The following is a 144179-nucleotide window of genomic DNA, read 5'->3' on the forward strand; positions in this document are numbered from 1 at the left end:
CCTGGCGCAATCCTTAGTAAAAATAACCATCTTTACTGGGGTGTCTTTTAAAACGCTCTAAAGTCTTTGTCTTAACGCGTTAGCGCGTTAATTAATGTCTAAAAACGTTAGCTAATTAATTTGTGTTAATTAGCCAGTTTGACTTATCCCAAAATATATCTTCACTTGCTTCCTAGGACTGTAAAGAATACTGCTTATGTTCGACACGCGTATGGAGTGAACGATCTTTTTAAGCCTGGGACAGGCTTGTTGAAACACCCTGTGTTTAAAGAATTAAGCTAAGATCCATGGTCCATTTTCATCTTATCTGCTGTCTCGCACTGGACGCACTGATCTGTCGCGCTGTGCTGTCTCACGCAACTGCTGTATCGCGCGACAGAAACAGTAAAATAATATACATTTCCCACGATGATTCCAAAAAAAAAATCCTTCGCAAGAGGCATGGACTAAATCAAGAGTGGCCAGTGTGACATGGGGTTGGAGCCGCAGACGAAATTAAAAAAAAGTTCAGAGAGCCGCAGAAAAGAAATTACAAAGAGGGGCCACTTTTAATAAGAAACGATACCGAAGAAACTGCCATTTCACAATGGGAAAAGTATGATTCTCGACTACAACAAATAACACAGAGGGTCAGAACGTTTCTTCAACCGGTAAGCAAAAATGAGTGCATGGTTCGCATGTCAGCCACTGCCCCTGATGCCAGTTATGCGTATGCAGTTCGAAATTATTTATAGAGAAATATAGGAAACACGGTCACAGGGGACACATCTCTGTGTCAAAAAGCAGTCTACCATGTGTATGTCGGATAGTGTAAAGCTGCGAACACTGAGCTTTTTTTTTAAATTTTAGAACTGTCGTCTTGGGGACACAGGAGGGGAAGGTGGCCCCATTTACCAGGGAGCCGGGAGTCGCACTTGGACCTGCGACGAGGCGCATGCGGCTCGCGAAGCGCCGTTTGTCAGCCCCTGGACTAGATTAAGGATGGCATTGAGTAGCCCAACTAAAATTCATAAAATGTATGCCATGGGGTGACATGTTGAAGAGAATGAAGCAAATATAGCAAGATTATGAAGGTTCTTATTCAACTGAACGCGAAATGGCGCCGAATTAAAGGGTGACACAAAACTATCAACTGACTGCCTCCGGTCTTCCATAAAAGTTTTGCGAACTCCTGCATTCAAGCCAGCCATCAGCAGGTTATGATGTCACGTAAGCTCGTAAAAAAAAAAAATTGCCGCGGCAAAATACAGTTTGCATTAACCTAAAAGTAAGGTACGAATCTGATCTAGTGTCTTTTTGAACCCCTTCTCTATAAAAGTACTAACAGAGTGCCTACACGTGATACCAATCCTTGAGGGATGCCGATACCCATCGCAGGTGAATTGTTCGTGTTTCGATTAATTAAAGTGTCAGGAAAAGAATCTAAATTATTTTTAAATGGCTGACGTGTCCAGAGTAAGTACCTAATGGAAGTATCTTCTTTCGCAGTTTATATCGGGCATTGTTGAAAATAGATGTTAATTGGGCCATATTCGTCGAATCGTGCTAGTATTCCTAATGTAAACCTAAAAGCTCACATAGCACAAGTCACTGAGCGCTTCCACATCCCCCCCCCCCCCCCCTGAAGTTCGTTCCCACAAAATTATGCTTAAAATGCCGAATCTAAGATACGATAGTATAAAACCATTTAGCAGACATTAAACCATAGTTTAGAGGAGTGAAGAACCTTTGTTTTTATTAATATACCAAGTACTTTCGAGGGGGCGCATTGGGCGTTTAGGTCACGTGGTGTCAATTTCCCCGCTAAATTTAACGGAAAAAGCAAATTGGTGTGAAGGCCATGCGGCGTCAATTATTTTGCTAAATTTAGTAGGAAAATTGTATTGGTGTGTCAAGAATGGTCAGGTCACTTGATGTGAATTTTCTTGCTAGATTTAGCGGGGAATCTATAGGTGTTGAGTTTAAATGACATTAATTTCCAAGCCAAATTTAGAGGGGAAACTGAATTGGTTTATAGGTCACGGGACGCCAGGTCGGCATCAATTGTCCCCTAAATTTAGCGGGGAAAGAGAATTGGTGTATACGTCACGTGACATCAATATCCCCGCGGACATTGGCGGGGAAACTTAATTGGTGTACAGATCACGTCACATCTGATCACGTGACATGAGGTCAGGTTACGTCAATTGACGTTGCGGGTCTTAAACACCAATTTAGTTTCCCCACTAAATTTAGCGAGAAATTCCCTGATGGACGGATTGACGAAATAAAATTTGGGATTGGGGGTTCCGTTAAGCGTTTCATGCTTTAACCGTTAAGGGTTTCATGCTCAATTCTCGTCTCTGCTTATTCAGTGCTCTTTGATCCACATTATATTGCTCTCACGAATAATAAGGGAACCAATCTTTCAAGCAATTCGGTTATCCATACAAACACGGCTAGCTAATTTTCAGGAACTTAAGAGCTTAACCGGATATTTGTTTATCTCAAACTAAATTCAATTCTGTCCATAATCACCTCTAGGAGGACGGCTTTTTTCCAGATATTATAATATCGTTGTGTTGACAACGTTTGTAGATTTCGAGTTTTGATTAAAAAAAGAGTCCGATCGGTCACATATTTTGTTTGAAAGAAAAATCTTGGGAGGAAAAATCATCCAGGTTAGATCCTGCTCTTGGGAATTTAGGTCCTTGATTTTCCACCGTCAGTTTTTGGGTTTCGGTATTGAAGAATGGGCGGAGGCACACAGGAACGAACCACGTTTAGGACGTTCAAAAACGGCTACCACGCAAGGAATTGTAAACAAAATTCATAACATGGTTTTGGAACTCGCCGAATATAAGTGCGTAAAAGTATGGAACCTGGGAGGGAGCGTTTATGAACGAGTAGTTTTCACTTACTCTTTCGTGTTTTCGACGTACAGCGATTAATACCTATATTTACCCCCGAGGCGGATTTCTCCGAATCGATGAAAACCAAAAAATGCCAATGTTTGAGGTATCCTTGAAGGGAAAGAAAAGCCAGCTTTTCGGGAAGAAACGTTCTACCTTACTTTTTTCATTGTTTTTCTTCTCATTGACCCGGAACAAAGCCGCACTGAACTATTATTATGTATAATTTATATTAACGTTATGTAATTTATCATATATGATATAATTTACACTAACGTATAAATTATACGTTTTTTCTCTAATACTTATACAGTCGCTATACAACACAACCCCGATAAACACCGATTTCTCTCCGGCATTGAAATTGGGCACCAAAAAACACCGATTCAAAGGAAAGATACTGTAGCGATACGTTCCCGATAGGACCGCCGGCGGTTTTTACCAGACGTGTTCATCTGAACTTTATGAATACCAGATAAACCTAAACGCCATTGGTTGAAGGCAGACAAATGAAGGAGGAACGAGAAAAACGAGGTGCCCGAGCAGACAAGGAACAACCGTATCCACGAGCTAGGAAGCTAATCAGCACCGGTTCCAGGTTCAGACTCTTCCGATTAAGTAAAATGTTTGAGTTACGTTTCTCGGCTGTTTTGTACGGTACTTGACCCGTACGTGGGGTGAACAGTGAGGAACGTTATAATATAAACACCGATAAATAACCTCCGAATTTCAAGAAAATTAAATACCGAACACACGGAACCCTATTTATAGTTTAGATATTAAGATAGAAGTTGCCCTTATGCAATGTGAGTGTCGCATCTCCTCAATCGGAGCAAATTAGCTAGATTTAGCAATTTCACTGGATGAGCAAGGATTAATAGAACTGTCGTTCAAAATTCTTCCGTATCCACCATACTCGCTTGAATTGGCTTCCTCGCACTTCCACCTGGACCCGAGACTTATAACATTTCTGACTGGTGGAAAATTTGGGCCGAATGAAAGAGGCCATCGAGGCTGTCAAGTATTTTTTATGAACCTAGAAGAAAATCACTTTTCAAAGATAACAGAGAAACTGGATGAACATTGGCCCAAATATGTTGTGCTTCGAGGGATATGCTATGAAGAATAAAGCATAAATTAATTAAGATTTAGTTTGTTTCCATACAAATTTGGGACACTTCTGAATATCCGCTTGAATTGTTTCTATGTATTTTTCGTTATTTGGATTTATGCTGCTGTATGTGGTTTTCTGCGTATTATGTACTCATTACACTGCAATGCGCATTACACGATCGAGTCGCGAGGAAAACAAAGGCAAAAGAATGCCGCCTCCCTTAGAAGTGTAAACCTCAATATTTGTTTTACCAATCTCAAATATTTGTTTTTTCAGTTATAATTACATTTACCACATTGTTGGTGCAGTGGCCGACGCGTTTTCTATTATAGTAAACCATTTTGAGAACCCACTCATTTGAATTTTTAAAGCCACTTACGAAGGCACACCGTCTTGAAAAAGTGGCGGCTGAAGTATTCCAGCAGGGAAGGCTGAAATATAGGAGGTATGTTTGACCTAAGCATTCAGCAAGAACAACCACTGATGCACTAAGTAAAGAGTGTTCGTTAAAATTCTCACAAATGCTAAAGTAAGAACATTTTTGGAAATAAAAAGTGCAAATGATCTGTCGTAAATTTAGGAGATGAATTCAAAAGGATCTGTAACGAATTTAGAAGGCAGTGATTAAAGGTATTCAGAAAGTTCATGCAATTTCTACATGCATTATGAGGTGTCTAGAACTCTCCGCTATGAATGTCATTTTTTCTCATTTCAGTTTTGTTTTATAGGAAAAGTTTCCGTTCCGGTTCAACTCAGGAACGAAGAAATAATGGTCAGTAATGGTTTCTAATGGTTGGTGTTCACGTCAAAAAAATCATAATCAAATTAAAAAAAGAAAATCGTTTGTTTTTATATAACGTAGGTCGCCAGGAAGCTTCGGAAAGTGCTCAGATATTACAAAATATTAAATTGAAGAGTGTGGGGAAGAAGACCTCTAAGAAAAATGACTCAAGGAGCTGTGGATGATCTCAAAAGGAGCACGTCATTAAGTTTACTCGGTGAAATGAAATACCTTCGTTCAAATCAAGCAAATTGCTACGCCGAGAACGCCTGCTCCACACTGGCCTATGTAGCTGGTACTCAACGGCCACACGTGGTCACGTTTACAGTTCCGGTTGGCGTTTCATTCGTCTTTCCCTAGATGTCAATACATTCGTGCTTCTTGGAAGGCGTCGCACCGTATCCAGCGCTCCCACCAAGCATGTCATGTCCAGTCAGCCTACCTCGCTTGTCGAATAAAGCTGAGTGTCAGCCTCAGTTTTTCTTTTTTCTTTTTGAAAAACGCTTTGAGAGAATTTTTTGATTCCTCTGACATCTGCCGCCTACCGACGGTTGTCACCTTCCTCTTTGTGTGGAGCGAATACTAAAGTAGCTGACCATTTTCCTTAAACCAAATAAAAAACAGATAAGGTTTTGGTATGACTCCGGAACAACATCTTAAATAACGTTTCGATCACGTTTTATTTCCATCCAAAAATATTGTTTTTTGGTTCTTTGTTTTTCGTTTTGACACATTGTTATTAATATAAAAATACGAATAAGAAAATTTAGAACATAATTTATAGCCGACTTTTATTTAAAAAAGTAAGAAGCAAAAGTAAAATGAACATTTAAAAGTTAAAAGTAAACGACTTATAAATAATGGTTGAGCGCAAAAATTGCATTTAACATTTGAAAGGATAGCGGTAGTCTACAGTGTTGCAAATTATTGTTGGAGTGAATAATAACCAAATTACACTTTCCGTGTAGTGAGCAAAATAAAACAGAGTATATATGCATTACACATTACAGAGTCAAAGTTAATTGCTTTTAAGAACGGATAGTGTTTAACGGAACTACAATCTCTCAGGCATCAATTGCGAAGAAAAAATCCCCCCTTTGTTTTTGAAAAAGATTTCCGGCGGAAGAACAGCCTTTCGGGGCTTCGCTTACTCTTTGTCCTCAGTCACAAGTGAACATATAACCTATGTGGGCACATTGGATAAGCAAAAAGTTAAGAACCCCTATGTTACCCATAGTTTAAAAATAAAGTTTATCAAATCATTTAAGTGTAAAGTATATAACTACTGAAACATTGAAAACTCATTAATCTAAGAAACGTTTATTGGCAGTTCAAACAAAACGATTCCCGGAATCTCCTGGTGTCAAACACCAAGAACCAGTAATTTGCTTTGCAGTTCCAGTCTAGTCATTTAATAGTCATTTGCAACTAGTCATTTAATATTGCATCCATAGTAAATTAAAAAAAAAACAGGTCAATGTTACGGGCACAAGCTGAGCAAGTTTGTCTATTGCTAGAAAATGGGCCCTGCTGAACATGAAAAACACGCAGAAAAATACTATAACATTCGAACCGCTGGACTAGCAACATTTAATAACGCCTCTTTTTCCTTTTTTTTTTCTAATCATTGATTCAGTTTTTTTTTTCTTTATATTAACTGAGATTTTTTTTTAATTTTTTACAGTTTATTTAGGTTTTCGTTTTCTTAACACTTAATACGGCATTTTTTTTCCTGCAGCGGATTCACCTTTCTGCTGTCGGAATGTTCTCATTCCTTCTCTTTTGTCTTCTTTAAGCAATCTTCCTCCTCAACCTTTGCCTGGAACTCATGTCACTCCGCAGGAAAATCTTGTCTGAGTTGTGTAGTGCAACGGAAGGGACACTAATACAGTCCTCGCCTTTTTCTTCGATGGCTCGGGCATCCAGCAGTTCACGGGCGAGTTGATTTTTATTGAGCATAGTTGTAACCCGAGACTGGGGATACGGACAAGGGACAAAACACAGAACGACAGGGACGAAGTCTCAAATTGAGACTTCGTCCCTGTCGTTCTGTGTTTTGTCCCTTGTCCGTATCCCCAGTCTCGGGTTACAACTATGCTCAATTTACACCAGCTAGCCTGCACCCTCACCATTGCTTCATTATTTGATTTTTATGTCGCCCCGCGATGTTGACGTTGCACAGCACTGCCTCGCGTTAGCATGCGCGACAATGGGCTCCTGGGTGTCCTGCTGCTGTAAAGTTTCGTAGAGATGTGGCATGCTCCCTGGCTCTATCATTAATACAGCACCCTGTCTGCCCAGTATAACTCCTCCCACATGATAATGGAATGTTATCATCATCATCATTTATTATTCCTTGAACGCCCAGGGGGCATTATACAAAGGAGTGAACACTTCAAAAAACAAAGAATTAACACAACTTTTTTATAAACAAAAACACGCTCTAATCCAGTTTTGGGTTAGAAAAAATAAACTAATGGCTGCCTAAAATTTCTTAGTGTCAGTTATGGAAACAATTACGTCAGGAAGTGACTTTTAGTCGTCAATGGCCAATGGTGAAACTAGACACTTGGTGAGTGACGGTCGACGATGAAATCGGGCGGAGTTTACAAGAATGGTCGAGACGAGGGAAAATACGGTAAGGAGGCGATAGCAAACTTTGTCTGGGATGACTGTTGTAATAAAAGATCCGATGAAAAAGCGAAAGACGAGACACCCTGCAGCGGTGAGAAAGAGTGTCAAGGTTAGCTCATTGGCAAAACCCTGATATGCTTGCGTAAGCGGAATAGACGGAATAAATAAAACGGAGGGCTCTGTTTTGAACGAATTCCAGGTTGTTAGTTAGGTATTCCTGCCACCGTGAGCATCTGGGAGAAGCGAGTTTTAGTTTAGTTCTGACCAAGGTAGTATAAGCTAGTTGTTTTACTCGGGTTGTAGCTTGCCTTAGGTTACGGCGAAGAAATTCGATATTGCGGTTAGCATTGGTGATGACAGATGTTATGTGAGTAGTCCATGACAGGTCAGATGTCTGATGATTTCCTAGATATTTATCCGATGAAGAAGCAGTTACTGGGATGCTAGCAAGGTGGTAAGAGGATGATAGAACATGGGAACAGCAGGAAACGATATCGATTTACATTTATTATAGATTCAAGCCATTTGCCATTTATGACACCACTGAATTATAAGTTGGGGATCGTTTTGCAAGATTAGTCAATCGTGGCGTGAATGAATCGGTCTATAGATGACACAGTCACGGGCGAAGGAACGTACTTTAGGAGTGATGCCATGGTGGAGATCACTAATGCAAATTAAAAAAAAAAGAAGGGGTCCAAGAACGGTTCCCTGAGGAACGCCAGACATTGGTGTGCTTGTGGTAGATTTTACATTGTTAATAGAAGTGTACTGAGTGCGATTAGTGAAGAATTCAGAAATCCAATTGACTACAGAGGGGTGAAGATTAATATCTCTCAGTTTCATTAAAAGACGCTGATCATGCACCTCGTCGAATGCTTGGAGAAGTCAATGAAGATGGCGCCAGTTTGAGTACTGGAATCGAAATTTGAGTAAACGTCAGTCGAGAATGCTGTTAGTTGATTTTCGCATGAGTATGAGTTGCAAAATCCGTGCTGGTGCTTGAAAAGGAGATGATGAGAGTCTAGAAAGTTTTTTTAATGTTAGAATAGAGAATATGTTCCAAGAGTTTGCATGAAATGCTGGTGAGCGAGATGGGACGATAGTTGCTGATTAGTTGGTCATTGCCTGTTTTATGAACGGGTATGACGTTAGAAACTTTCCAATCAGATGGAACTTCAGAGAGTTCAAGAGATTGAGAGAATATGTTGCAGAGGAAATTGGAAGAAATGTGTTTAGTGTTTAATAATACCTTAGAGTTAATTTGGTTTTCTCCGGAGCTGGAAGACACCTTCAGTTGATCTATAAAAATTAAGTACTCCACTGCGGTCAATTAAGATAGGATTCATTAGAGGGTGAGTAGATTCGCACGAGTCGGAAATATTTAGCAAGTCCTCGTTAGTAAAGATGGAGCAGAAGAAATTGTTAATAGCAATAGCACCGTGCTTATCTGAAAGCGAAAGTCCGTCGTCATCTACAAATTGCAAAGGAAGTGATAGTGCCGGATTGATTATTTTCCAAAACTTCTTTCATTTGGTGGCTAGTATGTTGGGGAGGTTGATGCTATAGGTTTTTGGTCTTGGCATAATTATTGACAGTTTTGTAAGCCGTAGCGGATTCGTGGTAGGCGTTCCAAGAGCCCGTAGTGTTGACAGCCTTAGTACGCTTATGGAGCCTTTTTTCCCATTCAATTTACTACGAATTCTTTTATTGTACAAAGGGATAGTGCCATCAGATATAATACAGGTCAGTGGACTAGAACGTTCGATTAGGTAGATAATTTTATTCTTGAAGGGTGTCCAGTTTTCATTAACCGTTCTTTCCCAGAACGTAACTGAAAATTATGATCAAAATCTTTGAGTCTCGAGTTGATAAATGCGTAATCAGCTCTCGCGTAAATGCGAATAAATTCGCAGTAATGTGATCTACGAGGAGCAGAGAGAGAAAAAGAGAGAGTTAAATCGAGGACGAGATTGTCACTAATGCCAGGTTAGTATGTGATGTTACTGAGGAGTGAGGGGTCTTGGCTTAAGCAGGAGTCGAGTATATTTCTACAGTGATTAGTAATTCTAGTAGGCTGAGTAATAACATTTGAAAAGTTCAAATCTATACAAACCTCTATAAATTCTTGAGAAAACGCACAACTAGAAGAGAGGGCAGACCAGTCAATGTTCGGGTAATTGACATCGCCAAAGAAAGTAACAAAGGCGTTAGGGTATTTAGTTGTGATTTCAGAAAGACACTTCTATAGCTTGGTAACAAATTCTTCATCACTATCTGGCGGTCTATAGCACTCACCCACTATTACGGGGGGCGTTGTAGCGAAGTACACCCAAACAACTTCCAAGTCGGTAAAGATCGGTATAACCCGAGACGGAATTTGATTTCTTTTTATAGCTAGAAGCACACCTCTCCCCCTCCGAGCAGATCTACCACAACTATACATATGCAAGTTTAGATACAAAGGAAAAAGTTCAGAATCACATATATCAGGGCTTAGCCACGTCTCGGTACGAACAAGGAAATCTGCGTTGCCTGCTTCTAGCAAGGAAATCACATTGTCTCTTTCTGGTACCAAGCTTCTAATGTTAGTAAATGAAATAGAATGGTAAGAATGTTTACTACAGATATCATGGCGTTTTCCAGGTTGATTGGGTGACGAAAAACGAAATTAACGCTGGCATTGCTATGCACTTTTTTCCTTCACGGCACCAAGAGCGCCGTCAAATACTTAACACTTATTATCTATAAACAGCGTATCGTGACGCAGCTTGTAAGTCGTGCCTTTAGGGTTGACGAATCAAGAAGGCGATGGCGCGCAAGTCGGTCAGAAATTCGAAAACCTTCACACCTGTACCCTTGAGCTTAAATGCCGACGAAAGAATGCCCCCTTTATCCGTAAATGATGAAAACTTCACAATTATAGGGCGACATTTTAGTGGACTGAGCGCTCCCAAGCGGTGCGCTCTTTCAATTTTACTTGAGTCGACATTCACGCCTAGGCTTCTGGAACGCAGGCGAGCTACCAAGCCAAGTATAAATGATTTTTTTTTTACATTGGCCGCACCTTGTTTTGTGTGCGACGTTACATGCTGCTTGGTGCCTACGTTGGTTTTCGTTTACCCTGCCGCACATTGAATACCCCTTGTTCGGCGCGGAGGTTGTCACTTGGACCCCCGCCCGGCTTGCGATCTTTTTTAGCCGGTGAGTGATGCTATGAAGGTATCGTGCTACAACAACGGGATTTCCAGTCTCTTTCTTTGTTGTTCGCTTGATGCCTTCCTGTCCGCGCTTCAAATTCTGTGAGATTTTGTTTTCACATATTGATGCCAGGAGTGTTTCCGCATACCCAGAATCAAGTAGCCTAGATATCTGAGTGTCAAAACGCTTCTGAATCTGGTGCTCACGTGACTTTTTTCAGGCAGTTGTTAGAGCAGTGGTGGCGACCCCACGTTTCACGTTCTTTGAGTGTCCTGATTCGAATGGAAGAAGCCCTTTGCAGGACCGAGATTGGTTTCTCCAGCAGACGTGGCCATTTTTAAAGTCAAAGGCAAGATCAAAGAATCTGATAGATTTGTTTTCGGGTTGTTTATGAGTGAACTCAAGTCCTTAGCAGCTCTCTTGAAAGCATCTTATGACATAATCGCGGCAACCTTTGTCTTGTTCTTCCACCTCCGTGTTACAAAGTATTAAACAATCATCAATATAGCGGAAAATGACTTCAATCCGGAGATCTTTTATGCTTCGTTGGATAGCAAGTCCGCATGTTGCGAGAAACACATCACTGAGGTAAGGAGCCACTCGAGACGCGATGCATACACTCCTTTTCTGCACGTACTGCTGATCTTGATAGGACACCACCGTCGCCTTTAGGTAAACTATTAGCAATTCCAAAAAAAAGCTGTCGAAGGACATACCAATGCGAGGCAGTGTTGTGCAACGTCAATATCGTGGGGCGACATAAAAATCAACTCGCCCGTGAACTGCTGGAAGCCCTATCCATAGAAGAAAAAGGCGAGGACTGTGTTAGTGCCCCTTCCGTTGCACTACACAACACAGAGAAGATTTTCCTGCGGAGTGACTTGAGTTCCAGGCAAAGGTACAATACGAGGAAGATTGCTTAATGAAGATAGAAGAGAAGGAATGAGAACATTCTGAGAGCAGAAAAGTCAATGCGTTGCAGGAAAATGGATTCCGAATTAAGTGTAAAGAAAACGAAAACCTAAATCAAGTGTAAAGAATTAAAAAATCTAAGTTAGTGTAAAGAAAAAGAAAACCGGAATCAAGGATTAGCAGAAAAGGAAAAACGAGGCATTATTAAATGTTGGTAGTCCAGTGGTGCGAATGTTATATTTTCTCTTTGTGCTTTTTTTTCATATTCAGCTTGCCCCATTCACAAGCAATGAAATAAAATTCCTCAGCTTATGCTCAGCAAGGTACCTTTCTAGCTCTCTGAGCACGCCTTTTTTCTTTTAACCTCCTTGATCCGCATGACCTCTGTCTCTTAATCGCAACACAAGTCTGCCGAGGAAGAATGTTCTTACGTAGTATCAAAAACAGAATAATCCTGGTTGACGCGCAGATTTTCTTTGGCGTATGTGAGCCGTCTAAGGGAGATTTGCAGCGGGTTTCAAAAAGTCTTCAATCCGAAACCTGGCGCCAAGACCGCTTAGTCACAGATTTCTTGAGTAAAATGCCTCAGCCACAACTTCTTTCTAGATAAGCTGAAAATGACGAGGACCACAACCGAATGGATGTGAACGCAGCATTTCCTCCAAGCATGGAAACACCACCTAGCAGGAAGAACTACTGCAAATACCGAAATGTCTTCGCTTCGCGTCATCGGTGACGTCGATCTTACAGAAAAAGCCAAGAGGGTACTAGGGCAGGGGCTAAAGTTTGCAGTACCGCCAACGCTTAAGGTCGTTGACAAGGTTGCACTAGTAAGACATATCGGGGCCAAAGGTCCAGAAGAAAAAAACATCGCGGATCATAAATGAAGGGTTTCTTGCCTTGCAATCCTAAGGAACCCTCAACATCAGCAAATGAGTCTTGACTCTACAATGCAACAATTGCGGACCAAAGATCTAAAACTATGCGTATCAGACAGAAGAGAAGGATTGAGAACATTCCGATAGCAAAAAGTACAATGGGTTGCAGGAAAAGAAATTCCGAATTTGGTATGTCGTCCTCGATGAAGGAAAGTACAAAGAAAGAACCGATCAAGTCATCGCAAAAAATTTCATTCCAGTGGATCAAAAAAGAACTGAATCAACAAAAAAAGTCATCCTGAAGATGCTAGAAAATATCCAGCTAGGCAGTCTTGTCACAAAAATCAAAGCATCGAAGATTAACCTAGTGTTCTCCTTTTTCTCTGGAAAGACACATAGAGAGGGAGTTCCGCTCCGGGCAATTTTAGCAGAAAGAAATACTTGGCAAGCACAAGTGACAACATTTCTGACCAAACAACTGTCCCAAGTGCAGGTACAAGACCCCTTCAAGATTCCAAACTCAGAAAGTGCGATCTCCTTTCTCCAGGGAAATGATTCTAACATTGCCTCTGGATTTTCCCTTGGCATAAAATATACGTACTACTTCATCTCCCTTGCAGGCCTCCTAAACATACTTCGAGAAACAATTGAACAGCAAGGTCTCACGTCATTCCAAAGTGCGGCTGGCATGTCCCTCGACAGCTTTTTTTGGAATTGCTGAGTGTTTACCTGAAGGGGGGGGGGGGGCGATGGTGCTGTCTTATCAAGAGCAGCAGTATGTGCAGAAAAGGGGTGTATTCATCGGGTCTCGAGTGGCTCCTCAACTCAGCGATCTGTTTCTGGCAACATGCTGACTTCCTATCCAACGAAGCCTGAAAGATCACCGCATTGAAGTCATCTTCCGCTACGTTGATGATTTCATAATACTTTGTAACACGGAGGTAGAAGAACAAAACAACGGTTGCCGCGAGTATGTCATGAGATGCTTTCAACAGAGCTGCTAAGGACTTGCGTTCATTCTTGAACTACCCGAAAACAAATCTATCAGTTTCCTTGATCTTGTCTTAAACTTTAAAGATGGCCACGTCTGCAGGAGATACCAGCAGAGCTGGTATCTCCAGCAGACCGAGCCGAGCTGGAGAAACCAGCTCGGTTCTGCAAAGGGTATCTTCCATTCGAATTAGGACACTAAAAGAACGTGAAACGTGGGGTCACCATCACTGCTCTAACATCTGCCGTAAAGTCATGTTAACACCAGATCCAGAAGAGTTTTGACACTCAGATATCTAGGCTACTTGGTGCTGGGTATCCGGAAACATTCCTGTCATCAATATGTGAAAAAAATCTCCCAGAAGTTGAAGCGCGGACAGGAAGGCATCGAGCGAACAACAAAGAAAGAGGCTGGAAATCCCGTAGTGGTAGCACCATACCTTCATAGCATCACTCACCGGCTAAAAAAGATTGCAGGCCGGCAAGAGGTCCAAGTGATAACCTCCGCGCCGAACAAAGGGGTATTGTATGTGCGGCAGGGAAACAAAAACCAACGTAGGAACCAAGAAGCATGTAACATCACACACAAAACAAGGTACGTCCAATGTCAAAAAAGCAGTCATTTATAACATTCCATTAACATATGCAAGGTGTTATATTGGGCAGAGAGGGCGCTGTAGTAATGATAAAACCAGAGAACATGCCACATCTCTGCGAAACTTGACAACAGCAGGACACCTTGCAGCCCATTGTGGCGCATGCCAATGCGAGGCAGTGTTGTGCAACGTCAACCATCGTGGGGCGACATAAACATTAGCTCGCCCGTGGACCGCTGAAAGCCTTAGAAATCGAAGAAAAAGGCGAGGACTGTGTTAGTGTTCCTTCCGTTGCACTACACACCTCAGAAAAGATTTTCTTGCGGAGTGACATGAGTTCCAGACAAAGGTAGAAGTGGAAGATCGCTTAAAGAAGGCGAAAGAGAAAGAATGAGAACATTCCGACAGTAGAAAGGTCAATGCGTTGCAGGAAAGAAAATGGCTTATTAAGTGTAAAAAAAGACACGAAAACCTAAATGAAGTGTAAGGAAATAAAAAATAGGTTAGTGTAAAGAAAAGAAAACCATCATCAAGGATTAGCGGAGAAGAAAACGAGGCATTATTAAATGTCGCTAGTACAGTGTTGCCATTGTTATATTATTTTCGCTGCGTCTTTTTCATGTTCAGCTGGCCCCATTCACAAGTCGATCTCATCTCCATATATTTTTATAAGGCGTTCGATAGGGTACCGAACAAAAAACTATCAAAATTAAATTGCCTTGGACTACAACAGATTAGTATTAACTGGGTTCAATCTTACTATTCTAAACCAGGGGATATATTTACAAGTATGCACCAACAAATGGTCAACTCTTAAAGGGGTACTCCGCCGATTTTTGAGCTACCACAACTAACTATATTTTCTGACTCCCCGGCCTTTACCCTTTCTGGTATGCTATTTAGCATCGTGAAATTCATAATAGTTATTGCGAAATCGGCAAATGAAAATGATGCAAAAACAAACATTCAAATATACCCGCCCCTTTCAGGGCCGTGACGTCAGTGGAAGGTTAAGCTTGCCAGTCGGGCGAGCAGTCTAAAAATAGAATATGCCAATCATTTGTTCCGTGCTGGAGCGCGGGGACTGGAGCGAACTTCGAAAGTATTCAATTGACACCGTGAAACTGCTTCGAATCAGTTGGGAACATATTCTACAGTCCAAAGAGTGAACCCCAGCACTTCCACTGACGTCACTTTTTCATTGTTGCCAGTACAGACTTTCAGTTTGAAAAACACGGTGGGCACCAAAATTGTAAATTCAATAACTTCGTGAAAAAAAATTATTTCGACCTAATATTTGGGATACTATTTTGGCGATGTTGTTTGGCGAGTTTAGCAAAATGTCAAGACAATCGGGGACCACGAAGAAATCGGCGGAGTACCCCTTTACCCGTTAAACCAGGGGTCTTCACACTTTTTGACTAAGGGGCCGGGTTAGGCACCTTCAAAAGTCTTGAGGACGGGGAAGAAAAAGTGTGATCATAAACGAAGAAAAACTAAATTAATAAACACAACTAAGAATTTAAACACAAAAGTGAATGCTAACGCAAGTACAGAAAATAAAAACCCAAGTTAGATGAGTACATTTATTTTAATTTTAAATTTAATATTTAGTTAATTATGAAGCTGCACAACAATTATGACCACGAAAACTCGCCGATCATAAACCAAAACGCGTGGAAACTTCGGCAAAATTGCGCAGTGCAAAAGACTAATGAGATAAATAAAACTAATGCTGACACGATGTACAGTCAGAGGCAATTTGACCTGAGACAACGAAGCGAGCGGCCACGGTGAACAATTGCCGTATGCAGCGCTGCGTTCGCTTTTTCGCGCTGGGGAAGAGGCTACGGGAGCAGTCCACGTTTCGCTGCCGGGGGAGGTCGAGTCAAAACAAATGCCCCTCGCGCTAGAATGGCCTTCTATCATATCTATCTATCTGTCAGCTCTTTTTTACAAAATATTTTTCCTGCGTTTTATCTTTCGTCTTCTCTTTGTAAATTTGGACTGTAGTACCTCAAGGGTCGAACGCTCTGCTGTTTCTTTTTGATCATAGAAATTAAGTTAAAAATGACTCAGAGTTCATTTATAGGCGTGCCCTCAATATATTATAGCCATGGAAGTTTTCCTAATAATACTGTGAACGGCCAAGGTAAAAACGGCTGCATAAGGATAGTTTTTTCTGTGTGCTTGCGCTCGGGAATTTTGCGACTGCAAGAACACAAACATTGTTTTCAGAGTAGTCTTTATTTCCTCATACCACGAAAAGTAATTGATTCGTCTTAGAATCTAATGAAAAAATTCGATTCCTAATCACATCTAGCCAGAAGTTATTTCCAGTAAGCTAAAAAAAAAAAAAAGAACGTGGGCATCTGACGCTACTAACCGCGTACTCCTGCTCCCTCAGTGCTTATCACCTCTCGAAGGCGCCTGAGTATGGACTCATAGAGGTTGCTGGTGAGGCTCGGGATGGGCTGGAGTAGTGCCACTAAATAAGCTACGCTTCAGAGTAACGACACTTGGCCATATTGTTTCTTAAAATCATGGTTGCCAGTTATCTGAAGCTTTATCTGAAATCACGGGAAACGCTCTGCCGCCCTCCACAAACGTTTAAACAGTTCGCGACAGAGGAAAGCAATATTACATGAGCTTCCTAACACAGAATCTAATGCTGAGGAAGTCACACTTTTGAATCATGACCATCGGCAGTTGCGTCTGCTCTGCATACGAGCCAAAATGGCGGCGCCCACAACAATGCCGAGGAACGGAGTGCCGATACTCTAAGCGCAGCTCATTTAGTGGCTCTAGACTGGAGGTTGGTCCATTCTTGTTCGATTGCTTCCCAAAGGACTTCTGAAGAAGCCTGATGAAGGTCCCGCGTCAAGAGATTCCGTTTCAATAGTGGCGCATCAGAAGCTAAGATGCTTTTGCGCCATAAAACCCCAACCAACCAACGTTTCAATAGTCTCCATATGTTCTCGATGACATTTAGATCCGTCGACCTTACTGGCCATGTCAACCGCCTTACACCTAAGCCGTCGAGCAGGCTCTGCACCCGGCCAGCCGTTTGAATCGGACTGTTATCTTGTTGCAAGATAAAGCAGCCGTCGGAGAACTTCCTTTTCATGTGTTTGCAAAATTTTTTTACATTTCTGAAACAAACCAATTAACATGTGGGCTGTAAATGTGGCATAACATTTTTACCTATATGTGAGAAAAGGTATACATTTACTTTTAGTTATATATTTGTTAGACTGAACCGCAAACCGTAAACGGAGATTAAGTTGGAACCATTACGTGCGAAAGAACTGATAGTAATGCCCAACAGCTTTACAAACTCATGCCAAGATATGAGCGCCAGAACGGAAGCAAACCGAGATAGCCTTGCCAAGTGAACAATAAAAATACTTAAAAAATATAAGTCGGCGTATTTTGCTAACCGCTTCGAAATGCCGCGCCGCGTAGCCGGCCCTTCGTCATGTCTCCCCCCCCCCCCCTTTCCAGCCCCCCCCCCCCCCCCCCCCCCCGCTTCTACAGAGTGGACCAGTTCGCCGAGTCTCGTTCCCAGAACGCCGTGGCGACCGCTGCGCCCCATGCGGCATTTTGCCTGCTCCGCCAGCATTCACGTTGTCGCAGGTCAAATTGCCTCTGACTGTACATAAGAACGCCACAGAATTTTTACATATTTACAAAGTTAAAATATGAGGCCAGAGACTAAGCTTGGTGATACTGGTGCTGGCAATTTTCAGTCATGGCGAAAGAACCCCGTTGAGATCCTGTTACTTTCATGTCAGACGTTGTCAGGACGATTGTACTACCTGTTCAACAGTAAGCTCGCCGTAACAACTAACATGACTAAATATATATCTTGACTGTATAGAGGAATCGTGTTACACGTTAAATATAAAATACATTTTGAAAAGTTTGTATATGCCCATATTATTAAGAAGCGGAGCTTCCTTTTGTTAAGTGTAAGACATAAAGTGTCTCGGGGTTACCTTCCCAAAAGATTTGAAGCGAAGTAAACGCGTTGATACCGCCTGCTTAAGGACATAAGGGAATCTCTTTGCTAATAAAAAATTAAACCTCGCAACCAGATGAGTTAAAACTGGCTCTATAGAACATACATAAACCCCCCCTTAGAAGATAGTTGTGATATATGATATACGTATACCATAATATTGATTAATTGCAAAAAAGGGGCAAAGGCAAGCTTCTGGCTTTATTCACTCCAACTACACGAGGACGACACCTTCAACGGAAACGCTCCAATCGAGCAATCTAAAACCATTTCAGACAAGGCGAGAAATCCAACGCTTAAAAGGTCGTTTTTAAAATTATTAACAGCTAGTTTAATTTTACCCCAAAATACATATATTTGCCCAGCAGGTAACAAGGGTCAGGCAGATTACACCAGTTGAAAGCAATCCAAACGTCTTACAATGGTGCCGATCTTTTCAAGCAATAGGGCCATTCTATGTCAAACGTCCCAGATGTTGCCGCTCGACCCCTCCCGATTTCTAAAAAAAAAAAAAATGCATGTCCATTTGTTACAATGTCCGTAGCCATGCCCTGGAATATGTTTAGCGAAAACATATTTTTGATGACGAGAGCACGGTTTTAACTTGTAAAAACGTCGTAAAACTAGGCATCACTCAATAATTGATAAAAAAAATCAACTTTCTAGTGAAACACCCAACAATATTTTTTCTTAAATTTGGACTGCTTTCGACTTACAATGTGGTGGGGCTCGTAAAGTTTTTAGTTTAAATATTAAAAAAAAAACTGAACATTTTAGCATTTATGTTATTTTATCAAAAATTATCTAATTGCTCTCGTGATTTAATCGAACTTTTCACCGGCTGCCCTGCAGATGTATAATCTATAAAAAAAATTTAATACCGCAAGATTAAATATCTCGCAGTAAACAAAAATGCTGAAGTTGCGAAAAAGTGCGTTTTGCCGCATAAACAGCAGTTTATTTCACCCAAAGGTGGTCCAAGTAAAAATACAGAATTAGTGGGTTTGGAAGAACATTCGATAATCTTTTGATACGGAGAGTTTAATCAAAGTAATTTTCTTCAAAGCGAGAAGACATTTATTGAATTTGAACTCTCGCATCACAATCTGGCGTCGCTTCTTAACTCCTCTTTGCCGCACAGCACGCCACCTGCGAAGATAGCTGATACGATTAGGTTCAAAGAAAGAACAGTTTTCTGCCACTTCCTCTTGGCCGTCTCTCCGGCTGCAAAGGAATAAACGGCGGGTATAGTGTAACAATCGGAGGCGCCGCCAGCGCGTAGCAATTGCATGCCCGTATTGCCTTTTGTGCTCTAGGGCGGCTTGAGACGCGATGCCTAATACGGGTGGCATTACTTGACGTGGATTTCTCCCAAAAGGGAAACGCGATAATATCGCCGTGAAATCTAGCCTGCACACATACTGCAGTAAAAAGGGGAACTATTCAGCGACGCAAGAATATGCAGTTTCAATGCCGATTTAAACACAAACGAGGCGCGAGCCTCCAACTGCGCGCATTAGTTAACACCACATCGCCTCGTCGCTTGAGATTTCCCGTTCACGGGGCTTTTGTGTTGCTGTCTACATCTGTCCAGACGTCGAGAAGGGAGAGTGATTGTGGTATGTACGTAAGAAACAACTAGCTTACTAGTGGATGCTCTTACCTGGTAGCGCTAAGCATTTGCAGATATCAAGACAGTGGAAGTCCACAGGAGGACACAGCCGCGCAATAAGGTCAAAATAGTAAAAGCCATAAAGCAACAAGTGTAGAAAAAAAGCCTATTGCCACCAAGATGTACCCAACAACTCGAGATCCTACCTACCTGCGTGCACACACTGTGACACCGCGCACGCTCTGCCGGGCTCGACGGTGGCGTGCTCTGCAGAGAAGAGGCGCAAGGAACGACGCCAGGTTTGCGCGCGAAAGCTCAACTTCAAAATACTTTTTTTCCTCTTTAGAATGAAATTACTTTAATTAAACTTTCAAAAACAGAAGGAAATAAACTTTTTGGTAGATGTCCCCATGTTACCTATTTTTCTTTGCGCCACCTCAAGGCAAAATTGACGGCTCTTTAAACGGAAAAACGCAATTTTGTACAAATTTAGTTTTTTTTTTGTGCAAGATATTTAGTTGTACGGTATGATACCTTTTTGTGTACAATATACCTACAAGGCTATCGATAAGAGTATTCACAGTCGCACGCAGCAAAGCCCGTAGTTCGTTACAAAATAAAAAAAATGCTAAAATGCTCATATATCCCTTATTTTTTAAAACTGCTTCAAGCATACCAAATTCCATGACTATGATCCTTATTACATAGCAATCGAAACACCGTAGGGTTTTTTAGTCAAAAATATTCGAGTGTTCCATAAAAAAAATCTTACTTTCCATCAATTACGGAATGACTCGTGGTTGCACCCTCCCCCCTTTTACTAGTTTAAACCGCCATCACCCCATGAAATCTGTTTTTCGTATATATATATATATATATATATATATATATATATATATATATATATATATATATATATATATATGTTAGAGAGGCGCCGCAAACGTTACGGTGATGAGCCATCAAATTTATTTTAGGAATCGGAGGTGGCTGTGGGGCCCTTGACGTGGCATGGAGAAGTCCTGATCACTTGGCGCCGACTGTCGCTTAGGCATAGCGTTTCGAGCCGCCCTCGCGTACAAAGGGCACAGCGGGCTAGCTATTGCTACGCGCTGGCGGCACCTCCGATTATTACGCGATACCCGCCGTTTCTTCCCTTGCAGCCGGAAAGACGGGCGAGGGGAAGCGGCAGAAAACTCCGTTGTTTCTTTGGACCTAATCGCTGCGGCTGTCGTCGCAGGAGGCGTGCTGTGCGGCGAAGAGGCGTTAAGAAAGGACGCCGGGTTGGGGTGCGACAGTTCAACTTCGAAAATTGATTTCTCGCTTTAAACGAAAATTACTTTAATTAAACTTTCAGAATCAAAAGATTATCGATCGTTCTTCCAAACCCATTATATTTTCCATTTTTACTTTGACCACCTCAGGATGAAATAAACGGCTGTTTATCCGTCGAAACACACTTTTTGCAACTTCAGGATTTTTGTTCACTGCGAGATATCTAATTGAGCGGTTTTAAACATTTTTATAGGCCATATACCGGCAGGGAATTCGGTAAAAAGTTATGTTAACTTCCGGGAGCAATTAGATATTTTGAACTAAAATAACAAAAATGTTAAAATTTCGAAAAAAAATTATTTAAAAAAAACATTTAAATTAACAAAACTTCAGAAATCCAGCCACACTGTAAGTCGAAAGCCGTGCACATTAAAAAAAATATTGTTAGGTATTTAACTAACTTGAAGAAGGAAAGTCTCTTTCCGAAATGTCGTGTATTAAAGCCTCTACTGCTGTTCAAACATTTTTCTACGTTTACGACTTTCTTGGTGAAGACTTGTTCATTAATACAGTTAATCATTTACTGAGTGAGGCCTAGTTCCACGCTGTTTCTAAAATTTAAAACCGCGTTCACGTCATCAAAAATTTTTTTTCGCCAAAAATATTTTAGGGCATGGCTACGGACATTGCGGCAAAAGGACATGAATTTTTCTTTAAAAATCGGAAGGGGTCGAGCGCAACGTCTGGGACGTTTGATATGGAGTGACCCAATACTAATTTGTTTTTTTCTTATAAGAACGATTAAAGCCAGGAGCCGATTGCCGAACGAAATCCTGTATGTAGAAACGGCACCCCAGCCTTTAAACATTAATTTCTCTGCTGTTAACCTGTTAGAGTCACAAAGTTGTACTGCGTACGTGTTAATATGTGTGAATTGTCAACCGCTCCCCGCATTGATGTGCGTATATTTGCAACGGATACCCTCTGTGTAATGTCCCTCAAGAGAGTGTTGATAGTGTTTTTAAATAAATAAATAAAAACAAAATATCAAGCTACTCTAAGCTGCTCCTGCATATTTTCAGTCTCGTTTCGATCGGTTTACGAGGAAAATCGACAACGCAATAAAATATTCATGTGAGAGATGCCTTAACAACGTGAACTCGTGTATAGTGGTGACTGTTTTGAGCCTAAGGAAGGAAAAGGGGAAATCCAAAATGGATCTTTACTGCTCTGGAATTTATTTATTGTTTTGGATACTTACTGATGTCGTTATCCAGCACACCGTAAAATGCATTTATCACTGCCGCACCTGTGACCCACCTGAACAGTTTGATAAAAGAATTGTAACTCTACACAAGAGTGTTATCTATATCAAACAAACAAATCCGAGAAAACAGGCATTGATAATACTCACTCATCTTCTCTCTTATATGGTTTTCGTAATCTGAGAAGTTCTTGAAGGTGGTGATTGAAATTCAGGCCGCGCCGAACATTCACAAATGAAGTTCAAAAAAATTGCAGGCACCTATGTAGAAAAGAACACACACACACACACACGCGCACACACACAGACACACACACACACGCACGCACGCACACACACACACACACACACACATGTTTATAATTTGCATGTCTCGTGCTTTTTTCCCCATAAAACAAACCATATTTTAGGACTATGGATAACACACTACAGCTTATTAATGTAAATGTTACGCGGTGCGGACCATCATACAGGTACAGACTAGGCGAGAATTTGTTTCTCCTTGATCATGCTTTATGACGATACATGACGGATTTTGTAAATGGAAGAATAGTTTAATGATGATGGTAGATCCTTCTCGAGCTTATAAAGGAGGCATTTTTGAAATGTATACTATGTATGAAATTATGTTTTCTCGGTCACTTGGCATCAGGTGTGAACTGTGAACCGGGTGTGCATCATGCAGCAGGTGCATTCAATTCAAGGAAAACCTTTTTTTTTTTTTAACCAGAATTTTTCTCTAGCGCACTATGCACTGACAGCCTACTAAATTTTGAAAATAGGGTATTCACATATAGCATATCTAAAAATAATTACGTTGAAAACTGTGCCTTCGAGTCAAGCGTGTATTTATTTCAACTGTACTTTTTCTTAAATATTTAGAGTTGTCGATGAACACCCTCTATATCCGGCCAGTCGCATGAATCGGGTGCTTGGTTTTGAACTCGAACATATTTTATAAAAAGGGTGTGAGGTTTAGGCGAGTGCCGTCTTCACCCTCTTTTTATGTAGGAGAACACAAACTAGATCAGGGAATAATCGTCATGATAAGTTGGCTCATTAACTAAATTTTTTAATTAATTTTAAATATTGGTTTTAGGAAATATATTTTAATTGCACTACTCACGTATATTATTATTACAGGACAGAACGATGAGCAAGTGCAGCAATACTGCATAAGTCTTCAGGTGTTAATTTATCAACTTACACGTTTTTATTCCAATTCGAAAATTGCCCGCAAAACGAGTGTCGAAGCTCTGCCCGCACTGTCGCTTGGAAGAGTGGCGTAGTCGTTTCAATTATGTCTTCACTATCTGGGCAGTGTGTTCTTGGTCGGTGCGCCCAAGACATGTGTCGACGTGGCTGAAACGACCACGTCATTCTACTAAGCCTGAATGTGGGCAGGGCTAACGCCCATTTTTATACTGCAACTTCACCTTTTTATTGGTCTTTCCATTGACAGCAATTGCCGTCATTCCGATATATACGTAAAGCCCCTCGATGTTTTTGCGTTTATCTTGCAAGTAGCGTCAAACGCGCCAGTGCACAAGGCTCGTTTCTCGAGCCGCCCTTGGAAGCGAATGACGGCGCAGCTCTGAATTGAGCGGCCCTTGGAGGTGAATGGCGGGGGAGCACCCGCTCGTGGAACGTGTCTTGCGCGTTTCCACGACAGTTGTTGGCGGTCCTGGTAAAAACGACTTTATCAATGGGCTTTAAATATACGAAATGTGCCGAGCCATCTAGTAGGCGCGAGAAGAATTAGATCCGCCATCTTGGTCAGGTTCAGAAAAGCGGCTGGACGGGCTGGTTCGCGCTGGTGTATGCTCCGCGATTTTCTATTTCTCCCGGCTAGATCCATGAAATTGCTCTGTCCCACTCTGCGAGCAAGGTAGAGCTAACGACAGCAATGGGAACAAGGTATGTGTCACGAATGTATCGTTTATTCGTTTATTATTCCTATTCGAGCCCTAGAGCAGCTAGCACGAGCAAACAATCGTCGGTTGTTCCTCTTTTATTTTGACAATTGGAATCCTATAGCTAAAAACTACGTATGTTTTTAGAATAACTCCTTGGTGGAACAAAAATGGGTGGTGCAACTTTCAGTTTTTTTAATTTGATCTTCAAAAATAACGCAAAAAGCGCCGGTGTAATGTTCGCACTAACAGTCTCGCGATGTGTACACTTAGCGTGAACAAAAGGATGCAATCTGTCGCGAATGTAATGTACTGTAGGGAAGAGCACGGCTGTTTTCGACGTACAGGATTTATGTATATCGGGGACTGCAACCTTGCAGGATATAACTGCGATGGCGCAAACCTGTTGACTTCCTTCTCTACCGCGATGCATTCGCGACGAGTGCTTTAAATCGCGGCGAATTTCTGATAGTGAATCACTCTATTGCTTGTAAGCTTCTTTTTTACCCTTTGGTGGCTATAAGCGCTAATAACCCACGCCGCGAAGGTACTGCTCTAATCTACATAAAGCCTTACTCACAGCAAGGTGGGAGCTCCGTTGGAAGCACACGTTTTCTAATGATTTTACCGTTTCGCGTCTTTGCGACTTGTCAGTTCACTAAAGTGCCACTAGGACGTCCTAAGTGCAAATAAACTACGATGGCGTGTTCAGTGCCGCCTCTGCAGCGAGCGCGACGCTTTTGAAAGCGTCCTCTCTTCGCGAATTTTTATGGTCACAACGAATTCTGCGAAGCCAAGTTCTGAACCTCGTCCTTTTGAGTGCGCAGAACACAATTTGTGAGAGGGATGTTCAGTGAAAAGGTGTCGGCGTGCCTCGGAAGTAAATGTGGTGACTCTAATCTGAAGTAGAATGCTCCCGATTTCAAATACCGATTTTAAATAGGCACGCATAGAAGCGATCTGTCCGTAGATCGTGGGTTCTTTCTAAAACACACTTTCAGCAAGTGGAACTTCCTTGGTCCACGCTCATATGCAAAAGTACTTACATACCTTGAATCGCAGACCTGTGTCGGCATTGGTGAGGGCCGCGCGTACGCTCCGAAGGCCAAACCCGTACGACTTGCTCTGCTGGTGAGACGACGTCGCTGTGGACGCGCACACGATGCGAGCGTGTCTTGAGAAAGGGCATGTAAAGCTTTTAAATTGTTTCGCCGCAGGCTATGGTTTGAGCTCGTAAAATTCCATCGTTGCATCATTCCTCCGGCGGGCTACACGGTCGATGAATACGCTGAAACGGCTCTCCGGCTCTCCGAGTTCGACTTAACAAAGATGGCCGATATGATGTATGTGCTGAATGTTGCGAGTCATCCTAGCAATTTCTCACATCTCGTCTACTACCGTTGCAACATGACCCTAAAAAGTACTCACTAAAAAGTTCATGAACCGATTTTAGTTTAAATAGCTTGCTTACCATGACGACTATCCCCTCAACTAATGTCATCCAAGCTTCGTAAACACATTGTAAAGAGGGCACTTGTCTAACTCTCACCCAGTTTAAAGAGACAGTTGGAATGAAAATTAAACACCCAGTATATAAAATACAAAAAAATACAACCTATTGGTTGTATTGGCATATTTATGCAACCTCGGAATATATCAAGACTAGAACGCCAGAAAATATCTTGAACACAGAGACAAATCTTACCACAATATGGAATAATATTATTCTGTAATCGGCATAATATTACTTACGTATTTGTAAAGGTCATTAAGATACGTCTCGTTCAGTATCCAAGAAGGGTAACCAATTTTTGCTGCCATTTTTTGAAGCTGAAATCAATGACCTAATTAGTACATGGTCACAATACGAATAAGGGTCAGTACCTTCTGCATTGCCTCCTCGCGTGTAGAGTTATCCATCCATGTATTATTTTCAAGCATCTCTCCAAAAGTACTGTTAAGCACACCCACCAATTCGTCAATCTGATAGAAAAAAAAATCATCTTAAAATAAATTTCAATATTTTACCGCAGGAATATTTACCTGTATGTTTCATATTTTCGACCCTTATTTTGTGAAATATCCCAAGATACGAAATACAAGTAATGTACTGTTTTTGCCCCAAAACAATTGGTCACTTACGCGAAACGCCAGATCCACGCATTTTTTTCTCCCCTGTACTATATTTGGCATAACCGGGGCACTGCTCCCATGCAGTTCAGCATATAGCAAAATGAACAACGCAGCGAGATTCTAGAGCATTGTAAGCAGCTTACAAAACTATACATTCCAACGTTGATAAGATTGCACAAGTTGAGGGGACCGCTAAGACGATCGTCGTCGTCGTCGGTGCAGCTAGAGCTGATGGATTGAACTCGAGCACATTCAATCTGCGAGGTGATTATCTAGAATCAACGCGATGTTACTTCGCCCTGTCATACTGTAATAAACCGTTAAATAGTAACCGACTCATCGAGTTACTACACTGACGAAGAGGGTCAACACAAGAGCGGACTGAATAGGATAGATCACATTCATGCAACCAGGATGGTGGAAAATTCTACACGCCGCCTTTATGGTCGCGAGACATTCCACCCGACAAGGAGCAATGGCGACTATCATATAAGGTTCCAAGCTTGTCTTGATGTCGATAAAGTTATGGTGGACGCGGCCGAGAATTTAAATATTGCTTCAGTTCGTGCCGAGACATTCAAGATGCTGAATAGCTTCTCGAATGAAGCGTATCAGGAGCTAGTAAAGGAACTAAAAAAACACATACACCTCAAAAATTGAAAGAATTCGAGCGGGCAAAACTGTTTTCGATTCGTCAGGAAACAAACATAAAATCTTGCTTGCAGAGCTCTCACATTTTGTTAGCACCTGTTCACGTGTCTTGATATTTCTGACCTTTAAATTTGCCTTAAATGGCCTTGCATTGAATGACCTTGAATTTGCCTTTTTCTATTTCTACAATGCTATTGCGCAGAAAGTGTTTTTGTATTATTTATATCCTTCACATTTTATCTACATCAATCAATATAGTTTGTCCACTGACCCTAGTACAAACTTGTGTATAAATCATGTGTTTGAGACTAACGGGCTATACCGTGAAAATATTTATAATTCTTATGTTTTAGTTTTTCTCTGCTATTAAATATTGATCATTTGGTTGTTTTTGATTTGATTAGTTTGGCTATTGAATGTATTTTAAATTTTTGTATAATGTCTTTTTTCCGTCTTAATGGTTATGTGGCCCGTTGCACACCCAGAAAGGGCTAGTCCTTGTCAGGCACTTACGCATCTTGCCTTAGGACCTTCTGCAGAAGAATACGCAGACACAGATAAAGAATAAAAAATAATGAAAATAAATCGGTCAAATAATTTATACCAGTGCTTCGAGCAATCATCACCGACTGCGAGTATGCACCTGAAGCCGATGCCCAATGTTGCATGCTTTTGAAAGCATTCATCGTCACTCTCCGTGACACAGGCGTACGTGCACGCCTGGTAGTCGATATTCCAGAAGGACCTCACTCTTGACGGCGCCCTCCGCTTGGCCGAGTCCTACCCAAAAGCCGCAGCGGAGTCATAAAGCCTAGACGGAGGGCACCACTCTGCGCTGCTCGTCAAATAGGTGAAGCTGTTTACTTATGCACGGTGTTGGGTAAAGTACATCTAAAAGGTATTTCAAGTAAAGTATAAAGTAAATGAGACGTGGTGTAGTTCAAGTAAAGTACTAAGTACACTGGATGTGATGTACTTGAAGTAAACTACTATAAATACAATGTACTTTCGAAGTACAGTAAACCTATTTGAACACAATATTTCATGATTCCCTTTCATTCCCCTATACAGTGATTTTTTAACTGGTATGCATCGCTCAGGGGTAATCAGGGGTGCATGACCTGTTTTCAAAAACAGCGGCGAATATTTGATAAAATCAAGTGACCAGAGAGCAAATTTTTTTAAGGAACTTAGCCAAATTGAGAAATTCTTCGGCTGAATTTGACGCCGTTTGCGCTGGATTGTTGCGCCCAAGGTGGCTGGATTGTTGCACCCGAGGTGGTTACACTAGGAGAGAGCATAACGTCCGGCCACTAGCTTCCGCAAGCAATTTTCTCATAGAGGAGTGTCCTCGCAAGCCTCAGCTTGGAGTGCGAAAAAATTAAGGAACTTTCAAGTTGAAGGAGAAGGCAAAAGAGAATGTATCAAAATATTGTGGCGTTCTCCTCTGTTGTCTTTTACTTCGACTTCAAAGTTTACTTTTTCGCACCACAGTTTCAGGCGCTACACTGTGATTAATTTTTCTCTCCTGATATTTTACACCTCCTTGCTTGCGCTGACCGTCCGAGAACTAGCGAGTTAAAAAAGCTACGGGAAAGCCGCCCTAGAACAAACAGAGCATGCGTAGTCTGCTCACGTTTCTGGTGAGAGTAGAATATCCCTCCCAGTATTTCATCTGAGTTGACAAAACATCATCTCGTGATACAAATTTAACAAAACTATATTTAGAGAATATACTTTGAAGTCTGGAATCATAGTTTCTTCAGAAAGCACTAGAAACAATTACTTTAAGTAAAGTACAAGTGCATACTCAGAGAATGTACTTCAAGTAAAGTACAAGTTTCCTAAACCTACTTGAAGTAGTACTTTAAGTACAATGTACTTGAAGTACTTCCCAACACTGCTTCTGCACCACTCAAGTCACCACTCAAGTGTTTCCGAAACCGCAACACCAACCACTCAGAATGGGCCTGACGCTTCCGAGATGAGTTATGCCTGAGATCATGATGGTTCAACCCTAAGACAGGCAAGGGAACGTGAAGACAAATTAAAAGAAACAGGAGAAAGGTGAGGCAAGCATCTGAAACTAAGCTGATAAAATTTATTTCCTACAACGTTTTATATCCTTCTCCAAAGTCGGCCAGAGCGGAGAAGAAAAAAAAAAAACAGAACGCACCATTTTGTTTTCAATGTCACTGAATTTTAAGTCAGCTTTTACGTTGTAGACGACCTTGGGAGAAGGTTATAAAAGCGCTGTTTTAAATAAATATTGTTAGATGAGTTTAAGACGTTTGTCTACCACCTTTCTTCGGCTTATTCTAAGTTATCTTCAACTTTCTTCTCAGTCTCACGGTTTAAAAATAATGATTAATACGCACGAGCTCGCTTGCACGTTGACCGTATTTTATTCATATGAGTAATGCAATGCCTGTGTTAAAGGTTAACTGCAAAGGACAAAAAAACGTTTTTTTAAACAGCCTCAACGGGACAAGCATGTGACAAAACCTATTTTCCACGAATAATTTTTTTAGCAGTATTTACGTTACAGGACGTAATTTAGTCGGAGTCAGAACCTCTCCACATTTGAAACTCGCGCTTTTTCGGCCCGGGCAAAGAAGTACGCCCCTCCCCTCACTCTAGGACTTCCTCTTGGATTCACTTGGCTGCGGAAGTGAACAACGTACGCAGCGGGTCAACTTCCGGTGCGCCTTGTCAAAGGTACGACGCGGATCAAGGGGGAGGGGGGGGGGGGGGATGGAGGGAGGTGCCGTTGAGTTACGTTGGAAGCTAGAGCCGGTTTGCGTTCGTAGTTTTTCTTTGATCGGAGAATATCTGGCAACAACGTACGTAGCGCCGGTATTCTTTTGGTTTCGCGGAACTCGAGAAGCTCTGCGGTTTGGGATCACATGTAGCGAAGACGTGACCATATAAGTTCCCCTGTGATGTTTCCGAATGACGGAAGTATCATTCGTAATTGTCGTGTGTGATTTGAAACCAAAGGGCGTCACAGGGTCCACGAGTGCGCAACTACAAGCCGACGTTCACGTCAGCGCTACTTTGACTTCGGGGATCTCGTTGTGTTTGGTGCAACACCTCGATGCGACAAGGAACTGAAACGTTTGTGGTGTGTGGTGCGGGGCTTGGAAGTAGAAACTCACACCAACACGGAGCGCAAATTGGTTGTTGTGGGGTTGAGGTTGAACGTGTTCAGACTCGGTTCAGTCCCGTCGTCGTCAACTGATCCGGTCCAGCTGGTCCGGGAGGAGCCAGCGAGTGTCTTTAAAAGGGAATCTTCCTATATTCCGTTTCAAAATGTCGAATATTCTCGACGCATACCGTGAGTAAAAAGCTGCGGGCGTTGTCAACAAAAATTACGTCATTTTAAATTAACAATGGACTCCGGATTGTTGTCCTAAATCTGCCTTTTTTATGCTTTGTGTTGTTGGACTGCGTTTGAACAGCGACGTGTTTGCACAGCGACACACACCGCTGGAGTGGATGATTCGGTCCTGCAAACGACCGGTTATACAAAATTTCAGGGAATCATAAGTCACCACCGATATTTTCCTGGAAATCTCTTGCGAGTTTTTTGCCAACATAATGCGGAGTGAATAAATTTGGGCAAGATTTCCTACCTACCGACAGATGCATGAACTGAGGCCAGTTTTTACGTAGTGAACTTAGTGCTTCTTTAAATTGGGTGAAGGTTTTGGCGAATGTATTTTGGCACAATCACTTTAGAGTTCAGAAACACCCGTGAAATTGCAGGTTGACAGAGGTGCAAAGCTGAAACTTCTTGAAACGGAGTCACAGCAAAAGATTGGACGTCCCACCCTAAAATATTCTGTTCCTAATGGCGTCTGCTTCAATCGGGAAAAGATCACACTCAAGGGGCGTGTTCGCTCAAAGTTACGCATCGGCAACACACTGAGGAGCTCGAAGCATTGGTAACTGATATGCGACAGATCACCCCGCTTGGAAATACTTGGACGGACAAGCTGAAGCTGGTCCTCAACGAAGTGTTTGTCTGATCTGTGAAACTGGAAGATGAAACCTTGCTCCTGAAAATGCTGGCAAGGTTTCCGAGCTTGTTCACTGGTGCCTTGGGTTGTTGCACTTAAGTCAAAGTTGACCTTGGTTCAAGCCTGACGGAAACGCAAGGTTGTTCAACCCTCGCCTAATGACGTTAGCTACGCAAGAAGCGGTTAAAAGATACTTGTACCAGCAAAACAAGATCGTAACGTTCCTTCACCCGTGAAATTCTCCCAGTGGGAAACTCCGATTCTTGTTATTCCAAAGTTGGATGGACCAGTTTATGTGTGCGGTGAGTTCAGTGTTACCGTGTACTCGCAGCTCGACATTGCCCAGCGCCCACTGCTACATCGAAAAGAACTCTTCGCTAAGCTCAGCCGAGGCAATAAATTAAAGAAAAAACTCGATTTGTGAGAGCTGTACTTTCAGTTGGAGCTTGACTGGGACGTAAGGACAGCACTATTAATAAAAACTCACAAAGGCCTATTAAAATTTTACAGGATGCCTTTTGGGGTCGCATCCGCCCCAGCAGTTTTCTAGCGCATAATTTCCCAGGTAACTATTGCACTGGACGGTGTCGCTTGCTGCGTCGGGGACATCATTAGACCGAAACGAACACTGCTCAGCATTTCCAGAACCTAAAACGGGTACTCCAGCATCTCCTACATTACGGCTTCATTATCAAGAAAGAAAATTGCGCCTTACTCCAACAAAAGTTCGAATACGTCTGTCAAGTCGCATCTCAACAGGCTTTACACCTTCAAGGAAAACGATGTCGTCAATGCTACATATGCCCGAGCTCAAGAGCATCAGCAAGCTAAGATCTCTGCTCGGCAAGGTGCAGTAGACCGTGAGCGAAAATAACACGCCCAGACGTGTAAACCGGTGTCTCATAGCGGACATGACAAAACGTGTTCGTTTTACGCGCAGCCATGTGTGTCATTCGTCTACACATGAGGTGCCGTATCGACTTTGACAGATACACAGTGTATGCCTTCCGCAAATCACGGCGGAGCGTGTTTTTTTTATAAATCATGGCGGCCAGCAGCCGAGAACAGGCGAGAGACAAGCCAAGCGAGCCGCGCGCCTTTCCGACGAATTGAGAGCACACAGGACGCGTTTGTTCTCGTTCGATGTTTTTTATACGCAGTAAACAATCTCCAAGCGACGGACGTAGTTACGTGCAAAGCTATGTACGTACGTACGTACGCACGTACGTGCGTACGTGCGTCGTCGGCGGTCGTCGGCGTCGGTAGCTACGACAGAACCGCTAGACAGAAAAACGAATGCCGTACTTACATGGATAACTAACTCAAGCAAACTATTGGTAATCGGGCGGTAAATTGCGCGACCTAGCGAGATTTCTAGCAGCCTTTAGAAGCGAGCCTTTTCATACGCTGCGAACGATCACGAGCAGACAGCAGCCCAACATACACCGCAGACAACACGAGTACCACGTATCACGCTGCACCGACATATACACAAACACAACAACCGACACTGCGCCCACCACTTTTTACTCAACATGCTTTTCTCCCCGCAGCTTATATAAGCTTGACATGTGCGGGTGAGCTCTTTGGTCGCTGACAGTTGCAGATTTATAGAAGACGAAAAACACGGCGCAATTGAGAGCCGTATGTAAGACCTGTTTGCATTTAAAAAGTAGGTAGGCAAAATCTATAACGCTAGTCCGTTGCGAAAAATAACGATGTATTAAAAAAAAATCTTAAACCCGGTCATGAAAAAGTTGTGTGTGTGTGGGGGGGGGGGGGGGTGGTTGGGGGGGAGTAAAGATAGAAAGAAATAGCCTGTGACGGTTGTCACAGGCATCCGAGCTTTACAATTGCGGCAATATGCGTGAGTGTATATGCGTACGTATATATCTGCGGGTGCGTGTGTGCGTGTGCGTGCGTGTGCGTGCGTGTACGTGCGTGTGTGTTCGTGCGTCATTATTTCGTTTCCCCATGCAGAATAACGAAGAAGACGCTGCAACCCAGAGTGGAATTAACTGCACCTGAGCACTTTGTGGTTCGTACATGGCTACCGTCGCTGATAAAAGTTTAGGAGATTGTGCTCAGTACAAAATAAAAGATGAACCCCTGAGAGGGAACCAGCGTATTTTCGTGCAGGCGGCAGGTGCGCCCCACTGAATGCAAACAAGATAACTAAATCAAGTTAAAAATAAATATCGTTTTAGATGATACTCAAGCTTGAAGGCTCGAACCGTCTATATTTACTGTAATTAGGGTGACCACCCGTCCCGCGACTCGCGGGACTGTCCTCCATTGAGGGATCGTGTCCTGCGTCCCGCAAGAAATTCCCAAATATTCAAAATGCCGCACATTTCATACTGTCCTAAAATTCATACTGCAACTCAAGGTGCTGCCGAACAACGCGACATGGGGAAGCGCGGATGTCGCTGGTGATCATAAAAACCGCAATGGTACGGCATTTTCATGGATAAAGAAAGAATAAAAACAATTAAAACAGGGACAACACAACCACATCTTTCACATCTTAAACCAACACGCTCTTCTACCAAACATACGGCATTTTCTCTCCAAGAATTGCGGGAAGCGACCGTTGTTCTTGCAGGAGCATTAACCAACGCGCATGCGCCGTTGTGCCTATCCCCTTGGCGGAAATATATTGTAAGGAAAACTGCTCGCCAAAAGTTTAAATATAAAATATTGGAAGTATTTACTAATCGCTACGTCAATGCTAAAACGTTGCTGTAGGTTTTTTTTTTCTTTTTTCTTGGGGGGAGGGGGGAAAGAGACAATTACACGACGCAAAAAGCCTGCAACTCACAACTGTCCAAAAAGAACATGACGTTAAAAATTTGGGTAGGACCATGTTGATAAAAGTAAGCGTTGACGGTAAACAATAGACCGAAAAAGATTTGTTCTTTCTTAATTTCATTTGATGCATTGAGTTCTGCAGCAGTTGATTTTTATGCTTTCAACATCGGCACATCTAGTATCATATAAAACGAGTTTCTAATAAAAATATATCACTAGGAGTGAAAATTATTTTAGTTTAATTGCTGTAATACAACTTGCAAGTGTATAATCAGCACAGGATATTAAATGTGTTAACAGAGCCTAAGTTCATGTGTGCCAGCTTGTTCATAAATCCCCTACCCTACCCTCCATCCACCCCGGCGTGTCCCGCATTTCGCTAGCAGGAATGTGGTCACCCTAACTGTAATCATTTTTATTTTATGGCATTTTTCAGGTAGAATAAATGCTGTAAACGCCTTAATTATTGCAAGGTCTTAATTTTCGCGAAGTTCGCGAATCCCATACAGTTCGCGAAAAATATGTCCCGCGAGCAATTCCGGTAAAGTGTAAACACATTGGAATCTATATTGAGATACCACCGCGTCGCGAAAATTAGAACCCGCGAATTACTAAACAATTTCAGCGTCGACCTAAGTCGCGAAATAATGAGCCCGCGAAGAATAGGTCGTTTACAGTAGCCTAATTTGGAGCTTAGAATGTCATCAAACATATATTTGATATACTTTGTGTTTGATGTACCCATGGGAGTGCAGGATATAGAAATACAATGTAGGCAAGGTAATACCTTTTTTTTTAAAAATTTGGAAAGGAAGCCGAACTTGAGTAAAATCTGAGGCAGTTAAACCGATGGACAATGCTTGACTGTGCTTCATGAAACAATGTGTATAACAGGCGGTGGTCGAGAATATTAAAAACAAAACTTGTTAAGCTTGCCATTAGCAACTTTGCAACCACTATGAAAAACATGCTTCTGTAATCAGATGTCTGGTTAACATGTTATTTGATTAATGTTTTAATTAGTAAAAATAGGCATAAAATAATTTCATATAGAAACTTCCTCGGCATAATCGAAAACAACTAAGTCAAACTTCTAAATATTGCGAGCGCGAGCATCGTAAAAATACGTCCGTCTGCGATGTTTCTCCCGATACTTAACATCTGCATTTTCGCTCCGCCTGCCCCGCGCTTGTATCACAAGTGGTAACTTCTGCATATCACTACGCTTCATATGGGATTTAAATCATTCTACAGTTGACTGACTTAATATTGCCCAGTAAATTTCACATTGGAACTATATATAGGCTAATTTTACAAGTTAATAAGTTAATTTAAACATGCTTCTTAATTCACCCCTTAATCGCACAGGAAATATTGCATCTTGATAGTTTAGCTTGCCTCCGAGCCGTGCAAACTAACGGCTGTATAAAAAGGTCACTAACGCGGTGGCTGATCCTTTGAACTGCTGGCCAGCATCACGTTCTCAAATATGCAAACACTTCAACTTTGTCAGCCCTTGTTAATGAGAGGCTTTAAACATCTACATATGCAAGCCAGAAGGAAGTTAGAAGTTATGTTTCTTCTTTAATTACACTCAGTTTATTAACAAGTCGATTCTCGTTTTACACTCGTTTCCCGACATCCACTGCAGTCGATGATGTTATTCCGGAGAAGTGACATAATGTTGTAACGCCCGCGTTGAGCGGCGAGCCCCAACAAAGACAAAAAAAGAAATGTGACCGCCGCATATGCGTCCACCCTGGGGTAATAAATCGAAAAGAAAGAAAATGAGAAGCCATTGGGAGCTAGCCGGCCCATTTTTAGCCATCCCATCTATAACGGGCCGCCTAAAGGGCCGGCTATGGGCGGCCCTGCGTTCATCCGTGACAGGAAAAAGCAAAAGGGGCACCTGCAGCCGCGACAAAGTCCACGGCTAGTCCGGTGGGCCGGCTATTTTTGCGACGTTCGCCCTCGAACCTTGAACGGGCGTCTTAAGCCATGACGTTCGGTGGCCCCAGATTAATGGCGCGTTCACACTGGAAGCGAATCCTCAAACGCGAAGCGGATCCGCGCGATCTCAACCGCAATGCGGCTAGGATACGGTTGGAGCGCGCTTTTGCCAAACACTTCGGGACCGATTTCTCCCAACCGCTTTCACGAAACGCAAAGCGGCAGCCAATCGCAACGCGACGCTGACCTGACGTCAGCGACTTGCAAAACAGGATGGCACCTGTCGCTGGTGAGGCGTCCAAGGCGCTGTAGTCCTAGCGGTACAGCTGACGTGATGTTCTCGTCCGTCACCTGAAGCCGCCGCGAAAAGAATTGACTCGTACCCATTTGAAAAAGGCCAATATGAACTCGGCTTATTGGAAATATTGTATTCCAATGAAGATGATGGAAACCAATAAAAACTTATTGTTATCCGATTAACCCAATACGCACGATGGGAATTAATATCGGAGCACAATATCCCGATATAGTATGCGGTTATTGGTATACAACAGGATATTGGAGCACAATATCCCGATATAACTTGCGGTTATTGGTATACAACACGATATCGGAGCACAATACCCCTATATACTACACGGTTATTGGAATAGAATACGACATCGCGTGCATATTGGTGACCGACATGGACATACTGTACGGCCACACGATATACAAATATTGGTCGTCGATCATGGGACCAAAGGAGAATACAATATGATATCGCGTGCATATATCTCAGAACGCGGGTACCAAGTTACCAACATGCATTACGTTGGCATATCCACACGGCAATACGCGAAAAATATATTGGGTGTGCATACACACATAACATAAACGTTCTGCGTTGCGAACACATTAACATTGATCGACAGTGCAAGTATGTACAGCTGTTAGTACGGCACACAGTACACACAGCCTCGCGCGCTTGAAACTAGACAACCACCAAACCATTCAGAATAACTAGCCGGAACACCCGCCGCGACCTACCTTTTAATGAGAAAGCCCAATAACGACGTGCTCATTGGAGTGATCGTTTTCCAACAAATGTTTATTGCAGTTGTAATGCAACAAAAGTTGATCGCCAAACGATAAACCCAACGTACCGGGATACAATTCGATGTTGTAACACACCATCGCAATACAACAAGAAACTATCGGTGTTGGGACACGACCACCACATCGAATACGATATCAATACGAAGTTACCGACGGTGAGAAATACATCATGACACGATATACTAGTTACCAGTGTTGGGACCGAAATCGAACGCGATACGTGACAATGTCGGTTCGCACGATAAAATAATGAGGGTGAATAGGTTTGACAGGTCACGTGCATGTAGTTGCTTCTTACGCGCACGTTTATCGATATTGACCCACCTTTCTGGGTAATCCTACGTGGTACACAAAATCCACGACGACATGCGAGCACATTTCACCCACCACTTTTCGTCGCCTGTTTCGCGAGATTCACACACTGTCCAAAAAACGACGTGAAAAATACGAGCACTTGCGCCATCAAACGATACGTTACAGCCTCGTTTCTCGAGAAGACAATTTCCATCGCCAACACGCGCGCGCGCGCGCGCAAGCAAGCAATTTGGACCACAGTTTGGACTTCGAACTGTTCGAACTTCGAAGGGAGCGAGCCCGGCTGACCCGGCGCGATGCCGGCGTCGCCGGCTTGCTGGCGAGCCGCCAAGACGAGCATGCGCAGTGCGCAGCGCGCAGCGGGCGGGCGTCGGTTGCGCCGCTGTCACCGCTGTGTCTGTGTCAACGACTGTGTGTTGCGCGACCCGGCCAGCCTGGCCAGCCGGCGTGATTGGCGTTCGTCGCACTCTGTACTCGTGGGCATCGAGCGAAACCAACACACTTTCAATTGCTTCGAAAGGTACGTATACACGACTCTATTACTTGCAGCATTGAGTGCTTTGGCGTACGCGGATCAAAGTAAACACCGAAGGACAGAAAGGAGACGTGAAGTTTTTAAATCGAGGCATTTTTCAACGCCTGTGTCCCCTGTTGAAAGCACCTAGCTGTGCTCTGTTGCAGGCGTCATTTCGACTGCGTGTGCTCCAATGTAACGTCAGTCACTGTTCACACTCGGCTAGCTTTGACAGTTTGTTATCTCATGTGCGAAATAGACATAGAAACCAGCGCCGCGTCTCTTTCGGATACTCGGCCTCCAACCCCCTTCCTTCCGGCGTGCTTTCTGCCGCGCCCGTTCGGCGCATTGGATTCGCGGGCGCGTCAGGCTCGTTCGAAGAGGCGTCTGAAGCTGACGAGTCGCCGAAGTGTACCGGAGCTTCTCTTTAGGAAAGTCGCAATCGACGCTCGGCGGCTCGGCTCTGAGCTCGTACTTTTCTCCTCCCGGGTAGACCATGAGTGCCGATGAACGAATTTGAAAAAGCGCTAGCGAGTGACTTTGTGACGCCGCCCAACTGTCCTTCTATCAACGGCGCAGAGCAAATGATGTACAGAAAAAAAAAAAACAAAAAAAAAAAAAACGCGTTTTTTATATTTTGTTGGCCATGTTTCACCTCAACACAAAGTGAATCGCGGCTGTACGTCGGTTGACTCATTATTGTGCCTAGATTGTAACGGAACCTTTTTGGTGTGATCTTATTCTGATATCGTTATATCTCGCCTTTTCATCTTGGCTGCACACCTCTAGACGACATTCTACACATTGCACTCCTTGTCGACATGTCGCTGGTGCTTGAGACTAATTGGAAGTCACTGTTTGCTCACTCCTTGGTGCACACATTTTATGTTCAACATCAGTTATCTGAAGGAGGCTCCATGAAACCCTGGAATTTGTTTAGAGGTACGTCTACATACTGTGTTAGAGTGCTGTTTTGTGCGTTGTAGGTTCGCACAAAACCAAATTGCACCTTGTAATATACCCTTTGACTGTTTACTACAATTAAAGTTGCAATGAAACATTGGCCACGAGAGGTGACTCGGCCAAAGTGGCCAACAAATTCCTCACATAGTTTTCTCCATGGGTCATTTTGGATGTTGACAAATTTTCTTGTGAATAATGAGTGTTATGCACATATGTTTCTTCTACTTTTCAGACAGGTACTTCAGTTAGATAAACCCCAGCAAGAGCAGCAAGAGTGTCTCGTAGGGTCACACCAAGGATAATGGCATTCCTGCTCGAGTCCCGGGTCTTCTCACCGAACTTCACTGAGCATAGTGGTACATTCCCTTTCCTTAACTTTATGGGAGCCAAGGGTGAAAGACGACGCAGAGGGCACGTGACAGGCGGTCGGCGGAGAAAGAAGTCACGAGCTGGCGCGAGACAGTGCGTGTTGAGCGAGGCTGGAGCTGGGCAGGAACATCGGAGCCGGGCTGCCTGGCTTGGAGCGGTCCACCAGCGAGGTTCAAACCGGACCGGTAGAAGCGGCGAGTCCTGGCCATCTAGCCTAGGCCACGACGATCCCGGGGTGGTTCCGCAGCGAGACTCGGGCAGTGATAGCCCGGGACAGCCAGCCTACGGAGCGCTGGCATGGGAAGGACGATCCGCAGGCCTGGACACTGACTCTTGACTGTGAGCTCTGATCGATGGACGACAACAAGGGTCGGCGTGCCTGGACTGCTGGCTCTGAACGACGGGCAACCGTGAGGTAGTAAACTTATTCGCTGTCTTCTCGGTGCTGTATGTCACTCCCTGGGTGACGGGCGGAGCGCATACCGATTGGGCGGTGATTATTAGTAGCTAAGCGAACTCCATAAAGAAACCAGTATTAAAATGGCACATCCAACGTGAGGCTCATTCGGTATGCCTCTGCTTCTAGTTTTCCCCAGGGAGTCATACGGATTCGTTGAGCGGGTTGTTCACTAACGCTAACAATGCCCGTTGAGACAAATATGTTGGAATTTTGGCGACTTGTCTCACGGCAGACCTCAGCAGGTGTCTCCTCGAATCAAGTACCTAAAGGGCTCGAAGAACGAGGTTGGATACACGCTTTCTCGGGTACCCTAGAATAGTGGTTGGCAGGAGACAGGGAGCGCGGTTAAGATGTAAGAAAGTCGTCTCGAGAGGCAGAGGAGAGTCACGGCATGTTCGCTGGAAGGCAGGATAACGGGTGGCAGGAGGGGAAACAGCCAGGACTCATTGCAGATTTAGGATTTAGGCTTGGGGTGATGCGGTAGGCAAGTAAGCGCTTGTCGAGGCCTGGAGTGCAGATGGGTTTTTGACAGTGGGTGTTGGAAAGATTGCGGAAATGGCAGTTGACACCGGGAACACTGGCAGACGAGATTGTCAGCGGGTGTCGGGTAAACTGGCGAAAATTGCGGTTGGCACCTGGAACGCTGGCAGGCGAGTTAAAGAGCACTATGATTTGTAACTGCTGGGCCAAGACGGCTAGTTTCTTCGCGTCAGTCCAACAGTCGACAAAAGGCGGAGGGACGACTCTCACTTGAGGGGGGTCGTTCCAAGAAAGCTATGAATTGATTTAGATGATTCTTTCTCGACTTCACTCTGGCCGGTCGTGGCACTGACAGCAAGACTTTTAATAAGTTATGTCGCGTCACGGCCTGGCCGGGGATGCGGCGGTAGACCTTTAGGTGGCTTGTAGCTGTCCAGCTTGCCTTGAGGTGTGAACGGTTGAAGCGGGCTTGCTCGCTGAGCGTGAACGGTGGAAGCAAGCCTAAGGCCCACTTCAGACGGGGCAATTTCCCCCAGCAACATAACGTCGCAACACCAGCAACACAGGCCGCCTGCGTTCAGACGCTGCAACCAAATTGCTACGACTTGCCATCATCATCATGAAATTTGATTTTTCTTGCACTATATAGACGCACAACTACGTGCTAAAAACATGTTTTTATATCTTTGACTGGCATTAATACTCACTCATGTTTCTGAAAAAGTTTATTTCCAAAAACGATCCATTTGAAACCAGGACCAAGTCTTCAGCTGTCATCCTCACCACCACAGGGGTGTCACGTGAAAATATTGCGTCCCTGATTGGCTGCTGCCGCTTCAAACTTTTCCAGTTTGTTCGAGTTGCGTGTCTGTTTTAAGCCGAACCTGATTTCAGAAATTCGTGCTGATCTGGGAAACCTAGGAAATTACCCGCCAGCAACCTCAAAATTGCTAGAAAAGTTGCCCCATCTGAAGCGGGTTTTAGGGAACTGAAATCAAGGGCAGTGGAGCTCTGGGTTCAAACCCACCTGGAGACATTTCTTTTCTTTTTGCCTTTTTTTTAGTATAGAGTATATATATATTTATATTTATAAATAATACTTTTTTTTAAGTTTTAACGTATAGACGCATAATTTACACACTAATTCACATTCAGAAGTGCTTTTATTCACACACTGTGGCTCCCTAGTGCTTGCAATAGCTTCTTGCTAAGCTATTGCAAGCTCTGCAAAGGGAGGGGCATCTTCCCACCCTTTGCAGGCTGTAAAGCTGTGGCTTGCACAGCTCTAGCAGGTCGCACCTCGCACACTGGCTCCATCATCAAGCATAGGGGCTGCATGAGTCGCGCCACACCGTAAGGCTATATACGGTCGGGTCACAGCACCTGGGACCATTCGTCGCTGCATTCAGCTGTGGTATGGTGGCATGGCCAGGCCATGAAGCAGGGGTACAACTTGGAAATGCTCATCTTCATCACATTTGAAGCACATTTTTTTATTACTTTTGTGTCGAGTTGTCAGCATTTTAAGGGTGAGGAAGCAAGCAGCAGCGAGAGCAAGAAAAAAAAATTGAAAGCCGCTCTTATTGATGATTTATTACAAGCACTAGGAAGCCGTGGAGTATTCTTAAAACGCTTCTAAAGCTGAATTAGCGTATAAATTATGTGCTAGTGCCTCAAAAATAAAAAAACAAACCATTTAAGTATAATTAATAAGGATAAACATATACACCAGGAGGACTTCAACCAGAACAACACAGTCTGTAAATTTGAAATTCGACTCCATAAACCGCTCGGCCACCACCCAATTTTATTTTTAGGTCGTTTATCGAGGTATATGAATTTTGTTTGCAGCTGTGGGCTGCAAGAGAGATAGCCTTATTTTCATTTACTTTACTATTCCCACCAAATATGGCAAGTGACCAAGAATAGAACGTCATTTGTCGGCCGAGGCACTGTGCTTGCATCAAGGCAAACTAGCCTCGCTTGGTAGGCTTATATTTTGTTTCATCACCCGTTTAGGATTCTGTTGTCGCTCATCAAAAGAAAAAAAAAAACTAAGTCTGACTTATTCTGGTGTGCAGGTACCCTTGGCAGTAAACTCTGCTAAATGGGGCAAAATATATATTATACATTTTTTAGCAAATATGCATTGTTTTAGCAAAATGAGCTACACTATTTGACTAAGGTGAAACAGAACGAGCCTTTCCACCTGGGTCTGTTTCCATCTTTCGCAGACACTATTTCCTGGTTTTTTTGGTTTGTGTCAGACTTTTGTGTCTCTGACCGGCCAAAGCATCTGTGTTAGACTCAGACTGGTTTCTTTAGGATATGTGCAGGTATTCTTCGCAGCTAATGGCTGCCAATCATGAACACGAGTTTGTTCTCGGCCACCAAGAGCAAGTATTTTCAAGGTGAGCTATTGGCTGCCTATATTTTATTTATTTATTTATTTGGTGATACTGCCAGCATTCTGTGGAACGCCCAGGCAGGAGGTGTACAAAAACAATATTCAAAGACAAGCGGAAGTAGTACAAACAAGCAGACAGCGCCACTACTCAACAAAGTGCGAGAGTAGTGCTTCAATAAAAGCATCTAATGATCTCAAATCAAAACACTTTCAAGAAGCTTATTCCACTCACACGTGGTTCTAGGAAAAAAGGATGCTTTGAACAAAGTGGTTCCACACAATGGTTCGACAAGTGTTAATTGGTGTTTGCCTCTCATGGGCCTTGTTTCGTTAAATGAAGTGTAATCACAGAGACGCAGTCGCAAATTACCCTGTATCATATTATAAAGAAACTTCAGCCGTCCTGTTTTTTCTGGGTTGCCAAATCACTCAATCCCGATCTTGGGTACAAATCTGAAACTGATGACATAAAACCATAATGGTTGTACACAAACTGCAATGTTTTTTTTTTTTTTTTTGCACAGTCTGTAACATATCGATTGACAGCTTTGAATGAGGGTCCCATACAATACATGCATATTCTAGCATTGGTCTTGTGATGGTTTTATAAGCAGTCAGTTTAGTTTCAGGTGAACACAGGTTAATATTTCGTCTTAAAAACCAGAGCTTCCGCATTGCTTTACGAGCTATAAACTCAATGTGTGCACTCCATGACAAATCAGAGGTAATTAAAGCTTCGAGGTATTGATATTGGTTAACAGTATCGAGTGGTACTCATTTGATAGAATATGTAAAAAAACAAAGGGTTGTTCTTCCGCGTCAAGGCCATTTGAACACACTTTTTACAGTTTAGAACCATATTCCATTTTATGCACAATGCATGAACCAAAGATGGACATTAATTTAATTCTTCTTGATCAGACGGGTTGTTTACCTTAGCAAATAAAACACAATCGTCAGCAAAAAATCGGCTTTGTACATTCGGGTGGTGTATCTTTAAATCGTAATAAAAATTAAAAACAAAAGTGGCCCAAGGACCGAGCCCAGGGGCTCGCCCGAGAAAGCGGGTGACTCGGGGGGGGGGGGAAAAACAGTCAACACTAACACACTGCGTTTAGTGTTTCATTCCCCTTGGATGCCATTTCCTATGTGTAGTGGTCTTGCATTAGTATTTTTTGTCTCCCTTCTGCAAAAACACCCAAGTTTAATTAAGACCGGGTTCTTTCTTATACATGCAGGTCTTGGTGGCAAGCACCAGCCAATCAAGGCCAGAAGTTTGCTCTTTGCCGCTCATCGCAAGTGTTTTCAAGGTGAGTGATTGATGCCTATCTGAGTTGTGTGTTTTATTCCTCACAGACACTCTATTTCCGGTCTTTATAGTGGTCTTGTGTCAGGCTTTTGTGTCTCTGTCTGGCCAAAGCATCTGTATGAGACTAAGACTGGGTTCTTTAGGATATGTGCAGGTATCCTTCGCAGCAAATGGCTGCCAATCAGAAACACGAGTTTGTTCTCGGCCACCAGGAGCAAGTATTTTCAAGGCGAGCTATTGCCCGCCTATATCAGTGATGTGATGGCTGCGCCAATTGCGCCAAACTGCACCAAGGGGCTAACCCTGCTACATTTTGTCAAAATATGGGTAATCTGCGCCGAGCCTGCGCCAAAGGGCCAATTTTGGTCGCCTTTCAAAACCGAAACTAAACTAAGTACCGTAACTGAGCATGCATGAGCTAGGCAGCACAAACGGCCGCCCGACACAAAATATCCTGCATCAATCGTCCATGGTTTTTTTTAATGGTCTTTTCCCGCCATGCCGTCTCTTCTTTCACGCTCTCGTCGTCTCGTAAGCAATAATCTCGTCTCGCCATTTTTTTTTTTAAACTATAGATGTTGGCGTGTGTGTGCTGCAACGCTAGCGTGCTGGGTACCAGCCATGACGTGGCGCTGTGAAACGAAACTATGTTTTGGCGCGGCGGGAGTTGCTTTTTGAGCTGAAGCTCTCGCTCCTGAAATCAACGGCCACACGACATTGAAGATATGGAGCTGCCTAAACTGAAACATAAGGACCGCCGCAGGTTCATCAACATTCATGTTCTTGTTTAAAACATACGCTGCTACAAAAATCCCTCTCTAACTCAAAGACTGCTGTGTCGAAGTATTGATTACCTAGGTTTCTCTTGGTGGGCTTTCTTTCGAGAGGGACCCCGGTACGTGCAAAATGTGTTCTGAAGAAAAGTTGAAGTGAGCTAAAGCAAAGAAGGGAATGTCCGCACGCTGAACCCGCAGAGAACGCTTGTTTGTCTCGAGTTCAGTCGTTGCACAAAGCGACCCTGGCTCGCGATGTCTTGCATCAATGCGCTCAGGTTCTTTTTTTCTGTGTTTAGCTCGTACCTCGCCTGCCGGCCTTGCAAGCACGCGGCGCTGGACTCTTTTTTGTCGCACGCTGGGCAGTTACATTTCGCATAGATTTTTGGCAACCAGTTGGGACGGAGCGGAGAGGCATGCTTTCGGTTTCGATTAAACAGCCGTTTCGCTAGCGCGACAAAGCACAGGCACCTGCAAGCCTGCCGGAGTTGCTTTCACGTGCATGCGAACCAACGATGCGAACATAATTGCACGACAGAGGCACCAGTCGGGACGCTTGCAGTTTAGTGTTTTACATTTAATTACTTTTGACGAAAATCTGGCATGTCGGCAATCAGTAAAACGGTGGCAAGCGGTTTTTCGGAATTGCTTGGCAATGCCTACAGCACTGTACACTTGTGGGATGTCGCAATGTCTCTTTGGAGACATTAAAATTGGACAATCAATACTACCCTAAGCTAAAGCAAAGCTTGCTCCAGCTTTGCAGAATGTTTCGAAAACCAAAAAGAAATGTGTCATGTCATTGGCATTTCAGTTACATCTTGAAAGACTCCCAGGTGGCCAAACTTGACCATAATTGGTTTATTTCGGCGAGCAAGATTCCCTTCGCGTGTCCAGCATTTAAAACAAATATTTTTATTTTTATTAGAATATCTGCTTTAAAAGCTACTTTTGCTGCTCCAAAACACTGTTTTGGCTGTTCCGAAAGGTGCTCCAAAACGGCTTAGGCCAATCACATCACTGCTATATGAGTTTCAGCATTTGTCAAGGAGCGCAAAAATCAAAGCCCGGGGGTTGGCCATTGCAAAAATGTTGACTCGGAAGCGCATAGGGAGGAAGCTTTACAAAAGTATCCACCTGCCTCTACAAGTGAAACCGAAACTAAGAATGTGGGTTCCATTTGAAAAAAAAATTGTCAGCCCGAATTAACTCAAGGCGGCACGGAGCAAACAAGCCACGGTACGAGTAGGCTTGGTTCAGGCTTTTGTAGGGGTGGTCGATGACTCGGTGTTTTCTAAAAAGTTATCTTTTTCTAAAAGTGTGGTGGTCAAATATTCGGGGATGGGCATTGAGTCAGGATCTTAAGGTAAAAATTTCATCCACATGCCGGGATTCATGTGCCTTGTCCCCCTAGCGAGGGGGACAAGGCCTTCAAAATTTTAGGTTCGCAAAATTGGTGCGTCAGTATTGACGTCTCATTTTACATCAGGCCTCTCATTTTAAAACTCACTATAAATGACATGTCTAAAATTCGTTTGGGTGTACTTCCTTCCAGCAAGTATATGGTTCTGTCTCAAAAGGTCTAATCTGATGTTGACTGCACCTCAGGTCTCCACCGACAATTCATCAGGACGAGACCCAACCGGGACATTAGGGATGAGTGGCTTAAGCAAGGAAGGCTACATATACGACAGCTTCTTGCGGACAAGAACCGAAAATAGATAGACGGTGGATGTTTCATTTGCTATGCCTTTTGGCATGCACATTCTGTTTGTTATGATTGAAAATTCCTGCAGAGTTCAATTTCAACTATTGTAAAAAACCGAGCATGCGCTCAGATCGCAGAAGCGCCTACCCTCTGATTCGAAACGATCCGCAAATAAGCAAAGGGCATACCAGACACCCATACACCTGTTTTGAGCCATGCTCAAAATATTAAAAGAGCACATAAGCGTCAGGTGCTTTGGCGTCTTTGCCACAATGGCGCCGGTTGCAGAGCTGACAGACCTGTGACTGGCACAAGCCAGGCATGGCCTTTGGGAACCAGGGAATCGAGATTTAAAAAGTAGCACAGAAATTGGAGGCGGGTGGTGAAGGTGGGCAGAGTTAACAGAAAACAAGGATGAAGGAAGTTCGTCGCATGAGGCATCTATGTCCCGTGCATATAATTTTGAGTGTGCTGTAGTTGGCTACTCAAAAAAATTGTTACTTAAACGTAACTAATCGCAAATCTCTTGCAGTTTCCACGGCCCACAAGCCAGCAGGCGCCAGTTCATTCTTGTTCAAAGGTGAGGATTCTAGATTTTCTAGATTGCTCTGAAGCAGCAATACTGAAGCCAGACAAGCGGTACGGCATATTTAATTGACGGAGCCCAGAACGACTGGGGACGCTTTCACTGAAGCTTGTTTTGCTGCAATACACGCTTGTATTGCAGCAAAACAAGCTTCAGTGAAAGCGTCCCCAGTCGTTCTGAGCTCCGTCAATTAAATATGCCGTATCGCTTGTCTGTCTGGCTTCAGTGTTGCTGTAGGCGACAAAACATGTGCCAAGTTTTGTCACAAGAGGCATATTATGTCACGCACATGTAATTTTGATTTTATCCGGCTTAGTGTGCTGTAGGTGGCTGGTCAAAGAAATTGGTACTTGGACGCAACTAATCGCAAATCTTTCTGGCAGTTTCCAAGGCCTAAGAGCCAGCAGGTCCCAGTTTGCTTTTCCTCAGAGGTCAGAATCCCAGATTCCCGAAGCAGGAATACTGAAGCCAGACGACCGGTACAGCATTTTTAATTGACGAAGCTCAGAACGACTGGGGGCTCCTTCATTGAAGCTTATTTTTCTGTAATACATGCGAGCGCAATTGACGTATGCCTAGTTACGTCGCAAGAGGTTATCTATGTCCCGCGCATGAAATTTTTTTAATCTTTCCGACTTAGTGTACTTGAAGGTGACAGCGCAGGAAAAATCGAACTCACACCAGACACTCAGGAAGACAAGCACACGCGCTGAACTTACAACTCTTGTGTATTCGACTGCTTCACTTTTCTCTTCAGCGTCTGGGTTGACTTTTCAGAACGTGATAAGTAGAAGAAGTAGCACGAAATACAAAGGAAAATTCTAAACAGAAGGCAAAAGAACAGTAAAAGAGAAGACAAATAAAGAAACGGAAAAAATAACTATACGAAACACATTTACAAATTGTCCCTCTCCCTCATCGCTATCATTTAGATAGAAATTGCAGCTCTTTGGTCGACAGCACTATAGAAGGACTACTTACACACTTGTCCTTCAGCTGTGCTATCCTTTCCGCTTCCATTATTTCTCTAGTCAATGCGTCTCTACTCCTACCTATTACAGAACAATTTTCAAAATGTGCTATACAGCCACAATCGCGACAATGGATTCCCAAGTGTCCAGGTACGACTCGGTGGGTGTTATAAAAATGCTCTCTTAAACGATCAGTCAAACACGTTCCAGTCTGGCCTACATACTCTCTAACACATGAGAGTGGGACAAAATATACAACTCCTTCAGTACAATTTACAAAGCTCTTTTGGTGCTTTTTCGAACTACCAACTTCCCGGTGTGCCGATCCGTTTACCTTCCGGCACAGGCTTAGAAGCTTATTTGGTGCTGAAAAAGCAACATTAATGTTAATGCAGTTACCTATCTTTTTTGGACCGTGCGAAACTTTATGTATATATGGAACAACGGCCGTCTTTTTCTTTTCTGTATTGCGTTTAGGTCGTTCACCCCATCTTATTCTCTTTAATAAATCCTCTGCCACGGCTGTAAGTAATGCACTAGGATATCCTGTTGACTTTAACCTGGCGATTTGAGCGTCAAAGCTAACCTTAATTGAATGAATACATGACTTATTGCTTTTCAGACCGCGTCAGGATTTTTGCAAGGTGGTTTCCTTGAACTGCTCACCGTATATTTTAAATCTATGTTTGCGTTTTTAGAGGGTAACACCTTTCTCCAAAAAGCAGGGGTATGCATTGGTTCATGCATAGTACCAGTTTTGAGTAACCTTTACCTCGCGCATCGGGGCCGGATCCTTTCACTTAGCTTAGATGCTTCTTCTGTTGTGAAGGTGTTTCGCTTTGTAGATGATTTTTTGATTGTGCTAGATTGTGTAGCTAAGGACTTTCAAATATTAGTCTCTAATGTTCTTTCCTGTTGTAAATCCTGTATTGATCCACCAGAAATCACTCATGAGCTCTCCACAGAAGGTTCCTTATGGTTCTTGGACCTCAGATTAATTTTTTCGGAGCATCATTTATGTTGGTCATACAAACCGAGAGGGAAGAAACCTCTTAATTTTCAGTCAGCACACTCCAAGCTTGTTAAGCGAGGCATTGTTAAATTATGTCTCACCAGTGTGCTTAATAAGTCTTAATAGCACATTTTGAAAATTGTTCTGTAATAGGTAGGAGTAGAGACGCATTGGCTAGAGAAATAATGGAAGCGGAAAGGATAGCACAGCTGAAGGACAAGTCTGTAAGTAGTCCTTCTATAGCGCTGTCGACCAAAGAGCTCCAATTTCTATCTAAATGATAGCGATGAGGGAGAGGGACAATTTGGAAAAGTGTTTCGTTTAGATATTTTTTCCGTTTCTTCATTTGTCTTCTCTTTTACTGTTCTTTTGCCTTCTCTTTAAAATTTTCCTTTGTATTTCGTGCTACTTCTTCTACTTATCACGTTCTGAAAAGTCAACCCAGACGTTGAAGAGAAAAATGAAGCAGTCGAATACACAAGAGTTGTAAGTTCAGCGCGTGTGCTTGTCTTCCTGAGTGTCTGGTGTGAGATTAATTTTGCTGCGCTGTCACCGCCAAGTATGGTTTACCAACTCGCCCAAGCTTCCATCCTATCGACTTAGTGTACTTTACGGGGCTACTCAATGTAATTGCTACTTGAACGCAACTAATCGCAAATCTCTCTCCCAGTTTGTCCCAGTTTCGACGGCCTACAAGCAAGCAAGCACCAGTTCGTTTTTCCTCAAAGGTGAGCATTCCAGATACTTTAATTAGGTGCACGGTGTAAGATAATACTCTTCAGGTGAGGACAGCGCGCTCTTGGCCACAACCCGATGAAGTTCGCTCTTCACACTCTCTCACTTTGGTTTCAAGCAACGCCAGCAGGTGACTCGTCGACCCGTGGGCACGTTCAAGACGGCTCGTGCCGCCTAATGTACCACACGCGCAGAGCTCCAGCGAGGTTCTCACACAAGCAGAAAGACCATGGTGTACCCGGGTGTCATGACAACGAGATAATGTTTTTTTGCTGTCACACAGTTCCGCCGTTTGGCCGCCGGTGACACTGTCAGTCGCGGGCACGGTGGCAGCCGAATGATGCAGTCTTTCGGATGCCCGTCGAACGAACACTATTTGATTCCTCGCGCCGCGCGTTCAGCCCCGGCGTGTCCTCACGTAAAGAGTGTATCTTTCACCGTGGTTAGGTGCAAAGCAGGAACTGTAAAGCCAGACGAGCCGATAGGTTTATTTAATTGACGGAGCTCAGAATGATCCGTGGCAGTGGAATGGAAGCTTATTTTTCCACAATCAAACGCAGACATAATTTTGAATCTATCCGGCTTAGTGAAGGATTGCTACTTGTTGCGAACTAATCACAAATTTTTATTTAGCAGTTTCTACATGGCTACAGCTAGCAGGTGCTGCTTTCATTAAAAGGTGAGGATTTCACATTCTGTTTCCAAACAGCAAGTTTTTGAATGAGGGTCCTAAACAATTAACTTTCTTTTGCAGTAAATGCCAGATCCTCCAGTTCAGGAATATGTTAAATATATTTGGTATGGATAAGCCCAGTGTTTTGCTTCTTTATTCATAATTTGACAACAACAACACTTTTTATTTTATCACTCAGAAATACACACAAGAAGAGACTGCGTTGCAAAGAAATGTCGTGCTGAACGTGATATTCCAACTCGCATATAGTTTTATCGGTAGCCGATATAATATATTGGATTCCAATATCCATAATACGCTGAGTATATTGGAATCGTAAACCCTTATTGGATCCCCATACGACACATGGGGATCCAATAAGGGTTTATACGGTATTGGATTCCAATATTTTCAGCGTATTATGGATATTGGAATCCCATAACAAATCCTTATTGTAATACAATACAATAAATGTAATGTTTTCCAATACACTGTCTATATTGTATTGCAATACAATAAGAAGATATTGTTTACCAATATCCATAATACGCTGTTTATATTGGGGTTTTCCAATAGGGTAATCTTAACGAACTTCGCACCGGTGATTTGTTTGGGGTAAGTTTTTTTTTTTTTTATTATTCCGCGTGCTACAGCCCGAAGCTCGCTGCGTTGTTACTTTTTGCCCACAAAACATCGGAACCCGCCTCTGATCGACCGAAACGTCAGCTTTGTACCCAATAAGATAGTCGCGTGAACTATTGAAAGTTTTCGACACCGTGCGTGACCACCACGAAGGCCGATAGAGACGTCCTAAGCCTGATTGCGTAGCCAACGCACTACGGCGGAGCGTGCTGGGTACCCAGGCTACCTGGAGCTGTAACGTTTACTACTAACAAAACAAATAAAGGGAACATACTCAAGGAATAAAGTATAGGTACGAGACCATGCAGAGAGCATATATACGTCGTTTATTTGAGCTTAATGTCAAATACACAGTAGGCCCGATCGACTTGCGAGTGACTAGAGTAGAGTCCGCCACCAAGGAAGACGCGACCGGCTAACACAAAACACGTTTCCCCGCACCACGGTTCACCCAGCACCCCAACACTCTTATCGTTGAAAATGATAAGAGCTAACAACGAGGGGGAAAATCTGGCCCTCTATCCGAAAAACAAGGTCAGCCTATTAATGCGGGTCCACTTCGAAGAAACGGTCGGGGACATCCTCTTGTGAGCCAGCAAGCGCGACTAGCTGGTGATTGCTTGTAGGCCAAGTCGAGGGAATCGCAGGCAAGTTTCGCGGGTCCATGTCTCTTTTTTCGCTGCCTGAACTTGTGGTGCGTGCGAACATCCCGCAAAAAAAAAAAAAAAACAACATCCGACCCAAAGCAAAAAAGCAAAATTTTGGCTTTGGATCGGGGATTAAAGTGGATTTTGGATTGTAAAACAGGGTTGCCAAACGGAAGTCTCAAAAGATTACGCGTGATCGACGAGAAACTGTCGACTGCCTCTCGCCAACTGCCAACCGCCTCTCGGTGTGTCTGAACGGGGTCGCTCGCGAACCGCATCCGCAACCGCTTTGCGAACGCGGATCCGCTTCCAGTGTGAATGCGTCATAATAGTGTAGCGGATGCGGCTGTCCCTGACACGTGACCTGCCAGAGACCACGGGGAAGGAAGCGGGAGCTCCCCCCTCCTCCTCGAGTCACGCATGTGCGCACAGAGACCCTACTGGAACTAATGGGAACAGATCGGATCCACCCACCACACTCCGGTTACAGTGCGTTGGGTCTCAATGAATCTGACCGGTGACACTCAAAGCCGCGTGGTGCCAGATCGGATCCGCGCGGGTCTAGACTGTCTACAACTTTGGAACCGCGCGGCTCCGAACTGGAACCTCTCCGATCTGACATTTTCGTACAGGAACGGACATCGTCACAGCAACAGCGTCAGACCCTGCCTTCTCCCTGTACATCGAGAAAGGCTGGCCAGAGAAGGCGACAGACGGCGACCTCGCGCCATGTCACAGACACTGGTCCGAATAAACCATCTTAAACAGTTGCATCCTGTGGAATTTCCGAACCATTGTCTCAATCAAGTTTCAACGAAGACTCATGAATCTTCCTCATGAAGGACACGTGGGATCAACCAAGATGAAGATTCTGGCACGGTCATACGTCTGGTGGCCACATATGGAACGGGTTTTTAAATGGATGATGCAGAAATATGAGCTTTGCAGCAGCGTCTCCGACGACAAGATAAAAGTTCCACTTCATCGTTGAGAATCTCAGGGACGACCATGGTACCGAGTTCATGCTGGCTTCACAGAACTCTACCAGCAAATACATCTTATCTTTTTCGATAATTTCGGAAAATGGCCAGAACTTGTAGAAATGCAGTGAGTAAAAGCAGCCGATACCGTCGATGCGTTGCAGGAGGTTTTTTCTTGACATGGGTCATTTCACTCCTCTGTATCACCTCAAGTCAAAGGGGCAGAACGTGAATTTTGTGAAAACGTTAAAGACTGCTTTTAAACGTTCCTCCGAAAGAGACATGAGAACAGGAATCTGAGTCTTCTTTCTAAAGTACCCGATTACCCTTCACATCTTGACGGAACAACCTCCATGTCCACTGCTCACCAGCAGGACCTATTGGACGGTTCTTAATTTGTTGAAGCGCCAAAGGTACTTTCCCAAAAACGAAACAAACAAGAAAGACAAAGGGATCCTCCCTCCTATGGTCAAGCAGGTGTTGGTAAAACATTCATTCAGGAAATTACGCTAGGTTACAGGCGTTGCCACCAAAAGAATTGGCAACGTCATTTAAGGAGTTTTGGATGAAGATTCGAAAACCCGTCGGATTCATGCAGATCACCTCTAGCAAGGTTGACATCAGATGATGTTGATATTTTAGCATTAAATATGATTGTCCCCCGGTCCTCCCAGTTACACACCCACCTGGAGCCCACCAGTGTTGTGGGCATCACCGAAAAAAGTGACGATATACGTACTCGTTATTTGGCAAATCGGGAAACGCGTTTCTGACCTACGCTACCTCAAAATAAAAAAAACGCGTTACCGTTACCGTTACCAATAAGAATAACGCACGTTACTTTTGCGTTACTTGTTATTTATAAATTGATGGCAACAGCGTTTTTTTTTTGTTTTTTTGCGACAGCGATTTTCGACATTGTGGCACAAGACGTAGGCGTTGGGGGGTGTTCTTAAAGTAGGACCTTTCGCGTAGAGAAAAGACAGGCAAAATATTGAAGGTATGTGGAATGAGTGAAATAATTAATAACTTGGCACCTATACTTTATATCAGCCCCTCTCATCCGACGATACCAGCTAATGGGACAAAGCGGCAGCCTCAAAAGCACAACTAACTGGGCCTGTTTCTTCATGATTCGTTCAGCGATGATAGAACACGTAAAGAAACATCAAGAACACCATGATGGTGCCCGCTTGGCACTGTCCGATTAGTCTCATCAGCTAAGCGCGAAAAAAATAACGTTTTTTTTCAAGTATTCGGAAGAAAATGTAGCGAGTAACGTAGCTACGTCACCTGTTACTAGAAATAAGCAACGTAAGTACGTTACCCATTGCTCGATTAAAAATAAATCAGTACGTCACTACGTTACAGAAAAAAATCTGCGTTATCGGTAACGCCGTTATTGTAACGCGTTACCGCCAACACTCGAGCCGCCGGCATTAAAGTGCCTGATGGCTTCGTACTGGAGCCGGAAAGAAGTAAGACATATCCGACTCGCAACCCCCGTGCGTTACAATTACAAGTCTGCATAAGGGGTAGGAAATATGGTGACTGCTAATGAGGACTCTAATCATCGTTGGCGCAGCCCGAGCGGATGACCTGCGCTCGAGTGCATTTGTTCTTCTGTGAGCTGGCTATTTTAAAGCAGGCCATGCCTCTTCGATCTGTCATACAGTAACAAAGCGTTAACGAGTAACCGCTTCACTGAATTACCAAACAAGTCACCAGAAACCTTAAAAAAAACAAAAAAACAGACCACTCTACATGCTATTGTATCCTAAGAATGAAAATAGCAAAATAATAAAAGAAATATAAATATGTAATAAAACTCCGATTCCTAAAGAAAAATATGGCATCATCGCGCATGACACAAAATAAATAATAATACAAAATGATTACATTAGCAACTTGTTTCTTTGAATCAAGCACATTAAACGAAACTCAGCTCAAACAATGTGTAACGTACCAAGCCATTTCTGCATTCATAACGCGAAGTGTCCGAAAACGTTGATGTAGTGTATTTTTGTTGAAGCGATAAAAACAGGTCTATGAAGGAGAATGACCAAGGCGATATAAAAATTGAAAAACAAATTCACGATGTGCTTGCCTATAATGGCACATCGAAAGAGATTTATAAAATATTCCTACGAATAAGTGCTATGGCAAATTTGTATATCGATGACTATGGTTATGCGATATCTGTTGAGAGAAGGCTTTTAAGTAGAAGTTTACGAATATTGGTTTGAATCCAATAACGCAGTGTCATCTCTAGATCCGGCTTTGTTAAGAGAGGTGGTTTTCGTGGCTTTCCGTTCCACTGTGAAGGTAATGAATGACGCACTGCGATTCCATCCGAACCAGAGTTCTCAGAACCCTACTTTTAGTTTGTTGTTTATATTGTAAATATGCCACTCTCAAATCGCGTTTCTTTTTAATGTGAAATAGAAAATTTGGAACTGGATAAGTGAGCTTCTTTTTGGAGTAGTTTGTGCATATGCTAGGCATGCTTCGTTTGTCCTACCGGAATGCATACCACTCACTTACTGTTCCCTCATTTATTTTCTATAGTTTTGGTGTGCATACTGTTTAAAGAAATTTAAAATAATATATTTTATTTGCCTTGAAGATGCTATTCTAAGGAAAAATTATGGCTAGGAAATTCGAGTATACTCCCGTTGTAGTGTTCGAGCAACCGTAACACTCTCTTATGTATAACTACGTTTTTTTCGTAATGTGTATATCTTTTACCCCAAACCATGATTCCTAACAGAATTCAGGATGAAGCAAATACTTGTACATTATTTTTAAAGCTAGTCAGGAATAAGAAATATTTTTTTTCTTTATGCAACCAACTGATCTGCTCAAATCTGCTTTGAGTTCGGCCAGATGGGTTGTCTACTTAAGTCTCGAATTAAACCAAAAGCCCCCTCCCCCTAAATATTGTTATTTCACTTGTTTTACATGAATACTTACATGTTTAGGAATAGTGGGATATCACTGGGTATATTTATTGGTTTAAACACAAAGGCATTTAGTTGTATCTGAGTTTAATGGTAGATGACTAGTTTGAAGCAAGGACAACAGACTGGTTAGATATCCGTTCGTCAGGTATTCAAGAAAAGCCCCTGTACCACCGGAAAATATCTACTTGTATCAGAGGCGTACCTTTCTAGGGGAAATCCGGGATGTATGTAATATCATGTTTATAAGCTAGAAATAAAATTTGTCTCAGAATGGAGCTTTGGGGTACACCATGCTTCATTTCTTATTTGAGTGTCCAGCTCTGAATATTCCACCTCTTATAATCTTTCAGAAAATACTCATTTATCCAGCGTTCTGAATTTTTCGCGAAGAACACCATGGTTTCCATAAGATTTCCTACTGGATTTTAGATTAGCGTATAAGTGAGCCTTTCTAATGAACATTGTATATTTCTATTCTAATGAACATTGTATATTTCTGTTCTAATGAACATTGTAAATTTATATTTTAATGAACATTGTAATTGATGGAGAAGGCAGCGGAAAAAGTCTGTTCCTATGCACCTTGACAAGCCATATGTGCCCCTACACTATACGGAGTGTAACTAGGTATTAGACGAACTACATATAAAGATGTTGCAGGTGACGACTGTCCAAGATTGGTAGAGTAGCAAAGACCCTTTCGCAAAGCAAAGAATGCCACTAAACTACTGCGCTTTGAAAAGTCACGCAAACTTCCTTTGGGACACAACGAAAAGTCAATATCCACTCCACAACTTTTAGAGCGACAGCCTTTACCACCTCAATCAAGTGAAACCAATTTCATTCGACTCTAGGCACGCAAACCTGCACATGCACATTTAAGTTAATTGCATTATCAGCATTAAGTAGGCGGTTTTACAAAGTCTGTTGCTATATGTGAAATTACAAGCCTATTACGGTATACCAACTTACAGGCCTGTTAGAAAAAACGGAAGTTTTATACTTTGGCTTCATGTTATGAGAGAGAAAACAGCCATCAGATGGCTGAAATAACACGCTTTCCGTAAAAGGGTTATCAAAATATAAGGCGATGGAGAAAATCGAACATCCCCGCTGAGTCCTTTTTTGGAACTCTTTTTTTTTATAGTGTATCGAGATATGGAGCCCAACTAGGCTACAGTTCTTGATACACCACCGTCTCTTTCCGCACAATAAAGCCCGTCTACTATAGTCACTAAATTTCAATAGATGCGCACGCGAAGGCAGCTGCTGAGGCCAGCTACAGCCGGGCAATCTTCCGAATGCCGTCTGCTACCAACGTGGCAGCGCTAGCTTGGGCTCTAAGTTAGGCTCCGAAACCAAATACCACATAGCTTCGACAATACTGGAAACTCCTCCGAAAACCCATGGGAGCGGCGGCGAACGCGACAGTGGCGCCTGTAGCGGACTTGGAGTTTACGGAAGCAGACGACGCAATGAAATAGTGTCGGCTCCGTGACGTCCTCGAGCTTTGGGAGCCCCGTTTCGTCACCCCAAAAGCTAAAACAATTTATTGCGGTCGGTCCGCTTACGAAGCTGAATCCACTGATCCCAACAGCAAATAACAACGCGCGCATAAACAAAGAAACAGCGGTTTATTTAGCGTTCTGAAACGCCATTCAGAGGATCACACGCGTTTGAAGGACGTCTGCGAAGGGGAAAAAAGGCGTTTAGCTACTCGAACTACGTCGTAAGAGGTTACTGTTGATCTGTTACAAACTGCGTTGTCGCAGTTTCTTACCTGAGTAAGTGATAATTAAAAGGTGCGCAAACAACATGTTAAGATTGCCAGAGCAAGCGCACCAGCCTCTGCAGCATAACAAAAAAAAAAAAGCAACGAGAAAAATGACCGCACAATCACTTTCCAAGCTTTCCAGAAAAGATGGAGTTCTCATCGCAGACGAAAATATAAGACGTAAAGAACAGTCGTGGACAACGGCGAATGAAAGAAAGAGTTAGCAGACAATACAAAGGTACACATCACCCAGCAAAGACCTCCTTCAACGGCGACGATCGCGGAGGGAGTCGGTAGGACCATTGAAAATGAACCGGTAATGGTCGCCGTCGGTTTTGAGTCCACAACAAACAAAGAGGAAGCCACACATGAAACTATTAAATAAAAAAGAGCTTCACGTTTTTTTGAGCTGCACGTTACACGTTTGTTTATTTGTTTTCGCGGCGTCGCTAGGGGCTAAAACGAAAACAGAGGAAAGGAATAACCCAGTCAAGCTCACGCCGCCCGGTAAGTCGCACGCCGCAATATGCTACGTGCTAACAGTGCGGGACATTTTTTGCTTTCGCATGTCTCTGCCCAGTGACTTTGGCAGGTTGATTGCTTGTTCGCTTGACGAAGCAGTTTAAAAGTATATAGAAGTACTTGTTGACGTGCGTGTCCAGGCTATCCCTGCACACCGTGCCGTTTTTTTAGAGTGTCCATCAGCGGCTTCAAGTACGCCTTCAGCTGAACTTTTGTTTGGTGAACTATATCAGTGAAAAGTGTGTTGAAGACACGGCTGATGTTACCGGCTAGGTGAAGAGCTAAGTTGTAAGGTGGTGTCGTTTTCTCATGCGAGTATTTCTTGTTCTCTCTGCAGAATGGCTTTCGAGGTGTTCCATGTTTCTGATTGCAGTTGGACTTAGCAAGCATGACAAATTTGACTAGCTGCCCACCCGGCTACATAGGAATGAGTTTTCAGTTGTGCATCTGTTCTATAATCCGTGAAGTTCTCCGTCATCTCCGTGGAATTGTCAAAATCATCTGTTGAGGCGTCAGCGTTGATTTTTAACCGAGACTTGGATAGCTCTTAAAGTTTAATTTGAAGTAACTTAATTACTCACGTCTGTTCAGTCTTCGGGAAGCTGAAGCAGGATTTTCAACCACATCTTAAAAAATTGTGTTTGCAGTGGTAGGCAGTACATGGCATGCCTGCCATCTCCAAATATGCGCTAGTCTATGCCAGAAGGTGGCTGTTTAAACAGCAAATGATGAGCCATAGCAGACTTCACCGCGTACTCTAATGAAATCTGAATAGCAATGTATAACGAGATTACACTTTTTAATATACATATTAAGTATCAAAAAGCACATTTGAAAATTTCTGATTAGAAACTCAATTGCAGGCGAAAATAGCAGGTTATCGCAAACGATCGTGAAAAAAAAAAGAACATAACCAGAAAGTTGCAGACGACCCTCCAAATGTCCTGGCATAGAGTACGAGACGAACCGGCTGGAGTAGCGAAGGAAAGAAAGTAAAAACTAAGCCAAAGAAATCAAAGCAAAAGACGCAATTATTCGACCGTCATGTAAACAACAGAAAGAAAAAAAGCAAAAACAACCGCATAAGATCAGGACGAAGAAAGAACGCGGAGTCGTAGCGTCGCCTTCAGCATAGAAAGAAAGTAGACTGAAAGTTGGAAGGAGTTCCGGGACCGTACAACGGGTGCCGACCTTTATAGTAAAAGACGCAGGAGATGCTAGTCATCCCGCCGCTAAGAAGCGCAATTTGTGCACCGTATATAACGTCACCAAAATCACCTTTATTAGCAGTACGACACTCTCCTCTTTTTTTCTATTGCTCGCTCAAGAAGTCTTCTTTTTTTTTGTAAGTCCGCTTTTATTAATTTTAGTATTAGCTTCCGATTTGCATGTAGACAGTCGACCTCTTTCAGAGCATAGTGACGTCGCAATAACGTACGTGGTTCGAAATAGCCTTTTGCTTCTTCATCCGGAGACGATCTTAAGAGGAATAGCCAGCTCGCCTATTCGTCAAAACAATTTTAAGGAATATATTCATGAGAAATAGGAATTGCAACAACAAAACGAATGAATGGATAAGAACAGTAAAGTTGAAGCGCAGCTATATTCTCGCATTTTTGATCATTGCCCTTCTTGCAACAAACAGGGCGAAGTTGCATTCATGTTTTGCTTGGCTTACATAAGTTCTGACAGAGTGTTTTTTCAGGAGAGCCCTAATATTTCACCCTGAAAGCTGTAACATCTTTTTCAAGCGAAGAAAATGTCCTTTACTCCTGAGGTGGCACCTACTTTTTAACATTCAAAGCAGCGAATACCCGTGATTTTTCATTGGTCACCTCGCACGGAGATAGTCAACACCAATCTGTTGTGGAGAATTCGTCTGCTAGCGGAAACTCCGAACTCGCTATGGGCGCTGCGATCACTTTTTGCCCGCGCTCCGCGGGAGTGGCCAGCATCGGCTTGCATGGCATTTGATCAAACAGTGTATGCTGCCCGCAGACACCCCTCGAAACGCTCCGCTTCGCTCGGCGAAAACTTCAATATAATCTCAAACCCCAGCGTGCGGCGAGCCTCGTCAGAACTGCCAAGAGTTCGCCAAGCGATCACGTTCCGCTCTCAGTGTCGACCTATACAAAGGCGCTTCCGACTTTGGCGAGCGTTGCGACATTCACATGACCGGACGACTTTCTGAAGAATCTATAGCGTTGTCCGCTACTGACTTCAGCAGCGGGCAAAGCCTTTTCGCGTTTCTTCGTAAACGAGAGATTTTGCTGCAATAGTGACGCTGATAATAGCAGACGGCCTTTATCGTGCGGAAGGAGATGATGAAATGACGAGATCAGGTGCGTACTTGGTCTCTTACCCCGTGCTTTTCATGGGCGGAACGTGGCAAATTGAGTTTGAAATAAAAACTTGACGCAGATGGCTGATCTTCTCCAGCACCTAACATTTTTACGATCTTTACACGAAAAATGTTTAGGTCGCAATTTCTACGAAGTGTCTTCTACTGAGATTGGGGCTAGACTACCGATGTGCCCCCAAAACAAACAAAAATATCTGTAGTACTTCGATACCATACACATGTTTAGACAAAAATTTGGCAATTCTACTGGTTAAAAGAGTGAGCACGGCCATGCTCTGCGAACAGCAGGCATAAAACGTCTATTGAAAGCTAGCTACATGATGATGGGCATAAGCTTCCTTATGCCCATCAATCCTTACCTGACCGTGCAATCATTACCTGACCGTGCAATTGCAGGTTATACACTTTGAACAAAAACTAAAACTTGCTTTACATTTGAAATATTTACACTGCGAGAGCTCAGTCTGGGCTTAGAATAGGCCGAAGCAGATTCGACTTCATGGAGGAACAACATAGCCACTGTACTATGACAGCTGGGGTCTTTAACGCGAATCACGCAGTCGTGGTTTATCTACCGCACATCGGAATGATGCAAATTGACATCCAAACAGGGAAGACGGGGAGAAAGCTAGTTGGGTTCTGCAACAAGAACGTTCGGGTCATAAGCTCTGTGCTGCTGGGAACTGCTCTAACATACTTGACTACAGGGTGGACGTATGAACTAATGTTAGTTTCAATGGAATTCAGCGATTCATTTCTTAGCAATATATTTTGTACATTTGTGGTGAAGAGGTGCCCTTAGTCTAGATTGATTTACTGAATCAATTCGTTCATTCATTCAACTCTTTATTTTCCGTGCTAAGGACAGGTAATGCCAGAATAGTGATTGAAAACCACATTTTGTGTGCCATTAATATACACAATTTGTATGGTTAATGAAACTGGCGAAAAGTGTATTTAACAAAACAATTGCAGTTACGCTAAGCAACGAGCAATAAATACAAGTACGAAAGTAGCAAACAACATTCGCGGCATATTTCGAGAAGTTCACAAAAAACATGTTTAGGACACACAGAAAACAGTTAAATATTAGTAAAAAACGCTTGAACATTTGCATAAAAGAGTTGAAGATGCCAATGCTGATTGTACAGAGCGTGTTATAAAATGTATTAGGTTCATGGGTCTGGTTAGATTTATCTTTCCAACAAAGTGGCAGTAACTCTTAATATTACCCTCGGTATATATAGGTCGATATCTGACGCCAGGCTCGGATAGTCTACTAAACTGTGCAAGCATTTATGTAAAAATGAGATCGCTCTAGTTTTCTGGTGTTTAGTGCCAAACAACCATATCGTCGCCAAAGTCTAGCATAATTGAAATGAACAGTGCGACCAAGGTGGTAAAGTAAACAGTATTAAATAAAATGTCTTCACTTTTTCTATCATTGCTTGGTTACTAAAACCAATGCAATTCCAAACGGCCGAATCAGGCTCAAGTTTCGTACGCATGAAAAAATGGTACAAATCGAATATACAAATTCACAATAAAAGTTCTTCCAAAAAACTATGAATGATGCCTAACACTCGAAACGCAGCATTTGTAATGTTCGGAACATCTTAATTGAAAGGCAACGTTTACTTAACATATACTTCTAGATCTCTCTGGCACTGAACCCTAAGTAGGGGGGACGAAACCACCGTTTTATAGGATTTAGAGTTATATTGCGGTCGCACCAATGATGCACCACATTAACATTATTCATTAGTAGTACACAGTCGTGACTAGATGAAGCCTGCCGAAAGAAAATGCGGTCATCAACATATTGTAAAAAAATATTTGAATGGCGGTTACAGAAACTGAGATCATTTATGAATACATTGAAAATAATTGGCCATAGTATGAGCCCCTGCGGCGCACTCGAGTATGATACATAAGGCATAGAATGGTATCCCAATATTTAAACAGATTGTCTCTTTCTGAAGAATAACTCATAAGTAAATAGAAAAACTTTTTATCCCCTCCATATGGCCTTAATTTATCTAAAACCATTGAATGATCAACCACTGAAAACGCTTCTACAAATAAAAGTACACGGAACTTTTATGCCCGCGCTCACTGACGATCGGTGCCACTAAGTTCAGAATTGATACCAGTTTGGTCTCTACAGCTATAGCAGTGGGAAAACCGTGTTGTGAAATGCTTTCTTTTCGTTTAAAAAAATTGCATCTCCCGGTCATCACTACAAATACAGGTGACTGGGAACGCTCTGAGACATTGTAATGATTACAATATCTAAAGATTTATGATAAAAACTAAAGTTTGAAGCGATTGAGCCAGATGATAGACAAAACGCAGCGAGTGTTCATGCGAGTTGGTGGATGTTGATCATGTTGAAAATTTCACAAGACTGTGGAAAAATTTTGCCTACCTTTTTGATAATATTAATACATTTTATCAATGATAGATTTCGGATGAAAGAGCCCGAGAAAAAAAGCTGTTCATAGACAGCTTGACGAGCCCTCTGCCCCCTTATCAGAAACAAAGTATTTAAAAAAGGTTCAAAAAGGCAAAAAAGGAATTATCGAGTCCTATTATGAAAACTAAACAAAAAGCACAAACAGCATACACACACACTATTGTTCGAGAAATAAGAACATACGACGTAGTTCAGAAAATAAAATTGTGTCTAAAGTATTTTTTTCTTGTCTACATAATTCAAAAACTTAGGAAGCGTAAACTTTTACATTTGATAGCTATAGTTAGTTTTAGATCTAGGAATTTTCCAGCATTCGACAAACGAGTGGAGTAAACATGCATAGGGGGCTAATTCAGTCAATAAACTCGATTTCCTTATGTGTCTAAGCTTGTAATTAAAAAATTTTGGAATATCAACCACTTCAAAGCGTTTAAATAGTTATTCGGTATGTGATTTTTATAGAACGCCTGAAATAGTTCTTCATAATTTTTTCTGTAATATATGTAGTTTTTTTTTTATTTTAAGTTTGTGAGAGTAGTATTGCCTCAAACCCGATAGCAGTATGTTAAGAAAGAATAAAAAAAAATGAATTTTAAATAATACTTTTACAGAGGTTGGGAGCTCAGATTGATGACGATATATTAACCCTTTAGCACCTGAAAACTTAGAGTTAACATGATGCATATGATCATTCCTAACATATTTTCTAAAAGGAAAAATAGCGCGTAAAGTTTTATGAGAATTTACAATTTCTATTGAACCTGAATTTAATATAATGCCTTTTTTCAAAACCACTGGTTTGTTCTTAGTAAAGAAGAAAGTTCTCAGCAGAATTTTAAAGGGTCTTTAGGGGGCAAAGGGTTCAGTCTGGGTTAGTTCGGTGTTTGCTTTGATAGTGTGCAGTTCTTATAGTTGGGTGTTATTGTTCGATAACTGAAGTTTCCATTTCTAATGTGGGGTCACAGTTTTGCAGTAGCTGACATTCAGACGTTCTCTTTCCCGTGTGATTTTGCTTCTACCAAGTTTCGTATGTTTTACCACAGTATAAGGTAATTTTCAATCAGATAAGAGCATAGGTGGTCCGACTAGCTCTACTTTATACACTTTTCAACTACACTAGTCCTAGAAATTGCAAAGAAGACAACTACAGTGGAATAACTGGCATGTCCGCTGTGTGATTACATGACCGGCAGTTTTCAGCATTTACCCATACCTTTAGCTTAAAACATACTGGCTAATGTTCGAGCACACGTCGCAATGCTTTCTGTAGAACAAATTCTGAGTCTCATAAGGGTGCGCATGTTTGTCTGCAGGCTGAATCAATCATGATCTATAATTTAGTGGAAATATGCCAGCCAAGTAATGGATTACGTAGCTTGTTTTTAGCATTTGCTCGAATGGCACTACCACTTTCTTATATATTATGTTGAATAGCACTGATAGCATTTAGGTCCCTAATTTGGTTTCGCCTATTTTTCTTTTTTACGAATAATATTAACTAGATAACGTGCCCCTTAAACACATATATTAGAATCGTTCTATTTATTATTCAAACTCAGAATGGATCGATATTCGTAATTATTATGATTCAAATCCGGATGCAGTCAAAAACAAAGTATCGGACAAAGCCTTTATACACATTTAGAAAAGGCAGGCATTTTCAGTGCAGGTGAATTTTGTTTAAAAAAATAACTAATTATACTATTTCGAAGGTTTAGTCAACGAAACGCATTTATCGGGATCTTGAAATGTTTTGCTTACAGTTTTCTTGGCTTTGGGATCAAACCTCTTGTCCACATAAAGACGACCTAATGCGTGTGTCATTGAGCTTGATATACGCGTGAGACACTTCTTCCACCGTGGTCTGTCTTTCTTTACGCCGAATGCCTCTTTATTAAAGTTAAAGAAGAGCTTTTCAAGGTTTTTGGATGCCCCAGCACCTTGAGCTCGGATCCGAGTCCAGTACACAAAATTGTACAGCGTAGATCTGCGGAAAAAATGCGCCAGATCACGTACATATTAGAACGGCGTTTGTGAATAGGTCGCCACATTCATCCAGCGTAGGTATTCACCTCTTTGTCTAATATTCTACTGACTGGCGCACGTCCAAATAAGCAAGAATTGTAGGACAATACCATATATGCACCTAAAATATTGCCACTGGAATCTCCTAGCAAGCGCGTCCATGCTTTACGTACTTGACTCCGACACAAATGGTCCGAGGTTCGATGCCTGGGAGCCGACGCACCTTTTTGTTATTCCTGTAAATGTCGCGTTCCTGTAAATGTGCGTTCTGGTAAATGCGAGAGCCCTTTTGCTATTTTGAGAACCAAGTGTGCTACGCACTGTACATTCTACGCCGTTTGTTCCACAAGCCCGCGCGTTTACTGTCGGGTTCAAAGGTTTGAATACGACCGGAGCGCCGACAGAATGGACCGTTTTCCAGTAAGCTTCTGCGCATGCGTACACTCCCGCTGCAGCCATTTTCGCAGGGCACCGTTCCCGGCGCCCTGCGAAAATGGTGAATTCGCCTAGAAGTTAATTACAACTTATTCCGTAGACGAGCACAAACGCGCAAGCGATCTGTGGAATGTGAAGAGGCACTCTAAGCTTTTATAGCGCCGAGGTAGTTTCAGACCATATGGCAGACTTTGGAGGAAATTATTCCCCCTTTTGCCGCGAGATTAGACGCTGCATAATTCTATGGATAATCTGGAAGAGTACGCGTAGAAAAACGGTCAATCGTTGCCAACAAGTAGGTTGCAGCGCACTTGCCATAATAATAGCTGCCTTGAAAGAAGCAATCTAAAATATACGTCGACACGCTCAAAGCAGGACAACCATACAAACACAAATACGAGAAGGAAGGCTCCTTGAAGTTTCAACACAATGCGGCGCACAAGCTGTCATCTGCCGAACCCAACCAAACCACTAGAATTCCTGACTTCTTTTAAGAATCGCTTGTTGCCGATATACGCGTAGGACCTTTCGAACACTGATAGCTTTGGTGCACATCTAATACGGTGTCGAGAGACATCCTAATAAGTCCGCAGGGTTAGATGACAGATAGAAGCAGGAAAGACGAGCGAAGTTCGAACTGCAACTGAAAACAAGCAGACAAAGAAAAAATCGGCTGCCAGGCGCGCGCCCTTCTGGATCTCGATGCTTATCATCCTGTAGCTCGCGCGCTGCTGTGGATCACGTGACAGAGCTGACCAGAGACGAGAGAGGGGGTGAGGTCAAGGCGCAGGACACCGTGACACACCCCAACCTTGTATAAAAAAAAAAAAAAAAACTCGCGGTTATTTTTTTTTATTTTTTTATTGCTGTCAATGTTAGGGGAGAGCGTGCACCAACCGGTGTACCGCTGTACACGCGCTTTCCTCCTCTCTTCGGATTATCACCAAAAGTTGACTGCGCCGCGTTTGCAGCCTCGGAAAGCGGGCGAATTTTTGCAGCACACTTGAATGATGGAAATGGTGCGAGCCGCGCCTGCAGCTCGGCTTGCCCCCGATCGAAAACGCGCCCAGTGCGAGCTCGTAATTTGAGTACTGCAACAGCGGGCCTGCTCTCGCAATGCTCGATGTTCGTGCAGCCACGTGCTCGCACGTTACCTTCGCTGAGTCTTGAATAGACCGATCTCACCAAGCGTTCAACGCATGCGCGAGGCAGCCATAACTTTAGTTCACGGGAGGCAATCGGAAGTGCAAAAGACTGTTCGTACCGTGCATGCGCAGATCTCCAGCGAGTTTGTAGTGTGCACAGAAAGACTAAAGTTCCCTCGATGCATTGCGGCAGCGGTGGCGTAGTCAAACTGGCTGGTGAGATCGGTGAAATGGAGTCTAGAAATATTTTCTTTCACGCGGTCGCGTCCTCTGCGCGAGAGATTCGAGCTCAATAAGTAAATTGAGGTAACAAAGAACGCAAAAGTGTTAAAATTTTCTCAAAAATATCGGCTCGGAACGCCGCATGTTTACGTAAAAAAAATTTATTGTTGTTGCAGCATAAGCGAACCTCAGCGCAATCAAAATATTAATATAATTACTTGCATTACGCGGACGATGGTAAATCGATGAACCGGCGCTCCCGGCTTTCCCGAACAGGCTGCCACTGCTGAAACTGGCGTGACTATGCGGAGAGCCGTTTGATTAAACCGGTACAGCTTGCCGGTCACCGGTCACCCGACTGTGGAACATGGTCACCGGTTTGAGAAAACGTGCGACAACTTTGCCCAAACGAGTGAAACCATTTGCCCAGGCAACTGACCCGTTTGCCAAAGAAGAGACCTGTTTGCCCAAATAGGTGACGGTTATGGCTCATACGCGGACCCCTTTGAGCCATGCGGGTGACCCCTTTGACAAACTGGTGGCCGGTATGGCTAAACTGTTAACGGTATGAACCCGTTTACTTTCATATAGGCGCCAAATGTTTTTTTTCAGTAGGGATACCTCAAGAGCGCAGCTCTTGAGGTATCCCTTGAGGTATCCGGTGTTACAGGGAGTTGTAAGCGGTTTTCATTTTTTCTTCACTTTTGTACATGACGTTGTAACGTCTTCTAAAGAAATCTAAGCAATGCCTCCTTAAGCACAGCATTCCATGCACTGTAAGGCCTGAAAGGTAAAGGTTTACCCAGCTCCTCCACCAGAAATGTCACGAATGAAGGTGACGAGAAGCCGAACAGTGAACTGAAGGATAAAGGTTTAATTGACGAACTTGTGCCAAACTAAAATAAGTAACGAAAGAGCGTCAGGCAGCAGAAAAGCGGGCTGCGATTCGGCGGCACTACAGAGCGCAAGCGAGACTGACTCGACAAGGTCGCGGGCAGCTGCTTATCTACCGTGCGTCACTATCTCGAAAGTTCGGCAGAGAAAGTTCGAGCGTCGCGTGCTCGGGGTGAGGATGAACTGGCACTTTCGAGAACAAGAAAGCAGAAGGAAAGTTACGTCTGGTGCGAGAATGAACGTGAATCCTCTAGAAGTCCGTGACCGAGCGTTTCTTTATCGACCCTGCGGGCGGCAATATTTTTTTGAATACTGCACAACTTACAATGCAAGCACAACTAACAACCCAGGGGGAACGTGAAGACAAATTGTTTTGCACGTAGGTTTGTGATATGTAAATTTGATAATAGTGTAATTGTATGCGCTGACTTACATATTTTCTCCTTCCAGAAGTTCCTCAATACGTTTCATATATTCAGGCTCCTTTACAATCACACGTTCGCTCTCATTGAGTGTCATATTGGCCGGTGCAAACCAATAATTTAATAGTTTCAACCATTCAATCTGTAATGTCACAAGGGAAAATAAAACCGCAACATACAGTGAGGATTCCATTTCTGCAGAGTAATGTCCAGATGTCCACAAGGATCAAAATTATAATACAGTATACATATGAAAAACAATATACCAGTTCGCAACTTATGCTAGCCTTTGTCCTTTTCATTCAATTTCATTTTGTTACCTTAATGACCCTCGAGGGGGTATTACATAAGGGGTGTGTACATGAATGGATTATATATGAATGCCAAACGATTTTAAAGCCGACGTGTCCTGTTACCTTTTTCATGAATGCGGATGGGCAATTTATTGCAACAGCGTAAGAAATGCAGTTCCAGCACTGAGCTACTCGGGGGAAAAATGAAGCACGAAATGCGAGAGTGCGGGTGCTTGGGCGTGGACCTTGCTGTGAATGTCCGGTGGGCTGCGATATGCGTGCGGGGGAAGGGGGGTAAAAGATAAGGCTGTTGACAAAGGGAACGAAGACGCGCTCCGGGCACCATAGCTGTACTGTGAGTGAGCGGGAAATAAGCGGGAGCACTCCTGTTCTTATGCTTTGTGGTGGCTCACATAAGCACGTTACGGAAGGTGCTATTCAATGTTTGGTTAAGGGTCTTGTAAAGTGTAATGGAGCATGATCACAATAATCATTTCGGACAGAGATGTAGAGGGTACGAGAACGAGAAACATCGCGTACGCTACCGTGTTACGAAACTTTCGTTTCGGTGCAGCAAGAGGCAGCAAAGACCCGTTTTCCAAATTATTATTTTTTATCGCAGAAAAGCAATTTCTATATATTTCAATCTACAGTAAACGACTTAATTTTTGCGAGGACCCAATTTTCGCGAATTACGCGATTCGCCTACAATTCGCAAAAAAATAGGTCCCGCAAACAATTCCGGTAAAATGTAAACACATTGGATTATATATTGAGATCGCACCGCGTCGTAAAATGTATAACCCGCGAATTATTGCAGAACTTCAGCTTTAACCTAAATTCCGAATGATTAAGCCCACAAAAATTAAGTTGTTTTTAGTAAATGATAATGCCTCGTCGTTTCGGGCAATATATATATAATTTGGAGTGCCTGTGCCCCTTTAAGAAAACCCCTCGAGTTTCCTTGGGTAGGTAGGTATCCCATACAAATGTAAACAAAGTTTGTTCACGAGGCTCCTCAGAACTCCTGATTCTTCTTTATTTCAAAATGTTTGAAGGATGCAATGACAAATCTTCGAAGCTCTTGTACAGTAGTCCGTGAAAATCAATTATATATTGTCATGGGTGTTTTGACGTTCGATCGTCAATGATGGTCCCGGTCATTGTAGAGGTCGCCACTTATAGACTTTCTGGATAGGCTGCCGCATTCCTGTCGCGCCCCCGCTCGCTGTACTTAGTTGATGTCGCTTGATTAAATTCATTTCTCTATTGTGTTCGGGAACGTTTCGGTCGCATCCTGGCTCGCTGCACCCTGTCTTCACGGTACGGGCCCTCGATTCATCAAACATGGTGTCAGAAGTAAACCGTCCTCGACTGTAGCCTTCAGGACACTATAATCATCATATCATGTCCAAGGAATCGAGCCTGCAGTGGGTCGGCGTCAGTCTACGGCAGACTAATTACAAAGTCAATAGGTGGCGACCTCTACGTCTCCCGCTTTATGAAAGATGAAAGATTGAGGAAGCCCACGACATAAAACTTCACAAATTTAAACGAGTCGGCCGAACAACACGTCGGCAACTACGAGTTTGCACGACACCGTCGCTGTCGGTTGGGACTGGGACCGGGTCAGTGCCAGAGGGCGGCCCTGTCGGGCTTGCAGGTCGTGGTTGTACAGGAACCAAGGCGTGTTGCGCTGATTCGGGCAGATCTTGTGGCTGTGCCTCCCCACCGAAAGGCACAAGATGGCGGAGATTTCGTTGAAGAACACCAACACGTTCTGTTTCCACCATATAACTTCGTTGTCGTTGAGCAGGACTCAACACTGTAGCGCGCACTTGATCAGGTCTCACCCAGACTTGCTCTCCGGTTCGAAGTGACGGCAGGTCCCTGGCCGCGTGACGCGGGTTGTAGTTTGCAGCCTGTTGTCTTTTGTAGGCTAAATCATTGCTCGCGACTTTGTCTTTCTCTGGCCAGTTTGGAGGGGGGGGGGGCTCGTCGCGCTTAGGAACTCGTGTTTTCAGCTGCTTCCCCATCAAAAACTGGGCTGGGCTGATATCGTTCAATCCCGGGGTGTCTCGCTGGCTGAGGAGGGCCAGATTCGGGTCATCTGCCTTCCGAAAGAAGTATATTATTGTCCGGATCATTCCATCAGCTCCTTTATTAGACTGCGCGAAGTGAGGGCTGCTGGTTACGTGGTCAAACCCGTAAGATTTAGCGAAATATGTGAACTCTCTCGAAAAAATGGAGGCCCGTTGTCAGACCTTAAGCGCTGAGGAATTCCATGGCGAGCGAAGATGCTCTTGATCACGTCAATGACAACCTGAGCTCTCGTGCTTCTTAGCGTTACAACCTCTGAGAATCGGGAGTAGTAGTCCACTACTAGGATGAAGGTCTGTCCCTTGAGGTGGAAGAGGTCCACGCCGAGCATATCCCACGGACGACCAGGGAGAGGGGTGGAGACGAGCGGCACCGACAGGTTCACACGAGTGGAGGCGCACTGTTCAAAATTGGTAACCATGGAAGTGATCTCCGCAGTTATGCCTGGCCACCATACTGGTTCTCGAGCCCGGGCTTTGCTACGGTTAATTCCCTGATGTCCCTCGCGCAGCCGCGTCAGCACCGGCAGCCTCAGTGAAAAGGGAAGGCTGAAGCTTACGATTCCTGGGCATTCTATCTCAGCAGATGCACCTAGTCGCACCAAGGACCTTGGTGTCACAGTAGCGATGGAATTCACGCCTTCGTCTCGACTAGAGCACTGCACGGGCCCCGGGCCAGCCCAAACATCCGAGCCCGGCCCGGCCCGCGGGCCGGGCTCGGGCGGGGTAGCAAGCATTTTCTGGGGCCCGGGCCGGGCTCGGGCTTGAATAAAATATTTTCCGGGCCGTGGCGGGCCAGTCGTGTGCCACAAAGTTTAAAATGTTGAAAACAAAAAAGCTGCTCATTGATCTTTTCGGTTCAATTAAAACAAACAAGGGAAATGCAAAATTACAAAGCTGCTGTTAAAAAAAAAGACGTCATGCACTTGGAAAGCTTTCACGTGGATAAAAGGAAACGTATGGATTCCTCCACCATAGTGGGAAAGTTCGGTCAAGAAACCGAGGGCACTCCAGTCGCAAGGTACAACATGAGTGCATTTTTCCTCTGCGTTTCAAACTGAACACAAGAAAAACAACGTGAGACTGATTTTGCTTTTGTGCATTTAGCCTTACTATGCCGCCAAATATAAGCTAACTATATATTTTTATGCCTATACAGCTTTTTGAATATGCACTAGCGTGATTCTGATTATTTCCTCACAAAAAACATGTAGAGAGAAAAGTTCTCTGAAACGAATCGAACAACGAAAAGCCCGATATCTTTTCAAGAAATGCATAAATAAAGAATACGGCACTTTTTTTTTTCTTTAAATCACTTATAGACTGCATATATCGCCAATATTCTCGAAAATACACAAAGTCGGGATATTTATTGTGTCATAAAATCTCGGTCCAAGTCCAAAAGAAATTTAAATCAAATATGCTCGTTTTATGCTTTATGGCTCGTGAATATCAACTACCGGGCTCGGGCTGGACTCAGGCTTATATTTAAAACATTTTTGTCGGGCTCGGGCCGGGCTTGAACTTCTGTCTCAAAATTCTGCCGGGTCCGGGCCGTGCTCGGGCTATGTCTCTTCCGGGCCGGATAGGGCCGGGCCTAGAAAAATAAATATTCTGTCAAGCTCGGTCCGGGCCCGGGTCGTGCCTCTACCGGGCCGGGTCGGGCCGGGCCTAGAATATCAGGCCCGTGCAGGGCTCTGGTCTCGACCTCCTGGTCCCGTCGCTCAGGCCACGGAGCCAGTCTCCTGCTCCTCTTCCCTGGGGAGAACTTCCCCGTCTAGGAAGCAGCACGTGCCACGTGCGACAGATGATACAGACGGGACTGTGGGCCGACCTAGCACATCGACCGCCGCCCCATTAGGTCAAGGCAGGGACCGTGCGTTGCCCCCGCGATCCCTAGACAACTCTAAGGCTTCTGGCAGGCCTGCGAAGAAGTCACCAGAGGCAGAAAAACTGCAGATACCGGCAACCATTCTGCTCCAGAGCCAGATCCTGAGGAAATGGAGTGGCAAACCCAGAAACAAAAGCATAAAGGGAAAACAACATTATTTCCTCCTAGATGAGATCATCGCACACATCACCCCTTTTTCCTCTACAGCTTCTCTGATACTTAAAATTCTATGAAGAATGACGGCAATCATCCAGTTGAATTCCCAAGGTCTACTGAGCAACTTTGATGATATTGAGTTTCTCCCGGAGGAACACCGCCCACTTGCTTCATGTTTATAAAAAAACGCATCTCAGTTCCAAGCATACAAAATTTTCTTAGACGCAATCATATTTTTAAAAAAGACAGAGAGGGTGTGTCTGTATTTGCGGGAGGAGTTGCAGTGGTTGTTCCAAAGCACCTTCCCTGATCTGGAATCGCTCTTAATACTGGGCTAGAGGCAGAAGCGGTGTGCATCCTCCTTCACAAAGTGGTGACGGTAGGTTCCGTGTACATTCCTGCTTCTTTTAGCTTTTCGACAAATGATTTTAATGCGCTTTTACATTAACTTCCTGAACTTTTTCTTTTACTTGGCGGTTTTAACGCATAAATATTTTGTGGGGTAGTGGCCACATCGATGCCCGTGGACAAATGGTGGAGTCAATTTTAATGTCACATGCACTTTGCCTTTTTAACACTGGAGAACCGACCAATTTTAGCCCATCATCGTTATCGTCCTCATGTGCTGATCTTTCCATCGGTAGTGCATCCATTTTTACTTCTTTTACTTGGGCAGCAGGCACAAACCCATATACAAGTGATCACTTTCTTATTTTCCTAAAGAACACCACTCCTCTAAAGTGCATGCCAACGTGGACAGTCCGTTGGAAGTTTGAGAAAGCGAATTGGTCTCTTTTCACTGAGGCGACACAACTTGCATGCACGTCACTTGATGAACTTTCTGTCGAACAAGTTACAGAGTTGTTAAGTAATTTTATTCTTCAAGCTGCACAGCTTGCTATTCCTAGGACTCCCACGCATCTCCCGCGGCAACCCAAGCCGTGGTGGGATGAAGAGTGTACTGAGTCACGGAAAAAACAAAACTGAGCCTGGGGTAACGTTTCGACGTTACCCCACGCAAAGCAACCTCTGTTGCTTTAAGCAAATGAAACCTCAGGGAACGTACATCCGACATCAGTCAAAGCGCAAATACTTCCAGGGGTACGCCTATTCCATTAACTGTATTTCAACAGTCAAAGAAGTCTGGGACAAAGTTCATCGCATTGAAGGGAGGTACCATGCCTTCTCAGTCCCAATCCTCTCCTACAGTGGGGTTTGTCCGGAAAGTCTAAAGAATCCAGCGTATCTTCTCGGTGAGCATTTTGTTCTTGTATCGAGCTCCGATTATTATTCATCTGCATTTCTCGCATAAAAAGCGCGTGCAGAATCGCATGCTGTGAAGACTACTGGTGCAGCCCATGATGACTAGAATCTACCTCTTACGATGCATGAACTCGAAATGGTCCTTCACTTAACTAAGCCTTCAGCTGCAGCACCTGATGGCATACACTACCAGATGCTAACACATCTCCATCCTTCTACATTATTTCTTATTTTGTACCCTTTTAATCGAATATCGCACGAGGGCGAATTCCCTTCGGCATGGAAGGTAGCCACTGTTGTTACTCGTTTATAACCTGGTGAGGATCCTTTTTCTGCGTCAAGCTATCGCCCTATCGCCCTTACTAGCTGTTTACTTTACTAGCCATAAGACTTTTGAGGGTATTGTGGACAAAATACTTATGTACTATTTAGAAAAAAGAAAACATCTTTAATAAGAATCAAATGTGGGTTTCGTTCCTGTCGTTCGACGGTTGACAATTTGGTTCGTCTTGAGACCGTAATTCCTGAAGATTTTGTGAACAGTCAGTTGTACCTATCAGTGTTTTTTTATATGAAGAAGGCATATGACACAGCATGGCGTCATGGTATTCTCCGTGATTTGTGTGAAGTTGGGGTACGAGGTAGGCCGCTTGCTGCCATCAATAGCTATCTTTCTAATCTAACCTTTCTTGTGAAGCTAGGAGCGTCTTTCTCTCAAGAATTCGTCCAGGAGACTGGGGTCCCTCAAGGGGTTGTCCTCAACGTTACTCTTTTTTTGGTAAAGATCAACTCGATACCCCGTTCCCTACCTTCCTCTGTGCAATATTCACTCTATGTCGATGACCTTCAAATCTCTATTTCATCGTGCAATCTTTCTATTTGCGAACGGAGGCTTCAAGTTGCTATCAACAATCTCCTAAAGTGGACAGATGAAAGCGGCTTTAGTTTTTCTCCAAAAAAGACAGTTACTGTCTGTTAGTCCAGTATAAGGGGAGTCCCTGCAAATCCTTCGCTATATAAGCGACAGGCCCCTATCCCGGTGAAAGTAGAGCACAAGTTTCTGGGCATCACTTTCGACCGTAAGCTATTGTTTGTGCCTGATATAAAAATTCTGAAGTTAAAGTGCTAGAAATCACTGAACATCCTTAAAGTCTTGTCCCACAAGGCATGGGGCTCTGACCGTCTATGTCTTTTGCGAATCTATCGCTCGGTAATCGGCTCACGCCTAAACTATGCAAGCTTTGTGTACGGATCTACTAAGCCATAAGGTTTTAAGGCACTCAATTCCATCCATCATCAGGGACTTCGCTTGGCAATAGGTGCCTTCACAAGGTCGCCTGTGCTCAGTCTCTACGCTGAGGGAAAAGAGATCCCTCGACAGACGGCGATTCTCCTTGGGATTTATGTATTCAGTAAGGATACAAGCAATCGCTCAGCATCCAGTGCGGGAGGCAGTGGAGGGCACGAAGTATCAAAGGATATTTGAAAACAAGCCTAGCATTCGCGATGAGAAATAGGATTATGGCAGAGACAGTTGGAATAGACATTAAGCTTCCAGTTGCTGCAGTTCCAAAGATGATGGCACTATGGGATTTCAACTGCACACGTTGCGATTTTTCACTAACAAAGTTTAATAAAAAGGACACCCTATCCGAGGTCATGCGACAAGAATTTTACGAACTCCAGAAGCAGCATGATTCTCATTGACACTATTGCATAGACAGCACCAAAAACGGAATCATTTGTTGGCTGTGCCATGATCGGCCCATCAGTAAGAAGGGTTCGTAGGCCAGATTAGTTGGCGACTGTTTTTACTGCTGAACTGCGCGGCCTTCTGCTTGCTATAGAACACATCATCCAAACACGTAAGTCCCGGTCAGTGATGTATACAGATTCGCTGAGTGCGTTAGGGGCTCGGAAGTCACTTGAAACCCCAAAGGACGCCCTCATTCTTTTATTACAAAACAAAATAGTAACAGCGACCAGAAAACGATGCAATGTTCTATTCTGCTGGGTGCCGAGCCATGTCGGAATCCCAGGGAATGAAGAGGTAGTTCCTGCTGCGGGCATTTGTGGCACTCGTACTGTGGACATTAATGGTATCCCATTCAGAGATTACTGTGCCCTAGTCAAATATCAAGTTAAGGCTCAGTGGCAAACAGAATGGAGCCTAGAGGTGTCTAACAAACTGCACAAGATTAAGCCCCTTCTTAGTGAAGGGAAGAGTGCTAGGCAGACAGACAAGTTTTATAAGGTAGTCCTCTGTCGTCTACACGCATTGGGCACACGCGGCCGACGCATGAACACCCTTTGCGTGGGGAGGACCCTCCGGAATGTGAGCATTGCCAGGAACCTTTGAGTGTCTTGCATATCTTTCTCAAATGCCCTGCATATGACGATAAACGCCGCCATTACGTCTCCCAGCTCTATAAAGAGGATGTTCCTCTACACCTATGTGTGCTGCTTGGAAATGAGCCACTACTCCCACCCACCAAGGTTTTTAAGATTTTAAAAAGTATTGATCTTTTACACAAATTGTAGCATTGTTTATAATATAATCTCCTAGTATTATTTTATACATTTTTTTTAAAATTAGCAGCCACTAAAGCTTTCTTCACCAAAATCCCCTTCTGCAATAGTATCCTTTCTTGGCGCAACATAGCCTTAGTTCCTTTTGCGCCACAAAACTCCAATCTACTACTACAACTGCTGGGAATCCAACAAAATACAATGGTGCAATGCTTTCTAGCTGCCACAATAATTTTGTTCTGGATTTCAACAACAAGGCAGTTCCTTGTAGGCAGCAGTGAGGAGATGGCTCGCAAGGCACTAAGGGGATCAGTGAAAACCACTGCCAGGTGTATCCTGTGGCGAGCTATGTGCTCCGTAGCCAGCAGGAGGCCATACAGCTCCGCTGTCCGAATGGTAGGGGTAGTATTTATCCGCTTTACAACTTCCAGTGAAAAGCCAATGATAGAGCAGCCAAAAAAAAGTCTCAGCTTTTGTTTCATCTGTATAAAACTTCGTATGATCTTCATACAATTAAGCGAGTTTATAAAGTTCTTGCAGAAGAACCGCACTTGGAGTGTTTTCCTCGCTATACTGTGCAAGAGACAGGTTGCAGTGTATATCAGGGTGTTTCCAAGGTACTACGATGCGGGGAAATCTGACTACCTGGGATGCCACTTCTAATCCAACAGACTCCGGCAAGGTCTTCAGTCGCACGTTGAGCAGAGGTGCCACACTAGGTTTTGCGAGGAAGTGTCGTTCCGAGCATGTTTTTTGAAAAACACCTCGAAGGGGGTGCTAGAGGACACATCGGATGCGAAGAGAGTACATTACGCCCAATGAGCATCCACGTCTTTCGAGGTAACACTCATTACCCTCTGCATATAAACTAGGTACAGTGGATGTACGAAATGCACGTGTAGCCAAACGAAGCCCAAGATGACGAACGGCATCGAACATTTTGAGCACAGACTGTCTAGCAGACCCATAAACAAAGGAGCCATAGTCTAGTCGGGAGCGTACAGAAGAGTGATTTATCCGCAAGAGGCACAATCGATCTGAGCCCCAAGACCGGTGCGAGAGAAACTTAATGATATTGAGCAACTTTTGAGTTTTCAGTTTCACGCTTTTTAGAAGGGCATTAATATTCAGTTCACTATCAAACTTGAGACGGAAATATTTGTGCTGAGGTTGGACACTCACATTACTAATGTAGATTGTTAGGGATGGTTAAATAAGGATTTCAAGGTTGCGGGTGAAGCAAACGCGTGCAGTATTTTCAGGAGAAATCTTAAACCCATTACTGTCAGCCAACTTAGTAAGCCCGTTGGCGCCTAGCTGAACCCTATGTTCACAGACTGAGAGGTTACAGGAGGAAACTGAAATTAGTAAATAATCGACGTAAAGAAAATACTGAACCGACCAAGGGGTTACAGAAGCAATGGAGTTCATTTTAGCTATGAACAAGGTGACACTTAGCACTCCTTCCTGCTGCACTCCACTTCCCTGCAGAGATTCACGGGAGAGTGCGTTTCCCAGCTGAACTTGAAAGGCGCGCCTGTCTAAATAGCTCTGAATGGCACGAAGCATAGGACCACGTAGTTCAAGGGTAAACAGGTATTTTAAAATGCCAGAGAGCCAAGCCGTACCATGCGCTTTCTCGACATCGATGAAGACGAAGAGGTAGTGCTGCCTGTGCGCAAAGGTCTCACGCACAACAGTTTCGGCACGAACCAAGTGGTCGACAGTAGACAGTGATAAAGATAGTCGGACTAAAATTTGTCAAGCACCTTACATGCTCCACATAATACATTAGTCTACGATTTATCATTCGCTCCAGTGTGTTACAGAGACAGCTGGTATGAGAAATGGGCATATAACTGGAAACAGAAGACGCATTCTTACCAGCCTTCAAAAGTGATAGGACACGTGCTACCTTCGACGATGTAGGGAAATAGCCCTCCTGCCATATGCGGTTATAAAGATATAAAACGACATCGAGTGTAGAAGGATGGAGATGCTGTAGCGTTTAATAATGTAAACCATTTGGTGCAAGAGCTGAATGCTTTGTAACATGAAGAACAGCGAGGAGCTAGTGGAAGTTGAATGTAGCGTTATATTGTTCATGTTCACCTCCTGAGGTTTTCAAGGGGTTTCTCTCAGCCTTCAGTTTGTGTTGAAAAAAACTAGATGAATAATTATGTGAACTAGATACATACTCAAATTGTTCTCCACAAATATGCGCTTGTTCCTCGAGAATGTGTGGGCATGGTCCATTCTTAGAAAACAGGGGGATTTTAAATGCATCGTAGGAACCATTTATCTTGTGTCTTCGATCCGAGAACTCCTTAGGTGACGTGCTGCTATTTATAGGATAAACAGAGCCTTGCCAACTTTAATCGTTTGGCTTTTTTTTCGGATGTAGCGTGCACGCGCCTTTATTTCGCAAAAGGACATGAGGTTATTTCTAGGGGTGTATTGCCTCAGATTACCGCAATCCAGATTGTGTTTCTTGCGTGTCTCTTCACATTCCGAATTCCACCAAGGGTTTGGCCTTCTAAAGTGAAATTGGGATGTTTACGGGATGGACAGCTTGGCTGCTGCGATGATGTGCTTGGTCAAAAGCAGATTGAGTTCATCAATTCGGAGACTATCCAGACGAGAATACACTAAAAGCGATGCCTGCACAAAGAGGTTCCAGTCAGCCTTGTCAATCTTCCAACGAGGAGGGCGTGTATAAATGTAGGAAGGGGGAGGCAACACTTCAGTGTTAAAGAGGAGAAAAATGATCGCTTCCAGGTGTATTGGAATCTTCCCTCTAGAGAACCACTGGAGGTAAAGTAGCAGCACTAAATGGAAGGTCGATGGAAGTTGATGACAAGGATGATGGACTAAAGCAGGTTGGCCGGCCCGTGTTAAAAAGACAAAGACCTTGTGTGGTTAAAACTGACTTCCTATTTTTCCTCTGACATCCCCATGTGTGCTCCCCCCATAAAGGGTTGTGACTACTTAAATCACCCATCAGAAGTAAAGACTCATGAGGCTGGTCTAACAGTGAGTTAAAATCTGAAAATTTGGAGGTAAAAGAAGGTGGCAGGTAGAAATAGCATACTGCCAGAGCTTTATGGTGCATGAGCCGAACAGCCACTGCTTCAGCTGGTGTGGAGAGTAGAACCCCTGTACAGGGAACTTCTCTTGGGTGCACCACCGCAACTCCCCCTGAGGAACTGCCGAAGCTCGGATGATCTTTCTGAAAAACCTGGTAACGTCCAAGGAAATTAATAAAGCTGGAACTCAAATGACGTCTCTTGCAAGCACAGCGCTCATGGCTTGTACTTTTCCAGAATATGCTCTACTTCATCCAGGTTTCTTAGAAGGCCACGACACTTTCGTTGTGCTGAAGCCATTTTAGGAACGAAATCCGGAGTACGTGGCAAAGTGAGTCAGTTGCTTCACTTCGGAGGAGTGACGAGCTTTTTAGATTTTTGTTTCTTCAGTGCCTGCCACTTTATCTCGTCCTGGTCAGAACCCGGAGTTCATGAGGGGGCAGACAAGGCAGTTCCAGTGTTCTCCTGAGCCCGTAAACAAACTTGCCTGCTGGCATGGGAGAGTCCGCGCCGCGAGGCCCCAATCCGCGGCCACGACCAGAACTGTGTGGAAGGGTAGTTGATGTACTGGAAAGGGGTTCTACCCGTCCATCTGCTCCACCTCGTTTCCCGACAGGGAAGCTGCATGCGACCAGCGTAGCTCCTTGGTTTCTGGCTGCCTTTCCAGGGACCGAGGATGAGGGCCTCGCGTTTTCTCTTCCATAGGAGACACTTTGCGTTATATTTAGGATCGAATGAGTTGGGATAAACACGTAAATTATGTTTCGGTAAACTTGTCACGAGTCGGTGGGTTAGCGTATCGTCATCGCCATATTCTGCCAACAAATGTGAAAAGAATTATTTATAATTCGTTATTTTTTCTCCCATATCCATTACTCCTTCTTAGTCTGTTTTAACACTACATATACAAATTTGAACAAAATATTTGTAATATAAAAGAAATTATTGCCAAGTATTTGTAATGTCTCATACGATTACCCTAGTGAACGTCTCTTTAAAAGTTTAAATTTGATACCTGTAAGTATATCATATAAATATCGTTTATGTGTGAACTATAAATCAGAAGTACAAATAAATCTTCGAGCCCTTAGTGAATTGGCGTCTCTCTCGTCAAGAGTAGCAATATATCCTACTTGAAACCCGGAAATTAGGACGCTTTATATCTGCAAAATCACCTACGGTGAACAAATATGAAGATATGGACTTCCTCGACTGCATAATTTTCTAGTTACTCCCAACATTGATTTTCCCGCAACATCAGTAAAAAATCACCGAGCATTTCTTTTTTTTTTTTCAATAATGATTGCTTAGTTGTCATATTTCATAACCTCAATTTTTGCTAAGTTGAGTATTGCTGCGCTCGTATGTATTGATGCAGTACTTTCTTTTGTTAGCATCTTATATAGTCGCACGTTTTTGTAATATTGTCGTGTTGTCCATCCCTGAAATTTTTAGTTTTTTTCTAAGTTTTTTTTTTATTACTTCTTTTGCCACTGCTGTCACGTGTAAGGATTGGGGTCGAGGGCCGGTCAGGCTGCATGATGCAGCCTTTTTCATCTGTCTTCCTCTATCAAACTTGTTTTGGACGGAAAAAATACATTAATATTATTATTATTAAAGTATGAATGTTACTCTTCCACTCCCCTAGTTCGTCTGCGGTGTGCTGGCGTGGACGGCCACGTTTCGCTGCAGCCGAGGTTGCAGCCGGCGGTCGAGAGCGAGATCTCGTGAAGCGGTCGCAGCAACCCTCCCCTCCGGTAACGCATCCGACGAGATAAGCGGCCGAGCACGTGCTTTCGTAAAGCGGCCACAGCCCCCTCCCCCCTCCCACACACAAACACACCTCCCAACCCCCTCAGGCAACGCCTGAACCGAGAGCGGTGGCCGAGCGCGCGGTCTCGTAAAGCGGCCGGCGATGGTTAACTTGGAGCCGTTTGGCTCAGCCAATGGAAGAATGGGCATTTCGTCCGCGTTTTCTTATGGTTACAGACGCCGCCAGCTCCGCTTCATGGGATAGTTAAAGGGAAGCTGAAGCACTTCTTGACAAAAACGAGTTAGAGGTGAATTTTGGCGTATTTTTATCCCTTGAATCTTAATATTACCTTCGTCTTCACGAAGATGTAGCTAAACGCGAGAAAACGCGAAAACCCTCCGACCAGTCGTGACGTCATACTAGGATCTTTGAGCCGCCAAGCGCATGTCGCTCGTGTGGGCAGCGTGTTCAATTGCAAGCTTGCCAGGTATATTTTTCTGCGCTGACACCAGTCGTGAGGTTTCTTTTTTTACCTTTCTGAAAATAGCAAGAGTGAGTGGTCGTAGCCTTAACAGGAGCCGAAGAAGCGCAAAAGCAGGGAATCTGAAACCTCTTAATACGACGTCAGGCCCCGGGAAGATGGGGCTTCAGCCGTACTTTAAAAATACACTTCTCCAGCCAAAGGGCACCAAATTGAAAATAATCACGATATTTGCGATCCTTGATTTCAAATGAATACGATTTAGGTGTTTTTCCTCAAATACAGAACCGTTTCAATTTCTCTTTAATGATTTCGCATTAAAAAAAGACTAGGTCCTTAGTACACCTGAAACGTCTTCATCAGCCCTTAAAGGCCCAAAAAGCTTCCTGAAGATCGAACCCATACGCCAGACATCATCAACATTATTATTTTCTAAATCCTTGTTTTTCTTAGAGATGTGGAAGGAGCAGTTGAGAGAGAGAGATTTCGGGGTTTACGGCGGAACGGCTATAAGAGGCCATCTGCGCCAAACTGATTGAAAGGATTATTGTGCTATTGACGGGTTTCACAAAAGTATCGCCAAAAAGCTAGAATTGGTGTAAAAGGCCAGTATTACCAAAATTCTATTACTCGTTCAAAAGAGACTAGAGGGATTTTTCCCACAAGGAGATCGGAATGAAATGGGATATGCTGTTGAAAAAAATTCAGGGAAATAAATGCGATGCTTGTGCTCAAAGGTGGAACGAACCCCCAAGAGTTGCAAAACAGGGCCTGTCACCACACTGATCGCAGACTGGTGTATCTTCCACCGAAAGCAGATACCTATGAGTTATAAAAGAGTTGCCAATTCTCAGACGGCTAAACAATGCTCCATGAAGTCGGGTCTTGCATGAAGAGATTTGCCGAACTCCCAATGCAGTTTTGTTGACATGGAGTTGTTGTCGCACTCCATGACCAATTCCGATTGTCAAGAATGAAGAATCGAGGACTTCACCAACGGCTTAATCTCTTAATAGTGTCAACAGGACAGTGCTTGTGGAAGGTTACCTGCAGAGCCTACAGGCTTGTCGGCTTTTTCATTGCCTAGTATGCCTATGTGGCTGGGTACCAAACGCAATTTTATATTTTGACCACCATGCAAAGCAGAGTTCAGTTTATATAAAATTTGTTGAACAAGCATATTTTTAGCATCTCTAAGAGATCAAACTGCAAGAACGCCACTTTGAGAGTCAACAAACAGGACCACCCTCAGCATTTTCTTATTGATAATGTATTCAATCGCAATTGATACTGCTTAGTGCTCCGCAGTAAAAATCCTGGCAATACAAAAAATTCGTTGAACCTTGGAAAAGATTTCAGAATGCACAGCGCAACTGACAAAAGGGGTAAATCTTGGCACCATCTGCGGAAACGTAACGATAACCATAATATTTCATATCTAGTCCAATAAACTTTTGATTAATTACAGCACGGGGAGTACCGTGCTTGTTCAACTTCGCGAGAGACCAGTCGGACTCAACTCGCTGTGTTTTGCAAGGTGGAACACCGTAGACTTTCCGAACGAAGCCGACCTGTTTTAGAGAAAGGTGCAGCGAAGTGGGAAGATATTCCATGCGGAAGCTTCACGGGGTTAGAATGCATTGGTTATTTTCAACAAAAAAAGCGAAAGAACCTCGACCTTGTAAGTGAAAAGTAAGTCGCATGTTGAGGGTGGGCTAGAATCATCTACACATATGTTAGACTCACATATGCACATCGTTTCCCAGGGACAGCTCGTTAGATTGTGCATACAAACTCTTAATCGGGGACGTCCGAAAAGCTCCTGTTGCCAGTCGCACGCCGAAATGGTGAATTGGATCCGACATCTTAAAAGCAGAGGGCTGAGAATATCCATACAGTAGTGCAACGTAGTCAAGACGGGATCGTACAAGGGCGTTGTAGAACTGCAGGATATAGTTTCTATCAGACACCCAAGACATGTGTGGTAAACCTTTCAAAAAGTTTGTGGACTGAAGGCATTTTCGCCTCGGCGCTTGAAGGTCGAAAATAAAAGTGAGCTTTTTTTTAAATATACACCAAGAAAATCGGTGCTCCTTTCTAACAGGGATAGGGGTTACAATTATTTCCAGGGATAGATTGAAAGACAACCGGCGGCGCAAAGGAAAAGTCACACAGACATTTTTTCAAGCAGAGAACTTGAACCCATTCTCGTCGGCCCCCTTTGACAGTTTGCTTATGGATAACTGCAATTCAGGCTCACAACTGAAGAGGTTACAAGCGGATGATGAAGTCTGTATATCATCAACATAAAGAGAATATGAGATAAAAAGGTGGCAGCAATCGTGTGAGTGAATTCATTGCTAGGAAAGATAAAGTCACACTTAAAACACCCCTTTGAGGGGCACCATTTCATTGAGCAAAGGAATCAGATACGACTAAACAGAGACGAACTTGAAAAGTCCTGTCCGTCAGATATTACTTTATGCATCGCCGCATACGTCCACGGATATTACAGGATACAGACTTCGGAGAATCCGATATCTCCACGCTGTTTCATATGCTCTTTCTAAATCGAAACATACACCGCAACACAGTGCTGCTTGTTTACAAATGTCTGGCGTATCACAGTTTCCAGGCGACCTAAGTGGTCAAGGGTAGATCGACCTTGGCGGAATCCACGCTAGTTCTTATCAGAGACCCTCTTCCTTTCTATCATATTTACCAGTGGCCTGTTTATAAGCCTTTTAAACGTTTTCCCGAGGCAGCTGGTCACTGGAATTGGGCGATAACTTGATGGATAAGAGGGGTTTTTATTAGGTTTTAGAAGGGGGATGATATGTGCATGTTACCAACCCCGAGGGAAACATGCCTTTTTCAACAAAAGATTGAAGAAGACGAGAAGGTTCTCAAAGGAATGCGAAGAAAGGTGGCGAAGCATTTCATAGTAAATTACATCGGGCCGGGGAAAGAGAGCTTAGTTACATTAGCGGCCATCTCAAGCTCGCATCGCCTAAAAGGTTGGTTATAAGACGCTGAATTTCCTCCCGACATGACAAGCTTTTGTCTCTCCGCGCGAGATTTTAACTATACAAGGGTAACACTGTAGTTGGCCGAACTAAATGAATTATAAACATGTTCCCCGGGTATATCACCAATGTCTCTTAGCGACGAAGAAGGAGTGTGAGATGTTGGAATAGCAAAGCACCTATAGTCTCCATTTTCCCATTTCTTTCCCTGGCTTCTTTGGCAGGGACAAAACTACTTAAAGAAGAAAGATACTCCATCCACGACTTCCGCTTTACGTGCTTCCTAGTCAAACGAGACTTATATTTTCGCCGCTTGAACCCAACAAGGTTGCGTGAAGTGGGGTATCTGCGAATTCGGCAGCACGCTTTATTTTGGTCCGCCCGGGTCGTGGCACACTCCTTGTTTCACCAAGGTTTGCATTGTTTGTGTTTCTGGAATGTTTGTGGAATGGACTGCTGAGCAGCCCTTATAGTCGTTTGCAAGTTAAGAAGGTACGAGAAGCTCGTCCCACAAGCGTAATGCGCCGGTTTCAAATCCCTCCGCAGTCGAAAAAAGAGTTCACTGGAAACGCCCTTTGTTCCGCTTCAATGGATAGATATTGGCTACAGAGTGGTGCCCAACTTGTCTCCGATCCCACTTTTTAAGAAATCGATATTTGTATTTATCGGAGGGGGAACCGAGCCCCTGAAAGCAGCCTTTGTATGCATCGGAGGGGGAACCTAATCCCCGAAAGTCGTATTTGTTTCCATGGGAGAGGGAAAACTTTAATCTCCGTCTCGTGGCTTCCACAATGCTAAGTCAAAGTCGAAATTTAAAGCAAATATTTACAGAAATGCAAGACCTACCTCTTGCGTTGGCCGCCGCGTCACCGAAACGATGGGACGCTATTGGTCGAAGGTGGCGGAGGGATATATGTTTCCCTTGGAGGGGCATTTGCCGCTACCTTCTTGACTTGTAACCTACTATGCTATCTGCTCAGTAACATGAAGTGTAGCGTTCTTAGGGTACATAGAAGAAAGAATCGAAGGATCTACAGTGGAGTGAAGATTAAAAAACGCCCAGTCAGCCTTGTCTAACTTCCACCTAGGGACCCGCTTTAAAAGATTAGGCAATGGAACGGTACTTTCTAAAATAAATGCATAGTGATCACTTCCAAAGGGGTTATGAAGAACCTTTCAGGACAAGCAAGAAAATAGTGAAGGTGAAGCAATAGAAAGATCAATAGATATGAACGAGTTGTGCACCGGACTAAAAAAAAGCTGGCTCTCTCCCGTTAAGAAGGCACAGGCTAGAAGACAATAAAATTCTTCCAATCACACCACCACGGGAGTTTTGACGGGTACTATCCCACATGGAATGATGAGCGTTAAAGTCACCTAAAATTAAAATAGATTAAGAAGCTGTCTTACAGCTCCCTGCAGCTCTTGAAGATTCAAAGAAACATTTGGTGGCAAGGATAAAGAGACAACTGTTACAAGGTGGTCTACAAAAAGACGCACTGCAACAGTTTCCAGTTGCGTGCAGAGTGGAACTTTAGAGCAAGCGACTCCACTCTGCACAAACATTACAACAGCACCTGAAGGAGTGGAAGCAGGACGGTCTTTCCTGATAACCTGATGATGTCTTAAAATATTTAACAAATGGGATTGAAGATGAGTTCTTTGCAAAGCCAGAGCGATGGGCCGAAGCTCACCCAGGAAATAGTTAACATCATTAATATTTCTCAAAATATCGCGAGAGTTCCAGTGCATAAAATATAACTTAGTCATATATTAAGAAGTGTGTAAATATATAAATATATCATGGGTGAAACATAGCAAAATAAATAAAACCAGGGAGAGCCAATGAACATTAGGTAGAATATATGGCCACAATAAGGCACATGATAGGGTCATCATTTGGGCGGTACTACAGGCTGCTTCGTTTTGGATTTACGGGAGCGCGTCTCCCATTCTATACCATCCCCGTCAGACCCAGGAGTGGACAGACTGTCAACATCTGTTGGCCTCTCCCCCTCCTGAGAAGTGTCCATTGCACTAGATATGAAGCTAGTCCGGCCTGGCCCTCGGGGTGCAAACCCCGGCCACGGCCGGCTGCAGGAGTGGTGGACGAACTGGCCAAAGCGTCATCCAAGCTCGTCTTATCCCCTCCTTTCACTGGAGCTGCATTTATTCTATGCTACTTCTTTGGTAGGCCGGGGCCCTCGCCAGCGAGCGAGAGCGTGAAACTCGCTCATTCTCCCTAGGAGGGGACCTAGGAGAGGGGGAAGGCGCGGCTGCTGCCGGCCTGCTCTCGGGTGAAGGAGCAGTACGCGTGCTACCATCAGGGACTAGGGGAAACTGCTGATGCCCCTATCGCGGAGCTGAAACCTCAGGTCGGCCGCCAAGGTCTCGGGAGAGACCTGACTGGCCGTCGACTTCGAGCGTGGTACAGGCCCCCCCCCCCGCACCACTTCGGCAAAATTCCGCATAGACACGAAGAAGAATCACTTCTTAGCTTCTGAATACGATATGCTCTCCTTCACGTTAATGGTAAGGGTGTCATTTTCTTGTTTCCACAAGAGACAGCTACGATAATAGGCGGGGTGTTGTCCACCACAATTAACACAGTGGACCACAGCCTTCTCAGAAATGTAAAAAAACATGACCCTGACTGCCACACTTTGCACATGTCTCCTTCCCTCGGCAGCTGCATGCTCTTCGACCAAAACATTGGCATCGGAAGCACCGCTGGGGGTTGGGGACATAAGGGCAAATGCGGCAATTCAGATATCCTGCCTTAACGGTCTCTGAGGTTGTGCACTTTTAAAGGTCAGAATAACATGCTTAGAAGGAATTCGTTCACCATTTTTCCAAAACATAATGGGTTTAACAGCGACAGCGCCAGAAGTTTTCAGTTCCTCGAGGAGTTCTTCTTGACTTGTGTGCAAAACGTCGTCCTCAGTGAGGCCTCCACGAATGATTTTAAGTGTGCGATGAGGACTCACCGACACCTTTACGTCAAGAATGGTGATCAGGTTGAGATTTGTTTCACTTTGTGTGTTTGCCTCCCAACGAGGTCTCCAGAGTACAGTATTTTGCCTTGTAGGAAAAGCCTACAGGGTGCTCTATAACTTTGTCAACAACGAAAGGTGACATCTTCGCAACTGACTTCTGTTCATCAAGAGAATGAACAACAAACAAATTTGTGAAGAATTCTACCACGGTATTTTTGTGGATGGTTTTTGTTCAAGGCAGCACTTCTTAAGGGCGTGCCCTGAACAGGGTTTGGAGGGGTGGGGAGCCATAGGTCGGCTAAGAGTGTTCAGAATCCGCGGTGCACCGCCCACCACCGAGCCCAACAAGGGGTGATGTAACGCACCTTAACAAAAATGGTTTTGCTGGAGACTTCACTCTAGCACCACTGCCGGGTAACTATACCCAAGTGTGGACCAAGACAGAGGTTCATCGCCACCCAAGGTTAGCCCTTGCCGCCAATGGGGGGCGAAAAAAGACTAAGATAAATGAGAGAGAAGTAAAAGAAACAGAAACGGTGAAAGTGAAAGATCGGAGGGAATTGTGCAAAAAGTTGACTAGACTGAATCATCCAGACCGTACCTTACCAGGACTCCAGTCTACGAAAAGCGGTTGGGACACGGGATGCCACGCACAGCCTGACGTGGGCGGGCGAACCCGCATGGCTCAGGGTCCGTGGTGACGCGATTCACCAAACACATGTTTTCACACGTGCCCTCTACGGGGGAAACGAAAAGTAACTGTCGTGCTTAACTTTCAGTTTAGCACACTGAAAAAATTTGTCTTGTAAAATGGGAGCAAGCACTGTAATAAGGTTGAAAGCTGGGCTAGTTGGTAACTTTTATCCGTAATCAGATAAAACAACGCAAAAAGGTACAAGAGGAATCGAGAAACCGGACAGGACAGAGCGCTGTCCCGTCCGGTTTGTCACTTTGTTTTGTACCTTTTCGCGTTGTTTTATCTCATTATGTCGAGCAAGCACCGCCTCGACATCACCACCCGTTCTTGCCGCGTGAAGGCGTTAGACGAACAGTGCTTTATGCTTCTGCAATCTCTGAACCAAAGTCAGATTACTGCCTGTAGAGGATCCCGATGAAGGCTTGACCTTTCGATTCCGTTGAAAAAGCCAGAACCGTCGGCGTTCCTTTCTGCATTATTCTCGGTCGTTTGGGGTGAAGGTTGACGGATAGCTGGAGTGAGGTCTGTCGATTGGGGAGTGGGGCGTTAGCACAAGTTTCATGTTCAGACCATTAGTGTTTCTTGTTGTTTCATGAGAAACAGCGCGGCTAGTTGTCTGTTTTCCTGCCTCAGTAGCGAAAGTTGCGGGACCATGGCGCTTCTGGGATTCCCGTGACGGTAATGGCACCGGCATTACACTTTGGGAGGTCAGACGACCCAGAAGTTCGGCGTTCCGGGTCAGGGGCATCTCCAAGAACGCGTTATGTGCCTTGACGTACGAATCTTCTACGATGAGAGCGTCAATCTTCTCTTAAAAGTGGACACAAACTTGCTGACACAGCCACACATGTCAAAGCTTTCGGTCACCGGTGCAATTTGGCATTCGTGGTTTTGCAGAGAGGCTAATTCCTTGGTATAATCTTAAGCATGAACGGCGACATCTTGAGCGCCGTCGCGCGTCTGGAAATTTTGACAATTGTACGTACTTGAGCCGCCAATCATGAAGAACTCGTAGTCGTCTCCCACGGCCTCAAGGCACTTGCAGTGAATCCGCGCACCTCAGGAACCACAGCAACGTAGATACAGCGACGTAGAAGGCGGACGATTTCGTCGGCGTCCAAATCATGTCCGAGGAGCATAGCAACGGATCGCTAGAGCATGCGACGGCCTACATTTAGTGCGGAGCGCTGAATGCGGACAGAGTTGAATGAAAGATAAGATTACTAGTGTGCAGCTCTTCAGCGGAATCAACTCTACGTAATGGGATTGGCTTATATGGGCACTGTTCGCAATACAATACAAAATAAAAAAACGAAGTAGAAAACATATGATGAACAACACAACACTGCAGATTGAACTTCTTACAAAACGTTAGAACTAGAAGAAACAGCGGCGATAGACCAGATTTTTTAAAACTTTAATGTATATGTTACGCTTAAAAATTATTATGGTGATTCTACTCTTAAACCTAAAGTTCACATGGAAAAACATTTATGGAGCACAGACAGTGTTAAGATCCGTAGAGTACGTGTATACAAAATACGGAAAAAAGATGTAGAATTTATAATATACTTTTCTTATTCAATAAAGTACCGGAGTCTTTATTCTACCTAAGTTCCTTAAGGACGCTGAAAAAAGAACTAAAGAAATGATGCCACTTTTATGTTCCTTAAAATTATGAGGCGAATTTATTGCGAATGTTATTGCTTTCGTATGTTTGTTCTTAGTGTTTATTTTGGCCTAGTGTGCTATGTGCCTGGTCCATAATTAACTCGATTTTTTTTTTTCTGGCTGTATAATTTTTTTCTTTGACGTTGAATGCTTTGGTGTCTTCATATTCGTTGTATTTTCTTATATCGCGCATACATTCGTTATATTTGTTCGTTTGCATCGAGCATGCATTTGTGGTATTCACTTGTTTACACCAAGCCCATTTGTACATGTAATTTTTGCTGGTTGCCTGACCCTACGAGCAAGCAGCATTTGCAGGACAGCACTATTGTTTTTGGTATTTTGTTATTTGAATAAACTAATTAATATTATTATTATTATTGCTAATATTACTTTCCTCGTCTTGTTTTCGCGATGATACACCTTCCTCGTGTGAAGACTTTGGACCTTACGGGAATGTACTGTGCATACAGTTCTCAAATGCCGGCGGCAGTGGCGGCCGCCGAGAGTCCTTCCTGAGTTAATGACCCGTGAAAGGAGATTGTTGGGTGGGATGGTTAGTACGCAACACAAGAAAGCAAACGTATAACACCAGCTACGCTAGGGACATCATGACTTTTTATACCCTGCGATGGAGCAGCCCCATTGAGAAGCCTTTGTCTGTTGTAACAAAAATGAAGGAGGTTTATGCCGATCAGTGCAGTTCTTGAGGAGGAGGAGGTGAGGGTACAGAGGGGAAGATATGCCCCTCCTCCCCCTCCGTACCCTGCCCTTCTCCTCTCCTGCTCCACTCATATTTAGCCAAAAATGTTTGCTAAATTTCCTGCTACATTTAGGTGGAATGTGAATTGGTGTAGACCCGTGACGCCAATTTCCCCGCTAAAGTTAGCAGCGGAATTTTTCTCCTAAATTTAGCGGAAATATTTATAAGATAAATTTCACGTGACGAGACATTCATTTATGTGATGTCACACGTGGCGTCACATAACGTCACATTTAATCACGTGGAGTCACGTGTTGTGTCACGAAGGTAATATTTCCCCGCTAAATGTACCGAACATATTTTCCCGTTTAATTTAGCAGATAATTTTCACGCCAAATTTAGCGGTAAATATTTTCTCGTGACGTCACACGTGACGTCACTTTTGACGTTATTATGGGAAACGTCCCATAACGGAATGCGCAGTTACGCCGACGGCGACACCGCTCAACCCAGGAATGGGCGCCTAAGAGCTGCGCTCTAAAAGGGACGTTTACAAATCTCTGGAATGCTAAACTAGAGAGCAGCTCTTGAGGAGGAGGAGGGAACGGTATGAAGGGAAGGGATTGCCCTCCTCCTCCCCTTCTCCTCCCCCTCACCTCCTCTGCTCCTCCTTCTCTTCCTCCTCCTTCTCTTCCTCCTCCTCTCCTCCTCCTCCGCTCCTCTGACCAAAGGTTTGCGGAGCGAACCTTCGGTGAGCATGGAAATGACGTCACGTGACGCGGATTTGTGACGTTATTTTCTCCGCTAAATTTAGCGGGGAAAAGGACGCCACATGACTTTGCATCAGGTCACCCATGAACAAATTCAGTTTCTGCGCTAGATTTAGCGGGAAAATAACGTCACGTGACCTCAACACCAATTCAATTTCCCGCTAAATTTAGCGGGTTGACACGCTGACGCCACGAAACGCGGAAACCGGCGGCTAAGGACTGCGCTCTAAAAATGTTTCCTTCTGGCTTGTCCCTCTGGCGACCAGCGGTAGTCGCGCAAGCGACAAGTGACATGCGACAGGCGACCACCGACGTTCACAGTGCTGGCGATCGGCGAGCAGCTATCGTCGAATAGGTTCTCGGAAGCTATCGTGAGCCGCGGTCGATTCCGTCCTCCCAGCAACAGCTCGGGTTCGCGTTTTGCTGCTTTCGTATTTTCGTTGTCTCACAGCCACAGATGCGTCGGCTTTCCCATATGAAAAGGACTCGTTATGTTGGCATGGGTCCTTCTGAACCGCACAAAGAAGCACAATCGCTAGATCGGCGTGCTCTCGCTCGAGCTACCGCGTTGCAGTTCATACCTGTCAATGATTTGCTGCCAGGTCGTGTTCTTTTTCGGGCGCAGGTTCAAATCGGGGTGCTGCTTTTTATAAAGAAATGGGTATTTTTTCATAGCGCTGACGAGAGCCGCCGCAGAGACCTCCGTGGCTCCATATCAATGGCCGCGAACCGAGGCGTGGGACGGACATATTTGTTGCTTCTTCCACAGAAGATCGGCGTGCCGGATGTAAACAAACGCGAGGGGCGCCTCACTTCACTTCCGAGGCGACGCAGGTTGGTTCAGCAGCCACGCGACTCGGTGCCCGGTGGCAGAAATTGGTCTGGAAACGACTGCTTCAAACCTGTTGCTTTCGATACTTCCGATAATCGCTTTTGAGACGAAAGTTTCCGCGGGACAGCTACGACATGCCAGTGTGAACGCGCCTTTACAGTCGATGTCGTGCGGCAAAACCCCTGTAACGAAGACACGCTAGTTCAATTTGGGTGAAGGTTTTTTTTCTTTTTCCCCTTAAAAGACCCATTAAAAGAAAAACAAAATTGAATAGTCTGGTTGGGACACGCGTGTCGAAAGATACATTTTGCGCCAAAAAAAGCAAACATTTTAACCGATATTGACGCCAAGAGACTTATTTGAAATTCTGCGCGCAAAGTCCATGACGTCATGGAATGGCTATTCGCCCTTTCCACCTCAACGTGAACGTCAACGTGATCCACTTCTCCCCCACGCGCCCAAAATACCGAGAAAACAAGTGGAAAAAAGGTGACGACTAAATCGCGTCTTGCGCCGTAAATATTGCCTTACATTTTTTTTGCGTAAAATTAATGTTTTGACACGTGTGTCCCAACCAAACTTTTAATTTCTTTTTTCAGTGTTTTCAAGGAAGTCATATGTTACTTATTTCTTTGCCATCACATGTTTGTTCAAGTCACTCTGAACGGTCAAGGAGAGTTTAAAGAAAATAAAAAGTGGAGTTTCCTTTTTAAATATTGAAGTGTAATTTTTGCCACGCTTAAAAAAGGAGTATCGTTTCTGTATTACTAACATAACTACAATAACGGCTAAGCATAATCGTTTATATACTCGTAATACGCATTTAAAGATGATAATTTTTATATGTTTCGCCTTTTTTATAAAAAGTAGTTCGTTCGTAAATAATTTGTGAATGTCTTTAAACTTGCGTATTTACGTGTTTCGTAAATATATTGGCATATAAATCTTTTATTGTAATTTTAGTAATCTATCCACATGTTGCATACCTGTCATAAAACAAAGAAATAATCATTATTACCTATATGCTTCGGTGTGATATTGACGGCTGTGCGAATTACCATAGGGAAACCTCGATATTCGCCAAGCCTCGAGCTTCAAATTTTGTATCTCTGGAATAAAATTACCTTGACGTTCGCATATAGCTAAATGCTTCTCCAAGAATATGGCTTTAACATATAATTTTAGATAAATATTAAAAAAAAGATGACCTGGACTATCATTGCACGATGGGACGTGGAAACACCCTGTGCTCAAGTACACCTTGTTCCGCCCCATCAATATTCAGATGAATGATTGAATTGTAAGAGTAGGTTATAATTTCCTGCTTATTCTAATAAACACAGGGGAAGCATTGTAGTGTACTCTAATATTAAATAGATTGAGGTTGCTTTTGATTAAAAAAAATATTGAAATCTTTGCGTTCCGCTTACCTTCGGATATGTTTCTGACAAGATAGAGATGTTCATTTCGTTGTACGTTGAGGACAAGTTACGCCTGTCTTCTTCAGACTTAGAGTTCTGAAGAAATAAAAAAAGAAAAAAAAAACGAGAACAAGCGAATCATCGCCGTTATTTTTATGTTCTCGAAATATACCCGACACTTTGTTTTTGGAGAGTTATGTCTTGTGCGCCATATTTCTTTATATGATCCCATGCAGGTAGACTACCATGTTTGTCATGGGTACCCGCAAGTTTAGTCTAGGTAATTTAATAATCCCGCCCAAAAATTTTAAGAACGAACTGAAATTGCAGTCTGCAGAAATAATTTCGCACACAACCGACGGGGATCATTGGGGTAAATGTAAAATCCCAGTAAGGATTTCCTACGTAAACCGCACTAAAATATTTAGATTAGTAACACTTTTTGACGATCGAGTTGGATTCTTGGCAATATGAATTTGAATGGTAAAGCGAATGAAAGATTTGTTCTACATGGAAAGTGTACTCTCTGTGATAACGTGCTCCAGAGCTTTAAAATGATTCCAAACCTTTTCTGATAACGATACTTAGCTGGCCTTTTTTACCCGAGAAAGGATCTCTTTTACTTGTCAATATAATGACTTTAAGGTCATTCAGAAATCTCGAAAGTAAGGAAAATTTGATGAAAGAGTCATAATAATGTGCATGCGAAAACAAGGGAAGAATATTTTAGATTGTCTGTGAAATGACTTGTAAATTTCACTTCGCATAAGAGCTTCATAAAAAAATAATAATAATATATATATATATATATATATATATATATATATATATATATATATATATATATATATATATATATATATATATATGGCTGAAGTAGGGTAAATATAAAAACAATGAACCGGAATAAGTTAATAAGTCAAAGATGCGTACTGTCGGAGTTACTAATTCAAAGTTTATTACGACGTTTCGAGCGGGTCCCCGCTCGAAACGTCGTAATAAACTTCGAATTAGTAACTCCGACAGTACGCATCTTTGACTTAGACATATATACAGGGTGTTTTCTTTTAAGCTTAACAGATTTGTTCTAAAAAAAATTGTGAAAGTTACACTTATGCCCCTTGTGGAAGTGAGTTATACGGCCAGGGGGACACATTATAGGGGGCTAATCGTAACGATCAGTCGGCTAATTAATTAATATTCGTTAATTACCTTTTCAAATAAAGAAAATAGACATATGGTTTCAATTAGAAACTTGCTCAGCGTCATCGAATACCACTAAATAAGTCATTTTCAGAAAGACTTTCGGCGCGTGAGAAGCGTAGTCTGGTACTAAAGTTACCACTCGTGAAGCAGGTACAAGGCTGGGGCTAGATAAGAGACGGAAAAATCGCGCGGGCGCTTAATCGCAACCGCTAGCTTTGTACCTGCTCCACGAGTGGTAACTTTAGTGCGCTACTACTCTTCTCACGCGCACAAAGTCTTTCTGAAAATTACTAATTTTGTGGTTTTCGATAACGCTAAGCAAGTTTCTAATTAGAACCATATGTCTATTTTGTTAATTAAAAAGTTAATTAACGAATTTTAATTAATTAGCCGACGGATTGTAACGATTAGCCCTCTATAATATGTGCCCCTGGCCGTATAACTCACCTCCACAAGCGGCGTAAGTGTAGCTATCACGGCTTTTTTTAAACAAATCTGTTAAGCTAAAAAAAAACACCCTATATATATGTATATATTGCTTTACAAAGAAAAATTTTCCTTCTTTTATTGACAGCTCCATAAACATATTCAGTGGAAGTGGCGAGGAATGGCATACTTGAGGTCTACTTTTTAGCACTGCGCGACACTATCTACACGAACACGACAACAATGGATCATGCATTTTACTTAGGCACAGCGTTGAGAAGTACAAACTTTTATAAGTTAGGGTACTGCCCTAAGTTATAGCTTCTTGTTTTAAAAGTTGTTTTTTACGATTTTGCCAGATGGCCAGTTTGAAAATAAATACATTAAAATGTTTAATAGCCTGTTCCACTACAATGTATCGCGTTAGGTACTTGGTACTAAAACTTAATCAAACTAAGAGAGGTGAGCATTTCGTGAAATATCCCGAACATTGTAGCACATAATAACACCACTAAAATCCACCTAATTTTTTTTTTTTTTGAATAGAAGACTTTTTTTAAGAAATGCATTAAACCACAAGGCCTGATTATGAAATTTGAAATTGAATAACACATGAATTTGCTTTAGCGAAAGATAAAATATCGATGGGGTGTCGTCTGAAAAAGTCCGGTTCGATCTAAAATAGGTCGCAAAAATCCGCGCCTGCACGACGCAACCTAAACGTTTCGTCAAGGAAGTGCTTCACAGGTCTGTTTTATCTTCTAAGACTAAGCCTTGCTCCCTTTGTGTAAAAAGTATGGCCAAAAAGCTAGCCAAGGTTAACGGCGGACGGCGACGCAGTCAACCGAGTGCCGGGGCGCGTGTGGCGCAGATATTTATAGATGGCGTCCGGAGCAGCGTCGGAATGTGTAGCCTTTCAGCGAAAAAAAACAGACGACACGCAGACAAAATCTATGGGCAGCAAAAGCGCCGTCATTATGCAACCGCGTTTATTTTTAATTTTATTTTTTAATTCGGTTTTACTTCGTCTTGCTTTTCCTCGTGCGTATTTATTTTTAATCATAGTTGCATTATAAAGTATTTCGCAAATTTTAATCGACCGCGGTTGTCCCTAGCTGTCTCGAATAAAGTCCTTCTTAGTCTCGACATAGAGGTGCGCTAAACGGGCGCCGCGTCACTCGACTGGTCGTCTGCGTCGCTCTCCGCCGTTGACCATGGCAAATATTTTAGCCCTCTTTTTTACAGAAAGGAAGCTACGCTTTGAAGTTTTACAAGATAAAACCGACTTTACAAATACAGCTTTGACGAAATGTTTAGATTGCTACGTGCAGGCACCGGTTTCTACGGCCCATTCTAGTTCCAGTCTGGTTATTTCAGACACCCAATACTTAAGAGTTACTATTGAAAGGTATTATATATTACCTTTGCCAGTGTGGCCTCAAACTTTAATATTTCCTCAGAAAGTTTCTGAGCCTTGTCCTCAGTTAAGTTGGGCCTGAAGACCTTCGCAATATCCTGAATAAGTTTCTTGTAGGCCATAACTATTTTCTTACTGGCTTCTGTCTCCTGGTTGATCAGTTCGTTTCGACCAACCCAGCCAAACGAAATTTGGTCGAGCTTAAAAAATGATGCATGTTGAAATTAATTTGTTAATATCTAGAATATCACACATATACGCTTAAAAACAGCATATTTCATAGTAGTGAAACATTTCATTTATAGAATTATTATGCGTGCAGCTGAGAACACATGCAGAATCAGAATGTGTTGTAACTCTTCTGTTTCCACCTGTATCATAATATCTACATTTATATTTTGAAGCTAACGACCAATTGAGCTATATTTTATCCAAATTAATGGTGTTTTCATTATATGATCTCGTTTGCGGTTGTGTGATACGTTCGATAACCACACTGATTACGATACAGCCAGGTTAGCTAAAACAATAAGCGTCCTTGTTTAGAATAAATATATGCGGTGGCCGGATACATTAAATCATACATTCAAACGTCTACTCAAATTAATCTCACGTAATAAATTTAAAACCCGCTCTCAGCGGCTGAGAACTAAGAACATTTTTTCACGGAATAACAGTGAGTGTGCAGACGAGCTGGCGATAATTAATCATAATGTAACAGCTGAGATATTAGAGCAGAAATATTAGGGAACTTTCAAGTTAAAGGAAAACATAACACTCAAAGAATGTTATATTTTATAGTTCTTTGATTTGAACGTTTTTTTTTTTTCACTACGATAAAGTACTGCATTTTGATTAATTTTATATTCCAAAAGCCCGTTCCTGCGACCTAAGTTGTTGACTCCCACGTCCCGATCTAGTGATCGCTTGACTGCCAGCACAAAGATATGGTTTTTTACTACAGCTCATGCAAGAATTAAGTGCATGCCGTATCGCCGGCTTTATCCATAATAATAAAAAAAAAAGGTATCGGTTGCTTCAAGTTAAAACCTCTGGCCTATGGATCCGCAGGTGGCGGGTTCGTATCCCGGCCGAGTTGCCCGCATTGGCCGAGGTGCCCGCATTTGGTCGAGGTGCCCGCATTTGGCCGAGGTGTCCGTAGTCAACTGGCGTATGTGCCTAAAAATGAATCTGATTTGTTGGATTGCGGATCTGATGCGGATGCGGAAGGGATCCGGATATCCCTGAGTCCGACTCTGGATTTTTGCCGAGCCCGCCGGTAAACGTGTGCGACAGCAGAGGCTAGAGTTCATAAATGAGGATACTAATAAGTGCATCGTCAAATGTTTTGTGAAAACAAATCAATCTAAGAAAAAATTCACATCTTTTCTGTTTTTTTTTACGTTAGGATTTGACATTAATGAAGGATTGCTTGAGAGCGTTCAATCTCGCGAAAAGGCTGTCAACAGGGAAAGTAAATATTGCAGGGGCGTCCATAATACCGGGGAAAGTGTGTTCTTGTTTGGCAGGAAAAGACCGGAAATCGTTCTTCGGTCAAATGAAACCCAAACACGTTCAAGCCACAAGAAAGGTGAAAACTCTTCGGCAAGTCAAACGTGACGTGTGTAAGCGTTTTCATTCTGAACAGTTGGCATGTCGCTGCTAAGTATGTAGTTCAGAGCACGCACTTGCGGAATCATGTTTAAAACCAAAACCGGTATGACATATTGTCATTAATGAATATTGTTATATTTTCACATGAGTGTACCCGCGTCTTACCACGTATATACGATTACGCTCGGGTGAATGGCGGCCTTTTTTTACTGATTTTAGTACTCCACATAAATATAATGACACAGCGTTATTAGCTTTACCTTAATTAATGTTTGCGATTAGAGAATACACGTCTGCTTAAATCAGAGTTTAAAAAAATAAGATTAAATATTTCTTTTCGGTGCATATTCTGGCTACAATACCGCAGTGTCCCAGGACCGCCTCATAGCTTCGATAATCCGGCCAAAGGCGCGGCGTGTATCCTGGAAGGATGATCGCTTCTTTATAAATAGGATAAATCAGAATACCATCAAATATCTTTCGCCATATAGCGACTCGAAGAGGTCTTTCTATGAAGGTAAGCAAACGTCTTATAAGGTACCAAGCAGACGATTTAAAAAAAAAATGCATGCTTGACTTTATGATATAATGTTAATGCGACGATTGCTGGTTGGATGTGGTTCCAAATTTTGGGTATGCGATTCGGGTGCCAATACAAAGCCTTCGGATAGGGATCGTATGCGGATGATGAAACTGTTATTTGCAAAAAGCTCTAGGTTTAAGGTGTATGACTTTTCTGTAAGACCACAGTGCCGCGGGATAAAAAATTCAATTCTGCAAATACATGTTTACAACATGAAGAAACCCGCCACTCCACCATCATACATTTAAAAACTCCACTTTTCCCCAAAGTAACTGGAAGATCAAATCACTGCAATACACGGAAAAACCTCGGTCAATGTCGAGGTTGACAAAAAAAAATTGCTTTGATTATTTTTATAAACCCAGGAGCACAGAATGTGTTGTGTGTATTAGGATTTGGTATGCTTGGTGGCGGGGAACTCTGTGTGCTTTCGGATGCGCAGCACACGCCACGCGCTGTTGTAATATCTGGCGTGATCAGGCTGATCGAGACAAATTTAAACTTATTCGGGAGAATAGTGTGTCACGAGCATGTCTTAATAAAACAGATTTCCGTGAGTTCTGCTTCTTTGTGGGTTCGTGTAGGGCCTCGAAATCTTAATGGTCATGTTTTGTCAGAAGTCCCTTGTTGTAACCGATGTAATCGCAAGGGGAGGGGGTCTACTGTACCCTGTGCTCTATCAATTGATTTTTGTCTGAAGTTCGGACGTCATACGCCCACTGCGCTATCCCTTGATACGTTTTGATTCACCCCGAGATACGGTGAATTTACGCAGGGAGCTACGTTTTGTCTGGAACCAGATGCGCGCACCGACTAACTATGCTGGACAAGGCATCAATCGCCACCAAACGTCGCTTGCGGACTATACCACAGCGCAGGCGAAATGAATTGAACGCACTCTGAAGGGGTGAAGAGACGAAACTCCAGCGCTCATTTTATAGCTTTAATGTGTTGCATGTTCCAGCACAACCTCAAAAACACCATTCTTGCGTTGAAAGGCTCAAGAAAACTAATTTTAAAGCTAAATAAACGATCTTTCAATGTGCACCTGGTGGATGCATGCGGAGCCTATTTGGGAGGTAATCTAGCAACGTTGGGGAACTTGTTACGTAGTCATGACGTAGCAAGTTCTATCGGAGCAGCGCCGCTCTTTGAAATTTCAACATTTTCCTTCTTAGCTTTTCTCCTCAACTCACAGATCGCACATTGAACCAAACAATCTAAGAAGGCGGAAAGGAGGGACTCAACTCTTTCTCGGACCCTCGTTTGTGCACCCGGATACTGCCATTCTCCCCCTTGAGGATTAGCCAGTCGCTCATAATTTGGACAAAAGTTGCTTTTCCCAGCCCGTTCACCCCTAAGTTGATAGTGCTGTGGAAGCTACGTGCTCCTTGGGACAGCCACACGCTCGTTACCCTACGGGTACTTCGAACGGCTCGGTTGTAACGCGTTGACCACCTGAACGCTGACAATGTCACCAACGGCAAAACTCATAACCACGCCAGCCTTGCTACGCCACGAACGCGGGAAATCTTTTCTTTCCGTTTTCGTTGGCGTCGGATATCTCATGACGCATCGCGCTCGAAGTTCGCTTCTCTTTGAGCGCTTGCTCGAGTGCACCGTTTGGAACGAAAAATCTAGACAGTCGTTTAAAATACAAAAGGGCGATTATCATTTACGGTTATTATCCGTCATGCTTAACTCATTTCCGAACGGAATTTGAATATTCCTATTTTTGTTTCCGTGCCGTGCCCCATTTAACTGACTGCATAAATCGGTTTCTTAAGTTATCGCGTTGGGATTTACTACAGGGGTGCCTGAAGTTGGTACAAGCTTTCGCTAAAATTGTGGAAAGATCGGCTCACCTGAGTAAATGAATAAAAATCAAAAACTATATTTTCTCTTTACTTTGCATATACACTAAAAATGTCACGTGTTACCGTGGCGCTTATTTGGGCCGAATGATGTGAAGAATAGGTGAGCAAATTCTATTTTTTTTTTTAAATTTTACAAATGTTTCAGTCGTAGTAAACGCCAGAATGGCGCAAAACGATTTTATCATGATCTTAAGACAATTGTTTTCGATATATTTCAAGAAAAGAAAAAAACTCTTTTTTTTTTTTGTTATTTAGTCCCCGGAGGTTTTATGTATTAATACTTTCAAGTAATAAGTGCACCAGCTCCGAGCACCTCGTTAGTAACTAACAGCGCGCTAAGTGAAGAAACCGATTTATGCGGTCAGTTCATAGTGCGTTCAATCCATTTTGCCCACGCTGCACTTATCACCCAATGCCCGACTGCAGTCTCCAATTTGTAGGAGCCAATCAAGCAGTGCCAAAGGTTCATCGACAAGACGTTCATTCTTCTCGTACGAGGGGTGTGAGAACGGTTAAAGTTCCTAGATATAAGGTTCCTACAAGTAGCGACATTCTTTGGAGCGCCGACTGCGTGACGGTGCAGATTTTAGAAAGCGATTACCGGCGCAGAGCACAATATACCTCGTTTCAGCTTCGGTCCGAGCGCGGCCGATGTTATGAGCCGAAGGGCCAATCAAACAGCGAAAGAGACACAATGTCATGGCGTGCTCTCTGCAGTTGATAGGACCAGCCGCGGTATTCGCCGTCTCTCCGTGCGTGCTCCTCCGCCGGCTAGTCTTATCAAGCGCAGAGAGCGCGCCATGACGCTGCGCTTTTTGCGGTGTTTGGTTGGCCCTTCGCTCATAACATCGGCCGCACTCGGACCGAAGCAGCAACGAAGTATAGTAAGCAGAAAGACGCATTTTGTTCCTATGGAATGTGCGTCGTCATTGGTCTGGTTGCCGTTACTTCTAAAAAGAATCAGACACGGTACTTTATGAATAGTGGTTCGAATCGAATTGCGCTGCGTCATTGATAGCTTTCACAGCGGTAGGGAAACCCAAGATCTACGTGTTTGCTTGCAGCGTCGATGCGGAGAATGACGCGGCGCTATTCCATTCGAACCACTGTTCGCACACCCTTACTTGGTACGTTTGCTATCACCGACTCAATCAATCGCGCACAATGATCCGCCGTGACCCCGCACTTTTTTCTTGCGTGATTGGTTGAGCCGAAGACAGCAAACCGACAAAGAAAACAATCGAGTTCCGTGACGATGCACTTTCTACACTGCTTGATTAGGTATTGTTCGTAGATGGTTCCTGCCGTCCAGCAACGCTCTCCGCAATCCGCTACGAAGCCCGGAACTCTACAGCCAAGGCCATGGGCGCGCGGGCGCAGTAGCAGCTTCTTCTTTGCGGAGGCCTTAGCGGACGGGGAAACGCGGTCTGCGAAAACTCCCTAATAACTCCATTGGACCGTAGCGTTTGCTCCGATCGGATATTAAGTATAATTATGTCGAAATAAGTATGTCTCGCTGCCGATGATCACCTCTAGACTAGGTATAATGGACGAAGTATGACTCGCCGCCGACGGTCTCCAACGGACTAAGAATGCTGAACTAAGTATGGCTTGCCCCCAACTAGACTGCGGGTTTCACAGTGTTTGCGAGACTAAATCTACGCGCTATTATTAGAGAATGGTCGATTAGACCATTCTTACTCATAATTCACTCTTAGGGTGACATAATGGTGCGTAAAATTTTAGAATATATACCCAGACCGGAAGTAAATACAAGTAAATGGCGGCAGTGAATTTGTTGTCAAACAAAAAAAGACGAATACATAGCAACCGGTGCTAGTGTCAGCACGTCACTATGACGTAACCGCCTCGCGGCGCATCGCCGCTCGGATGCGGTCGGTCCAAATTGATCCACATCTTTGCGCGCGGTGCGCCCTGCGCCTAGCGCCGAGCTGCGCACAAGCAAATATGACAACCGTTTGTTTGGTTTGTAGGGTCTGGGCTCGGTGCTGTGTTCTTCCGTGTGCGGCTTGAACGCTCTCGTGAGAATGTTCTAATCATCTGCGAAGTTATTCGAAGTCCCATGAGTGAGACGGAAGGTCTTGTGAAATCAACAAGTGGGTCTTCACCAACAAGAACGACGATGCCGAGAAGCGGCAGTATGACGCCAAGCGAGATTGGTTTGGCGCTTTGATTTCAAGGTGGGAAATTCGCTTGCCGAAATGTTACTGCCACAGCCAATGAAGGAGTGAACACGCCGGATGAAAAAAAAATGCAGAGACGGTGCACTTTGTACCGGAGAAACATTTAGCTTCGTCGTGTTTGTCGAGTCAACCTGTAGATGCCGCCGGGCGACGAAGAAGCGAGTTGCGTGTTTAGGGATTTCTCTGCTGGGTTGATATTTTGGTCTGCGTTGGTAGGTATTTACTCTCTTGCATATTGTTTTATGATACTCGGGGATAACGCTTTGTCACTGCTCATTACAATGTTTCGGTCATAGCAACTGATAATTATTTCATTCGGTGCGACTTCCTTGGCGTAATGTCAATAAAACATATCCGTGCACTTTCAAACGGAATCACCAATCACCAAGTGTCTCATGAAAACTGGACGTTTCTCAAACAAGCAGTTTGGGCAAGCCCTATCTCTTTAATCTGGGCAAGGTGTTTATAATGGGCAAGAGGTGGCATCAGTGTTATCCATACATAGAGCGAAGTGTAGCGGAAGTATGCGTGGCCACGAAAGGTCTTCTTATTATTTCGGCTATTGAGGCAATAAATTTCCTGTGCACTTTCTTTTACAAAATCCCCGATCTCTTATTACAGTCTCGGTCATTTTCATCAAGATTCGAAAAATCAGTTAACGGAAGTCGTCATGAAAATATGGGGCAAACAACCGCGTTGCCATGACATTTCCGTGGCTACACGCATGTTTTCCCCACAGTTTCAAGGCGGCGTTCACTGAATCGATTTCGAACAGGCGAGATTTGGAGTTCAACCGTTGCCTGACCAGTATAAAGTCGGCGTATAGCGGGCGCTCTCGAGACCGCGCCCGGAGCGTCGTCTAGAACGAGTCGTCATGGGACGGCTTTGGAAAGCGAGCTTGTCAGTTGTTGTACGCACGAACGCTGAGAATGGATCCGCTGGTTGAGAATGCCGTACAAGCCTTGCTTCCGGAAGGTGTTGTTTTTCTTTCGCCATGAAGAGAATGCAGGTTCGCATAAAAACTTCGTTTGGTGCGCCGACCGTATCGCATGCCAGCCGCGACAGCTGCTGGCTTGCCGCTGTCGCGGCTGGAAGAATGTCTGCAACGCCAGGGCCAGCAACTCTGTAACCGATCCCAGTGCCAGCGACTGTGCCTCCAGCTCTAATGGGAGTTACTGTGCCGCCGGCGGCCTCTAGTAGAAGGACGCAGCAACGCGTGCGACGTCCACCTCATTGGCTCACATACGATGAACATTTCCGTCAACAGTCTTGACTATAGTGTTGCTGTTCCGCCCCAAAGAGAGGGTGGCTGTAACGGCAAAACCAGCAACATAGTCTGGCAATTAAGACACCCAAAATAGGAACTCGAGGCATGAGCACCCGAGCGGCATTAAAGTTTTGACGTTCCTTTGGTTCACACCGTCGTCTTGGTTCCTTGCTGGTTTCCGATACATGGTGTCAGAAATATACTGCTGACTGTCCTTGCACCGGCATAAGCTACAACGCCAGCTAGGGAAGGATTCAAGCCTCTAGAGTGACTCAGACTCAGCGGAAACCTCGCACAAAACTGGAAAAAATTCTGACAACAACTGGAGCTGCTTCTGGAAGCCACGGATCCAGAGAAACTACGCTCGGCGAAACAGAAACCGGCAATACTCCTACACAACCCAGGACCGGACGCTCTGAAAGTGTACAAAACCTTACAATGCAAAGATGTAGAACGCGGAAGCTACAACCTTCTCCTCGAGAAATTCGAGACCTACTGCACGCCTCGCTGCAACGAGACGTATGAGCGCTACACATTCCGGTCCAGGATGCAGAAAGAAGGTGAGCCGTTTGAAAGCTACTTTCGGGACCTCCAACTCAAGGTTCAATCGTGTAACTTTGGTACCCTCGCCGACGCAATGAAGCGTGACCAAATCGTCTACGGAACCGCTGACAAAATCTACGGGAGCGCATGCTTCGTGAAGAAATTTAACTCTAGAGAAGGCTGTGCAGTTCTGCAAAACAGCTGAGCTAACGGAAACTCACAAACAGGCTTGGGAAGCACCAGAGCACCTCCTCGAGCCAGTGTTGGCATTGCAGAAGGAAATCGAAGCACAGAAATGTAGCAAGTGCAATCGACAGCACAAGCCAAGGTGCTGCCTCGCGTATGTACAAGTCTGCTCGAACTGCAAGAAAAATAATCACCGGGCAGCGTGTTTCAGATCGCGAGAGCACGGGCACGACGGTCGGAGGGTATTCAACGGGGTCACGTGCGAACATGATGACGCTTTGGTGCTGGAAGTGCAAGCTGCCAGAGGAGACAAAGCCGACTGGCTGGTGGAAGCGTCAGTGGCTAACCAAAAGGTCCTACTTATGGGAGATGTGAAGCACAGATAAGCATTCCGCCACACTGTTTATTTAAAAGGCTTAACAAGGCGGGACAGACACAACCGAATGGTGCCATCTTGAGGAGCACCAGCGGCTAGCAGATTGGTCAGCTAGGAACAGTGTGTCTTCCAGTAGAAATCGATTCCAAAAACGCGATAATTGAATTCTTTGTCGTGAAGAAAGCTCGGGAGGCACTCTTAAGCTTTCGGGCAAGCGAAACATTCGGGCTCGTGAGTCGAGTCGGCAGCGTCATAAAAAAAAAAGAACAGACCTGGAACGGAAGGTCGCTTCGGACTTCCCCAAGCTTTTCGAGGGCCTCGGCTGTATAAACAACCCTTACAAGATAATCCTGAAGATCGGCTCTCAGCCTGTTATTAAGCCGGCGCGAAGAGTACCACACATGCTGAAGTAACCACTCAAGAGAGGGCTGGACAGAATGGAAGCCGTCGGGGTCGTCACTAAAATGAGCGAACCCAGTGACTGGGTAAGCACGCTAGTATTTGTCCGTAGAAAGGATAAAAAAATCAGAGTCTGCATAGATGCAAGGAACAACAAAAGAGTGCCCCAAGAGAGAGAGAGATCATTGCCAGATGCCAAAAAAGAGGACATTAAGGAAGACCTGGAAAACGCAACAGTTTTTTCACACCTGGATGCCAACTCAGGATGTCGTCAAATTTCCCTGGACGACAAAACCTCAAATATTTGCACGTTTGGCACGCCCTTTCGGCGCTATTGTTTTAAACGACTGCCGTTCGGCATCTCCTCGGCACCCGAATTTTTCCGAACAAAGAATGTCAAAGGTTTTTGAAGATTTGCCAGGTGTAAAACTCTACATAGCTGACTGCATTTATTTATTTATTTATTCATATTACCCTTAAAGGCCCTCGTGAGAGGGTATTACATAGGGGGGCTACATAAATCGTTCCAATAGGAACTAGTGCACAGTGAACAACACATGAGAATACTAGAAAACAATCATTAGACTTAATAATAAAAAGAAAATAAAGGATACACTCAAAAACCAATAGAAAACATACACTCACTCATCACACTGCAATAAAGCTGAGTCAAGTTAAAAACAAAATAGTACAAATTTGCTCTGCACGTTCCGGAAAAAAGGAAACAACAATGTAAAACAGCAAAAGTTAGATGGCATCAGTATTTTGAGTTTGTTCTTGAAACTTCGTGGTGTCTTTTTCTGAGGCAATGTGCGATGGTAGATTATTCCAATCGATTGTGGTAAATGGAATGAATGACCGTAAAAAAGCAGATGACTTACAGGTTACGCGTTTAACTTTGTAGGGGTGATCGCGGCGTGGAAAAATAACGGCAGGTGGCTCGAAGAAATCACCGTGAAGTGACGCGTGGTGGTAAAGTTTATGAAAAAGAGATAGGCGTGAAAGTTTGCGACGGTGGAGTAGTTCAGGTAGCTCTGCTCGGCGTTTTAGTGCTGTGACGCTGGAATGACGAGAATAATCTGAAAATATGAAGCGAGCGGCACGATTTTGCAGTGATTCAATGTCGTTTATGATGTAAGCATGTTTGGGATCCCAAATGGCTGATGCACATTCTAATTTCGGACGTATTAGTGTGGAAAAGGTAAGTTTGCGTATGTTAGGAGGAGCCTGTTTAAGGTTACGCTTGAGAAATCCGAAAGAGCGGTTAGCAGCCGCCAGGGTGAGCTTTATATGGTCTCTGGGGCGCCACGGAACCCGAATACGAGGCACGGCCCTGTACGGCTCTACGGGCGGACAGTCGCGCAAAACTCACCTTGAACAGAGAGAAATGCAAGTTCGGCTTTTAAGAGGTGGTTTTCCTGGGAGACAGGATCAGTGCACTTAGCATACAGCCTGACAAGAGTTTGGGGGATAACGTAGTAAATACCAGTTCCCAAAGACAAGAAGGATGTTCAACGCATGCTGGTTGCGTTCACATATTTCAGCAAGGATCTGCCTAGGTTCTCGGATCGGACCATCCTTCTACGGAACCTGCTCAAGACGGAGTCAGTATTCGAGCAGAGCGTCAACCATGACAACGAGTGGAAGAGCGTCAAAACCTCGCTGACCACAGCACCAGTCCTTGCCTTTTACAATGAAGCACTTGAGACTGAAGTGTCCACGAATGCGTCCAGTTATGGCCTTGGGGCAGCTCTCTTCCAAAGCCTTCACACAGTCTGTAGGCATGTAGCTTATGGATCGCGAGAGCTGACAGAATGCGAACCTCGATACTCCTAAGTTGAAAAGGAAGCACTGGGACGCACGTTTGGTTGTGATCGGTTTCACGATTTCATTTATGGAAGACGCATACCCTTGGGAACGGACCACCAACCCCTCATCGCTATTGCAAAAATAATGTAGGGTACATGCCCCCTCGCCTCCAGCGCTTTTTTCTGGACTGCTGAAGGATGGGCTACATGTTTCAATTTGTTCCGAGCGAGGAGCTAGTACTTGCAGATGCGTTGTCGTGCGCACCGGCCCCAAGAGACTCACAACCCGTGCCTGAGGAATATGTTGCCGAAGTGCTTGCGGTCGAAACACTGTCAGACCTGGTGAGCGACACCACAAAGACCAAGCTCGCTGCAGCGACAGCTGGGGACAAGCTGTTGTCGGAAGTGATCAACGGCCTTCAGGATCACCGACCGCTGCCTCAGTCATCCACCTGCAGGCGATGCGCCGAAGAAATGTTTGTCGTTCAAGGAGTCCTCTTAAAGGACAATATATGGTTATTCCTAAGAGCCTCAGAGGAGAGATGCATAAAAGGTTACCTGATGGTAATTTGGGAGTCAACAAATGCAAAGCAAAGGCCCGTCTTCGAATGTTTTGGCCTGGAATGTCAACGGACCATTGCACAAATGGTTAGCAACTGTTCAACGTGCAAGCATCATGCATATCAACAACCAGCAGAACCACTGTCGGTGAGAGCAGTGCCGCTTCGCCCATGGGAGCGCGTTGGTGTGGACTTATTTCAGTATGGCGCGCAGACATACCTAGTTGATTTTGACGCCTACTCCAGTTTCCCGGAGCTTCAGCACCTTACACATACCACGACAGATGCAGTGGTCAGTGCGCTGTCGGCCATCTTCGCAAGGCATGGACTACAAATCGAAGTGTGCTCCGACAATGGGCCCCAGTTTAGTTCTACCGATTTTTAGGCTTTCGCGCTCAAATACGACTTTCGGCACGGCACTTCGCGTCCAAACTTCCCGTGCTCAAGTGGTCTAGCCGAGAAAGGCGTTCAGATAGTCAAGAAGATCATGAACAAATCAGAGCATGCACAAGAAGATTACAAGCTAGGACTTCTCAACTACAGATCTTCGCCTCTGGAAGACGGCCGATCACCAAATGAACTTTTGATGGGAAGAAGAATCAGGTCGCGCCTGCCCAACTTCACTGGACCGGCTCCAAATGCAGTGCACAAGCATCAGCAAAGCAGCCGGGGCAGAAGACCGCTTCAGCCCCTTCCTGCAAGGAAGGTGGTTCGCTTCAGGGAAAATATTTCCTGGGCAAAGAAGGCTAAATTTCAGGACTTGGTGGCCCCAAGATCCCACCAGGTCAACACTGCGAAGGAACCGACGACACCTCATTCCAATCCCGGAGCACTTTACCCCTGAAGGGGAAGACAGCGAAGTCGAGGACTACGCATGCTTGTCTCCAAAATCCAGACTCTCATTTGGGGACCAGCCTACCGGAATGGACACGGCGTCTGCAGTCCCAGGGCGAGCAACTCGGTCACCGACCCCAGGGTCAGCGACTGTGCCTCCTGCTCTAATGCTAGTTACTGTGCCGCCGGTGGACTCTAGTAGAAGGACGCAACAACGCGTGTGTCGTCCATCTCAGAGGCTCACCTACAGTGAAGCTTTCCTTCAACAGCCTTGGCTATAATATTGCTGTTCTGCACTAAGAGAAAGGGGTTTAACGACAGAACTAGCAACGTGGTCTGGCAACTCTGCCACCCCATGTTGGGGTGGCAGAGACTCGAGGCACGAGCGCTCGAGCCGCCATTAAAGTTTCGGCGTTCCTTTGGTTCACACCGTCGTCTTGGTTCCTTGCTGGTTTCGGACACAAAGCAGACCGCAGGCATAGAGCAGACGTAGCGTAACGCAGTCGACCGAACAGCGAGCAGACGATTGGAGCTTGGTTGGATTTAGGTTGGATGAAAGCGCGTCGGTGCGGAAGGCAGTCTGGGATTTGGTTCTTTTTCCGGCGTCGGTGGGCATGACCTCATGCCGGGCCCTTAACTATTTAAATGTCCTTGATTCTGCGCATCTATGTCAATGAGAAAGAGGGGCCTAGAGCAATAAACTGGTATCCCATTCACCAGGCAAAATTGACTCCTACTTGGCTGCAGCCATGTTGTACAATTTGATCACTAGACACGTGACCGTACCAAATCCTGAGGCTTTTACGCAAAAGTGAGACGAGATTTCTACTCGATCGCTGTAAAAATATGAGGAACTATTTTTTCAATACTGTTAGCACACGAAATCAGTGTCTAGCTCCGATAAAAACCCTAATTACAGCAACCCGGTTGACGACATCTAGCAGAGGCATCGTGAAGCTGCCCGAGTGTTTGTCGTAAACACACATTTTGGACTTAAAACGAACAAAACATACCTTATCCCGTCGATACTGTTATTAAAGATCTATAAGCAATTATTTATCGTGCTACTTCGTTAAAATCTAAAGTAAAACTATAAGGTAATCTGTCTAGAGGTCAAGAATGTGCGACATGGCTGCGGCCCACTTTCGGCTGCCAGTGTATCGCTTTAGGGCCCTCTACCTCGCTGCTATATGTCAAGAACTTTGTTACGGTGTTCAAGGGTCCACATACGTTCTGCGGTAAGTTTTCTCCAGAAGTGACACGCCGTGCGCCTTTAGTTGTCGCAGCGAAGTTGTCCCCGTTGCATTTGCATTTTTAAATGAATTTATATAGATTCTGCATAATTAATAATTAAAACAACTTCGATACCTTTTTTTTTTAATTTCCGCGTGATTGGGTAGAAAAGAAAGTAAACACTGCGTTTCTAGTGTTGTGAACATATACGTTTTGCGGTAATGTTTTCTTCGACATTAATACCCTAATAGTAGTATAATGGTAACACATGAACATATGCACCGGCTTTACTTGTTTTAGTCTTATTCTGGATACTTTATGTTTTGGACATAAACAGTGCATGTTAAAGCGAAGTACTGCCAGTCGCTATACGTTCGGTACCTATGGTGACCCAGCTGCTATCTACACTGCGCTACCATTGATATCAAAGGAGTTGCTGGATCGCGCTTCCCTCCTCGGCGAGTGCGGCCACCGGACGGCCATTTTGCATGCAGCAAAATCTCACTTTTGGAGAATCCCAGAAGCAGGCGGCAGCCAGCTGAAGACACGGTTTTTGCTCGTTTGTCGTCATTCGCAGAAAAGTTTTGTAAACTTCGTGTAAAGGTGAAAACTGATTTTGAGAACACTTGGAAATGTTTACGGAAGCACTTCGCTGCAAGAAAAGGGCACAAGTTGTCGAAAGCAAGTTTCGCCGGTTTCGCGGCGTGATCGAAGCTTCCTTGGCACGCCAAAGTCCTACGTCTTTGTGCCTTTGCACGCTTGGATACCGATCAAGAATGGACGCCGCGGCAAACTTTGAATGTGTGTCGCTTTCGATGTTTTTGCAGCACATATCGGCCGCGGAGTTCTGGACCGTCCAGATGTTCCTGCGCGAATTCCTATCAATAAAGGGGGAAAATATACGTGGTCACTATTAGGCACTATTAAACATGGCTATTTTCCAAATCCACTTGAATGGATCACATGGTAGCAGAAATAGAACAACGCTGTGGAACAAGGTACGGTTTCGAACACAAAAGCATGACGAGATAGAAACTTTCCTGAAACCCGGCCCATATGCTCGGGTTCATTCTTTCGCTGTCGCCGCCCCCCCCCCCCCCCCCCCTGCCCTGTCCCCCTCCTCTCTTCCGTCGCCACTGAATCGAGCTCCTTTCTGGACTGCGAGTGCCGCAAGATATTAATACAGTCGCCATAGTAAAGTAAGTAGGCATGGAAGCTTTGATCACGCCGCGAGACGGGTGAAACTTCCTTTCGACAAGTTGTGCCTTTTTCCTGCGGCGCTGCGCTTTAGTAAAAGTTGGGATTGCAGAAATAGACACTTCCAAGGGCTTTGCGGAAATTATACCCTCCGGATTTCTTAACAGTGTGCACAGACGTCTTCGCGAAGAATCAAGAGCGTTCATACATTTTCGGATAGGCCCGCCAAGAAAATGACGCATATGTCGCTTCCGTTGAAAAAACCAATAGCTGCCTTTTTACGTGCTTGGACACGCGCAATGTCCAAGGCGCAAGAATATGCTTTGACGGGTAAACCCAAATTCAATTAAATGATGCGATGATACGCAGTTAGTCGTAAAATAATGCGAAGATAGCGGGGAAAAAAAACTGGCTCTCCAATCCGTTAGCTACCAGAGAGGACTGACTATCTTACCAACCCCGGTCCAGGGGTTGGGGACGCTCCGCCAATTGAATGTGTACTGTTAGAAACCTTCTGTTTTGCTCCCATCCTTAATAACTGAACGCCCGCGTGGCTGCTTTAATGTCGGGCAACATTGCCCGCATACTAAGGGGTTGTGAGGAATCAAGATGGATTTAAAAGATGCTGTTTTATACTTACGTAAATCACGTTTGATTGAATATTTTTAGAGTCCTGGGATACTGAGGAACTAACAAATGGAAAAATATTTGATTGGTCGAGTAGCTGAGTGTAGTTTCTATAAGGTGATTCTTCTTCGTTCAGTAGTGGCCACTTGGAAAAGCCACCTCCCTTAAGTACCTTCAGCAGGTCATTAAATTTCTCTGTTTCGTTGACAGCTGTTTGACATACAAAAATAATGAAATGTGGTGAGGTACATGTGATACGTTGACAAAGCTTCTTTTAAATGCAAGAGCCTCTCTACCGTCTCACAACCGCGAGATCGTGTACGGTCGTTCACCGTCGCGTCTAGATACATCAAAATCTACCGGGCAATCTTAAAATGGTGTGTAATTATACACCAATTCAATTTACACATTCTGTGTAGCTGACAGCGTTTTCCCGATAAGTATTGCGAGAAAACCAATATTAGCTTTCTCGTACCGAGGCACTCCGATAGCACCGCGCTAAGGCCGAGATTCACGAATGTGGGAAAATAAGCAAATGATCTCAACTGATACCGCATTTCTGTTGGTTTGGTAGCATCCGGAGAGAATGCCCCATATTAGTAAACCCGAGACTGCAACAAATTGAAACATCTGGTCGGTGCGTAGGTGTACGAGGCTGAATTAATTTCTCTAGAACTACGGTGGGAGGGCACGAGAAATGAGAGGGTTTGGGGTGGATGTAAGAAAGTCCGTGCTTTGTCCACTCATTTCATATGCGCAGCTTGTGACAGCTGGAGATACGTTCACGGACTCGTGGCGCATGACGATGGTTGGTGCGCAAGAATCAGCGTTGGCAAGAATTGAATGCGCGTGGCTCGGAGTCTCGTTGAAGCAATTTTACAGCACCCCGCACCGTCATCTCCGATTCGTATTTTCAGAATGGCGTGCGAAGTAAATTGACGGTCAAATCTTGAGTGAGCTATTGGGCCATTTCAAACACACGTTACAAATATTTTTTCGGGCGAAGCACACACGGATAAAAGTCACCGTCGGCGCCTCCATGTCGCTCGCGATATGTTTGCCGAGTCATTGGTGTACCACGTTCAAATATATTTTGACGCTCGTGACGTCACTTATGTGACCAAGTTTTCGTGACATTCCGTGACCAAGTTTTCGTGGCATTGTCTTTTAAACCTTGCACCCCCTTCAAAATTTATCTTAAGTGCGCGACGTCACTTCCGTGACCAAGTTTTCGTGACATTTACTTGCTTACTTTGCACCCCCTTCCAAGCGCGTAAAAAGACGCAGTTCTGCGGAAAAAAAAAAGAAACAAACAAACAACACACAGATAGTCTAGTATTCCCGTAATCTGGCTCATTATTTGGAGCATGTTTATCATATACCATACGTATTTTTACTTTCAGGGAGAAGGCCTGGTTATATTTTGCGAAAATATAAATTTGCTTAATTAGGATATATATTCTTGCCCAAATAGGTTGAGGAGCTGTCTACCGTATAGCTTCTGCTTCCGTTTAACACTAAAGACTATATAAGTTATTTACAAATATTAAAAAAAAAAATTATATGGAAGACAGTGCCATCGAGCTTTAAATTAAAATAAATCAAAATGGACAGAAGTTTGGTTAGTACACGAGAGGTACGCATGTCCGCTTTGACTAAATTGTTCGAGTTGACGCCTGTCTTTTTATGACGACCATTAGTGTCTTTAGTTTGAATAACCTCGCTGGATATGATTAATAATAAAGCAATATGTTTAGATTCTTTCAATGGTGAAATGTCTGCTTCCACCGGCTTCTACCAGGTTCAGCATGTTTAGAGCTTCCGCTTACTTTTATTTCGCTTCTTAGCAAAGTAAAAACAAAAGATGAAAACTGGACATTTATTTTATTTAAAGCAGATTAATTTGATTTCAGTGAGAGTAGCTAAAAATAGTGATTTTATCACTAAATATATTTTTAAACTTGGCACAATGATTGATTAATTACACTAATAACAACACAGAATGAATAATTACTGTAAATTTAAACTACGGGTTAATTAAAAACTCTTTACTTATGCAAACTCTGCCATACTAGAACATTGAACAATTTGTCTGTTTACGCCGGCTAAAATCCTCTATATGCTTTTTTTTTTAATTCTCGCTCGCTTGGAATGGGACATGACTTTCCTAGTTTTTGCTTCCTTCCTTTTTTCTTTCGTGTTCTGGATCCCTTTCAATACGAATCTGCGTAACAGAGGAACGGAGTGGAAGATAGGAAGCAATCAAAAGCAGTGCTCAAACAAGAACTGCTTTTTGCTCGTGTTCAGCCTGATACGAATCATTCTTGTTTGATCGATTCTTTGATTTCAGCACAAAACAGTGTACACAGAAAGCTTCACATGATAGATGAACGGTGGATAATTAATATCTTCAGGAATATTTCTGCGGGGAATGCTTGATTTAAATTGTCATCGTACAACTGGTCACATTTAAATCATGATTCAACCCATTCTGAATTTTTTTCCAAACTGCTAGTCATTAGAATGCGCCTATTAAAACCCTAAATATCGAACAAGACATAAAAAAGCTTAGCTTTATATATCCATTTCAAAACAAAACACATAACGGCACGAATATGAGATTTTTTCTTATGTCCATGATAACGTGAATTTGTTGCTTCATGGGCGAGGATAAAATGTAAAAGGCCATTTGTGCACGTTTTGAAAGGGCAGGTCTTAGATCAATCCATCGGTGTGACAATTTACTTGTTAGGATTTGACCCGCGAAGCCTGTGTATGTTGCCAACGAATCATTTAAATTTACGACTGTTATAGCATTTTGCTAAATTCAGTGGGAGCGAAAATTATAATGTGTGAGGTTTTGATGTGCGGAATCCTTATTTCCGAAAGTGCTAAGATATTGCACGATGAATTTGGTCATTTTAGTTCATAAACAAATCTATGCAACCCTCATTTTAAAAACTACCCTTTGTGAATGACAGCAGGGAAAACGCGCAATGTACATATTAGAACCTTAGGCTTGCTTGAAATGCCCGTGGGTTTTAATTGCTGCTGATATCACTTATAACGTAGACCTCTATGAACAAAGGCGCACTGACATGAACTCGCTGGGAAAGCAAACCCTTTGCGATCTGTAAATTCTCGCCATCACTACGCAGTGCGAAGTGGAAATAGCACAAAAAAAAACGATTAAACTCTTCAGTAGCCGTACAAAATAAAGCGCTAGACTATTTCGGAAAAAAAAAATATGCGGTTTATTTTCATCAGAGGTGTATAGCGACGTCGTAGATTTTCTGGTGTATAGTTAAAAGACAAAAAATGTGGATGATTTTCAGTGTGTATTATTTTCTACTATGTATGTACGATATCTTCCCAAAGGACACAAGAAAACGGTGATTCTTGGTGAAGAACTAATGAAAAACCAAGAGTTAATTCTTGATGGGAAGGTTCTTGACAAAAACAGTCTGAGATAATACAAGCGATGTCTAGAAATTGATGTTTCTTAGTTTCTATAGATTTTGTGGTTTCGACACAAACGGTTGTTGAGAGGTGCTTTTCGGTTTTTACGGGGAATGTATTCTTGACACCGACGGATATTAATTGGTGGTTTTTAAAATAAAACTGGAAAGTCTTTGGCCTATTTATAGTTAGGCATCCCTGTTAAGGGGTCTATCTTTCTTCAAATAGGGGGGGGGGGTATCTGAGTTTACCTTCCCACCGATTTGGTGTCGTTCAGTAACAGTTTCGTGTGTCGTACCAAAAAAGGGCGGTTGATTGAGGCTAACATTGAAAATTTCAGGCATTGGTTTATATTCCCAACGTCCAGGGAGCAGGTAACCCTTTCTCTCAAAAGCGCACGCGTGTGCACCCCGCAGGCGCTTTGGATCATTTCGTGAATCTTGCCACTTCGCCGCCAATGAGGACTTGGTATCGAAAAAAAAGGGAATGCGATACCCTGGCTCCACCATTTAGTTACTTTACCTTGAACAAGAAACTTACGTACTTTCACAAACGCAGACTCTGTAGGCCAGAATAGCCTTATTAGTAGCATTCTGCGGCTCCTTTCCTTCAAGTGTAGCGTTCAATAAACTATCTGGATATAAGAAAATATTCAAGCTTAGTTCAATATAAATTATCTAAGTTGTAAAAAAGAATGTACCTTCATTCAAATTAAGCTATAAGCAGTCTAAATTATTTAGTAGTCTTATCACGTTTTCAAATTTATTCCCTGGCCACAAATCACAATTTATGGCATATATTTGCCAACATGTTCACCAGATGGCGTGGCCATGATATTAAAAGACGCAGCGATAAGTCGTTTTTTTTTACATTAGACATTTATGTGTGTATGCCCTTAATGTAAATACGCGTTTTCTCGATCTTGTTCTGCAGTTAACATCCAATAGACTTTAATTATGAGGGTGTTATAACACGGGATAACGGTAGCGGGTGCTTGTAAAATAATCTGAAAAAGGATCCTCTTCGGAGCTAGCAACTGGCAAAGGACTTTTTGTTAGCGCTAAGCTTCTATGGTCGTTGACCGCTTATGAAAAGCAAAGCGTGGCTTATGCTGTTCACACTCCCAGTATTGGGATTATTTCTCAGCGTTTTTATCGCGTGATGCCACACACTCATTGGCTGTTGAGTCCTGAGCAATAACGAGAGTTCCGAGCAAGTTAGGTGGAAAGCAAGTCGCCTGGTTCTTGCACAGGGTTGCGGTGATGTCAGAACGATGCCGAGCACCTATTGGTGTTGATTGGATTTAAAGGATGTAGTGGGTAGACCTGAATGCTTGATGCTTTGGGGTCTACCCACAATCTGTTTTCGATCAGCCAATAAAACCTCGGCGTTCTCACATAATCGTAACCCCTGTGCAAGAAGACGACAAATTTTCATTCCGCATTGATTAATCATTAAGAAAAGAAATCGTTGAAACCACGAACAAAGCGAAACACTAAACTTAGAAGCGCTTGTCTCTCACGTCATTTCTAGTCAAGGTTGGTACGGTGATTTTAGATCAAGAAACGAGGGGCGTGACTTTTTATTCCAATGCCTCTTGCCTCGGTATTTGTTATTCGGTGTTCTGATTGGTTACTGCCGCAACCTCATGGGTTCTGGAGCGTTAATAAAAATCGATAGAAATGCTATGACTATAATAAGACTGATATTTTGGGCAAATATAAAAAGCAGCAAAAAAAAAAAAACTAAATTGAAGGACGGATGCACAAATCAATCACATTAGCGATTGTCGAGTTACAGTTTTGATCTGTAAAATAGTTTGTTGTTAGGCGAGTTGGTGAACGTTTGGATTCATGGTTTTGCGCAAAAAAGACAGACACAAGAGAGAGAAACAAACAGGAGCGCAACTTTCAACTGTATTGAAGAAACCTTTAGAAAAACATACAGATATATCGTTGATTTCAATGCATCCACGCATACGTCGTGTCACAATCACACGCTCGCCACAGAAACTTATCAACGAAAAACGCTTCCTTGATAAGTTTCTGTGACGAGCGTGTGATTGTGACACGACGCATGCGTGGACGCATTGAAATCAACGATATATCTGTTTGTTTTTCTAAAGGTTTCTTCAATACATTTGAAAGTTGCGCTCGTGTTTGTTTCTCTCTCTTGTGTCTGTCTTTTTTTGCGCAAAACCATGAATCCAAAGAGTTTTGATCGTTGACCACGACATAATTGTTCTAAACAAGGGATTATGACGATCGACTTTATGGCTACACTTTTATTTTGATAGTACAAGATGCAACGTCTTCCCCTTCCCGTACAGTGGGATGAAGGACTAAAGATAGGGGTCGTTTGCGCATCGACACCCTCAGGGAAATATTTTCCTGTTTTTTTCAGTTTTGATTCAACTATTAGTAGAAAATCATTACTTCATGGTGTACTTTGTCGTATTTTGCGCGCTTTTTCTAAAAAAATATCGGACAGTCTGCGATTTTCATGTTGCAAATTTTTTGTATTGCATGTTGACTCCTTAACATAAAATATATTGGTACGATGTATATATGTTTAGTGAATTAAACACTGTAATAAAATTCAGTCAGAAATACTCAAACTGGCTTACACGCTGCGGAATTCTCGTAGTACGTAGTCACATTATCACGCACGGTTAAGTATGTTTTATGTGCGAAATATTTTTTTTTTCGCTCTTTAAGGTCAACCAACTAGACAAACAAGTTATATTAATATAAGGGTGATATGCATCGCAGACTAAATTTGAGACACAAGATAATACTTATATTTGAAGGGATCATACTAGCTAGATATTAAAAACTTCATTGTTATCGACAAGGAGAGTCATTGGGGTTTCAGAAGCGTCTCGTTCTCGCCTACTGAAATATTTCCCGAGCCTCTCGGTTAGATCCTTATTAGCACATGTTGGTCTGATACGCCAACGAAAACCGCAGGTTACTCTGAAAGTTTGCTCTCCTAATAAAAGAGCACATGCTCTTGATTTTGAAGAGCCTGGATTTTGTTACTGGAGATACCGTGGAAGTGGTTAAGCTAATACCTACATAGTGGCGCAGAAGTAAATAAATAAAACAAACAAAACAATAAAAAAAGCAGGAAACATCAAAGCTACACTTGCGGTTTGAAGGACACCTTAAATGCTGTATTCTGAACGGAAAAACTTGGCATACTCGGTGATTGGTACGTCCACCGTAATACTAAATAATACATGCGTTTAGTGACAAACGTGCTGGTGGAGTTCAAAAACAAAGAACGCATATAAGATTACTTTACCTCTAAAAATAGACATAATTATAAATGGTATGAGGCCCAAAATTCATTGTCTTGCCCTCGAGGAGATCTAAAGTGCATTTTGCGATTGTCGTTTCATGCCACAAAGTCAATCAACGCGCCCAGTAAACATCGAAGAAACCAAAAGATTACACTTATTTGCCACCTTTTTTAAACCAACCAAACATCAGGACATGTCCTTTATTCTTATATCCATCCCGTAAGAAAAAATGTGCCGATATGTTAGGTCGCGCTATTAAGAAAGAGAAAAGGCAACTCTTACTTTTTAGGATTCTTAAAGCGTGAGGAATGAGCTTGCGCCATGAAACACAATTTTAAAATTCTCTGTGCCCTCTTAGATACGTTGTCTAGTATTTGTTCGAGACACAAGATATAAAGAAAGGATAATATGAAAAGCTTAGCGCCCTTAAAATGGCACCGGCCGCAGCAAAGTTTGGGCAGAACATTTCACTTTTTCTATGCCTCTAATCAAGTGGTACAGTGATTTTTTTAAGACGAGATAAATATTTTAATTCGACAGCCTTAATGAAAACATACTTTTTAAGTCCATCTCAAGTTTATCATGAAGAATATGAAACATTCCGATTTGGGTATCGTCATCAGGTATTTTGTGTGTTTTTTTCCAGTTCCCACAGGCGTATTCATGGAAGTCAGTACAAGGATCCTCGGTCTGGTTCATGCTGTCCAACATCATTTTAGCTGCATAAAAATTCAACAATGAGCTTGTACCAAAAATATAAACTGCGGTAATAACAGGAACTCGAAAACCCCTATGAGGTGCACTTGGTCTGCACCCTGATCTATCGCAGAACAACAAGTATTATGGTACATAATTACGTCACTAACGAGAAAAACACAGCACGAGGTAATCAATTAAGATAACCAAAAGATAACAAACAGAGCAAACTTTTTACGTATTCAATTCTTTACGTTTCCTTGTGAACTGTGAGTGACTTCGTCACTCACAGTTCCTTCACCGTCACCACGCTTCCCTTTCACCTTCTCCCGAATCCGACGCCTCTGGTTGTCGCTACATCCAACCCCACGTGCGATCGTGACATAAACCACAAATACGCTTGAGCTCAACAACCACTTTTTTATGATGGAAATATGAGTTTACAAAGCGAAATTACCAGTAAACAAATCAGAAGTAACGCCAGCAATGTAATATGCCAACTCAGATAAGAAACAAACAGAATAAATTATATAAAACTATTGTTTAAAAAAAGGGCAGAATTAATTGTACTCAACAGGTACGGCAGGCGGGGCTTCACCTTTCACTTGTGTAAACATTCAAACATCACCGCCTTAATTTGTTTATTTAGTCAGGGCGAATGTTGAACCGACAGACACGCGGGCAGCAAACATGATAAAGGCTGGAGGACCCAGGAAGGTGGGCAACGATCGCCGGCCGCTTGCAGCTCGAACGTTTCTCGGTAAACGTACGGTGTTCGAACATGGCGAAAGTTGGTGCACGAGACCTCTCTTACCGACACGACGCAAGCGGACACGATTTGTCTACCGCTCGCGTCGCATTTTCATACTTGAGCAAACCTAAAGTGTTGTTCGGGACCAAAAAACATTTTTTTCTCTAATTACGTTATTTGGTGTGTGAAATAAAAATTGTTACTGTGTTTTAAAGACGGTGGAAGCGCGCGATGTTTGGGTGATTTGGTCGCGTCGGAGAAAAGCTATTGTAAACTCTTGCGTGGTGTGCCTTAACGAAAGCGCTGCATTTAGCGCTAAGGTGATCCTAAACTGCGCGCGTTATTCTAAATAACTGTCCACTAGGACGCAGTTTGTTATATTACGAACGACTTATTAATAAGAAAATTGTTTACACAGAAACACTAGGTTCTTTTACGAGCGCTTCACGTAGGTGACTTCATCCCTACTTTCTATAAATCAGCCAACGTGATCTGTTGCTGCAATAAATAGTCAGTTACGTCGCTGTACTGTTGAAAATTCGGTGAGTTGGTTGTGCATTAAGGAACTAGAAACTGTTTGAAGACGGAAGAAGGACGATAAGTGCCAGTTGCATCTAAGCATTCTCACCTCTTTCTTTGCAGGCATCTGTTTCACACACATTTTTGGGGCTCATATCTGGTACGATTTGAAAGGAAATTGAATTATTCATCTTGTGATAAGATATGAATGATTTTAATAATAATATTTTAAATTCTTTACTTATACTCGTAACACGTTTGAGGCTGACAGGCATGAATTAGTCTACATTATACCATGCAAAAGTTTTCAAATGATACTCTGACTATATTACTCACCCATTAATGATTTTGAAGCGCTGAGTTCAGCTAACAACAAAATCAAGTAGAATCTCCATATTGCCACCAGCTGCCGAGCATGAGGAAGCATGTACCTCTGCCCCGATGACCAAGGCGCACTCCAGCGCATGCTTTCTGAAGATCACAAGATATGTTTGTTATTCGCATATGAAAAAGAGCTGTTTTCACCGCAAATAAGTTTTTATTTAATTACTTTTTTGAAAGTCTTGTCATGTAAAGGGTGCTTTTATCGTATTGAATTACATTTGATTCGGGTTTTATAACACTCCCTGCGCACTGATAGAGCCGTTATAGTCCTCAATTCTCGTGGGTGGCCCTAACGCACTAGCCAGACACGGTATGGAATGTCGATTTTCAGCAAGGTTATTAGTTTAGTTGTGTATCAGCGTTACATGTTGAGCCAAAATTAAAACCCGAGCTTTTCGAATGAAGCTTCATTGCTGATCTTTAGCAGTCTACTTTAGACTAAATGACCAAACATGCTCCTTCTTTATTTAAAAGACATAAAAACTACCTAAAAGTGCAGTGAAGCAATCGATCACACGTCAAAATCAACGAAACGCTGGCCAAATGCAGATCAATGTGAAAATTACAATTAATCATTCTCGTCTCAATGCAGGGTATTATTTATATAATAGTTTATACGCGTAACACCAATAGAAACAGCAATATATCACATGAAGGTTGCAAGTAAATCACTGATTAAGGCCCGTTCACACTCTTGCGACCTCTTAAACCTGGGTTCCTTAAAACTTCTTAAACCAGAGGACACACTGGCGCAGTGTAAAGCAGTGTAAACTCGGCGGTCCGGCATATTTTTTTTTTATTTCTCGCGCATTATCCTTTCTTTCTTGGCTCGAAAAACTTTTGTAAATGTCACAAACGAGCCTTTCTATGGGTATTACGCACATGTGACCTCGGAAATCCCGCAAAACCTTCGCTCTTGTGAAATGCCGTTCCAGGGTCACCGCTTAGATGGCGCCAAATGCCAGTGTTGTCCCTTATTCTAAAAACATTTAAGAAGTTTTAAGAGATCTCGTCTCTTTCAGTCGTACTCGGTCGCAAGTGTGTGAACGGGCCTTTAGTCTAATAAAATGCCACTAACACGCAGAAAGCAAGACTGATTCCTTCAGCAACGTGCCGGCTCTCCCAAATGTGTCTATGGAGCAAAATTTTAATAAGAAACAGGAAAACTGTTTTTCGTCATCCGCATTCCTTCGGAATATTACCCTCTTGTGCTTTGTTGCACAATATAACAATTTCATAAATCAAGAGTTTGCCTACTTGGCTGAGAGCAGAGACAAGATAGGGGAGGTACAAAGAGGCATGTCGAGTTTCACAGGTGATTTCATAAGAACGAAATGCGCTGTGACATCGAGCGATGCCGAGGATATTAAACATCAAAATAGTAGTCAAATTTATTGTAGCTCGATTTCCTTGTGATTATTTCTGTTTATCTTGGACAACAGCATTTAGACCTTCTGATAGAAAACATGATAAAATATATGCTTCCAGTAAATTGCACTTAGGTGATTGCTAAGAATCAGTGTTTGGGAAGCTTGGTAACAAATTATGATTTGGAAAAAGACGCAACAGTTTGCAACCTCTTGTGATTGCTCTTTCACTTTCGTCAGCACTGACTCGCCGATATGAAAAAAGCCATCACATACGCTGGATCATAATATCAAGGCTCTAGAACTCAGAAATGTTTTTACTGTTAGTTGAGGAAGGCTTTTTGTAAACTGAGGTATCCGTTTGTCATATAAAACCAGCCAATAGAAGGGCCTAAAATCTAAGAGCTCCTGCGGCCGCAGTTCTTTGAAACCAAGCTTACTTATACTTCACTGCTGCCATAGAAAAACTTACATTCATGCAGATAAACGTAACAAGATATATGACAAAGTCTGTGTTTATCTTAAAATTGTCGTAGTTTCTTTGTGAAACGACAAGAAAAGGTACCTAGGATGTGCATAGTAAAAATAAAACCATGTTATTTCTAATTTTTAGTACCTACACTCTAAGCGAAACAAAGTTGGAAAAAGGTAGCAAAGGCGCGTTTTCCTCCATTCTATTGACGCGCCACCAAGCGAACACGCGAAGAAGAGAGGAACGAGGCGTTTTTTTGCAACTCGAGGCAGGCGGATTAAGGGTTTCGCCCTACCGCCTCCTCTTCTTTCAAATTCTTTTTTCGAGCGTATCGCGCTCGATGTTTAATAAATGTTGGTAGTTCACTGAGCTTCAGCGCCAGCGAAGGCCACCTGTATTTTCGTCGCCCAGTCCAAACGTGCAGAGCATTTCGGTTGCATCGATGTTTTTTACCTCTAATTTTATCATACGAGCAAGCGAAGCCGCTAACACAGAAACACAGCGAAGTTCCGGAGCAGTGCCAGCAGGGCTACGTACAGTGGGCTAAGAAGGCCGCTTTCGGATTGCGGAAGGACGTGTCAATGTTAACGGTGTTATGGAAATCGCGGAAGCTGCGTCCAAAACAGGGAGATTTTGCAGCCTGGGGCCTGGGTACCTCCTGTGCTGAGTTTAATTCTGCTTTCCGATACCGAGTGCAAACCGGCAGTCAAGGTGGTTCTGTATTTCTGCGTGTCAGCAACAATGCAGAATTATCGCGATGGCAGTGTTGTGCGTTTTGAACAGAATACTGAAATTATCGTCCATGTGACCCTGTGTTGGAGTATCAGTAATGTAACAACAAGATGAGATGGCGCGAACTCTCGGGCATTGATGCCGCTGTTGGGGCCGCGATCAGAGGGGGCGATGTATTGCAGGTTGACATTTCGCTTTACATCAATGAGCTTTACCACCGCTTGAGGGATTACGTTTAAGGGGATCGACCTTCGGATAGTCATGCTGGAGCGCTGGTCTGAACCATAGCTGCTATCGCACAGTGTCTAATGTGACTGCCGTGTCCGATATTCTGTCGTCTCCTACTCGAGAGCGATTCCGCTCTGTGGAAAGGGCTGAACAGTATGGAAATGAGACGGAAAGTACGTTTATTTACAGTTTGGAATTTTAATATTAAGAAAATACGATAGGTAAAATCGCTCCCCAAAAATGGCTATTCTTTACTTTCTTTTATAAATATAATGCGGTTCCTGGAAATATTGCCCTTCAAGTGGAGCGCTGGGATGAGCGATAGATGTTCCTGAGCTCAACACGGCGTAGTGTACATTTAATACCCAGAGCAAGTCGCGGCTTTCACTGCATTCAAGTTGATCGAAAGCGATTTCTCTGTCCGTGAAACATCGCTTACAGCTGAGTGAATACCTTCTCTACAGAGGTTAATCCAAGACGACGATAGCAGCCGCAGGCGAGCAACACAAATAGATAACAAAATAATACAGTAGTAAAACTGCCTACCACGTGTCGTGCGGGGAGCCAAACACACGGATTGGGACCGGATTGGAGCGGCTTGTTTTATTTGCTTTCAAATAGTTGCGGCATGAAGGTTTACTTTTCCCAAAGAGTTTCATCCCATGAGAAGCTCAATATAATGTCAGAATTATAGCACTACTGACAAAAAAAAAGATAAAAAAATAAAAAAGCTTTTAGCCTTTTTAATATGGTGAAGAAGGAAGAACAGAGGAGATGTAGCTTCGGTTCTCGGCGGCGGCTTTTGAGGCAAGCGATGTTCTCTTCTTTCGCAAGAGAATCTGAAGCGCTCGACGCAGTGGAACTCGAGGCGACAGCGACTTCGCGCCGGTTGGGGACCCATTCGCACTGCTGCGTACGTCGCCGCTCGTTCCGCACCCGGTTTCCTTTCCCCGAAGAAAGGGCACGCGGCCGACCCATCGTGTGTTCATAGATGGCGGTAGCTGTACAGAACTTTGGGTAGTTTTGTGGCGACATTTCGTTTGGTACAGGGCACGAAACTGTGGAAAATAGCCCTTAACAGCTCCGGTGTGAAAATCAACATGCTAGGCATATTGATTATTGCTTAGGTGGCCACCGAAAAATTCTGTACCTTCAATACGACGAGTATAAATGTTAAAATAAACGGAGAGCCTGGAAGTAGTTATTGGTTAAGTGTCATGTTGTATTGATGTTTGTATGTGGAGTGCGTGTGTATGTGCATGCGCTTAATGTATATGTCGAACTGATGCTTGTAGTCTGCGTAATATATCTAGCAGTGTGTATAACAAGGGTGCCCGCAGGGCTCGTAGCGCAATGGTAGCCTGAGCAAATAAATATATTTTTTGTAGCACATGGATTGGGCGGTACCTAGCGCCACCTAGCATAGTTACTTGCAATTACACTGCTTTACCATGCCATCCGGTGGCAAGCGATTTAACCTTCTTTGACACTTCGCGATAATTTCTGGTTACCCTACAACAATGATCCACGCCGCTTCGAAATTGCTCCTTCGAGAGCCGCTTTTGGTTTCTCGATTGGTTTACCACTCCTCCGGGATGTGCGGTTGACAAAGGAATTGTGGCTCGAGGATTAGTAAAGGTAAGGCATAAAGTGCGCGAAGGAATCGGGTATGGGTTCAACCTCCCTCGAAAAATGTAGGTCCTTAGTAAACACCACAGACTGGAATGAAATTTATAACTTGGGTAATCCTGATGACGCATACGATACCTTCTTAACAAAATTTACGCGTATATACAACATATAATTTAAACACCAGCCTATTTGCCCAAAATGTTCCCGACAAAAACCTTGGATAACCAGAGAATGCTTAAAAATGATAAGGAAAAATAACAGGTTATACGGAAAATTTTTAAAGACCAGAGATTCTGATGATTTATGCTGTTTTAAAGCCTATAGAAATCGGCTGACAAAGCTTAACTATCTTCTATGCTTATTTAATGGCCAATCAATGTCCAGGCCAGACCAGCCATGGAAAGCAATGAATAAATTATTGAACCGGTCAGCACAGCTAAACCATGTTACCGAGATAAAGGTCGGAGAATCAACCTTACGAGAAAAGGCCCTAGCCGAGTCATTTAACAAATATTTTGCAAACCTAGTACAGGGCACACAAAACTGCGATGCACCAATTTACATAGGAACGCGGAATGAGAGCAGCGCTTTCCTCGCCCCCACTGATGAACATGACGTTTATCATATGTTTAACACAATTCAAAATAGAAAATGTAGTGATATTGACAACATTCAAATCAAGCCTGTTAAATATGTACTGGACATACTAACACCCATAATTACCCATATTTTCAACATTTCAATTTCATCCGGAATCTTTCCTAAAAGAATGCAAATTGCGAAAGTTATAGTTATTTTGAGGTGGAGACAAAAACGATCATTCAAACTACAGATCAATTTCCATTCTTCCTGTGTTTTCGAAGTGCCTAGAGAAAATTATTCATCGTCGCAAGACTTCTTTTTATGACCGTTTCTCGCTCATAACCTCATCACAATATGGTTTCAGGAAGGGTAGATCAACTGAACTCGCACTACTAAATCAAAAACAATTCATCTTAAAATCATTTGAACAAAAAATATTAACTCCTGATGTCTTAGTTGAATTCTCTAAAGCATTTGATCCCATTACTCATACCACCTTAATTAATAAATTTCAGTTTTAGGGTTTCCGTGGACTAACCCTAAATCTTTTAACATCGTATTTAGAACTTCGTAAAGAATCTGTTTTTATAAACAACTATTCTTCAGACTTTCAAGCGTTAAAAACAGGTGTCCCTCAAGGAAGTATATTAGGCCAACTTCTGTTTAACATTTATATAAACGACATTGTAACGATTAGCCCAAACACCACTTTCATCATTTATGCTGATGACACAACACTACTTTTTCAGCTAACAATATCGACACACTTGCAGAAACCACTAACAACACACTGGAATATTTACATAAATGGAGCGAAGCAAACGCTCTACTAATTAATACATCTAAAACAAAACCGATTATTTTTAAGCCACATAATAAATTGGTAAATATTGACTTGCGCCTGAAACTTGGCCCTTCTATCATTGAAGTCGTCCCAAATGTAAAAACCTTAGGTGTATTGTTTAATGAAAATATGTCATGGGACACCCACATTCAAAGTGTAATAAAAAAAATGTCAAGTGTTGTTGGCATTCTCATCAAGTTCCGTGCAAACTTGCCAGTCAAAATTAAGCTTCTCATTTACAATTCTTTATTCATGTCACATTTGAATTATTGTCACTTGGTCTGGGGCACATCAACTACAACTAACTTGGACAAATTAACGATTCTTCAAAAGAAGGCAATCCGAGCTATAAACAATGTACCACAATCAACCCACACGAAACCATTGCTTAAATCATTGAACGCCCTATCCTTAAACAAACTGTACGAATACACTTTACTTATTCGATATATAGCAAGTATTAAACAAAAGACGCCTGACATTAGTAACATAGCAGAATTAACAATAAATATTAGACCTTATAGCGTACGTCACGAAGAAGTATGGAGGATACCATTCAGTCGAACAACTTATGAACTCAAATGCTAAAACATCGCCTTCCTTTTTTACTAAACCATTTAATTGAAAATAACATTATCATCGAACATTTAACATCTCATTCCTTAAAACTGATGTTTCTATGAATATTTGTGTCATACAATTGTATTTTAGCAGACAGAGTGTATTTTTTTCCCTTGACATTGTAATCTATAGCCCATTTTTAAACGTGTATTTTGACTATTGTTACAGTGATTTTTTTTAAGCATCTGACTTTTTTTTTTCTTTTTCTTTCAATTGCTTGCCGTTTGCTAAAAATGAGGGCGTGAACCTCGTCAAGCCGACATCTGTCGGCTTTTTGTTCATGCCTCCAGTGTCTGTATTCGTGTACAGACGCAAATAAAATAAAATAATTGATTGATTGAAATAAATAGAGTTCGCGGCACGCTCGTGTTACGCTTTTATGCGCTGCTCCTCTCGCCCCGTACAATAGACGTAGCGTCCTAAAATAGACGTAGCGTCCTCGTTAAGCCTTACTAAGCTTGATTTGCTCGATTCGGGGCCGCCATAATAGGATGCAGTGACGGAAGAACTTTGCTTCTCTGCTTTCAGGCACTTCGCCAAAATATTAATTGGTCTACTATGAACTCGTCGGCAAATTTCTGTATCAATTTTAAGCAGCAATTATTGATAAATGCTAGGCCTTAGCTATACGCTTGGTGTAAACCATTTTAGAACTTCGTTATTTAAATTTTATGCCCGAAACATCCATAGACTGGAAACACCTTCACGCCCTGACTGCTAACATCACTGATATGGTTTTGTTTGAAAATATGATAACCAATATGTGCACTTTATAGTTATTTTGATATCGCTTTCGATCTACAATGTACCTACCTTGAGGGGTGTTTGAAATAAATAAATTATTACAAAAATAAATTAAGAAACTATTATTGTGACTACTGTCGCTTCCACTGGTACTCGTAGGAACCATCCAATTGAATTGAAATTGTAAATAAAGATATAATGACTGTTATATTGCCAAATACCCCGTGTACAGAAAATCGGCTTGGCAAAGAATAAAAAAAAAATGGAGGTCACTATCCTTCGTTTTACCTTAAGTTCGAGAGCAGCAATCGCCACGAGGCGAAAAGTCTAATCAAGCAATGCCGAAAGCGCAACGTCATGGCTTGCGTCATTTTTTGTGAATGTATTATCATCAGCCAAACCTATGAAGTGTAGTAAATATGCCGGGACCATGTCCTTTAAATGTACGCGCCGGTGTTTGCGTATTCTCTGTTCTTGAACTGGGCTAGGTCTTTGGCTCTCATTTAATATGGCGGGAGGAAATTCACCGATTGCTTTCTTAAGATGAGATAGCGTAAAATTAATTACATTAAAAAATAAAGCGCTTACTTTTTGCCCCTCTCCCTCTTAATTGTGAACTATACACTTAGTCCGAGCAGTATTGTATCCTATCCTGAATCACATAATATAGTAGAATGTCGAGGTGATACAGAGCCATACAGATTTAAGCAAACAATTATAAAATATCTGGTAAAGTGAAGAGCTGCAACTAAAAAAGGGGAATGGTCTTTTATTTTATTTTTTTTGATAGCAGCTGGTGGACACAGTGAATTATGTTCATTAAATGATTGATCATTACATCTGATTATTTTGCGTCTTCATTCGGGAAACAAGAACATTGAAGTCTGACTCAAACTAGAATAAGTGTTGAAAGACGTAAAACCCTGTATGGAGTATAAACATCATCCTTGACCTTGACTTTTACAAAGACTAAATGCAAAGCATATTTTAAACTTCGAAACAGAAGTGCATGCATGACAGGCGGTGACTGACGCGGTTGGTCTGATGTACAAACGGTGGAACAAGGCTGCCAGAGTGAAAGTTGTATTTTATTCTTTGCAGTCATGTCTTGTCAACATGGTCGCCTCCATGCGATAGAAAAATTTTCTATACTGTGGCTCATCCGCAATAAGTAATCAAGGCCAAAACGCACTTATAAACAAGTTCAGCAACGGCAATAATTATATGAAAAATGATTGATGAAAATAAGGTTAAAAAAAGGGGGCGAAGAAAGCAACAAGTACGACAAAACGTATCTAAAGTCCAGACTAAAGTTATTACTTGAGACGAAAAAAGAAGAATAAAATACAGTTCTAATATTATCTTCGCCAGAAAGCATCCTTACACCCAAACACTCGTTATCCCGGGTTCTCCTAATCAGGCTAAACGTGATTTCAGGTTGTGTCAATATTATACCAGACATTTCATTGAAGATTTTAGGAACGTCAGTTCTTTTTGGGACAACGCGACAGATGGATTGCTCAAACAGCTGGCCACTAAATATGAAACGTAAAAAGCCTCGATAATTTCTCTAGTGACGTTCGTCCTGTGCCCTCACAAGATCCTCAAATCAGTGAAGACGGTCTGGCACATACAGTCTCTAAAATGAAAGGTTAGAGAGCCACCCACCATTGCTTTGAGCAAATACGTATACTCCCGGCGTATGCCGTTCAGACACCTCCCTGTCTGCCAAACGAAGAACTTTCCACAAGACAGGGGAATACGCTACGCAACATACGAAACGCACGACAAAAACGGTTTTGCATGTTTTTTGATGCACCTGATCTTCTCACAGTTTTGAGGTCTTGCACCGAGTCTAGCACAAATTGCTTAAATGTGTTGTAGGGCTAAAAAAAACATAGGAACTGGAAATCGACTTTTAACCTTATCAGGTTGTGGGGAAAACCGTAGATGTGCAGGGCCACTACCATTCGCTTTTGTAAATCAACACTTCTTCTCTAAATAGCTTTAGCCTTCTTAAAAAGAGAGAGCTCGCCACCACCGTCAACAATGCTTGCGAGAACCCTCTTGCCATGAGTCTGTTGACCCAGGACAAGAAAACGAAGTTCAGCATATGCGGGCTTGGCTTCGCCAGTGCCAAGCCAAGAAACGAAACGGCGATGCCCTTCTTCACCACTTTTGAAATGGCTGGCATGAAGTCCACGTCTGGTTTCTTCGACCGGTGACTGAAAAACCAACGTGCGTGCCAATTCCCCAGGCACAAGGACAGATCCAAGACCTGCAGATCCCTTTCTTTTTGATTTCTCCAATGTAAAACTGAGGCCACTCCCATACTTATAAGTATATACAAGACTGAAGCACGCGCTGTATCTCTCTCCACTATTTTACTAACCTCTCAAAATCATCCGCGTACTTAAACACCATTTGAAAGAATAAATTTCTTCGTGGGCTCAGTTTCGACCTGTCATGTTACTTACCCACTGACCCAGTATACAACTTTGTTGCAATAATTGCGTGGTTTATGTAGGTAAAAATTACAATACGTGGGTTTGTAGCGACAGTTTTGAGCCTACGTTTTGTCTAGTAAGTGCTACACGCCCGCTACCTAAAGTGCAGGTTCTCTCTGTTCTTCGAGCTCAAGGGAAGTGATGACTGTTTTAAAGCGGCGGCGAGCTGCACGTTGAGTTATATGGTTGGTCTCTCGTCTTCTTCGTCAGCTACTTTTGTCGGAGCAAAGTTGTCTTAAAATTGACGTTTTTGAGGAGGCATCCGCTCAAAGCTCAAGCATCTGCTCATCGGTCCACGGCCCCCAGTGGATGGCGTCCTCGTCTATTTTCAATGCCTATGCTTATCCTTCAAAGTTGTATTCTCACTTCGTCTTTCATTGCCACACCTTTGCCACATCTATATTTCTCGGCCAATAGATGCCACTTTGTCTTTCTCTCCTTCTCGAGCAGGGTCCTTGCGCCCTGAATAAACATGATTGGCTTGACGACGGCTGTTCAGTCACGACGTCCCTGCCGTTGTCCCTTGCTGGTACACAACATCCTTTTGTCGACGAGGATGCTTCACGGTCCCTGCTAGACTCCGAGTTTGTCGGGGGACTGCGCGTCTTCGCCTACCTTGGTCCGCCGATCTGCAATCCAGCCGCAGCTCAATTCTATACTCAGCGCAGTTAGGCCTTACCACAGCGTTCGGACAAAGGCCTCGCTCCGAGAACGTTGACGCAGCCTCCTGCTAGATCGGACCAGACGCGATGGTCCTCACATCTCCTGATGTATCACTTCACGGTTGGGTGTCAGCGAGGCTCTGACAACCATGTGGCGGACGCTGTCACGCTTGCCAGTAGCTGACACGGAAGGTGGGACATCATTTGAAGTGGCGATTGCGTCGTTCGTCACTCCTTGCGTGACAAAAGAACAGCTGCAGCGAGCCACGACAGATGACGTCATCCGAAGTCAAGTGATGGACTATGTAGTTTCATCCTGGCCGTCGCACAAGTCTTTGTCGAACGACATTGTTCCCATTTTTCATGTTCGCGACGAACTCTCAGTTTTAGATAACATGCTGAGGAGAGGAGAAAATGTTGTGATTCCTACGACACTGAGAAATACACTGATTGAGATTGCTCACGGAGGCCATCCAGGAATCGTCAGGACCAAGAGCCGGCTCCGAGACATCTCCTGGTGGCCTGCCATAGATCGTCAAACCGAAAGAGTCATCAGAAGCTGCCTGGTGTGCCAAGCTACAGGCAAGCCTGTCAAAGCTTCACCAACACCCTTGCAGCCAGTTCCACTTCAGGAGCGGCCATGGGCCCAAGTAGCCATCGACATTGTCGGTCCATTTGAACACGCACAGCCAGCATGCCGGTGTGCCATCACTCTTGTTGATTATTTTTCTAAATGGCCAGAGTTTCAGTTCTGCCACGACGTAACAACCTCTCGAGTGATGACATTTCTGTCATCAGTCTTCGCTTGGGAGGGTTATCCAGGTTGTCTAGTGTCAGACAACGGGACACAGTTCACGTCATTACAGTTTAACGATTTCCTGAAAGACCGAGGCATAAACCACGTCTACTCGACGGTGTACTATCCGCAAGCCAATGGGCTCGTCGAAAGGTTGAATGGAGTACTGGAAAACTTCATTTTGCTTGCTGCCGCTGAGAAGCGTCGTTTACAAGAAGCAGTCACCGACTACCTAGAGGTGTACCGGTGTACCACACATGCCACATCAGGCCTGTCGCCAGCGCTCCTCCTTCACGGAAGGAAACCGAAGACGCGCCTCCATATCCTGGGTTTGTCACCTAGGGGATTTCTTCGCAACCCAGTGAAGGAGATGAAACGTCTACGAGAACGAGTATTCGAACCCTGTTAAAAAAAATGGAGTCCAAAAGGAGTCACTGCTTTCATGACTCTCTTCGCTGCCTCCATGACTCCATTTGACACTTCACGACTCTCTTAGAGAGTCAATGATTCGTGTGATTCTGTTTTGACTCTTCCCCTTCTCAACGGGAGTCACAGGTCAGAAGCATTTGCCCTACCGAAAAAAAACAGTGTGAATGCTGCTTCGCGGCCTCCAGCCGGCAACCCAAGCCACGCCGTTTCCCTATGCACCTCTAGAAAGGGAAACCCATACCATTTAGTTCAAAGCTTCGTCAACAACATTTTCTTTCAATAATAATCGTGTAAAAAAAAGTAAAGAAAACAAATATGCGCGAAATTTCGTCGACATTCATTTTTCTCAAGAATAATTGTAAAAAAAAAACAAAACAAACAAAAAAAATTATATTTATTTTTTGCATCAAACCTGGGTTCGCTCCGTATAAAGCGGCCATCTTTTCACATATCTACACCTGCGAGTACTCGTTTTGAGAATCGGTTTTATACGAGATTCAACAAGTTTCGCTTCGTGCATATCATTCGAAACCAAATCCTGCGTCTGCATTTTACATATTTCTAGAACTGTCGTGGGGTGCGTCTCTGGGAGTGGGTGAAGGTGCAGCAGCTTATTCAGGACTATACTCCGTTTGATACATAGCGTGCATCGCAGTCAAAGCTAGCACAACGGTATGCATCGCCGACCGTATCTACGTTCGCCCCATAAAATAGCGTGTCCCCCGCAAAAACACCTTTAAAAACATTTTAAAAATTTGCCTCCTTGGAGCTAGTAACTGATAGTGACGTTATGATTTCGACGGAGCACAAAATTACAAGTTGTTTTCAATAAAAAGGAAAATATAATGTAAACTGCTTTAAATTGTTTTCGTTTTCGTCCGTGCGGCAACCGCTGCGGGTTTTCGGGTTGTGTGGCCCTGGCTGGTTTTGAGAAGATGGCGTCTTAGGCAGCAAGCTCAAGTGCCTCTCCTGCTCGGATATTTTCGAAGATTCGCTGTGCGCAGACCTTGAAAGAGTGCAAGCAGGTGATCGCCAACATGTACGCGAGTGCAAGAACGCGTTTCCCGGAGAAGTCGGTCGTGAAGTCCTGGAGACGGTCAGTAACAACACCGGAGTGTGCGCCCGTACTGTCGCGAAGTAGAAGGCGCAGTGTCTATCTAGCAGCGAAGCGAAGACCTGGTCATGTAGAAGTTTGGAGCACGGGGACTGTCAAGCATGCCGAATTCACACACAACGCCATTCCTGAAGGTGCATCGCAAGTACCCGAGAAGGGAATTCCTACCCTTGACAGCTATTTCAAAATAAACTGTTCAGACCACAACTATTGTCGATAACGTCCTATTATAAATTTTGGGACAAAACTGCTATCATTGAGATTCCTTATTCCACGCTGCACGAAAGAAAAATATAACTCGGCGCTGGAGGCAAATAACACTTGCAAAGCGGCAGAGCAGATGGTAGAAAGGTGGCCTCTCGGCGACTTATAAATAAAAAGCAAGAACAAAGGAGGAATTAAAATATGCAGTTCGGCAATGCGCACAATCTTGCACAAAAAGTATGTATAAAAAAGAATAAACAAAAAACTTTGCGCGTCTAGTGGGTTCGCACTACTGCCACCGAGACGTTGGTATTGTCAGAGCAGCGCTACCACTCGTCCAAGAAACGCGCGGAGGATCACATTTTTTAGGTATTTTCATGCGCACCACTTCACTACCTTTGACAGCTTTGCACGCTATGTATGAAAAGGAGTATAAGTGCCCATTTAGAAAACAACACCACCACACTGCGAGTTGAAGCACCGCCCAAGGCTCGCGTCTCGCAGCGCCGCCTGTTGAATAACCATTCGAAGAGTTTGCACGCTGTGAAGGTAAGCGCGTTCACACCGAAGAGCTCTCCTTACAACGCCCACACACACACACACAGAGCTCACAATTGAAGAGGGGCCACTGAGGTTTTAAGAGCCACTGATCGTAGTAATCGCATTCCAAAGACGCCGCGTTGTCGTAGATTGTTTTTCAGCAGCTAAGTCCCATAGGGATGAGGCCAAGGCCAAGGCTGGGGGATTCATCGCCGGAAACGTAAAGAAACCAAGCAAACGACGTGAGGATCGCGGACGCGGTTCGTGTGAGCCTTGCTTCCGAGAAGACTGCATATTCTTTCCGGCGGGCACACAATACTTCGACAGCATGCTTGCGGCTGATGTGGATTGCAGGAGGTGGATAACAGGATAACCAATGCACAGAAAATAGGTTGAGCACGACACAGCACGCACAAAGAACGATTGTCGCCGCCATGTTGAAATAAAACCAAGCTAAGCCAGGCCAAGCTACAGTTTAGTACACAACGAAGCTGAGACAGGCCAAGGTTCAGTTCAGTACACAACCAACATACCTCATTACGAAGAATTAGATAAATGTTAAACCAAATTGTTTTCGTTTAAAATTTCTAATGTATGTTGACTAAAACAGGAACATTCACGTTGCGTCAAATGACTTTCGTCTTAACCACTGTCGTCGGAACCAGCGAACGTCGCCGCATCGCCAACTCCACCGTAACCAAAATCAAAAACAAAGCAAGCTGCACACTTTCGGGCGATTTCAGGCCTTTAGGCTTTCAAAAAAAAACATCGAAGAACGTTCTTCGAAAAACAAAAAGTGTCCCAGGCAGAGGTGGGCATTTTAGGTCGCCCTCACTCACCCTCACCCTCACAGCCACACTCACCTAAGCCCCTCACTCACCCTCACCCTCACAGCTACACTCACCTTCAGCCCCTCACTCACCCTCACCCTCACAGTCACACTCACCTTCAGCCCTTCACTCACCCTCACTGAACCTCACGCCCCTAACCCCCCTACGGCCCTCACGCCCCTCACGCCCCTCACGCCCCTCACGCCCCTCACCGCCCTCACGGCCCTCACGCCCCTCACTCACTCATGGCCCTCACGCCACTCACCGCCCTCACGCCACTCACCGCCCTCACGGCCCTCACCGCCCTCACCGCCCTCACGGCCCTCACGCACTCATAGCCCTCACCGTCCTCATGACCCTCACCGCCCTCACGGTGCTCACGGCCCTCACGGCACTCACGGCCCTCACGCCACTCACCGCCCTCACGCCACTCACCGCCCTCACGCCACTCACCGCCCTCACGCAACTCACCGCCCTCACGCCACTCACGCACTCATGGCCCTCACGCCACTCAGGCCAGCTTTAGTTGGGGCAATTTCGCCCAGAAACTTTATGTCGCAACAGCATGTGCGTTGTCTGCGAGGACATATGAATCGACGTCTTGGACCTTTCAGCAGGAATCTCTCGGGTATTAGCCATGTACTGAGCGTAGAAAGGTCAGTATGTGGGGGAGTGTAGGAGATGGTCTAGGGTCAGAGTGTCCAGCAACGTGTTTGCGCGACTTCAGTCATGGAGCTCCAAGCGATAAAGGCCTGGGAAAAAGAACTCGGTCTCAAAACTTCGGCCCTGAAGGAATAGGTAGACCAGGAGAGGGAAAATGAGAGAGCCGCGAGAGCGCACGAATGAGAGACGAGTATCGAGACAGAGCAGAAGGAGAGAGCTGCGAGAGCGCAGGAGCAAGATAGGAGAATCGAAGCAGAGAAGAATGGGAGAGCCGCGTGAGCGCAGGAGCTAGAGCTGAGGATCAGTCTGCAGGAATTATAGAACGCAACGCCGATTTCTGTAAACGCGAGTCCCGCCCACAACGGGACCGGGAAAACGCCATGGAAAATTCCTCAGCGTTGGCTTCACACATTCGACGAGAAGAAAGACGACCTTGACGCCTACCTGATGCGCCTTGAGAGGTAGCGAGCGGAAAGATGTGGCCCCGCGAAGTTGGGGCTACGGCGCTTAGCGTATGCTTGGCAGGAGAGGCACTTGGGGTCTTTTCTAGGCTAACCCCGGAGGAGTCTATCGAATATGAGAACGTGCAGACGGCGCTCCTGCAGAGGTTTCGGTTAACCGCGGAAGGCTTCTGAGAGAAGCTTATAGGTGCTAAGCTGGAAAAAGGGGAAACCGGAACGCAATATGCGGCGAGGTTCTCCATCTTTTCGACAGTTGGGTCGACATGTCCGGGACACCAAAGAATTTTGCCGCATTACAGAAGTTGCTGCTTACGGAAGAGTTCACTCGGAGCGTTCCGTCAAAAATGTGGCTTTTCTTAAGGAAATGGGGCAAAATGTTATTAAAAAGACATGAAAACTGTTTTTTGTCATCCACATTTTTTTCGCAATATTACCCTCTTGTGCTTTCTTCCCCAATATAACGACTTTATAAAGCAAGAGTTTGCCTACGTGGCTAAGGCCAGAGAGAAAATATAGTAGGTACAAAGCCGCACTTCGAGTTTCGTATTTGATTTCATAAGAAGGAATCGCGGTACTGACATCGAACGATGCCAAGGATATTAAAACATCGTAACAGCAGTCAAATATATTGTAGCCCAATTTCCTTGTGATGATTTCTGATTTTCTTTGACAATAGCATTTATACCTTCTAGTAGAAAGCAAAATTAGAGCAACGCTTCTAGAAAATTGCACTTATGGAATTGGTATAAAACAGTATTTGGAGAGTTTCATCACAGATGTTAATCTGGAAAAAGATGGAACAGTTTGCAACCTCCTTTGATGGCTCTTTCACTTTCGTCAGCACTGACTCGCCAATATGGGAAAAGCTATCGCATGCGCTCGATCATACGTTTATCACGGCTCTGGAACTCTGAAATGTTTTTACTGTAAGTTAAAGAATAAGCTTTGTAAACTGAAGTAATTGTTTGTCATATAAAACAATTCAATAAGACGCTCTAAGATTTAAGAGCTGCTGCGACTGCAGCTCTTCGAAACCAAGCTTGATTATACTTCAAAACTGCAATAGAGAGACGTATATTCGTGTAGATAAATCTAACAAGGTATATGACCCAGCCTGTATTTAAGTAAATGTTGTCGTATTTAATTTGTGTGCGCCGAGAAACTCAGGGAGAAGAGGAGAAGAGAGCATGCGGGGAAGGCAGAACGCCGAGCTGTGATTGGAATGATTAAAGGGTAGACCTCAAACTAGCTGCCGTTGTGTCCACTGCACTCGTTGAACGCGTTCAAGTGCAAAAGCGAAACGCCGGACACCAGCGTTCCGCGTTCTATGACGTACGACGAGTCCAGGGTAGACAAAGGCTGCTTGTCTTCTATTCTTCCTCACATTCTTGGCGCGTAGAAAACGACGACCCACGGGTCTACGCCGATCGCAAGACTTCAGTTTATTCGCTTACAGTGAGTCATTGCGCGAGACTTGTTCTTGTTTTCATAATCAAAAGCCGTAAATAGCCATATTGATGGTACTGTTTTATTAATATATGTATCGCGACATACGTTGAACGAGCTCAATTTCACTTGTACGCCCTGTTGAAATAGATTTTTCACGGGAATTTCATTTCCAGTAAAAAAATCCTTTTTACTAGATTTGGGACTCTTTCCCTTCCGGTAAAGCCAGAATTTACCTGAAGTCACCAGATTTGCCTAGATTCGCCAGACGTTAACAGAAGTCTCCGGATTTGCCGGAATTCGCTGGAGCTTAGCGTGTTTTTTTGTGTTTTTCTTTCGGCCGTCAACGGAAGGCACTTAAGAAGAAGCCTGTCAGCCGGGGGGGGGGGGGGGGGGGGGGGGGTGTATGTTGGTACCGAATCGTCCAGATGCAGGATCAATTGGAAACAATTAAAACGGTTAGTTCATATAGACATGGAAGTTTTATGTCGTTATTTCACAGGGTTGATTCCAATGAAAGAATTTGCACAGCTGCAGACAAAACCAACAGGCCAAATAGGAAGAACTGGGTTTTTTGTCGCAAAAAATATCTTTCAATGTACTCAAAATGCCGCTGGGTAAATTCCCCGATGTGCGGTAGTTCAGCTAATAAAATTTACTAGGTGCACCACACGGACACACAGACACACACACTGTCAGTAGCCCGTTTAGTGAAAACGAAGAACGCGCAACCAACATCCGCCACCGTTGAGAAATGCTGAGCAGAGTCACGGTGTCTTCCCTGATATCGTCACTGAGGCATTTCCGGCATCTTGTTCCTTGCTGGATGCTTCTAAAGCCGTACGGACAAAGAGGCGTAAGAATCAGGTGACAGAATGATATTTTATTTTTATCCGCACACCCAGCTGCTCTTGAAGATACAGCTGGCACACATGGAACGGGAAGCTGACAATGAGCGACCGTTTGTTGCCGCGCGTTCAGTTAACGCTCGTTGACGGAGAAAAAACCGGTTTCTTCAAAAGAAACAGCAAAAAGCCCCCCTCACATTTTCCCCATGGACCCAACGCGAGGTACAGAGAGTGCGTGGAGACGCGCCCCTTCCATAATTGCGCACCCAGTACCCGGCTGGTCTCGGCTTTATTCGTTCCCCTCGCGACGGCTTTCAGTGAAGCTCCGTAAACGGGGAAACAAGTGACAGCGGGTAAAACTTCGAGCAAAATCTGGTAACCGAGAGTGGCTACCGGCAAAACTTCCAGAAAAAACTGGTAAACTACGCTGGTTGCGGATGAAAACGAGGGAAACTTGACCAGTTTTCACCGGATGTCGCTGGAAGTTTTTGCCGGATTTTCAATATAGAGGGGACACGAACTGGCACGCTTTTGTCGACAACATCAAGTTTGAAGCTCACAAAACTCCATTTCGATGGACTACGGCACGCGGCAGCGGCCCTTTTGCCCTGGCCAATGGCTGAATTTCGTTCTTTGTACAGCTCAGCGGCCCTCGGAAAACTAACGACATTCACTTAACTCGTGAAGTTTATGCCAGTGAAACGAAACCCTAGCGGAAAGATGACCAGTTCGATTTCTGCAGCCACTCAAACTACAAACGCTCATCCCGGTCTCGGCTACGCGCGACACCACACAAACGTTTGTCGTCTCAAGCTGCTCGGCTGCTAGGGTCGTCTGCTCATCGTGATTCGTGGTGGGCCGATCGCCTTTGCTTCTTTGTTTTAAAACCCACCGGACGGAAGCGAGCGCTACTCTACGAGCAAATTCTATAGCAAAGCGAGGGCGTTTCGAGAAGCGCAGCGATCGGACGTGTTCAGCACGAGCTCCGTTTGTCGAACGATCTTTTTGACGTAAATCACGAAGGTAGGCCCACTTTTGTTGACGTGGAGTTTTCCAACGTACTACAGCACGCATCGAGTAATTTAGGCCCAATTCGTCTGGAACTGTGCAAGTTACGACCGTATTCTGACCCGACCACGCCTAGGCGTAACACCGGCCGAGGAGCGTTGCACCCGCTCCGACTGCCACGCCGGCCGCAATGGACTCGGCAATGGAAACCGATGCTCCCAAGGAGTCCAGGACCCCTTCCGTTGAGACCAAAATGAGGAAGTTTCAAAACGACGCCGAGGATTCCGTTTCACTGTCCCCTGAAAGCGAAGACAACGCAGGCTGGGACCTATGTGCAACGTCGCTGCCGCTTGCCTACCAAGTGCTCTACTGCCACCGCCGAAAGACTTAGCAAGGACAAATTCCTCGTGTTGATTCGTCCGCGAGGCCAGCATCCAATCACGGAAATCCCCAAAGGTGACCTTGGCAGGGCTCTAATTAAGCTCGCTCCGCACCCATCGCTTGGCAAGTACATGTCTACCAAGATGGACGCTCGCAGCAACTCGATCACGGTCACCGCATACGACAGCACTCATGCCGATCGGATTTGCCAACTTCACCAGATCTCGAGGGAGAACAGCACGCCCTTCGAAATTGAAGCCCTGCACCTCCGACCCCGCGGTACGTCTCGTGGGGTTATTCGTGTCGACCCGGAGGGGACTAACGAACTGCTCAGGGATAATGTAGACTGCGAACGCGCCGCGGTACTCGACGTCAAACGGATGGGACGAAGCAATTTCGCCATCGTCACCTCCGACAATCCTCCGACTACTCAAGACGCTGCGCTGCTTCACGGAACTCTGCAGCGTGTCACCTTACGTTCCGCGAACGCTAGTGTGTTTTCATTGCCAAAAAGATGGTCACCTCCAGAAACACTGCTCCAACGCCGCGGTTTGCCAGACATGCGGTAGGCAACAACACGAAGGCGCCTGCGCAACCCCCGCCGCTTACTGCACGCTGTGTACGGCGGAGGGTCACTTTGCAACGGATCCTAAATGCCCAGAACGTGAACGCCGACTTGAGAAAAACAAAAGCCGCACGGAGCGCCGGTCACGTAGCCGATCGTGCCGGCGCACCGCCAACGCAGCTGCTGCGCCACTTAGTGAATCATCTCCGACGCTGTTAAACCTCACCACCGACTTTCCAGCACTGTTCCCGGACGCGCCTCTTACGCCGGTGACTATTAGAGGATCGTACCGCAGTCCCGCACACAAAGCGGTGAACTTCGCCGCGTCTTGCACTAGTGCCACTGCAGCAGCTGGTACGACATATGCAACTGCGACATCCGGCAAGCCGAAGAGGTCCAAGAAGGCGTCCGCCCACACCAAGCAAAAGATACAAGAGCTCAGTACGCGAATCAGTGAGATTCAGCAACGACTGCAGGAATTATATCAACTCCAGAAAGAACAAGAGCAGGAGGAAGAGAGGGAGCACCAACAGGCAGCTCCGCGAAGGGAGGCGGAGGCGTACGCTGACGAACCGCAAGCGGCGTTTATTCCAGTCACCTGCTCCACTCAGGCGTACCAAAACACCTACACCCGAGCCGGCGGAAGCCATCACGCTATCACAAATACAACAAATGATTGTCCAAACGCTCCGCGACCAGCTCCCGCGTCTCCTCGCGGAACACTTCAAACAACCAGAAACGACCTCCTCGGTAATTCCCCAACAGAACCATCATGGCCGCGCCAAGTAAATCAGTGCTCCTCCAATGGAACTGCCGTAGCCTCGCGGCCAACGCGAGTGAATTAAGTGAGTGATTAAGGACACTAAAGAACAAACCTCTCGCGCTCCTTCTCCAAGAAACGCGAAGAACCACACCTGGCATAAACGGGTATAAAGGATATTTCCAACCTAGTATCCTCCACCACCCTTCCGAAGGTCCGCCCACCATAGTGGCCCGGGCGGCGGTGTTTGTGCGAAAAGACATTCATCACTGTCAGATAGACACGACAAGTTTCGGCATGGAGTACCAATAGGTGGTGGCCGTGCGCATTTATTCGCACGCGACCGCGCGCTCCTTGTAGCCTCCGGTTACGTCCGTCCTGGTAGCGGCAGAAACCGAAGCGACAACTACCAATGGCTCAGTAGACTACGCACTCTATATCCACTGGACGAGGTAATGGTGGGTGGCGACTTCAACGCCGCCAACATATCATGGGGCTACAGATGGACTTCCCCGCGTGGTCGGCATCTCGAGGAAGAAGTGAACGATGCGGACTTCTTCCTTATAAATGATCTCGACTGCCCTACTATATTAGGTCTCCATTCCGGACAGCGAAACACGACACCGGACTTGACCTGGGCGACGAAGGAGACCATCCGAGAGTGGCGCTGCAACGGGGACCCCTGGAGCAGCGACCACTTTCGCGTTTGGCTTGAGCTTCAAGGTCGAGTGGCCGAGAGGAGGAAGAAAGTGAAGTATGTGGACTGGGATAAGTACCGTGAATTTATCCAAGAGTCAGAAGAGGCCTCCTTTTCTGTAAAGATTCTCCAAGCATCGGAATCGGCAACGCGCTTGATTGAGTTGGATGCCGAAACTCCAGCTCCCGATAAACATCTCCTCAACCTCTGGACGACTCGGGAGCAGCTACACGACCAATATCTGCAGAAAGGCAAAACCCACACAGACTTGGTTCGCGTTCGTCACAAGACAGCGCAGATTCGCCGCCATTCCAAACACCTCGGTAGACAGCGATGGAAGGAGCACTGCGCGTCCTTCGGTAAAGACACCGGCCTCCGCAAGCTATGGGGCACTTACCAAGCCTTCAGCGACAGGAAGAAAACGCGAGGAGTTGTCGAAACGGTGCTGCTGACCCAGGGTATGAGTCACAAAGAGTTTGAAGAGGAGGCCGCTAATACCTTATTCCCGCAACCTGCACGCAACCCCCTGCCTCCATCTACGAACCCAAACCGGTGGACGAGACAAATGAGCCCGAGACCCCACTCACGCCAGCCGAACTGCACACAGCTCTTGAGCAAGTCCGGGTCCAGATCGCACCAGGAAAAGATGGAATCACCCGGATCATGCTCCGGAACCTTCCCGCACAAGAGAAAGACACCCTTTTGGATACCGTCAACGAGATCTGGGTGAGCGGCCAACTTCCGCCTTGGATGAAGCACGCCGTCGTGGCCCCCATACCTAAAGCCGGTAAACGCCCCAACGAGGTTCCAAACCTTCGTCCGCTGTCACTCACATCGATGATCTATAGGCTCCTCGAGCGGCTATGCCTCAGCCGTCTGAATCATCACTTAGAGGAGGTTTCCTTCTTTTTCCATCCTCACCAGACAGGCTTCCGTCCGAACCTGAGCACACAAGACAGCATCTATCTTCTGAGAAGACTCCTTAGTACCAAACGGGGACGTAGGCGGAGCGTGCCTAGCATGCTCGTTGTGGTGGATCTAAAGAAAGCTTTCGATTCGGTCACCCACGAAGCAGTCATACGAGACCTAAGGGAGGCGTACCCGGGCAATTGGATGCTGAATATTATTAAGAGCTTCCTCTGCAACCGAACCTTCGAAGTCCGCTCCGGGCGCGCTGAACCGAAGCAGTTCTCAAGTTGCGTTGCAATGCCCCAGGGGGCCATCCTGTCCCCACTCCTTTTCAACGTAGTCAATGCCGGAGTTGCCCGCAAGCTTGAACTCAACCATGGCGTACGGTTCACGCTGTACGCCGACGACATTACCATTTGGACAGAAGCAGATGACCACGAGGACACCGAATCGGCTGTCGCAGCTCTCCAGGCGGCGCTGGCGGCGCTGCACGACTACTTGAAAGATACAGGAATGAAGATATCTGTGCTGAAGACGCAATATATTCTCCCGGGAGGCTCTGAGGCGGAACAAGTCAAGGTTACTCTCACCATTGGAGGCGCGTCCCTGAAGCGATCAGACACAGGCTGGATACGCATCCTTGGTACACCCATCTCCGAGCGTGGTGGTGCAGCCGAATGGTTAAAGCAATTTATGCCCACTTGGAAAAAGATAGTGCACATCATTAAACGAATTTCAACTAAATTTGGAGGCGCCACCTCCGAAATCCCGCGGACCCTCGTGTATGCAGTCCTTGTGTCTCGGGCCACGTACGGGGCTGTGTGCTTCCAACTGACAAAGACCCAAGTCGAAAAACTGAAGGCCCTCTACGGAGCCGCCCTTCGGGTGATCACCGGCTTGCCTCGCCAAACCCGAGTGGAAGAACTATATCGCTACGGAAGACTTCCACCCCTACAGTTCATTATACAAGATTGCCGCGAGGGAACCCAGGACCGCCGTCTCCTCACTCTTAAGGGCCAGCGCCTCCTTCTCTCAGACGACCCCGCCATGGCTGCCATTTTAGACAAGGTTCCACCGCACGTGCCGCCGTGATGGACTTCCCCGTCACGGACGGCAGATCACTCAGCCGGAAGACCAACGCCCAACGCTACGGCCCGCAGCGCGCCACTATCGCCCGCGCACTCAACGAGCCCTCAACAGACCCCACGGAGATGCAGCTTTTTACGGACGCATCCTGGAATCCGCACACTCAGATCGCTGCCGTTGTGGCGAGAACCGAAGACGGCTATCATCGCCTACAAAATCACCACCTAAACGAGACACCCTCCACCACCGCAGTGGAGCTCCGGGCGCTTCAAGTCGGTGTAAATTGGATTATCACAGACCACCGAATTGTGAACGAGCAAACCAAGACGGTCACGATCTACACTGACAGTTCCACAGCTATCCACGCCCTAATCGGTCCTCCC

General features: G+C 44.0%; 1 pseudogene; it reads right to left on the bottom strand.

The window, feature by feature from the left end:
* Nucleotides 1-4380: 4380 nt before the first annotated feature.
* LOC121837795 lies at nucleotides 4381-120753 on the bottom strand (annotated as a pseudogene).
* Nucleotides 120754-144179: the final 23426 nt, after the last annotated feature.

The sequence above is a fragment of the Ixodes scapularis genome, unplaced genomic scaffold, assembly GCF_016920785.2.
Source record: "Ixodes scapularis isolate PalLabHiFi unplaced genomic scaffold, ASM1692078v2 PGA_scaffold4__175_contigs__length_147842914, whole genome shotgun sequence".
Classification (NCBI taxonomy): domain Eukaryota; kingdom Metazoa; phylum Arthropoda; class Arachnida; order Ixodida; family Ixodidae; genus Ixodes; species Ixodes scapularis.